This window comes from Ylistrum balloti, unplaced genomic scaffold (assembly GCF_031769215.1).
Source record: "Ylistrum balloti isolate Yb309-2 unplaced genomic scaffold, AGI_CSIRO_Ybal_v1 Utg369652, whole genome shotgun sequence".
Lineage (NCBI taxonomy): Eukaryota > Metazoa > Mollusca > Bivalvia > Pectinida > Pectinidae > Ylistrum > Ylistrum balloti.
In genome coordinates this window covers 1077375-1221122 of record NW_026781907.1, presented here as the reverse complement: position 1 = coordinate 1221122, position 143748 = coordinate 1077375, and the positions used below count along the sequence as shown (strand labels likewise).

Genomic DNA, 143748 nt, shown 5'->3' with positions numbered 1-143748 from the left:
ACATCTCTACCGGTAATACTGAAGCCATCACATCTCTACCGGTAATACTGAAACCATCACATCTCTACCGGTAATACTGAAACCATCTCTACCGGTAATACTGAAACCATCACATCTCTACCGGTAATACTGAAACCATCATCTCTACCGGTAATACTGAAACTGTCACATCTCTACCGGTAATACTGAAACCATCACATCTCTACCGGTAATACTGAAACAGTCACATCTCTACCGGTAATACTGAAACTGTCACATCTCTACCGGTAATACTGAAACTAACACATCTCTACCGGTAATACGGTAATACTGAAACCATCATCTCTACCGGTAATACTGAAACTGTCACATCTCTACCGGTAATACTGAAACCATCATATCTCTACCGGTAATACTGAAGCCATCACATCTCTACCGGTAATACTGAAACCATCACATCTCTACCGGTAATACTGAAACTGTCACATCTCTACCGGTAATACTGAAGCCATCACATCTCTACCGGTAATACTGAAACTGTCACATCTCTACCGGTAATACTGAAACTAACACATCTCTACCGGTAATACTGAAACCATCACATCTCTACCGGTAATACTGAAACCATCACATCTCTACCGGTAATACTGAAACCATCACATCTCTACCGGTAATACTGAAACAGTCACATCTCTACCGGTAATACTGAAACAGTCACATCTCTACCGGTAATACTGAAACTGTCACATCTCTACCGGTAATACTGAAACCATCATATCTCTACCGGTAATACTGAAACAGTCACATCTCTACCGGTAATACTGAAACTGTCACATCTCTACCGGTAATACTGAAACTAACACATCTCTACCGGTAATACTGAAACCATCACATCTCTACCGGTAATACTGAAACTGTCACATCTCTACCGGTAATACTGAAACCATCATATCTCTACCGGTAATACTGAAACAGTCACATCTCTACCGGTAATACTGAAACTGTCACAACTCTACCGGTAATACTGAAACCATCACATCTCTACCGGTAATACTGAAACAGTCACATCTCTACCGGTAATACTGAAACTGTCACATCTCTACCGGTAATGCTGAAACCATCATATCTTTACCGGTAATACTGAAACCGTCATATCTCTACCGGTAATACTGAAGCCATCATCTCTACCGGTAATACTGAAACCATCATCTCTCTACCGGTAATACTGAAACAGTCACATCTCTACCGGTAATACTGAAACTGTCACATCTCTACCGGTAATACTGAAACTAACACATCTCTACCGGTAATACTGAAACTGTCATATCTCTACCGGTAATACTGAAACTGTCACATCTCTACCGGTAACACTGAAACTATCACATCTCTACCGGTAATACTGAAACTGTCATATCTCTACCGGTTATACTGAAACTGTCACATCTCTACCGGTAATACTGAAACAGTCATATCTACCGGTAATACTGAAGCCATCACATCTCTACCGGTAATACTGAAACCATCACGTCTCTACCGGTAATACTGAAACCATCACATCTCTACCGGTAATACTGAAACTGTCACATCTCTACCGGTAATACTGAAACCATCATATCTCTACCGGTAATACTGAAACTGTCATATCTCTACCGGTAATACTGAAACTGTCATATCTCTACCGGTAATACTGAAACTGTCATATCTCTACCGGTAATACTCAAACTGTCACATCTCTACCGGTAATACTGAAGCCATCACATCTCTACCGGTAATACTGAAACTGTCACATCTCTACCGGTAATACTGAAGCAATCATCTCTACCGGTAATACTGAAACCGTCATATCTCTACCGGTAATACTGAAACTGTCACATCTCTACCGGTTACACTGAAACCATCATATCTCTACCGGTAACACTGAAACTGTCACGTCTCTACCGGTTATACTGAAACCATCATATCTGTACCGGAAATACTGAAACCATCATATCTGTACCGGAAATACTGAAACTGACATTCTCATGTCAAATAATGCCACTATTTTGAGGCAGCTAGCTGCATAATTCGAACAGTGGGTCGTTAAGTAATTACTGAACTCGATATTCTGTTCCTGATAAGGCACCCCGATGATAATTAACGTCTATAAAAGGCAGCTGATATACTGGTCATGTACTTGGCTATACATGGTCAGCAATTCTTTAAATTTCACTTTGAGAAAGAACAGGGAAAACGCACATTCCTGACCAGGAATCGAACCCGGATCCCCAAAATTGGTAGCTGACCGGCTTAGTAACTAATAAAAGATGAGACCGTATTTATCACTATGTAAAGTCTCACATATTTCAAAAGTTATTTCATCTAATCTAAGCACAGTCATTTAACGCTTGCAACAAAACCTTTAAACCCCAAAATCAACGCCGGGCTCGAAAGTCCTCGCAAGCACGCCGATATAAAAGACACTCACTCAAATGTGGGAGGCAAAACCTCACATGCTGTTAACGAAAATGCAATTCTATTTTAAGATAAAATCTGCCTGCAGGAAGAAAAACCCTGGATTTATCGATTGGTACGATCCAGGAACCAATGAAAACCATCATGCATATTCATAAGTCTAAATGTTATAGGATTCTTACGTTCCAAGTCAATTCGTGATAACGCAGGACTTTGGGAAGCTTTTATATAACTAAGAACAGACATTGCATGCCAAGTAACGTTACATTCGAAATGTTGTCAAACAGATTTGACTCCTTTCAGCTGGCTGGTAGATCAAGGTGAATACATCTATAATGGGAGTTGTGATATTGAAAATAACAACATGAATATCTAATCATGGTCGTAGGTTTGGGGCAACAGAGATTATTCGAGATTAAAACATCACAACAAAATGGAAAATTTCTCAAATATCACACTGCTAAGTGATCAGCTGTGTTTGTTTCATGTCCAGTACAAGAAACTAGATTTTTGTTCTATAAATAGACATAGATTTTTTTGTCTTTGTTTTATCTGAAAAAAAAAACACATCATCGAAATTTCTAAATTGTAAATTGGATGTTTTGAAATATATGTTTTGTACATTTCATTATAAGGTTGTATAAATATCTTCGATAAAACCATAACAATGTCTCCCAGGAGCAAAGTGAAGTTAAATTGCTTCCCATTGGTGTGCCAATGGCCTGCTGAAAAATGTTGCCGCCGAACTCATTTACACTTATGAAATCAATTCTCACAAGTGCATCTTCAATACTTCTTAATCATGCAATAGGGTAATTCATTATACATTTGTAATGTTCGTGTATATTCACCGCCCCATTATGCATTTAGACACAGTTAATATACATTGCTAAAACAAAGGGATAATTTTCAAACATTTTGACCAATCCGTGATTTCTTAGAGCTGGCGTACATTACGTGCATCTCTATAAATATAACTCCAACTTTTTTTCCCCTGCCAATAAACCGAAATCGTATTCGTTGCTTAGAAGAAATGTAAACACAAAGACAAGAAAACAATTCTGTGAACACTTCCTGGTATCAACTTTAGAATAACAGCTGTTTATTGTAATGTATTTTATGTAACATTTCGATTCTCGTAACTCGCAGGATGACTTAGTTTGAGTAAACGTTGAAGATAAGAGCCAAAGCCCTGTTTTATATCCGGCTGGGATAGTCACGCCGAACCCCTATTATCTATACAAATGTTAATCAGCGCAAATAAACGGACTTTAGCGAAACCACAAAAGCACGATGATATATTCATATCATCTTGAAGTGGCCACACCGTTTGTGAACGGTATTTAGGATTCGTTTATTGTGTACTTTAAAGTTAGAATGGGTAGTAAACAATTACTTATGCGACCAGCACTGACAGCTGGATCTCCCGGAATTCCGATCTGGTAATTGTTAAAAAAATCTTACTTAAAATTATCCTTTCCGCGTTCTCACGTGGAAATAAAAACACGCAACATGTCTTAAATAATTCATATAAACTTCACGTCGAATGCATGTAGCCAATATGATTAAAGTATTCGCCGAGCCTGATTTCTGGTCGGACTGAATTCAAGTAAACCGATAAAGTAAGCCCTAACGCAAAGAAGTCAATCTTAAACAAGGAAGTTATACTGGTAAGTGATATCAACCAAAGATGTGTTAAGTCTTAATTCTAATTTACATCTGAACAGATTCCTATTGAATTATGAATTCAAAAATTCAATATCGGGATGAGCATGTGTTTAGAATTATCTTCTCTCCTCGAAACCACTTCATGTTGTCCTCACTAACAACATAACACCACGGCGCTCTCGTCTTCCTGTAGTGGCTACTGTCCTGTCAGTGTCGTAGCAAATCTTATTAGGAGTGTATGCTTTCAAGAGAGGGCCCAGAGGGCGAAGCCTCGGTGGGGGATCTGAGGGGAAATAAAGTAAAAAACAAAATTAAGAAAATATATCATTGAAATTCGACGGTATGCTTAAGCATGCAAGTATACACTAATGCAATGCTACTGCCTGCAAGTGTTGGTCTGAATTTTAAAACACCCCAAAATGTTGATTTTGCACTCAAAAAAGACATGATTGAACTTAAATGATACTGACTATGACGGATCGAATTTTTACATCCATTAACTGGACTTGACTACATAGCGACACTGATAATATGAATGACATTCTTTTCGATAAAATACCTAATGCTATAAATATGTTTGTACCTCATAAAACAAATACTTCTTAGACCTAACGATAAATGGATAATGGATGATAAATGACATAAGGTTGAAAACACGTCAGCGAAATTGTAAGCATTCTAAAGCTAGATTACACAACACACCTGTCTCTTGGGCAAAATTTAGAACTTTTCGAAACTAAGTGATTTCCATGATCAGTGAGGCCGAAGAAAAACTATCTATCTAGACTTCAATCATCTCTGAGATTAGTGTATATCGCCTGATAAATGGTGGCGCTTTGCAAAATCTATCATGAATCTTAAAAATAAAAGTGTTGCTGATACTCCGATAGTTATTGGTAAAACTGAATCATTTTATTGTCTTTATCTGTAAGTGAAACGAATGTTGACGATTTACCGTCAGACTGCCCTCGACCGCGACTTCTCATTAATTGATCAGGCCTATCCTCCCAATACTAATAAACCTGCAGGTCCTGATAATATCCCTCCGAAAGTTATCAAATGGGTCTCTACTTCTCTAGAAAGGCCCCTTTACTTCATCTTCAAAAAATCTGTCTGAACTAGTTTTCTTCCTGCTTCATGGGAAAATGTTCACGCCTATTTACGGGACAAGGGAGTAAGAAATTATGTATACCAATATCTATAGCTTATATAATAAGTAAAATAATACAAGAAACCTTATCTGTAAAACCTAATGAGGATTTCTACCCAAAGATTCGACTACTTACCAGTTAAATATGTTTGATACAATCGTGAAAAATTAGAGTGAAAGAACATAAGCTAGAATGGTATTCTGTGACATAAGTCAAGCATTCGGTGGGGTTTCGAATGATGGCTTATGGTTAAAACTGAAGAACATGGTGTTTTGTGGTAACATATTGAAATGGTTCTCTTAATATTCATGTAATAGATCACAGAGAATGGTCTTGGAGGGATTAAGACCAATGACCGCCCTTCCTATATCTATGACCTGTTTCAACTATTTATTAGTACCACTTATGATAACAGTTTTCGACATAATGGGTTATTTGACTTACCCGCATCCAGGACACATTCATATTGTAACAGTTTCTTTCCATCTCTAATGGCAGAACGGAATGGTGATGCCTGACTGTTTCCTTCCATGACACCTATCAGAACTTTAAAAAGTGAATTTTTACATCATAATATCCATGGCGATAGAAAAACTTGATATATTATCATGTCAACTTAGAAATTCTTCAAGTAACTTAAATCATGACTTGTTAAACTCTTATTTAACTGATAACCCTGTCTGCCTGTGTGGTATTTACAATCCTCGTTTGAATAACCACACAGGCAGACAGTGCTATCAGTTAAATGAGAGTTGAACAAGTCCTGATTTAAGTTACTTACCAAATTTTTAAGTTGTCATAATATTGTATTATATAATATACTAACCAAAGAACTCTCATGCTGGATAACATCTCTAACATGAATAATACCATTCCACAAACTACCCAGGCTTTTTAACGCGGCCTCTAAGTAAGTAATACTGATATAAAATTTGATATTATAATAATAATAATAATAATAATAATAATAATAATAATATACTGGACGCAGGCTTATTAAGCCTATATATCCAGATCAGAATTAAAAAGAATAAGCATCAGTGTGTTATTGTCTAGTTCATGATTATGAATACATTCAGTTTGCCCCCTATGTTTATCCACGGATGCATCAGATATATCACACGTTTAAATTAGGCATCCACATTTTTTTATTGAACTGGCTGTAGATTTGTTTCCCCTTTAATTATTTTATTATATATTTTCAGTATTATCAACGTCTCAGCTCATTTACACACAAAATGTGCAATATACATAAAAGTAGTACGTTCGTCTAACAGAACTAAATGAGCCATTCAGTAATAAATTATTTGAGACAGATCAAAATTATTTGAATGCATATTAAGACATACATCTTCATCAAATGAACATTAACCTTTTTACAGGTTCATCATAAAATAAATATGACTGGTTCATCAACTGTATAAATGTAATTGTATTAATAGATATTGTCATTTTAGTAATATTTTTTCTGACAAGTTATTATTTCTTTACAATATTTCTTAATTACTATTGTTCAAATGGAGACATATTGTGACTATGTGTATTTCTCTTTACTTGATCCTCAGTATAATTCTAAATAGACAATCCTATTTTTTTAATATCCAGTATTATTGATAGTGATGTGTAATGATGTACTGTTAATGGTATAAGGTGAGGGCTAGTATAGACTTTGTCTGTTGTCCGATCAATATTGTACTTTTATTCAAGCATTAAAAATATTCTGAGATGAAATGAAAGACGTGTTGATAATATGTCCTTCTTAAAATCAGCCATGTCCCATAAACAACATGAAGATTGCAAAATGTTTCCGAGTCAGATTTTGAAATTGACGTAATCACAGGGGCTACTGCTCACTCTGACAGGACCATATAACAAATAGCTTTTAAAATCGGTATACTCTGTAGCGTTGGTCGTGTTAGGTCTAATCCTATACATAGTTTATCGATTTTTCAAAAAAGTTATTTGTTATGTGCCCACGAGCTTTGACTTTTTCTATTCACATCGTCCAGCACTATTGTTATTTCATTTCCTCCAAAATAACAAGTTACAAACAAAATTGAGATTCATATGACTTTGATAAATAAATAATGAAGGATGAATATTTACTATGAAATTACAGGCAAGTGTTGGTTAAAATGATATCATAACAAATATAATGTGCACTCACAATCGATGGATGTATGACAAGACTAGTCTAGTACCAATTGTGTAACCTCATCGCCAAATCTCACCCTTAAGTTCCAGTTATTTAGTAACCACGATTTATCGCTTGAAAACAAAACATTATCAGTGTAACAGTATTTACAATATACTCACACATGTACATGATAAAAATAGTTCAAAATACTTAAAACATCCGGCAAATTTTACCTTAAACATCTGTTGATTCAAATTTTCACAATGTAAAAGGAAAATATTTGCACTTAATCCGATGAGGGACATCTCGATTTTTTTGTTAATAAACTCGAGATAAGGGCATGAATGTAAAGTAAATATCAGATAATTTCGAGATAACAAGACACTTAAGATCATATTTAGGACTAACCAATTATCTAATCAGATAAACTACGCCAAATACATGTATTTCACTGCGATATAGGTACTGTGACCGATTTATTAAATAAAACAAATTATTTTCAAACAATATATATATATTCACCTGCAAGAAAAGCTACACAACCAAAAATTTACTGATCAAAATTGAATATTATTTCCGAAATTATTTTAAGACGATAGTAACAATAAATGCACAAAGAAAAACAGAAATAGATTTTTACATCTGTCTGTCGCTACCTGTGCTGCCCGAGTGACACGTACAGATTACAGGCAATATCAGAATTTGCAAAGTGCAAATCTTTACCATCACGCCACCTATTGGCGACGCATGACGTAGAGCAAAAATAATTTCAGCCTAATTCCAAGTAGTCAAACGGTGGAAATTATATACGTAAAAATAACTAGATAAGTGAGATCGACACAAGATCGGGAAACTTAAATGCTACAGTACATCATAAATGAAAAATTACAAAGAATCGATCACCGTGTTCTCTATTGCACAAAACCCATTCCATCACATATTTCCATACACAGATGATGTCCAAAATGGCCTGCTACGAAATATTGTATCTGACAGATTGTACAAAAGACACGCAAGTGAATAGTATCTTTTCATAATTCAAAGCAAGATACAGTAGAGCCAAACAATGAATGTACAGCTGTATTTCTTGTTAGGTGTTCAGATATCCTCTGAAGCAGTGCCGATTGTAAGTGAATGGTCTCTTGTCAAATGCTTTAGAATTGTAGAGAGCACCTTAGGAATAAACATCTGTTGTATTCTTTTTGATGCTCCGTCTTTTAAACACACAGCTACAAATTAGGGAATTGTACATCATAGACTTTGTGAGTGGGATTTTAAAGACTGCACGGGAAGCTGGCTAATACTAAGCTAGTACATGTAACATTGAATTCATGCACAGGAGTTAGGATACCGAATAAACAGCAACATGTAGAAACCATGGGCTGGGGAAGCAACGTTACTATCCAGAAAAGGAAAAAATAGCGTCAATATGCAACTTAGCAGAAAGCTGTCATTTGGTTACGTTGTAGGCAAAGATCAATGTAAGTGATAGAAGTATGAGTCACTCCTATAACTCATTTCAATTTCTGATGTATACTATCATTATGAAGGACTTGGCAAGATCTTTGTTACCTGCTTTTCGATGAGCAATCTGCAGGTAAAATTGGCAAGTTACCGCTTGAAAATGAAAACTAGCTTCAATATATATTAAGTAATTCCTACCTTTTCAATTAACAGAAGCCGGAATGAGAATTTACAGTAACTTTAATGGCAAACTAGCGGATGCGAGTACGGAACATCAAAACTCTCGAAACTCACAAATTGATCTATGTTCAAATTTAGGTAGACATTACAGACGTCAACAATCAAATTATGCTAGGATGGTACAGTACTGTGATTTTCTCAAAATGATAAGTAAGAAATTGATAATTTAAAACTTCCAAAGAATTAAACACCCAAATTATTCTCAGTGCAGTTGTGGCTTGCAATTGGTATGCTATAACCAGTTACCAAAACTTCTAATCTATTACTTAATAGTGATATCGTAACATCCAAAATATCTGGGATTTTTTTTTACATTAAATAGTTTATATCTAACATATTTTAAACAAATGATTTGTAAAACACAATTTCTCCCGAAAGACAGTCTCTTTAATGCAGCAAATTTTGAAGGCTTCCCGAAATTCTCATTCAACAAGATGTATCATGAAGAGCATGTTAATTTACATAAAATAATTGTGTACCTTTGTGGTGCTCATCCAAAGATCGAACTCAAACAGCGTCATTGTTGACAAGGACGGAAAGGTAAAGCCTTAATCTATTAAAATTAGAAGAGATCGGATTTAAGTCACAGCTGCATTTTTTTTTTGTCTATTAATAATTATTTATGCAATCAATACGGACTCTTGAGATAAAATAAAAATCTATATCGGCATAGACACGTATATTCTGGTAGGAACACGCGTGATCATGAAGCATACGGATGGCTTTAGCTAGTTATCTGTGTTGGTAAACAACCGCACAATCTTTTATCTCTTTGCTGTAGGTGGCTAGGGTATGAATTAGGCTAAGTTAGCGGTCACTCGCTGTTGGTAACCGGAGTATTTGGGTCAATGTTATGAAATAGCAGGGAGTAGGTTCAAGCAATCAACACTACGAAGTCACAATTATAAAAGGTGAAAATCGACAGTATAAAGCACTTTAACCTAATAAATAAAATAGATAGTTTTCATACTATGTACCTTATAATCTACCTTAATTCCTTATTCAGTATACGAGTTCAGATCAGCTACCACTCCTGGGCCCCGATATATTTTTCTGACATTTTGATGTCAACTACTTGTGCAATTCTGTCTCAATTCTTATAAAAACCTGATCCGATATTTGATGTCAATTACATGTGAAATTCTGCCTTAATTTTAAGAAACCCTTATCTGATATTTGAAGACATTGATCATTTGTGAAATTCTGTCTCAATTTTCAGAAATCTTGACCCGATATCTGATGTTAATTCCATGTGCAATTCTGTCTTAATTGTTAAGAAATCTTGAGATGTTTGCTGTCAATTACATATGAAGTTCTGGTCCAAATATTAAGAAAACCTTAATCCAATATTTGATGTTAATTCCATGTGCAATTCTGTCTCATCTTTTCGGAAAACCAGATCCGATATTTGATGTCAATTATTTGTGAAATTCTGCCTCGATTTTAAGAAAACCTGGTTAGATATCTGTATAGATAGCACACCCCAGGAGTCCAACACTACAACTTCCGGATAGTTATTTCTTAATGGTGGCTGTGTACATGTTTTTAAACACTTACATAAGTTACTAAATGTCAAAATCTGAATTATTACTCATCCAAGACAGTCGCGCCATACAGTGTAAAAATAAAGACCTTGAAATACTCCCTGGTTTTTCACATCGAGACTCGTGATTGTAACCTTGACCTTAGATATATATATATATATACACAACGTAAGCATTTTCTCCGGGCAACCTTACCTAGTGGAAACACAGCGAAGTTCTAACCGAACATTCCTCTTATCCGGACTCGATACGTCAATCACACTTAAACACTGTTTGTTTAGTTATCGTAGAAAAATTCAATAAAATTAGATTGCATCAAAATTAGAGTACATCTGGCAATAAACACCTTCACAACAGATTACATCATCAACAACATCAAGACTTGTTCAACATATCTAAACAGAAGGAAAAGTTACTTCACAGGCCTACAATGAAGCCACCAAACTTGTAATACATCAGGACAAACCGCCAGTTGAATATTTCAGTGATTTAATGAAATTGATACAGACATATATTAAATGATTATTTACAAAATGTACAGATTAACTTTATTGCAGGTCAACATGTGTCATGCCTCAGTATTGATTCAGTGTACTCCCTTTTATCATCACACCAATAACAACATAAAATGTCACTCAGTGATTGCTTGCATATATACATTTTTAAGCTAATGCTGGATGTGATAGATCGCGATGACAGAGTTAACTCCCTTATAGGTAAAAATCATGTATGTAAGATCTCCTGAGCAATGTTTCTTTATAAGTGGTTCACAAGTTATCTACGACTGTTCATAATAACATCAAATAAGAGATTGCACTGGGATCAAAGAGCACAAAAAATAACCTTTCTCTCCGTAACTGAACATGTCACAAAGAAAGCTTGTAGGAAAATATGTCTGGTCACTTATAATACCAAACACAGCAACGAGTCATAATTTATTTTCCTATAAATTGGCTGCATATAAAACAGAATGTTTCTTTTTTTTTAATGACAGTTCATGCCTTAAACTCTTCTCACCTCTACTGACAAATCTCTGTTTTATCACCTAAAACAATATATTAGAAAGTGCATCACCATTGCCCCTAAACATGTCTTAAATGTGCTATGTGAAGCCCTTATCCCCAAGGTGAGTTTTCTTTTCTCAGTCTATAGTGTACAAGCTTTGATAAGTTCATTTTTGGGTAACATTTTTCTTCAGGTTGGTAATGTCAATAGAACAGTAGTTCTTATAAAACAACTAGTAGAATATAGAAGTTCTCAGAACTCAACCAGTAGAATATAGAAGTTCTCAGAACTCAACCAGTAGAATATAGAAGTTCTCAGAACTCAACCAGTAGAATTAATAGGTACAGAATCTTCTACTGGTTGGGCTATAAGAACTTTTAATCTATTGATAAATAATTTTTTATGTAAATACCTTTCACCCTTCTTTAATATTGAAAATATTTCTTTTGTAAATATTGACCACGTACATCAACATTAAGATAGAACGACTTAGATAATTGAATTATGTGTGGTTCTCAAACAATGCCTTCTATGACCAACATTTGATACTGCTGACAATTCTTAGCAATTTAACAGTCAAGACTTCGGACGATGATAACATGCATGTATCAAAAGTGTTAGCTTTATATTTCATAAATATGCAATTTAGTTATAAAAAGTTCTTCATTCACAATTTTGTAATCTTCATTTGTAAATGTTTGACAAAAGAAAAGATTTATTAATGTGCAATATCTCTTGTTATCATTTATGCCAGAATGGAGATTCGTTGTTTATAGTTAAACAGAAACAGCATAAATGGAATATATCGTATATTTCAGTGTTGTCATGTAAGGAAGAGTGACAGAAACATACAGAAACATATCTGACTTGGTCAAATTTACTGGGACTCTGAAGTATATCAAAGTCATTAAAATAGTCATTTATAGAGTCCAAAGACAGGTGTCATGACATCTTCTGGCCAGGAAAGTAAGCTGAGGCTAGTGGTGGCTGTGTAGTCCTAGGCACTATGCCCTGCTGGCTGAGTCGTACAGTATTGTTTGGAGGTAAGATACTAGACTGTATGGGAGGTGGAGATCCGGAGTGCTGAACAAGACCTCGTAAAGGAATAACATCATCGCGCTTCTGAAGGTACTTTGGATCTAAAGGAGGATCACTGTTTAAAGAAAAATAAACGTGAATGTGAGTTATCAAAATATACATGTGTGTTGATAATGTTTTAACAATATAGGTTATGTAAGTCTATATGATTACAATGTCTTAAATCCCTGAACAAACGTTAACAGGGAAATTCTCAAAACACTGGACAAAGCACGTTAATAGATTATGATGAAAATAATTCTTTCATGTTGTTAATGAGGAAAAAAATTAATTTAAAGTTTAAGAACAATAAGAATGAAAAATTTACCAGATTTTTTTTTTTAAATCAATGTTTTCTTGATTTTAACTAATCACTTATTTTAGAGAATCCTTAAATATGTCTATTTCAGGTTTAGTGTAGTCTATGTTTATATTTCAATAGGTTGTAAGGTTTGTACAATCCGACTTCTAAGGCAGACGGGCATTTCGTATTTACAGCCGTCAATGTCTTTTTTGAATGCAGAAACATTTATACACAAATGAACTAAAGGCCCATATCATTTAAATAAGTGATTTTTTTTTACATTAAATCAAAATAAATGATTTACTTGTAAACATACATAATACAGTGGTAATCTTATATCTTATATCATTTTGAGCTCAAGACTTAGCATTAAAATATGACTATGCATTAATAACTGCAGTTTCTGTTTGTCATTAATACATAATTCTTGTGAAATTGATATTGCTCTAAAATAAGTAGGTTTACTTCGTCCCTGTAACACAATTTTATACAAGACAAAAGTAAGAAGACTTTACTATTTTCTGCCACCTACTTTTCCTTGTCTCCGCCTGAGCCTCCTGATCCTGGAGAGTGATGTGGTCTGATCTCCTCAGGGATGGGAACAGGTGCTATCTTCCCTTTACTTGGTAAGGGTTGGGGCAATCCAGTTTTCCTGGGGTTTCCTGGGTTGTATTGTACCTGAAGAATAGCAATATATCAGATATTTAAAAAAAATGAAGCAACATTAACTTTATCAGTTAAGTGTACAGCAAACCCTTCTTAACACTCTGAAGTACGTTGTTAAGACCGGAAAATGACCATGTAAATTATGCATTTTAAATAGGTCAGATTTAGCATCCATGATTAATGATAAAGAATACCACCTAAAGCCAATTATGAATGAATACTTCTTCACAATGGCATAATGGGGCCGATATTTCTTTACAATAAAGATATTGTGTTGTGTACCTGTTGGTGTCTGTGAGGATTTGGGTATGACCTTGGCATAGCAACCCCTACACTATGACTCTCAGGATGTGATCCCTGGGACCCGTAACTTGATGTACTGTAATTATGCTGTCAAAAAAAAAAAAATCAAATCCTTAACAGAATACATATTGCATTACCTCTCCCTCTCTCTTTTTTTTCTCCCTCTCTTTTCATAGACCTCTTGAGACAAATATAATCAAAATGAAAGTTAAAGTCTAAATATTTTCATAAGGAATGACCTACCATAGCTGAGGAAGGCCTAAAGTTGGTAGTAGCACCTGGCATCTCAAACATGCCTGCCCTCTGGTGGTTCACTTGTGTCTCGTTAATCTGTTTATTCAACCACTGTATCACTGAAAATATCAATTAAAACAAATTTTTTTTTAATTTTCAAAGGAAAATCTTACAGCAGGGGTTTTATTAAATATTAGATAATAGTTATACTCAAATAAGATTAATCAAGAGGTGGCATCACCAAAAGGACTTGCACACATCCTGTTGGCTATTATCACAATGGTCATACAGGAAGTTATTTAATAGAGTGCTGTCTTATCATTGCTTGTCATGTAAATTTCAATAACACAAGTGAAATTAAAAAACAATTTGTTATGTAATATACAAAATGATAACATGTAAATCAGAACAAACCATTTTCATTTGTTTTCAGGAGTTGACGACTTTCTTCTAATTTTTCCATTGTTCCCTTGAGATTCTCATTCAACTTTTCATTCTGAAATTACCACGAGATCTCAACATAATCAATAGTAATCAACCATGCGGTAATTGTACTGATAAATCCAGACTTATTACCCTTGTTTTACAGTAGAAGATTTTTTTTTGTGGGCGTGTAATTTAAATCTCAAATATATTGTAATTATTTCTTGTTACGCATATCATAATAATAATCATTGGAAATAAGAATACCAAGTACTGGTTATGAATAAAACATTTCATTGAGATATTCTGAATTTGAGATGCTGACAAAGAGAAGATGGGATAGACAAACAGCAGACAAGCTTATTACAAAATATTCCCGAAACTTGTTGGGCCACACCAGTGATCAAAGATATTTCTTGTTGACACTTTAAGTCTGGTTCAATACCTCTTCTGTTTTTTGTTTGAGATTGTCCTTAGTAGAGGCCAGATCTTGTCTTAATCGCTCCAGCTCCTGATCCTTCTCGCCCAGTAATTTTTCTTGTTCTGTGGCAATCTGATTCCTCAGTTTTATCTACAACACAGTCATCACACCACTTCAAGTCAACAGACATCAGCAGTAATGATTTTAGTGGAAGCTGTGTGCTATATATTATACAATATTTCCTCTTCTTCAAAATCTTTAAAAAAAAAAATCTTTCCCTAGATTTCTTAACTTATTGAATGAACAACAAGAAAATTCTCAAGACACAGATAAAACAATAAGGTACATATTTTCCCAATTCCCTTAGAATGTTGCGTTAAGTTCTTATTTTACCCTTAGAATGTGGATTAAGTTCTGATTTAAAGTACTGGGGTTATAAGTCACCCTCTATCGGACCTTCACTTAAAATAAATATCTATGGTCTTCAAACCTCTAGAAAATTCACAAAAAACTGTCTTTTAAATATGTAATCACCATATACAAAGCTTCTACCATCAGATTCAACATCAATTTTCAAAATTTGTTTCTCCACTTGAAAGGACAGTTCTTTATTTGTACAACTGCCAAATCACATCGATATAAAAGAACTGAGGATCAACACCAGGTCAATCATAGATATATCAAGCAGGATTTACCTTTGCATGATAATTTTTAATCTCTCCTTGTAATTTCTTAATGATCTCATTGCCTTTCATCAGTTCTTCTGACATAGCTCGCACTTTGTTTTCTAATTTGTAAATATCTTTACTTTTGAAGTCCACCTCATCTTCGAATTTTCTCTGAAAATAATGAAGAAAATATGCAGAAAAATATGACATATATGAAAAAATAAACTGAAAACAATATTTAAATTACACTGTGGTTAATGTTTTTTCCTTAGGCATTGCAATCACAATAAATTGGATGTTATTGTCATGAACACAAATTTATGACATCATCTAACTATCACATGGTTACATAATGTAAATTATTCACACATCCTTTCGTCAAGTAAACTGTCTTTTCCTTATAGGAAGAAATATCTACCTTTTTCCTACAAACATAATTTACTTGTGAAGTATGAGAGCAACACATGTGAGAGACCTTTCTCAAAAATCGTATCCAACAAAGTTAATATTCTGAGTAATTTTTGTCTGCAGTAGAATATATGGTATAATTTAAACATATTAAAGATTGCACCAGTGAATCAAGACCTAAACACTCACCTTCTGGTCCTGTTCAGACCCTAACAAATCTGACGATCTTGCTATAACTTGCTCTTTATCTTTGACTTCCTGTTCCAGGACCGCAACACGGGTACTGAGCTGATTAATGACTTTCTCTTGTTCATGGTACTCGCCATCAAGGGATGTGTTCTGTTTCCTCAAACTCTGTAGCTCTTGTTTAGCTCGTAAATGTTCTTCCTCCAATAATGATAACTTGGATTTCATTTCCCGAATACTGGACTCGGATTTATACTTTCGGTCTAACAAGTCCTGAAGGAAAATGCAAAATACTCTTAAAACATTGCAAACAATCCAAGTCATCCAAGTCTATAAAAAAGAAACAATTTAATCATGTAGTTAGGATCAACTTTTACCATATTACAAAGTCCCTCATAAAATCCAAGTTTAATACTCCTTATGAACAACTCATGCCAAAATAATGACAGGAGGACATTGAAGTACCACAACAAATAGTGTCACTGACTTACTGCAATATCACCAATTTTTGTGGAGGATTAATTTTCATTGATTTTGTGGGTACACTCAATAAAGAAATTAAACAAATTCATATGTTCATGAACTTTTCAAATAAGTGGAAGTAGATTGTTTAGACATATTTATCCACAGAATCAAGTGTACACCAAAACGTTTTTTTTTAATGCCATTATCTCGACAAGGTCTCAGTCACCAGCACACACCAGTAAAATATCTTATGTTTTAATGCAATTCCATATCTTTGCATGAGCTATGCTTACCTTGCTGATAAGTCACAAGAGTGATAAAAACTATTGTTTGCAAAATCAAGAGATTAGCACTTTTAATAATAAAATGAATACAGATTTCCCTTACAGTGAAAATTGCCTACTGTAAACACATGAAGAAAATTACTTTAGGCAGTAGGGCAAACAGAAAAAAGTGAGCTGAAGTTTGACATTAAAGTTAGTATAAAAGTTATGATTATTTTAGGTTTGTGAGGAAACCTGGGCAAATGTTTCCATGTATGCAGTAAACATCAATGAATAACGATAACTTTAATTACCTTATTGGAACCTTCCAGGTCATATAACTTTGATTCCATTTGTTTAACAATTTTCATGTGAGCTTGTTCCATATCTTTACGATCCCTTTCCTGTTTCTGTTGGTAACTGCTTTGCATCTGAAAAAGGACATGAAAACTTACATATATATCAATCTAAATTAACTCCCTTAATTATGTTTCCAGACTAAAAATGTCCTTCTAAAAAACATTTTAAGGTAAAAAGATCCTGGATCATTAGTAAGAGCTATAATTTATGTTATGGAAATCGTGTGTCTTTTTATATTGACAATTGTTATTGTCTCAATTTGTCTGTAAACAAATCTTTTCCACAGTAAGCCAGGTATGTCTTTACTATGCATATCATATCAGCAGAAATGCTTTCCACTTATCAAGGAAAGCTTACAAACAGTGCATTTTGTATTTCGTAACATTTTCTTCGGGTTCATCATTTCAAAAGAATAGAAGTTCTTAAAACACAACCAGGAGAAGATTAGAGTGTGACATTTTGATGCCTACATGGTCACCTCCATCAGACAAACCAGTGTGGAGCGTACTAGCACTGGCATATGCAGTGTATAAAAGGAATTGTTCACCTTTTTTGGTTATACAAAAATCCCATAATTGTCTGAAAAAGGTTTTTTTCCCTGTTGACTATTTTGGGATTTTCCTAGACATCTATAAGATTTTGCAAAGTGTACATAACATTAAAGTACAGCCGAAAAAGTTTCCAATTTCTTTTAATTTCCAAACATAGCATTAAGAAAGATTGTATTAGTATCTTCCTGCCCAGAATACAAAAAATATATATAATACAAAGAAAAACAGATCCAACGTCCTGTCTGGTAGACTCAGTAATATCGGCAGTCTTCCTAGTGGAATACAGGAGTCTGGTTCAAAGATGTATAAACAGCAAATGTAGAGGACCAGACAACATCCGCATGAAGAATTAAAACTGTTGAATACTTGATAAAAAATATATAATTATGCAACTATCTTCTCTACATTTTCTACATTCAGATTAAATCCCCAGGACATGTTTGACACATTTCTTGGCAAGCTGAATTCAAACTGAACCACTTTAATGTATTAAGACATGATCATTGATACAGACATGTTTTTCCTATAAAAGTTTAAGGTAGATATACCTGTAGAGTCTTTTCTTTCTCTGTTGCTATCTCATGTTTGTGTCTCGCTGCCTGGTCAGTTAGTTTGGCTGTCCACTCAGCCTTCAAATGCTCCAGCTCCACTGACTTGGATGTGAGAGTCTGTTGTAGAACAAGACCAGTGAGAGGAAACACCATACAATAATTGTGTTGTAGACAGATCTATGTATATTTCTGCCAAAATACAAACTAAATAAACAAAGGTTCTAATTTTTTAAATTTTTTTCCAAACCTGGTCAAGTGTCACCTTTGACCCTAACATTGACCGATGACCAACAAAACCTTTTCAAGAGTAGAAGTTAATGTTGTGATAGTAGGATGCTATGAATATGAACTAAATTTATTGAGAATTTCATAAGAAATGTTTGAAAGATTTTGTTTCAATATGGTCAAGTGTGATATTTAACTTAAAAAACTTGACCGATGATCACCAATAATACAATATCTTATCAGGTGTAGAATTTGATATTGTGATACAACTTAAGCTGTTGAGGGGCTCATGAGATATCTTGTACAAACGTTTTGTCCTATGGACGCACAAAGACAATTCAATACACTATAGACATAATATGTATCCCGTCTTTACTAAGTCAGGGGTATAATAAATTATTTTTGGTGATTTAGTTTCCAAAATGACATGCAATTTTGAGTGAATACTGTGACTTCACTTGATAATGCATGTTAGTCAGAACAGAATCTACTACCACTTAAGGAGATAAGGAGAACAAGTTTCTTTTCCTAAAAGCAACAGCTGAACTCAGAATTGTTTCTTACATCATTATCTACACCCTGTTACATACATAACACATACAGTACATGAATTATACAGCGACCACAAAGAAACAATAAATGCAGTGCTGTTTAAAGGTAATATAGGATTGGTTTTACCTCATACTGCCCTGAACAGCTGATACTCACCTCCTGTGTTTGTTGTAAGTTGTGGCTGAGAACACCACCATGTGTGTGTCAGTTCAGTTTTACCAGATACTGCCCTGAACAGCTAATACTCACCTCCTGTGTTTGTTGTAAGTTGTGGCTGAGAACACCACCATGTGTGTGTCAGTTCAGTTTTACCAGATACTGCCCTGAACAGCTGATACTCACCTCCTGTGTTTGTTGTAAGTTGTGGCTGAGAACACCACCATGTGTGTGTCAGTTCAGTTTTACCAGATACTGCCCTGAACAGCTGATACTCACCTCCTGTGTTTGTTGTAACTTGTGGTTGAGAACACCACCATGTGTATATCAGTTCAGTTTTACCAGATACTGCCCTGAACAGCTAATACTCACCTCCTGTGTGTGTAAATTGTGGCTGAGAACACCACCATGTGTGTGTCAGTTCAGTTTTACCAGATACTGCCCTGAACAGCTGATACTCACCTCCTGTGTTTGTTGTAACTTGTGGTTGAGAACACCACCATGTGTGTGTCAGTTCAGTTTTACCAGATACTGCCCTGAACAGCTGATACTCACCTCCTGTGTTTGTTGTAACTTGTGGTTGAGAACACCACCATGTGTATATCAGTTCAGTTTTACCAGATACTGCCCTGAACAGCTAATACTCACCTCCTGTGTTTGCTGTAACTTGTGGTTCAGGTCAGCATCTGTGTGCTCTAATCTTTGTTGTAACAATGCATTAGTATCCTGGTGGAAAAAAAAAACCAAAATGTCATGATTCCCAGAAACATTGCTGCCTTATTTACTATTTCATATACCTTGTGATATTTCTTCAATATGAGCAAGAACTATTCCTTGTCTTTCATATGACAAAGGTTCAAACATGTTTATTTAAGCTATGTATTGCTAGAGCAGGAACAAAGTCTTCCTTAAAATATCAGAAAAAATTTGATGGTATTGTTTGTAATGATATCGTGATTTTTGTTAAATAAAATTGTAACATATAACTTTTTTCTAATGTTCCTTTTTTTATCAAAATATCTGAAATATATATCTCGAGATGACATGTCTTAACTAGGTACCTGGTTATTGCAAAATCAGACATAATACTAGTAGTCATGTCCCTTTCTCATCGCTGGCTTTTTAAACATAACCCAAAACTTGTGATCTGCGCATCGCTACATCATAATGACCCAGATTTTTCAAGGTGTGATTATAAAAATGCTTAACATTTATTCAAATTGAAGTATCAAATAATTGTTTTCAGTATGAATTGATATTGATTTAGTCTTCGTGCTTGATCTGTCTGGAACATGTATGTTTTTACAAAGAAATAAACTTGTGTAACTTTTTAAAGTTTTCCAAGATATTGTTGTCTTGCTTCTACAATCCTGATATATCATGACATAAAGTGATTATGTAGCTTTACACAATATCCTTTTACTTACAGACATTCTTTGATAAAATAACAAACGTTTGAAGAGTAAATGAGAAAGGCTATAAATCTATATACCCTCAGCTGCTTCAGGCAATCCGCTAAGTACTTCTTCACGTCAGAATCAGTTCCCGGGAAAAACTTGAGACTAAGATGGGTAAGATGCTTAAACGGATTGGTCTCTATCACATTCAACACAGACATAGTTCTGTCACCACTAACAGAACTTTGAGACACAAAGTGTAACACGAATCTGGAATGATCAAATTACAAGTATCACACACATTTCTTAGGATTTGGATGCTCGTACTTAATAACATTAACATGTTAACATGTTACCCTCCCTTGGTGTCTATAACTAGTGTTAATTTGTTACTTTATCCAACTTTTGCCAAATGCTCTAGATCAAGTATTTATCCAAGGATAAACATCCAGTTTGAAGGCTTAAAGGCACTTAAAGATATGTGTGGTGAAGTTTAATTAATAGCATGATGTAATTGTGACAAAAATGTGCCTTCCAGGCTCCTCTCCCTCGATGTAAATTTTTGTAACGACCATTATAGTTACTGAAATATGTTTTGCGTTGTTTACACATGTACATGTATATCACACATTACATACTACATACTTTGGCATTTCTTTGTGTTCCTCTCGTAAACACATATCTAAAAGGTCAATAAATTTCTGAGGGAATGCCGCAAAATCCACCAAAAGGCCTTGTTGTGTTTTTAAGCTGTAAAAACAAGAAAATTTAAAGTTATTACCATTTTAACAACAGTTTTCTGGTGGCAAAATTTATCTTAAGAAAAAAAAAACCACCCTAAAATTCATCAAAAACCTTATCTTAAAGTTGAGGCTATAATACATTGAACTGTAATTTCCAAACTTTGATGAATAATTCAATTCTCACTAACATTTATTTCATCAAAAAGTCCTAACCTAAGCATTGAAATTTACGCATCCCCAACACTTTTTTCAATTACACTAGTTTGGTGTAATAAGCCTGATTACCTTTGGAAATCCTCTTCCCCAATACGCAGTGTATACAAAAAGAACAAGTCCTTGTCATCTGTCATTTTTACCACAAGCTCCTGTCATCAAAAAAAGGGAAAAGTTGAAATTAAAACTTTTTTTTAAAAAAACCATAAAGATCCCTAAAATGTCTGTTATCTTGTTGTTTACAGTCCTGCAAGACTGACAAAGCAAAGATATAGATTTTCTCTGCCAATATCTACATGTTTGATACATGAGATCATGGTTAACATGGTAGACTTTCCATAGCCACCATTCAATATTTAATGATTTTGCATCTTCTTGTTAAACAGAGATAACTGGAGAAGGAATCATTAGCTATATAGGGGAACATTATTTGTAGCATGGTTTTCATTTATACATAAAGTGTATGCATGCAAAAGGACTATAAACCGTAGGTGCCAAAGAATTAGACTGAGTTTGGTTTGTAAAGGCACATTCCAGTTTCCAGGTAAGCTGATGAAATTCTTTAAAAGTCAACAAATCAACCGAACACCTCGTTAATATAGGAATCTGCTGCATCATATTTTCATAAAAAGATAATTTCCTTTTTAGAGATTATTTCAAATTTGTGGAATTAAAAATCACATAAGGAAAAGAAATTTATATTCACTATACAAGTAATTTTGACAACTGTTATTGAAAACTTGTCATTGATGCATGGCACATTGGAGAGTTGACTTGCTATAAATGTTATAAATGATATATTTAATCCAAACACTCTTGTACAAACCTTTTTATGTAAAGGTGAAGATACTGTCTGCAGTTCCATCCTCAACTGCACATACATGCGCCTGAAAAATAGTATAAGACATCAAAGATCACTTGATATTCTTTTTATCATAATATGAAGTATGGCTGCATTTCCTTATGATGGTAAACATATGATCTCCCAAGTTTCCCTCCCTAGCCTTTCTCAAAAATTAGTTGTTGACGTGGGTCAGTAATTATTGCTTTGAAAACCATATTGAGACACACCTAGCCATTATAATTTGGAATTTTGATAGAACAATGTTAAAACAATATAATTTCATTCTCGATTCCAATTTGGTTGACCACTGTAGGATCCAAAACTTAATTCTTATGGCACTTCAAACAAGGTCAAGGATTTGTTATAATTAAGCCTTATTCCTGTAACTGTTTCAATCTCTATGACCAACGCCAAGGGAGACATCATCTGATATCAGGGTCACAATGAGCACATCATAGCTCAGTCATGATCAGTAGAGCACTGATTAATGTGTCTTGTCATGGACTTGAAATATTCTAGATCTAGATGTATCTATCCCATATTGTCTGTGATAAGTTACAAATTATAGCCACTACAGCAGAAGACCTTCAAGACACAGACTATGATATGCTTTAGCATTGGCTAGTGGGAATTCCTCTTTAGTCCAGCCGTAGGGTGTCTGGCTAGAGACTGAAAGGTTGCTAGTTCGAATCCCAGCAGTGGCAAGGTGCTTTCCATTACTCCTTCCTATTAAAGATTTGGTGATGTTGACCACTTCAAGGGTTGAAGCTATAGGAGATTGAGATGCTTCCTTGGAGATACTGAACCTGTGTTGTTGTTTTTGTCTTTGGGGGTGGAGATTTTGTGATGGACGGAGTAGCACAGAAATTGAATGTTCAGGTCACCTTAGTCCTTATTAGCTTTGGTGAGTGGGAATTTCTCTCTAGTCAAGTGTCAGAGTATCTGGCTAGAGACCAAAGGGCACAGACCTCCTATACATTGTTTAGTAAGGTAGCCACCAGCTACTCTCTGGTACCCTGCTTCAAAATTAATCTGGCTGTTGATGGGATGATAAAACCAGTGAACAATCGTCTTGACATTGACAGCATATGAGAAAGAGAATGATGATCTTCCTGTGTAAACACACTCGCACACACACACACACGTACACTTTCTTGTGAAAATATTCGTGATCACACTTGGATGATGCTTCTACAGATGATACTGAGCATGTTGATAAGGTCTGTATGAATGGTGACAGTTCAAATGATCTATAGCCTATACTAGTCTCAACCTTCCAACATTCACCAATATTCTACCCGTAAAATGTGCAGGCCTTGAATTTAAGGCTTTTTACTGGCTATTTGCAAGTACAAATCCAAGAATTACGAGTAGAAAAAATAATGACTTGCTTTTTTCAGCAAGTGGATTCATCAGATGCAAACTGTGAGTGCCGTCTATTCCTAACATTTCACAGAATTAAATTGATTTGAGCAAGTGACACAAAATGTTAAATTCGAGGCCTGGTGTGCTTACCTATCCTCACGGTCCGGGCACTTGAATACTACCGGTAATTTTTTGGTAAATAGTTCGTCTGCCATTGTGAATATCCTTATATATAAATAAACAATCAATTAAATAATAACAAAATGAAGTGGAATAACGTCAAAATTCACTAGCCCTTCGCCGAGAAGTGGACGAATCACATTTTTGCTATCACGGTAATTCTAAATCCATTCTTTGGAACGGGTTCAAATATCTGTGACACATGTCAGTGGTCGATGTCTTCCAAATCAGAGTACAATAATATTCAGATGTGTGGAGACATGCGCCGTGAAAATAACCAGGAACCTTCCAATGTAATTGTTTCCTTTTCGGAATGTTCAGACATGTTCAAGTCGCCCGCTCGGTAATGTGTATATTACAGATTTACACATTGGCAAACTCCGAAACGAAACGAAAATAAAATTAAACAATGCATTGCTATCAATGTTATCCCTAAAGTGAAATATATGAAATGTTATCATGAATACAGTGATACTGATACCGACGTACATTTTAGCTCAAAATAAAAATAAAACCGACATATTATCTTTAACGTCTCTGATGACAGTTCGGACGTTTTCTGGCTCAGAGGAAAGGAAATGGCGGGAATAGTTTAAAAAATATACTGTATGATACCTATCTACTTTCCTAAGCTATGGGTTAGCATTTATCATACATAGGAACGCAGATTTACCCTATAACTGGTACCGCCAGATATATGTTTTGTTACAGACTGAGTTATTCAGCAGTAAAAGGAAAACAGCCATATTTCAGCGCATAAATTCGACAAAGGAACTTTCTGTTTAACTTAAATAGACTATTACATTATAAATATCATTATAACCTTTTAGATTTTATTTTGTTGTATTTGACAAGTTTATTTAGTTATTACATGTTATATCCAGGCTTTTAGAACCTATTTAGGACTTGACTACACTGAAAGTAAAAGTTCTCAAAGCGCACCAGGAATCAAGCCTTGTAGATCCACGTTGTATAACCGACAAGACAGAGCAAGACCGACTCACTGTACTCAAAAATGAATGTAAAGGTAAAGCCACAGAGTAAACACCAAATTAAAAAAAAAAACCTTTCTGGTCTTCGATATGTATATAGGCATTCAATGGGGGTTTTGCTACTGAAATACACATCAAAAATATGTTATACACCGGTAAAATCGACCCATCGCACACCCGTATCTTTTCAAGGAAAAGGTAAAGGGGATGGGTGGTGTGGAGTTAGGTTTGTGTGGGGTTGTCGGCTTGAAAATGCATTGCCGGAAAAAAATAAACCTATTTGACAATTGCTATGTCTTCACCGTGGTTAATATTAAGCTTAGATGTGATTCGATAGACACCAAGCCTTCCATAGATCCAGATTGAGAGTAAAAACAATCAGAAGCGGATACCAACCGGATTTACCATGATAGCTTCATTTCTGAAGGTACGCAAAATGTAATATGCTATCAGAGATTCATTGAAGAATTAATTTTATGCGTTACGCTTTGTTCATACAAAGTCTAAACTGATGGGATATTTCCCACATATATCTGACAACCGTCGTTTAGAAACAAAAGTGTAAACAGTTCACCGGCCAAAATGTTTCAGCCGATTACAGTCTGTCATGCCGGTTAACCTTCCCCGAGTAAGATACACATAACCATGTACGGGCGATACAATTCTTTTGTAACCGGTGTTCAGTTGTATGTGAAAGACGCTGGTCGACAGCTGTAGACTCGAACGGCCCTTGTTCGATTCCCGTTAGGACGCGCGATAAGAACGTGTTTTAAAATCTTATTTTTTAACCAATGATATCTGCCCATCATTGTGATCAATGGCAAAATTAACTACTCCAGCATATGAAAGTGATAGATGTAATTGTGATTGAATATAATACTGTGTATAGTACTATGACACCAAGAAGTAGAATGATTCCCCAAATCGTGAGGATGCATCAAACTGGGGGTCCATTGTATCAGTATCCTTCGAATTAAGGATGTTCCCAACCTGTTCATATTTTTCTTCCTCCTTCTTTTTCTGGTGAAATCTGATATATAATGCTTGAAATAAGAGGATAATATTTTCTAGAGGCAATGTAAAATTAATTTTCTATTGAAATAGAATTAAATTTTCATACATTTTTTTCTGATTTTCGTAGTATACATGTATGTAGTTTGATATATTTTGGGACACAATCAATACAAACATCTTTGAGTGGAAGTTGTTGTAATGAAAATTTTGACATTTAGAAAATAAAAGTTACATTTTTTGTGAATTGATAACAATGGTAAATTAACATATGGGTGTTTTCTTGTAGAAAGCCACAGTTCCTCTTTGTCAACATGGCAGGAGTTTCGTACAGTCTTTAACCAGTTGCAGAAAGCTTCACCAACTGCCTGTGGTTAATTTGGCAAATGCTCCATCAATAACAGAAACAGCAGACAGAGGAAAGCCTATAGATGTCTTCACAAGACTGATGAGGGATAGGATCATTTGTCTGATGGGAACTGTAAGTACCCAACGCAGACTAAAATTTGAAAGATGTTTCACATTTTCCACTTAGAGAGATGAACATTTTGTCCATTTATTAAAAATACAAAAAATTGTTGAAAGGCATTTGTGTTTACTGCTTAATGGCGTTGGTGCTAATTGATGATGATAAAAGTCCGACAGGCAATGAAATTTACATACATTATATATAAGAAAAGTATATGCTAAAATTTCCTTGAATCATTTTTCCTTGCATTTATTTTTATGTCAGTATTTCTGAACATGTTCTTTTCTTGTCAAATGGTGGAAGATTTCAAGGATATCAGCACTCTAAACTGATATATATACAATGTATGCATAGTTGCAAAATTTACTTTTGAAATTGGTTTAGTACCTTTGCAAATATTTTTTTGCAACAATATCTCAAATATGTTTTAACTTCATTTCGATGACTTTATTTCAGGTTCTGATTTTCCCGTTAAAGCATTTTGATAAAAAACATTAAAAGATTACAGAAATTTGTGCCTTTTTACCTCTGATCATTAGGTAACAGATGATGTAGCAGAAAAGGTGATGGCTCAGCTATTATGTTTACACTTTGAAGATCCAGAAAAATTGATCCGAGTGTTCATCAACAGTCCAGGCAAGACAATTGTATAGACAGTGCTTCTTGCAATATAAATATCTGTAGATCCAGACTAGCTTACTGTAATATGTCTTTAAAAGTAGAACCATAAATGGAGAATATAAGTAAAAGTCAGACTTTGCTATGTAGATATGTTTACATTTTTTGTTTTGTTTTTTTGGTTTCCATGATAGCATGTTTGAAATGTTGTGCCAAATATTGTAACTAGTCATTGGCTGTAATTTGACATATTAAAATCAAATGTTTCTATTATCATTACCATGGTAACACACTGGAGACTTCAGATTGGTCTGAGTTAAAATATTAGTTATTCAAAATGAAAATCAGTATACAAATTTTTCAGATACCAGTCTTTTTTAATCCAGTTGATACGTAAGACATTATTAGAATGAACTAACAACACTTTGGAATGATAAGACAAATGTGTATATTTTTCCTTTAAATTCACATTTGTTTTGCTCCATTCAAAAGTTTTGATTTACTAGGTGGAAAAGTATCTGCGGGTCTGGCTATCTATGATACCATGCAGTACATCAACAACCCTATTGCAACACTGTGTATAGGTGAGGCCTGCAGCATGGGTTCCCTCCTTCTTACTGCAGGTACCACAGGCATGAGATATGCTTCACCGAACTCCACTATTATGGTCCATCAACCTCTTACCACTGGTTTACAGGTATGACTGACCAGAGAAGCTGCAATTTTGGCCATGAGTTATGTTCTTTTATGGTAACCTACATTATTCCTTGACAATACAGTTTCAGTGGAAATGTCAGCTTTCATACATGCTATATCACTACTATTTAATAAACTGACCCTTAATAATGAAGTCAGCCATTATATATGTGTTCTGGACATATAGACAGATAAATAAATGTAATTAAAACAAATTTAAGTTCAATTAATGCATTACAATGTATTTAGTTTATAATTAAAGAACTTTTTTGTTAGGCATTGGAAACCTACCCTACCCTCTGATGAAATACATTTATCTTTTGTGATATAGGAATGATCTAAAGGAATCCATCTTTTCAGGGTTATGTCACAGACCTTAAAATAAAAGCTGCCAATATGAAGAAAACAAAGGAGCTGATTCAGGAGCTGTATGTTAAACACACAGGCCTAACACCCCTGGTTATAGGTAAGTAGTGTATTGGGGAGCTGTATGTTAAACACACAGGCCTCACACCCCTGGTTATAGGTAAGTAGTGTATTGGGGAGCTGTATGTTAAACACACAGGCCTCACACCCCTGGTTATAGGTAAGTAGTGTATTGGGGAGCTGTATGTTAAACACACAGGCCTCACACCCCTGGTTATAGGTAAGTAGTGTATTGGGGAGCTGTATGTTAAACACACAGGCCTAACACCCCTGGTTATAGTAAGTATTTGATTGGGGAGGTGTATGTTAAACACACAGGCCTAACACCCCTGGTTATAGGTAAGTAGTGTATTGGGGAGCTGTATGTTAAACACACTGGCTTAACACCCCTGGTTATAGTAAGTATTTGATTGGGGAGCTGTATGTTAAACACACAGGCCTAACACCCCTGGTTATAGTAAGTATTTGATTGGGGAGGTGTATGTTAAACACACAGGCCTCACACCCCTGGTTATAGGTAAGTAGTGTAACACCCCTTTATAGGTAGTTTATTGGGGAGCTTGGCCTCACACCCCTGGTTATAGGTAAGTAGTTTAGGTGTATGTTAAACACACAGGCCTAACACCCCTGGTTATAGTGAGTAGTTTATTGGGGAGCTGTATGTTAAACACTCAGGCCTCACACCCCTGGTTATAGGTAAGTATTTGATTGGGGAGCTGTATGTTAAACACACAGGCCTAACACCCCTGGTTATAGGTAAGTAGTGTATTGGGGAGCTGTATGTTAAACACACAGGCCTAACACCCCTGGTTATAGGTAAGTAGTGTATTGGGGAGCTGTATGTTAAACACACAGGCCTCACAACCCTGGTTATAGGTAAGTATTTGATTGGGGAGCTGTATGTTAAACACACAGGCCTAACACCCCTGGTTATAGGTAAGTATTTGATTGGGGAGCTGTATGTTAAACACACAGGCCTAACACCCTTGGTTATAGGTAAGTAGTGTATTGGGGAGCTGTATGTTAAACACACAGGCCTCACAACCCTGGTTATAGGTAAGTATTTGATTGGGGAGCTGTATGTTAAACACACAGGCCTAACACCCCTGGTTATAGGTAAGTATTTGATTGGGGAGCTGTATGTTAAACACACAGGCCTAACACCCCTGGTTATAGGTAAGTAGTTTATTGGGGAGCTGTATGTTAAACACACAGGCCTCACAACCCTGGTTATAGGTAAGTATTTGATTGGGGAGCTGTATGTTAAACACACAGGCCTAACACCCCTGGTTATAGGTAAGTATTTGATTGGGGAGCTGTATGTTAAACACACAGGCCTAACACCCCTGGTTATAGGTAAGTATTTGATTGGGGAGCTGTATGTTAAACACACAGGCCTAACACCCCTGGTTATAGTAAGTATTTGATTGGGGAGCTGTATGTTAAACACACAGGCCTTACACCCCTGGTTATAGTAAGTAGTTTATTGGGGAGGTGTATGTTAAACACACAGGCCTCACACGCCTGGTTATAGGTAAGTAGTGTATTGGGGAGGTGTATGTTAAACACACAGGCCTCACAACCCTGGTTATAGGTAAGTATTTGATTGGGGAGCTGTATGTTAAACACACAGGCCTAACACCCCTGGTTATAGTAAGTAGTGTATTGGGGAGCTGTATGTTAAACACACAGGCCTTACACCCCTGGTTATAGTAAGTATTTGATTGGGGAGCTGTATGTTAAACACACAGGCCTCACACCCCTGGTTATAGGTAAGTAGTGTATTGGGGAGCTGTATGTTAAACACACAGGCCTCACACCCCTGGTTATAGTAAGTATTTGATTGGGGAGCTGTATGTTAAACACACAGGCCTCACAACCCTGGTTATAGGTAAGTAGTTTATAGGGGAGGTGTATGTTAAACACACAGGCCTCACAACCCTGGTTATAGGTAAGTAGTTTATTGGGGAGCTGTATGTTAAACACTCAGGCCTTACACCCCTAATTATAGGTAAGTAGTTTATTGGGGAGCTGTATGTTAAACACACAGGCCTCACACCCCTGGTTATAGGTAAGTAGTGTATTGGGGAGCTGTATGTTAAACACACAGGCCTAACACCCTCGGTTATTAGTAAGTATTCGATTGGGGAGGTGTATGTTAAACACACTGGCTTAACACCCCTGGTTATAGATAGGTCTCTCCTAGTCATTCTTCAGCTTTTCCGGAGGCTACAGTCATTATTTTGTCATCTTTTGAAAAGCTGATATACATCTTTGACTTAGATATGCATCATCATGCTTAAAATGATTTGTTTGTAAACTTTATTTTGATATAAACTTTATTCATTTTACAACAATTGTAAAACAAGTTATGTCAACCTATACTTTTCACTCTTGTTAGCCTGGATGTAAGCGCGCAAGGGGTCTTCTTGTGGGAGGAAACCGGAGTACCCGGGGAAAACCCATGTGGTGGGGCAGGTGACCCCTTACCTTTACATGTCCGTTCTGGGAATCGAACCCCGGTCGGCTAGGTGAAAGGCGAGTGCATTACCACTGCACCACCCGACCACCCAAACTTTATTTTGCCAATCACTGTATACCAATTATATTAATCATGTAGATTTAGATGGAAGTCTCAAGTAGATAACATTAAGTGTCAAATTATAACTTTTTCTTTTCAGAGAAAGCATTGGACAGGGATAACTACATGACTCCACTTGAAGCCAAAGAATTCGGTTTGATTGATGAAATTTTATGAAAATATGTTATTTATTAAATGTTAGTTTGTATATTTTAAATCAATTTATTTTTGTCTGTTGAAATGAAACTTAATTTTCAAGACAGAATGCCACCCAACAGTATTTCATTAACACACATCCAGCAAGACAAGACAATTACACAGGCGATACTTTTTATGATCATGGTGTGGTATGTATGTCATATATTCACACTATAAGGTCACTTCATCAAGTTCTACACCTGATCAGATTTCATTGGTGATTGGTTAAGTTTAAAGGTCACCTTTGACCTTTTTTTGAAATGAAAAACTTGTGTACAAGATATTCTTTGACCCCCTGAACAGATTTAGCTAAAATAAAAAGATAAAAGATTTTGGGGGCTATCTATGTGAGCCCTGTCTACTTTGTTTTTATTTGTTCTCTATAGGCAGGATTATTTTTCCCATTTTTATTCTTCTTTCCTCTTATTTGATCTTAATACAATGTTTGTTATATTAACATGTTAATTAATCTTAAGGTTACATTAAGAAATAAGGTCAGTACTCCTTACACAGTAACTTTTAAACAAAATGGAGCTGTCCAATTCAAAGATGGCTGTCTGTCGGCCATTTTGTTTTTTATAGTTACTGACTAAATAGACTATGAACAGCCAGGAACAAAGACAAACCTACATATGGAATGATTTAAGAATTATCAGCTCAGTACTTTAGTCATATCAATAGTAAACTATAGCTGTCAAAATTAAATATGGCCACCTATCGGATATTTGGTTTTTTTATCAAGCCCAAAATAGGCAGTACACAACTAGGGATCCAGGAATACCAAGATATTGAATCTGAGAGTGAGCAATCAGGTATGTGTAAAGTAATAGCAACACCTAACTATAAATGTTAAAACCCAAGATGTCATCCTGAGGGCCACTTTGTTTATCCATGTCAAAATTGGTGATGCGGAACCTACATAAGGTATATCAAACAAAATCTAAGATGGCAACCTGTCAGCCATCTTGTTTTGCTGTTTTATTCCAAATAAATTATGCACAACTAGGAATCATGTGGAAATGAAGTGAAAAATCCAATTTTGGAAAGTTATTTTATATCTTGTAAATATGTTAAAGAGGAAGAACAGACATTGATAAATAGGAATATCTCAATGTTGAAATGCATTCTTACCTGGTTCCATAAAGGAAAGGAATGGTTTAATCAAATTGTCAAATACATGCATGTACCTTCTATAATTTTAAGATTTAATTTAAAAGACAAATATAACATCAAAACTGACTTCTTTTCATGGTATTCTAAATTCTATTAAGCCATGCACAGCACTCAAGCAGTTAGGTGATGATGATCTATCTTACCCAATAAATACTGGCCACTAATTCAAACTTTTTCTGAAAAGACAATAAGGGTTAAAAGACTCTTCAAAACTAAATCTAAATGGGAAAAGGAAATGGAATGACTTGTTGGAATTTGTTGATGAAACTTGGAGAAATGTATATAGAATCCCTTTCAGAGTTACAAAAACCACACCTAATTACCTTGACGTCAATACAGAATTAACCAACACATATTAACACAAATGGATTCTCTAATAGTCCACTATGCTTCTAATGTGTAACAGAAACAACAGTACATATATTATGGGAGTGTACAGACATACTATTAAATTTAGAGAACCTTGAATTTTTATTAGAATCATGTTTGATTCATTTTACATTTGATTAAGAAACTTTCATTTCTGATACACACAAGGATTAGAATATATATCAGATAATCTCATGTTTGCAAGCATTGGATTCTTTTATTTTAAAAAAATCTGTTATATTAAAGACAACTTTGATACTCAAAACAATAGTTTTAATATGAACTTTATTTCATTCATAATTACGTACATATAATATAGCAGTGATAATCACATTTGAATCGGAGTCAGAAACAAGTTCAGCAACTTCTATAAATCTGTCTCGTTACCAACACATTACTTTGTAGGACGGAATCAGAGGGGAACATGAATGAATGGAACTTTCGTTTTTATTTGAAAAAAAAAGTGCAGATTTGAGGACGAGTGTCTGTATATCATTGTTAGTTGTATATAAACCATTTATAGATAATGAGTTGGATTTCTTGACATGGAAGTTAATTTCCAGCTCAACATAATTTGGGTGCAGCTTGCACTCTTTATGTACAGATGTAAGTGTTGTACCACATTTTCTATAAATCTTTAGTCTGATACTGAAAGAAATGATTTAAACTGTTGATAACAACTTTTAACAGTAAATGACAACTTTGAGATTGATATAGTGTTATTTTGATGACTAACATCAGAATGTTGAGTGGATATTTTACTATAAATTACTAAAATACAGTTTTCATGTTTGATATGATCTGTAACAGATTTGAATTGATATAACTGTCTCTGGTTTGGTCATCTCTCATGTTCCGGTGTTGGAGATTTCTTTGAATGTTGAAGGATTCTGCAAAGGAGAAAGAGAAATTATAAGAGGCGAGCTCGGAACAAACAATCACAGGGAGTAAACTCAATGAAAATGTTTATTATTCAAATAATTTTGTTTTCAGAAGTTGAGCTGGTCATCATACTCAGACGTCAGATTTTTTTCTAGAAAAATATAAATTCGAAACAGTTGTTAAAGAGGAGTATCAGTGAAACTGATGATTGCTCCCAGAAAACGATTATATTGGGCACAAAATCTAATTAAAAGGAAATAATTCTGTAATTAAGAAGTTGCAGGCCCTGAATTTGGTACACTGCACATTCTGTTAGTATGACCAATGTATACAACAAGTTTCAATAACTCCTAAATGATGCCAAATATAGTTATGGTTCTTGTACACTGCACTTCTCCTTAAAGAGATCTATCTACCTTTTAAGGTGTATGTTGATACCTCATATATTTTTTATGATATGCCCCGGACAAAATTATACAGACGGACGGACACAGCAGTAACTGTATGCTCTATCTTCGGGGAACATGAAAAAGCGAGGAATTTAACTCTTTTTATGTATCAATTCCTCGTTTTTTTATTATTTTTTCAGAGTAATATTTTTCTGAAAAAAAAATCATTGAGTTATTCCCCTGTAATCAGTGATGCCATGGACTTAACATGTCGGTATGCTAAAATCTGTACCATTAGCCATTCAATATTCACTGTAAAGAATAAGACCCCAGTTTTTTTTTTTTTTTTTTTTTTTTTTTGTTTTTGACTGTTTAGCAAACATTTATTAGGTCGAGTGACATTTCAATAGAACAGGTTGCAATTTTTCAAATATTTACATATTCTCTGAAATAACTTCATGTTGAGCCAAAGATACGTTAGCATTTACATGAGATGGTAACACAAGATTTCTCGAGCAGTTCTTTATAACAATTCTACATTACAAATACTTCAACAATTAACAGCAATCACTGTTTCAAAAGGAACACTTAGTATACAAATATATATAACATGAAATATACTAATTAATTATTCATATTTCTATAGTTTTCACCGATCCAGGTGACATTTGACGAGACAGGGTGCAGTAACCTACCTGTACAGCTAGGAAATGTACTTTTTCCGTTCATATTTGTCTCTGATGAACTGTTCCAGTGAAGCTCTACCCATTTGTTAAGGAGCTGCATAATGTTTAGAATGGGGATATATAGATACTGTGGTTTTATAAGTAACACAAACTTACTAGAAAGCACCATCGATACCAAACCCTTCCCATAATACACCATCGATAGCAAACCCTTCCCATAATACATCATCGATATCAAACCCTTCCCATAATACACCATCGATACCAAACCCTTCCCATAATACACCATCGATACCAAACCCTTCCCATAATACACCATCGATACCAAACCCTTCCCATAATACACCATCGATACCAAACCCTTCCCAAAATACACCATCGATACCAAACCCTTCCCAAAATACACCATCGATACCAAACCCTTCCCATAATACACCATCGATACCAAACCCTTCCCATAATACACCTTCCATACCAAATATTAATTGCCCGGTGTCATACACATGTATATGATCAACAATGCCCCCGTTATTAATGCATTGCTTTAGTAATTTGATACCCATCGATATCAAAACCTGTTTATAGTCGCTGGTTGTATAGATCTAAGCCATAGTACCATCGAATAACGATACAATATAAAATGAGATGAAAATGGATACGAATTATTATTCGGTCGGTCAAAATCCGCAGGAAGTTCTGCCTCGTAAACATCATTTACTGTGATGTTTCCCTTCTCCCTCATAACCTACAACACATCCAAAATTTATAACTGTCATTTTTGTGTCCGTATGATACTGATTATCACAACAAAGTTACGATATTTTTTATTAGCGAAAATTATTCTTTGATATAAATCAGCGATCGTGAAGCGTCAACTTACATCAACTTCTTTAGCAGTCCAGGCATCCAAGTTTACAGATTTAATTTTACTGATACTTGCGCCAATTTTTCGGTGTATTCCCGCACAGTGTACACAAATGAATATGCCCAAGGTCGTCGACGCCCATTTTGGAGCTTTAAAGATAAATGGTTTTGATTGACCTACCAAGAACCAAGTATAAAAGCAATTCAAATTATTAATAGGAATACAACGTGAAAAAATATGAATATAGCTGATTAAAGGAGTTGTAGACAGCGGTCAGGCAAAATAATAGAGGTGTAGAAGTAGAAGACTCCGCGTGGGACACGTACATTCGCAGCTTGTGACTAAAGAACAGAGAAACATGCACTCCATGGGACACTCAATATCTTACGAATAAAGTAACAAACACTCCATTGTACTGTCAGTATCTAAACAATACAGTAACATACACTCCATGGGACTGTCATTATCTAAACAATACAGTAACATACACTCCATGGGACTGTCATTATCTAAACAATACAGTAACATACACTCCATGGGACTGTCATTATCTAAACAATACAGTAACATACACTCCATGGGACTGTCATTATCTAAACAATACAGTAACATACACTCCATGGGACTGTCATTATCTAAACAATACAGTAACATACACTCCATTGTACTGTCAGTATCTAAACAATACAGTAACATACACTCCATGGGACTGTCATTATCTAAACAATACAGTAACATACACTCCATGGGACTGTCATTATCTAAACAATACAGTAACATACACTCCATGGGACTGTCATTATCTAAACAATAAAGTAACATACACTCCATGGGACTGTCATTATCTAAACAATAACATACACTCCATGGGACTGTCATTATCTAAACAATACAGTAACATACACTCCATGGGACTGTCATTATCTAAACAATACAGTAACATACACTCCATGGGACTGTCATTATCTAAACAATACAGTAACATACACTCCATGGGACTGTCATTATGTAAACAATACAGTAACATACACTCCATGGGACTGTCATTATCTAAACAATACAGTAACATACACTCCATGGGACTGTAATTATCTAAACAATACAGTAACATACACTCCATGGGACTGTCATTATCTAAGCAATACAGTAACATACACTCCATGGGACTGTCATTATCTAAACAATAAAGTAGCATACACTCCATGGGACTGTAAATATCTTAATGATGTATCATGCACTCCATGGGACTGTCAGTATCTAAACAATACAGTAACATGCACTCCATTGTACTGTCAACACCTTAACAATAAAGTAACATACACTCATTGTACTGTCAATATCTGAAGAATAAAGTAACATGTACCCCGGGGACTGTCAGTAATAACAAGTGAAGTAATATGCATTTTAATGCTGAGACAGTAACAAAAGAACATAATACTTCTTTTGTAGTGGTCGGTAGTGTGTTGAACTCGCGACCGACCCAAGCTTTTGGTCAGTTTTAGCTGACACGACATTAACCAGACACGGTTGAGTACTACAATGTATTATGGTACAGTATTCGACAATCTATATAGTTTTAAGTGATCTGCCTTTGAGACTGGGTAATTACGTTCAGACAATTCCAAAACCTACTTGTCGCCTCACAATCAGCACAGTGTTTGTTACCGTCCAACTTCAGTAAATTTTGTATAGAAAGAGCAGCCCATTTCCTCTCTTCGTCAGCTTTAAGCCCCATGTTGGAAAACTGTTAGTGTATTCGTAGGTAGTGCTAGTGTTTATTTCAACTCGCGACTCAAGCAATGAACAAATGTGTATTTATAGATATTGCACAGGTAGACATATTCCACAATATATACACAGAATCAAACTAGTCAATATGTGGAATTTCCGTGACGTCATTCCTCTTAGGTAAATATTGTTTTGTATGGAGACGTGCGTCTCTGTGTAAACTATAACTGAAGATTTAACAATATCATTCAATATTTTAGGCACAGCTTGAATAACCAAAGAAAACATTGAAAGTGTTGATTGTTAAGAATATATCTGCTGTAATATTTTTTAAAAAAAAATTGAAATACATAACGGCAATTTAAAACTATCTCAAATCAAGAAGAGCGCAGGTAGGACATTTTAATGATAATGGACTAAAAATGGGCACACTCTCCGCCATTATCATAAGAGCCATAATACAGTTGCGACATATCATTAAAATCTTATATGTTTCCATAGGAACATACATGACGAAGAAAGAAAATTCTTGAGTATCAGCTTGCAACACGTTAAAAATGGTATTTCCCGAAATCTCTATCGTACGCTCAATGTAGGATTTTTCAATGAAGAGTAAATCAAACGATGTTAAATTACAATACATATTTCACCACAAGTAAAAAAAAATACACTGATGTTTAAATTTGAAATGTTACATAATATAGCGTTTTACACAAAACATATCAGTTTGATACTTAGAGTATTCTTCTGCAATAAATATAGAATAGGTATGAAGCAAGTTTGTCTGTAGTTGTGTCCTTGGCCGGGACACTTTAATCTGAATTGCTCTGGATGGCATGTGATGGGCCACCCATATAGTGTTCAGCGAGGTAGCCATAAGCTACTACAAGGAGACCTTGCCTCAAAAAGACCTTGCTTGCAAGATGTTTGTTTGTTTATTGTTTGTTCAATTTAACAAATCACACTGCATTGTCATAACCTGGACACGGTATCAGGATTTCCCATCCGCTCAAACAATAGTGACTACATGAACACTTTTATAGTGTCGTCACAATTATATAGAATGACAACCGGTTACGTATTGCCAGGGGAGGTAACCTATAACCATTGCCTCAGTAAGGGGAGATAATCCATAATCTTCTCAGTTTGTCTCATCAATGTGATAAACTTTTTCCTTTGTCTCAGTTAGAGACGAGAACCTTAAACTTCCTCGTTTGTCTCAGTCAGGAAATAAAACACAAACTTCCTCGTTTGTGTCAGTCAGGGGATAGAACACATAACCTTCCTCGTTTGTTTCAGTCCAGGGATAGAACACATAAACTTCCTCGTTTGTCTCAGTCAGGGGATAGAACCCATAAACTCCCTCGTTTGTCTCAGTCAGGGGAGAGAGCCCATAAAGTCCCTCGTTTGTCTCAGTCAGGTGAGATAACCTATAACCTTCCTCGTTTGTCTCAGTCAGGGGAGAGAACCCATAACCTTCCTCGTTTGTCTCAGTCAGGTGAGATAACCTATAACCTTCCTCGTTTGTCTCAGTCAGGGGAGAGAACCCATAACCTTCCTCGTTTGTCTCAGTCGGGGGGGGGGACCCATAACCTTTCTTGTTTGTATCAGTAAGGGGATAGAGCTCATAACCTTCCTCGTTTGTCTCAGTCAGGGGAGAGAGCCTATAAAGTCCCTCGTTTGTCTCAGTCAGGGGAGATAACCTATAACCTTCCTCGTTTGTCTCATTCAGGGGAGAGAACCCATAACCTTCCTCGTTTGATTCAGTCAAGGGAGAGAGCCCATAACCTTTCTTGTTTGTCTCAGTAAGGGGATAGAACTCATAACCTTCCTCGTTTGTCTCAGTCAGGGGAGAGAGCCCATAAAGTCCCTCGTTTGTATCAGTCAGGGGAGATAACCTATAACCTTCCTCGTTTGTCTCAGTCAGGGGAGAGAACCCATAACCCTCCTCGTTTGTCTTAGTTAAGGGAGAGAACCCATAACTTTCCTCCTTTTAAACGAGCGTTCAATACTAAAGAAAAAGCTTGGGACATTAGGAAATAAAAAAAAGAGGATAATGAAAATCTAAGGTGACAAGCATGCCAAGTTAAGTAGCCTCTTGTGAGTGCGATTACTAAGCCCTACCTCAAAGGACTCCTTCAAGCTTCCATGGAGATTCTTTCTTTATAACTATGATGTTTTTTTGTTTGTTTGTTTTTTTTTTTTTTTTGCATGAAAATCCGTTCTTTACGAAGAATTAAACCGTGAAAATCCGAGGTACGAGAGTATCGAATTTTAGTAATATTGTTAACCAATAAAATTCGTGAATGTTCAATTTCCATTTATGAAATTACTTCATGTGATGACTGAATCAAAGTGTTTAATATTCCTATTTTTTCTATTTTTCTCGTGGTGTCGAATCTTTTTTCCTTACCTGCTTACAATGTGGTTCCCCTTAAAAAGTGTACATCAGTACATTATAATGAACATCTATTCATGATTCTGACATCGACCCCTGACATCTATTCATGATTCTGACATTGACCCCTGACATCTATTCATGATTCTGACACTGACCCCTAACATCTCCGACAGTTCAGAAGAAGTCTATAACATTTTCTGAACTTTTTGTCCATAAATGTGTTTTTAATACTTTTTTATTACAAAGAGGTAAAGTTGTTGGTGAAGCGTATCTTTGTATCCAGTGTTTTGGTTATATATACTCTCCATTTGTATTTTAATATAATAATGTATACCTTTGTTACAACACATGATACGTCCAAATCCAGTAACACATACACAACTATTAGATGAGCGGCTATACATCATTGCCTTGAAAGTAAAAAGTAAAAATAAATGACAAAACAATAAATAACACGACGTTTCCTTGTTTCATTCTTTAATTTTTCATAAACCTGAATCTTTCAAATCCTACACCATTGAGATTTTAAAATCTTCAATGTTGTATCCATTTGTAACAGTATTACATAATATATATGATTCAACCAATCACCACACCCGCGCCATGTAATTTCAACAAGTCGTCCTTAATGTCAGGAAGCCGGCTCTGGGCTGAATCGACAAAATTATACAGCAGTATGCAAAATATACAAGTTTGTATATTTTTTTTCAAATTCTTAAAAATATAGTTAGATACATTTTCGTTTGTGCAACGAGAACATCAGTAACAAAAATTGCAAGAAAGGAGATATGTAAATATCTTTTTTTCAGTTGTTGTTTTTTTTCGCCTAAAATTATATCATTACTTACGCAAACACTGATCGGCAACTTTGATGTATTCCTTACAGCAGACTAGATGTTCGTCTGGACATGATGTCGGCACCAGTCTGCTTGTGTAACTCGCTTTGTACGCCCTCTTGTACCTTCCGTCGTAAGTATCATCAATATATTACATCATTTTTTTTACTGTCATAACAAACCTGAGGTGAAACTTGCAACAATATGATGGGTACGACAAAGTAATATCAACTGGTGAAAACGTCATCATTTTGGTGGTTGACGTCACGTCTACAATTATTCCAACAGTACTAGCGGGCGTCATTATAGAGTGAACGATCGTAACATTTTAGCACTAAAAATTGAACATTTGCATAAAGAATTATCCATTTTGGTGAATTTATCATTGAACCAACAAAGCGGATTTATAAACACGATAAATAACACGTGTTATTTACCCAGTAGTGTAAGAGGTAGAGCTACATCTGCTAAGCCACAGGAATCCACAGCTCTTGGAGTGGGTGTGTTTTATGGGGATGACAACAGTCACAGACACGGTTCGGGAATCCACTATCGTTTTGGTTGGATTTATGTTACAGCACCAGTGAGCTCTAAAAGACAGATGGTTAATTTAACAACACCAAATCACTGAGATGGAAAACCAACAACGCCGAGCAGTCACGGAGACGGAGAACCTGCAACCAACTTACTAAACCAAACCAAAAACACCGAGTCATTGAGATGGAAAACCAACAACACCGAGTCACGGAGTAGGAAAACCTGTAACCAACCTAACAAACCAAACCAACAACACCGAGGCATTGAGACGGAGAACCTGTAACCAATCTTCCAAACCAAACCAACAACACCGAGTCACGGAGACGGAAAACATCTGATTGACCCACCAAACCAAACCAACAACATCGAGGCATTCAGATGGAAAACCTGTAACCAACCAACCTACCAAACCAAACCAACAACACCGAGTCACGGAGACGGAAAACATCTGATTGACCCACCAAACTAATCCTCCAACACCGACAGCCTGACGAACAATCGGTGGCTTGATTTATTTACATGTCACAATTTCAATGCACTTTGCATCATTGCACAATAGACACCCTTTAATACAGTAATATAGATAAAGCATACTCCGATTATTAAACGACTTTCCAGCTCTCGTGATTGTAACTTACAACCAACAGTGTAGAATCTGAATCGGTCGAATCAGAAACCTCCTGCAAGATCCAAGGACGCACAAGCCCCAGGAACTTTGGGGTCAAATCTAGTATTCAGCCATGGTATGATACTAATGTGTTAAATTATTAAATACTTAATAGAAATAGTAATCAAATTAACTGATGTCAGAAGCCTTATCCGTATGAGAATGTAACAGACAGGTACGGGATATCAAAACTGAAGGACAAACAGAATTAACCTTTCAAATGACGAGTGCATTACGGCCAAAGTGGAGTACTGTACGACCTGCCTTGGGATAGGTGGGCCACCAACGCTCAAAGGAACAAACTTTCAATAGCGTTCAATATCTAAGAATCCCATGAGCAGAGAAACAAATCAAAGGAAACTATGGACAGCATGACTGAATTGCCAATAATTTTCATATCCTTTCACTAATCAAGCTGTAATGAAATATCGAACATATTTACGTTTCGTCGCCAGGGGCTCTACTTTCGCGCAAGACTTCTTTCACGCGCTCTGGTAGAGAGTCATATTTCAAATTCCCAAACATTGTTGCCTCATCCTGAAGAACTGAATCCAGCATGTGGGAAGGAATGAAGGCCATTAAGGCAATCAAAACTAAATTAAACTTCAACATGTCGTCACGATGTCAACGATATCTAACCCAGGCAGATTCACAGAATTCCCAATCTTCTTATCACTCTGAATTGTTATCTATGAGCTCAAGGTCTCTTACATATATTTTATAGACAGGAAGACATAACAGTTGGCAGGGTTGTTTATGTCTCTTATAATGTATTCTACTACGGGCTGAGAACTTTCTCGTTGCAATATCTTCCGTAAGAATGGAATTTATTTTTTCCTTTTAAAGTCCAACTATACTGATTATATATTTCTCTGTAACTCGCCTGCCAGTCATAAAAATATTATGAACTTTACTGTCCATTTCTGTGGTTGTAACAGTGACAGGCATTCCTGGACGGGCGTCATCCCCAAGGCTCTGCCTGTCACGCTTAAATTCCGTTACCTGCCTTTTCACAGTAGCGTATGAAGGAGCATCATTCCTTAATGATGCTACCACATCAGTATGGATATCCTTAATTGCCACACCTTTCTTATGCAAATATTGAATCACTGACCTTTCATCGATTTTGTCTATTTTGCAAAAGTCACTTTCCGTGCTTACTTTCGAATGCTACCTCTTCGACATAAACTGACCAAATGACACCCGTCTGCTGATTCACAGCCTTAAATAGTCAGGGATTAGTAGAAGTGAAAAATGATATCCCTGCTTAATTTCTTCAATACAAGGCTCACAATTCAAATCAGCCCTCGTAATATGAATGATGACCAGTGCTATGCGCCACGTACATGTAACAAAATAAAACACATGAGATGGAGACAACATATATTATGAACTAATTCACGAATTATTGAAATATTGTGACATGTTTTTGAACACTCAAAAATGCAGATGCAAACAACATCAGTGTTCCAAAACACAGAACAACATTCTATAGTAAACAATTTCTTATTGCTGGTATCCAACTTTGGAATGGACTTCCAAAATGAGTTGAAGACTATAAACATATTTCCCAGTTTAAAACAAAAGCTTATCAAACATCTTCATATTTTTAAAAATTCATCTCTTAATTTGGTAATACAATTGTTTTAGATTATGCTACACTAGCGTGTAACTAGGTCATTTTTACATTTTGCTATGTTAGCATTAGGCAATAGCCATTTAATTGATGTAACAACTTTGCATGATCATTGTGCATTCTGTGATATTTTTTACTTAACAAATACTGTGATAGTAGGTTTTTAGGTTATTTTGTGTTATTATATTGTGATTCTGTTTTATGTTATTGTGTGTACCGTTTTTGTTATTTAATTTTGTAATTAACCCATGTGTTTTACTAACAAGAGGAGCATGTGGAAGATTAGCTGTTTGGCTAAATATGTTTCATCCTTAATAAAGAATGTTTATTATTATTATTGTTATATATGTAGAACATGCATCTGCTCCTTCTCCACGCACTGATACACTGACCACATACCGAAACTCACAACTTGTTAAGGTTCGCGAGAGAGGGAGAGAGAGAGAGTGCGTGTGTGAGAAAGAGAGAAACCCCCTCACTCCCCCCACCCACCCACACGCACTTAACAACGACTGACGGACCGACATATAAGACACACCGAACCGATTTGTCTCCCTTGTGGAACTCTTATGTGTTTAACGGTAGAATTTGAATTTGGTCACGTGGTACGCTGCCATAGATAATTTATCGCACCGTGCAGGTGAACACTTGCATAACTTAAGTCATGTGATTGAACTCTTGTGCTGTATTTCTGCCTCATGATGAATTCTACCAGTCATAATTTGTTATTGACAGACAAATGGATCCTTTCAGTGAAAGTTGCAATTTGGACCGTCGTCTGCTCCTCACGCACTGAACCGCATGGCTTGGCCAGATTGGCAAGTCACCTTCAGCGCCACCATTTTCTAAATTGCGCCAGGATACTCTATCGGGACACGTCACCTCATACCTACAAGGATACCGCCTTTGCTTGACCTGGTTCATAATACTTAACCTATCAACCTCATGTTCTGGGACAATGTAACTCTGAAAAAGTTTGGTGGTTATTCCCATGAAGATGGAGAAAATTCGTTAAAGAGTTTATGTCGGATATCATATCTAATGGAATGGTGTCCGACCCTTTGAGGACTATTGCAGCTTTTCATCTACATCTGCTTGCACCAGCTCAGGTTTGGTATCATCAGTTGTCTGTTCTCACAACCTTATCATGGAAGGAAGCTGATTTTTACGCACAGTATGGCAGTGTTTTAGCCGTGGACCCATCCCTGAACAAAGGACCAGCAGTGTTTGATAAATTGAAGCTCCGCCCCACACAGTTATTTGAAGATTTCCATTCCATGATTTGGGAGAAAGGCCACTTTCTACATAAGCCTGAGAGAGACATGATCAGCAGATTTATTGAGTAGTTACCTCCCAAGTTGGCCATGCTTGTTCAATTATCTTGTTGTACATTATTTAAGGAGACACTTCAGGTAACTAAAACTTGGGAGGTTTGGAGTTACCAGCAGCCGACCTCAGAGCTCACTTGTAGATGAAGTAAATCTTATATCATTGGTTGTGGATACAGCTGCTCCATCCTCTTTCCCTGAAACCTGTCCCCAACCCAAACATATTGCAAATTTAACTGGTTATAGCTGTAGTGGCACAGGACACATAAAAAATGTTGCTGGACTGGGATAGGTCAGATGTTTGTGATTTATGTGACTTAAATCTGGAAGCACTGCAAAGCGCGAGTCCTAATTCCCAACACACAGATAGAGAAACAGACATAAAAACTTACATATAGAGATACTGACATCTGGATAGAAAGAAAGTACAAACAGACGGATGGACAGTGTGTGTATGTGTGTGCGCGGGGTTTGTGCGCATGGTCAGATCAGACGCAAAACAATTTCAGAAATGAGATTGAAATGTTTACTTTCAACCAAAAAATGTTAAGATCATGCGTGAAAGCTCCATGTCATGATTCTGAATAGGTATGTCTATAGGTCACAGATTATTGTATTATCAACTATGTTTTAGATATTTTTTAGAATGAGCTTGAATGACACATTAATCTGTTGAAAAAATTGTGTGCATTTAAAGTTTGTATCTGGGATGTACAGTCTGTATATTTTTAATTACGTTTAATGATCACTGGCAGAATTTTTTTCTAATTTTGTGTGTCCATGCAATTGCTTTTAAAAAGAATCCATGCAATGCATATTTGTGACACATTGAAAATATGGAGCATTTTCATCAGACAGATTGTCAAATTTTCGTAAATACTTGTTTAAATCTCTGGAGTATTCTGACATTCTTTCAAACCTGATCCCTACATATTTTGAAATCCAGCTAAATCTCAACCTTTAGTATTCAAATGTCCTGTATTATTAGTTTCATAACTATCCTGACACTTTATCAAATACAAGCTCTGGGATATTTTGACACCCTGGTAAAATTATGCCTAGAGTATTCCAACATCCTGTTTAATCTGAACTCAGATTATTTTTTAACATTGTGTAAAATCTGAGCTCATATTTTTTTGACATTCTGTTGAATCTGAACCCCGAGTATTCTTGACACCCTATTAAATCTGGCTCCTGCATATTCAGATATCTTGTTACATCTGACCTTGAGTATGCAGTCATGTCCTCAAGTATTCTGAAATTTTGTTATGTCTGATTCCTAAGTATTCTGACATCTTGTTAAATCCCATTCCAGAGTTTTCTGACATATAAACATCAGAAAAATATATTTTATTAGAAGAAAAATTGAAAACATGGTCACCAGTGTAATTTCAACAAATTCTATTGCTGATTAAGTGACAAATATACAATATACACTACAGAGATAGGGGTCCAATATATATGTATAGTATAAGTCATGCCTAAATCTACAGTATAAGTTTACATTGATACCAACATTAATAAATCGAAAAGATTAAAAATAACATCCTCCAAAAACTACTGATATCAATTACAACAAAACCTGATGTAAAAAAGATTGAATATAAGAAAATAAAACAAAAGGAGGTAATCCAGAGGTATTGACTAAAGATATTCAATAGGAACGTTTGATCATACCGTAAGTGATACCAATACTGATATCATTGTCACAGTGTTCTTCCTTTCAATTCTGATTGTTGTCGTTTATATTGTCCCTGGTCATCTAATGGTAAGACTGACCAATGCTAGTCAGTTGATGTTTAAACCTGAGGTGATAACTTTCCCAAATGCCAGTTGTAGGTGATGGTGAGAATTTGTGTTAAGAGTGAAAATGGCAGTACCCAGCATAGGTTTCACTAGGAGATGTATTGAGATATGTATTTCTGTATCGTAGATTTCTAGGTGAGAACCTCGCTGAAGGGTGATCTGACATTCCTGTTGTTTAAGTTGTTTGTCGTACATCTGCAGGTCTTTTTTTATATTTCTATCAGATTTCTAGGTGAGAACCTCACTGAAGGGTGATCTGACATTCCTGTTGTTTAAGTTGTTTGTCGTACATCTGCAGGTCTTTTTTTTATATTTCTATCAGATTTCTAGGTGAGAACCTCACTGAAGGGTGATCTGACATTCCTGTTGTTTAAGTTGCTTGTCGTACATCTGCAGGTCTTTTTTTATATTTCTATCAGATTTCTAGGTGAGAACCTCACTGAAGGGTGATCTGACATTCCTGTTGTTTAAGTTGCTTGTCGTACATCTGCAGGTCTTTTTTTATATTTCTATCAGTCTGGTGTTGCCCTCTACTGTCTGTTTATAAACAGAGATTGTCTGTCCTGTAAGTAGATCTAGTTTTTGTTTTAATTTATCTGAGTTTTTAGTTAGAATGAAAGTTTCTTAAAATTACTGATGTTGTCGTTAAGTAATGTATCAGCATAAGTGATATATTTCCTGACTTGTACCAGGTCATTTTGTTCTGTTTTGTCAAATTTCATTGAGTTCACATTCAGGATGGCTTTTGTGAAAGGAAGTTACACATTTTGGATAAATGAGTTCCTGATATTTCCCACAGTAAAGATCCAGTTGTTTTTCTTTTTGATGAATACATTTTGTCAAACCTGTAGGAAGGAAAGCAGTCATGAGTGATACCATGATGAAGACAGTCAAATCTGGAAAAAAAAAATTTGAAAGTACATTGCGTAATATCTCCCAGATTGCATTTTGATAGCCTCATATAACCGTAATAATGAGGGTACAGAACAATAGGTGTGATATTTCAATGATTGAACTCAGGATTAAGAATGTAATATACATCAGTTATGAAGAATTTTAAGTAAGTTTAGTTGAATATATTATAAACCATTACATGTATACAACTTTAGGACATTTATAACAGAGTATTCCATGTATAACCTGTTGATACTTGATATTGCTGATAGGGATAACAGTACACACATGATTTAAAGATAAAAGTTTATCATAGATGCTATGTCACAGCTTTACACAGAAGATGAGTTAATGAAAAGAGGAATTTTGAATTTTGGTGACCTATATTTTTACCTTTCGTATCACTTTTCAGATACAGTTCTTAACTTTAAAATATTTTTTAAAGATAATTCAAAATCTATTACAGCCTTTAATAAGATATTTTGCACATAAGCTTTTATACGAAAGTGGTCAAGAGTGACCTTTAGTCTTGATGTACGAACTCATGTCCCATAGGTAGAGTGTTTGTACAAGGAATCTGTATACCTCCATAACTAAAGTAGGGGTATGATAAGATGTGGCACATTGAACAGTACACTATTATTAAAGTGTGAACTTTGACATTTGGTGACCTATATATTGACATTTTAATTTGGTATCACTTAACATTGTGATAAGATATACCGTATGAACCAGTCTTTTAAAAAATGAACAGAATGTTGCTGGCAATAGCCATTCCCAAAAAATAAATAAATAAATGGGTCAAGTAATAGCCATTCCGATAAATAAATGTTGCTGGAAATAGCCATTCCCAATAAATAAATAAATAAATGGGTCAGGTAATAGTCATTCCAAAAAAATAAATAAATAAATGTTGTAGGTAATAGCCATTCCCAAAAAATAAATAAATAAATGTTGCTGGCAATAGCCATTCCCAAAAATGAATGAATAAATAAATGTTTATAACACTGTTATATAGACAAGAGTAAGGAATGTCAGGTTCGTTTCGTCTGTTTTAATGAGTTCATTATACAGGATAACAGTTTTACAAAATTACGCTTCCCTGGTGGTATTTGAGAAGCGGAGCACTGGTATTGTCCAAGGAACAGTCTCGTGGCTTAGTACTTCAAATGGACATAAGCTTGATTCCGGATAGTACCTTTCGTTGGACACCTTTCTACCAGCACTCTGGAGCTGTTGTGGGCACCTCCCTACCAGCACTCCTTTAGCTTGGTCGGGGCGCCTTATTTAAAGCATTCGGGAATTGCGTCGTGGAATTCCCATTACAATGAAAGCCAGTTTGACCGATGGCCAAAGTGGTCTTAGTTGACTTGACCGATGGTCAAAGTGGTCTTAATTGACTTATCTTTTGACGCAACTAGCTGGTCGCAAAGGATGACCTACAGCTTGCAGCGTATATACAATTTATAAATGTGATTTATAAATGTACACATTAAATGGACATAGTGTATCCCACTTACATTGATTGAAATCATTATCAATTATGGAATACAAATACACAATCAAGTATAACAATTACTGGTTATGAAATTTTTACCCTTATTTTGTTCCATGTTGCAGGCAAAAGCCATTCCAAATAAATAAATAAATGTTGCAGGCAAAAGCCATTCCCAATAAATAAATAAATGTTGCTGGCAATAGCCATTCCCAATAAATAAATAAATGTTGCAGGCAAAAGCCATTCCCAATAAATAAATAAATGTTGCAGGCAATAGCCATTCCCAACAAATAAATAAATGTTGCAGGCAAAAGCCATTACAAATAAATAAATGTTGCAGGCAAAAGCCATTCCCAATAAATAAATAAATGTTGCAGGCAATAGCCATTACAAATAAATAAATAAATGTTGCAGGCAAAAGCCATTCCCAATAAATAACTAAATGTTGCAGGCAATAGCCATTACAAATAAATAAATAAATGTTGCAGGCAAAAAAAAAGCCATTCCCAATAAATAAATAAATGTTGCAGGCAATAGCCATTCCCAATAAATAACTAAATGTTGCAGGCAATAGCCATTACAAATAAATAAATAAATGTTGCAGGCAATAGCCATTCCCAATAAATAAATAAATGTTGCAGGCAATAGCCATTCCCAATAAATAAATAAATGTTGCAGGCAATAGCCATTACAAATAAATAAATAAATGTTGCTGGCAATAGCCATTCCCAATAAATAAATAAATGTTGCAGGCAATAGCCATTACAAATAAATAAATAAATGTTGCTGGCAATAGCCATTCCCAATAAATAAATAAATGTTGCAGGCAATAGCCATTACAAATAAATAAATAAATGTTGCAGGCAATAGCCATTCCCAAAAAATAACTAAATGTTGCAGGCAATAGCCATTCCCAAAAAATAAATAACTATCCTGGAACATATAATTATTATTCAAATCTGAACACTGATTCAATATCATGAAATGTGGCAGAGGTCGCTACCTGGATTCATCGACCAAGAACAAGATAATATTGTCAAGTGTTTGTGACTATTCTAGTTCTCGGAATAGGACAAAAGAATTTGTAATTGTCCTAGTCCTCAGAACTGAACATACATATTTGTATTTTCTCTAGTCTCAGGACAGTACACAAGTAAGTGTAATTCCCACACGCAGTTTGACAATATTCTTGAATTGTAGATTCATTTGTTGAAAATGTAAAGCAAGTTTCCATACCACATGCAGTTGTATCTTGTTATGTAGAAGCATGAAGCAAGAGAATGCTGCTTCACTGCTCATTCTTTCACATAGATTTAAGTGTTCGAAAATTCTGACATGGTTGTTGACCAAACACTTCAATTGAGAGTTTTTTGGGGAATTTTTTTTAGAAAAATTGTGAAGTACATAATATAAGTTGTATTTTTGCATATTAAATATGAACAATGTCTCATGTGTTAAACAGCCAACTTAGAGATGTGTACATATCTGTTCTTGTTCTTTCATTAAAACCTTGGATTAACTTTACCATGTAGTTTTGAGCTTGTTTTTTGCATGTAAATTTCATTTTGTTGTAGTTGCCACCACTTGCATCCATGCAGTGCTGACAGGTATACTTTGCATTTAACAATGTTTGCAATAGTAATAGAATTAAGGGCACATGGGTGTGGCCTGAACAGATTAAAAGACAACTATGCACTTTAATTTAGAACATGTACTGTTCAATAAGATGCCAACATGAATTACAATTTCTGCAATTGGTAGTTGCTTTCTATATAAAATGAGCAATGAGTTTCTTTTTCGTAGTGAAAACAAAAAGTTTAGATTTAGTGGGCGAAAATATAAATCTCCAATTCCTGCTGTATAATTTGCAAATAAAGAGTTGATCTGTAAACTATGAACATTCTTGCTGACCAGACAAATGCCATTCGCTTGTGTGAGTATGTTACTTGAGAGGATAGAACTACTGCCCCTTTCCTAAATTCTACTTGATTTAGCAAATCATTAATAAAGTCTAGATACAGTTGCGCAGATAAATATCCACCTTGCAAGATTCCTTGTCTCGTAATTACCTTGTGCGACTCAAAACCATTGAGCACAGCATTACTGGTAATATTCAATATTTTCCGTTTAATACCCATATTGTAAATTCTATAAAATAGACCTCCTTGCCATACAGAGCTGAAGGCTGTATTACTATTTAGAAAAACAACAAACACATCAGATCTATTATCTAGGTTATAGTTTACACTTTCTTGTAGATTAAAAGAAGTACAAAAGAAAGCTACACAGTTTTTAACGATTTGCCGATTGATATCAGTAAGGGAATGTGCAGGTTGCTAGGATTGGGCCGGGGCGGGAAGAAAACAGTGTCTCAAAAATCTTATGAAAAACAGGAATTAATGTGAAACCATTATAACTATGTTGGTCTAAGAATTCAGGAAAACAATTAATTTGATGTTCATTTACATTTATGGGACTAAATGGTTAAATATTCATTTCATAATTAATAAAAAAAATCATAACACTTCTATTTTCGTTAAAACGTTGTGCACTTTCTGTTAATTATATTATTTTAAAATTTTCATAACCATTTTATCAAAAAAATCAAAAAATTAAAATAAAATAGGAGATACCGAGACTAATTCATATCTTGATCGTTTGGAGAGTGAAAGCAAGACTGTACATGCAAATTAAGAAATTAAAATAAAACGAAGTTCCGAAAGGTCACATAATGAACTCTGCAATATCGGACAAAACAGCGATTAGTGGGGTAGACACGAGCGAGTGTCAACTGGTGTTAAAGTGTTTTCCTTTTGTGAATAGACGCCTGTCCGAAATCAAACGCATGATAAAAAATAACGAAAACTAACCACTAAGACCCTTTTAAGCTCAGAATATTTTGTTTAATCTCTACTGTCCGATAACATTTAAGTATAATATGTCATTTCCCCCCGAAATCTGATGGCTGATGAGAGTTAACCCCCTTTCAACCGACACAAAATACAAAGAGAAAAACTTCACCACAATTGCGATACTTGTATTTTATTGTATTTTGAAACTAGGTGTCCAACAGTGATTAAACTGTTAAGCATGCATTTCAATTGTATCATTTAAAACATTAAACAGAACTTACATAACAGTTAACATCTTATCTGAATGACTATAAAATAACTTTGCACCATAGTCTTCCTCTTCCATTCCTCATTTGGAGTGATAATAACTACAGCCCGGTACCGCCCGATACGGTCCGACACCACCCGGGAACTATAAATTGACCGCGCGGGTTTTTAACTTATTGGATGCATTTAGACTACCTCATATGTAAATATGTTAACAAAACCAGTATTTTAGCCAAAAATGGTAAAAATCTATCCAAAATTTGATAAAGTGAAACCTTAAAACAGAACTATTATGTTCGCACATCTAATCTTCATTCAAGGAAAAGATAAAAAATTTCAATGCACGTATAAATGTATATTATCAAGAATAACGACATACATTTATTCTGAAACACAGTTACAGATACCCGAATATACATAACATTAAGGCTATATTTACCGTGTGCAGTTTTCAGTAAAATAATGTTAGTATCTTAATGGAAGAAAGGGCTTAATTGTAAAGCACTTGCAAATCAAGACACAAACTATCACTGCTTGTGTCTCTTATTTCTGGGTTTTGTTTCTGGTAATAAATACATATAATAATATGTATCTGTTTTAATATAACACCGTTACTACTAGTGTTGTAGATCTAATGTTAACTTTTGTGACAAATAATTTCTATGAACTCAGTTTGATATTTATGAAACAAAAACGGAAGCTATTTACAGCTGAAGTGCATGTGCCACCCTATACTGCATCCCACTTATAGCCCGAAATGTGAAGAAAATCTTATCACTGACCGACAAATCGCAGTGTTTAACTAAGGTATTAGGCATAGGTTGATAAGATTGAGATAACTGTGATCATGAAGGGGCTGTGGTGACGTCATGGTTTTAGTGCAAACATAAAACTGACGTCAGAAAAGTCTCCACTGGGCGTGAGACGCAGGATAGGTGTTATATATACGTCTCTGATTGGGCCTAGTCAGTTCTTATCCCTTTATATCACCCTTATTTTATCGTGCCAAAATTATCTCGTCTTTCTTGCTTATTTACATACTTGTCTCTGCTTGTGATAACATTTTTACTCAGTCTGAAAGGATGATGCACTTTTCCAACGAATAAACTTGAACTGAATTTAAATGAAATTTATATTGTTAGAGACTCAGCGAGGAGTAGTAATTCAAACCATTAATAATGATATAGTAACTTGTCTTGATTTTATTTATTGTGTTTAATCAGGGGCGTATAATACACTGTTATATACGTCCCTGGTTATACGTCCCAGGTTTGATATACAAATAAAGTTTTACTAGCATGCAGTTATCTTGGACCAGACAGGGGAGATAATTTCAATGTTAACACCGACGATGGCGTTTGGTTCAAAGTGAAAGTAAATAAACAAATTTTATGAGCAAATACAGTTAAAAACAAACGAAACTAATTGGTAATGAATGGAAGAAGGGCTGTAGAATGAACAATTTTCGACTTTTTCTGATTTTGAGGTTCCAGACTGTGTTTATGTTCACCAAACCAAACGTTTCACTGACCAAGAATCTGAGATACCGATTCAGATTCAGAATGCGGAAGCCGTGATGTTGACAAAAACGAAGTATAGCTGATATCGACTCATCTTATATATAATTAATTTTTCTTCAAAATGTTTGGCAGAAAGAAAGAAACGGTTGATCCTTCAAAAAGGAAAGGCGCCGGTTTAATGAACCAGGTAGGAACTGAGACGAAGCTTTATATTCTGTTGACAAGGGCTCTGACCTGTTTTCCTATTAATATAACGATTATGACACATCGTCAGCAGCTTGTCATTCCAAAAGAGCCATACAGTTCATCACTTCTGTATGTACCCTCCTGATCATACGAATACCAAAAATAAACCATCTCCCCACCTGCTCCCGACTTCATTTGACAGAAAATTTTATTAAAGCATATTTATTGTCAACAAGTTGTTACAACTTATCTACGCCATCAGCATTAGAACAAGTTGTTACAACTTATCTACGCCATCTCCCAATATGCATTTAAAAGGAAAAGAACTGTTATCAAGGAATCCTGCATACATGTGTACACGTATCTACAATAATCATTACTATTGAAATCAAAATCTATCACTAGACTTACTGAAGGACTTTACGTGTCAGAATATCTAAATTAACGTCTACAGTATAATGAGTATTTTCAAACAAAATTGTATCGAAATTGAATGCAACATTCCAAATACTTTGTATTAAGATATTCCTGTTATTGGTAAAAAGATGACACTCATAAAAAACAGTGAAAGGTGTTTTCACAAGGATTACCACAAGTAAACGAAGCATTATTTATAGGGTTTGCTCTATAAAGATCATAAGGGAACTAAAATTCATGCATGTAAAATACTCAACTTTTGAGCACAGACACTAGAATACATGGATGAAGGAGATAGTACAGGTGACCTTCAAGAGGATATAAAGAAAACCAACGAAGGTGGTAAATAAACCACATCACTTAAGATAACTCTAAAAAAGTACAGAAGGTAGAAAGGACAGTTTGGTTAGGGAGAATCAAGATTGAGGAATCCTGTAGTTATTGTTGTGACGAGAAGCAATAATGACAATTATTTTCAATGATATGTGGTCTTAATAAATCACTCAAGAAGCCAGAAGTTAATTTGTTATGTATCTTATACAAAAGTTGAAGTTACAGTTAAAAAGAGACCAGTAAGAGTTTCTATTCTAAACTTGATTCATTGCATAAATCACCAATTATGGCCGTAGGATGGAAGACCCTGTAACAGACAGCTTCTCTTTGAGCCATCTATTACTTTTCTGACTCAAATTTAGAACATCAATCCCATAACTCATAAGTATATAGGAGGACTTTCCAACACTGCAGACTATATTTTGTAACTAATACATTGGAACAAGATCTGTAAAAGAATATTGAAAGTAACTTGTTGTTAGTTTAGTTTAGTTTATTACCAGTGCAGGATCGTTACGATCCTCTATACCGGTCTCAGTGATACAATGATAATGATTATAATTATTGTCATTTGAGACGTCAGATCCAGGAACTACAGAATTTCTACTTTATAATTATATACCAGTTCTTGATTTGCCCAGTGTTCATCTAATCTATTTTTGAAAGAGTTAACTGTTGGTGCCGATACAATATACTCCGGAAGATTGTTCCATATTTTGACAACACGCAAAGCAAAGAATATTTCCTGATGTCAAGTTTACAATAGCGCATGTAAAGTTTTTTTGAGTTACCCCTTGTCCGCTGAATTTGAACTTTGTCAATCAACAATTTAAGGAAACCAGCAACGTTACTATCACAAAAAATTGTTCGTAATTTTGAAGACTTCAATCATATCCCCACGATGTTATGAAATTGGCTTTGTAGAGCTCTTCTTGCAACAAAACAGAATAAGAAAAACAATTTTCAATGTAAGCAGGCTAATGTGATGGAATGAGTCTTCCTTTCCTTCTTAGGTTGAATTTTGTCAACTTTTTTTGTTAGTCTAAAACTTAGTGAGTTGGTGAAAACCATATATTAAGGACAACTTAATCAATCAGTCAATGTTACTGCTGAATTAAATTTAACTTAATAGCATTAATTTTTGAAGCTCAACACAAGTGACAACAGATTTATAGAAATAAAACTTGTCAATTAAAGGCTACAAATGGCATCCCAAATTGTCATTGCCCTCAAAAGTTGACAGCTGGAAGTTTACAAGTGAAACTAACAATTCACTTGAATGACAAACAGTTGAATTTGATGAGGGGGCAAATGGCTCCTACATGAATTATGAAAGTATTTAATTACTGTAATATATATTCTAACAAAGTGAGTTAGGTAAGTTTAGATACACAGGTAAGTTTAAATGCACTTACCCATTTGTGGGTGAATACAAAATAAATAATATTTTACATTCCTAGAAACAGGTTTTTTTCATTATTTTTTCAGTTTTATCAAATGATGTGATAAGTTTACAAAATTAAAATTCATCATTTGATTTCACTGTGAACATTCTTGAACATTACCAGTAATGAAATGCTAAACATCTCGACCATTACATGTAGTCTACTTTACCATCGCTTTGTCTATTTATCTATCTTTGATTACTAGATCAAGATGTGATAACAGTTTGAAGTTTTATAAATTAATTTTGCCGTCTGTATATGTTATTATGAGAATATTTTTACTTTATTGCCAGCTTGGTTTTGGAGGTGATTTTGGTGGACAAAGAATGGATGATGATGAAGATGATGCAGCACTAGAGGCCGAGTTACTTGCCCTTCAAGGCGAGGGTCCTCCAAAGGCCAAGGCAAAAGACAAGAAAGGTAGGTAGAGTTACTTGCCCTTCAAGGCGAGGGTCCTCTAAAGGCCAAGGCAAAAGACAAGAAAGGTAGGTAGAGTTACTTGCCCTTCTAGGAGAGGGTCCTTCAAAGGCCAAGGCAAAAGACAAGAAAGGATAGGTAGTGTAACTTGCCCTTTAAGGCCAGGGTCCTCCAAAGGCCAAGGCAAAAGACAAGAAAGGTAGGTAGAATTACTTGCCCTTTAAGGCCAGGGTCCTCCAAAGGTCAAGGCAAAAGACAAGAAAGGTAGTTAATATTACTTGCCCTTCAAGGCCAGGGTCCTTTAAAGGTCCAGGCAAAAGACAAGAAAGATAGGAAGAGTTACTCACCCTTTATTGCCAGTGTTTGTAAAAATAATGGTATTTATTATGGTTGAAATTCCAAACTGTTGTTTTATGGTGTCACTTTTTTTCTTCATGTTCCAAATAACTCAAACTGTTTCTTCATGCTTAATTTTTCCAGCAGGCAAAACTCCGGTGAGTCTAGAAGACATTGGGAGGATGGCGGATGACTGTATGAAAGATATAGGTAGTGATGAAGAGATGTCTGATACAGAAGACCCAGATCTAATGGTAATTTTGTTTCTCTGATACATAACATGTAAAATGATATCAGGTTGGACCTGTATGAATCTAATATTTGACATTTTAGAAAAAAAGAATATATCTACTGGTCGTATCCAGTGTAAATAATTACATCATTAGAGTCTGACATTAATAAGATACTGTTCCTTGTCAGTCATTTACTTTTAGCCCACCATCTAATAGATGTTGGGTTATTCAAATCGCCCTGCATCCGTGGTCCGTCCGTCCGTCCGTAAACAATTCTTGTTACCGTTATTTCTGGAAAAGTACTGGATGGATCTTTCTCAAATTTCATATGCAGGTTCCCCTTGGTCCCTAGTTATGCATTGTACCTTTTTTAAACTGATTCGCATTCAAGATGGCCGACAGGTGGCCATCTTGGATTTTGGAAGTAAAAGTTTGTTACCGCTATTTCTGGAAAAGTACTGGATGGATCTTTCTCAAATTTCATATGCAGGTTCCCCTTGGTCCCTAGTTGTGCATTGTACCTTTTTTGGACTGATTCGAATTCAAGATGGCCGACAGGCAGCCATCTTGGATTTTGGAAGTAAAAGTTTGTTACTGCTATTTCTTGGAAAGTACTGGATGGATCTTTCTCAAATTTCATATACAGTTTCCCCTTGGTCCTTAGTTGTGCATTGTACCTTTTTTGGACTGATTCGAATTCAAGATCTAATAGATGGTGGGTTATTCAAATCGCCCTGCGTCCGTGGTCCGTGGTCCGTCCGTCCGTAAACAATTCTTGTTACCGCTATTTCTGGAAAAGTACTGGATGGATCTTTCTCAAATTTCATATGCAGGTTCCCCTTGGTCCCTAGTTGTGCATTGTACCTTTTTTGGACTGATTCGAATTCAAGATGGCCGACAGGCAGCCATCTTGGATTTTGGAAGTAAAAGTTTGTTACCGCTATTTCTTGGAAAGTACTGGATGGATCTTTCTCAAATTTCATATGCAGTTTCCCCTTGGTCCCTAGTTGTGCATTGTACCTTTTTTGGACTGATTCGAATTCAAGATGGCAGACAGGTGGCCATCTTGGATTTTGAGAGTAAAATCTTGTTACTGCTATATCTGAGGAAGTACTGGATGGATCCTTCTGATATTTCATAGATATTGGTTTCCCTTGGTCCCTAGTTGTGCATTGTACCTTTTTTGGACTGATTTGAAATCAAGATGGCCCACAGGCAGCCATCTAGGATGTCAACAGTAATACAGCACAAGCATATTGTCCATTATCCACCTGTAACTGACTGTTATCTAATAATACTTTAGGATCTTTTTCAAATGATATTTGCTAATAGGTGCTTAATAAAAATATCTTGTGCCAGCATTGAGTACATTCAATGAAGACCAGTTCATGAACATTTACAACACCTGTAACAAACAAAAAAAAATAAACAAATCTTCAAGAACTGAAAACAGATCCTCAAATGGTGGGCGCCAAGATCCCTCTGGGTTCTCTTGTCTTGTTTACATGTTCATTTTAAATAATTTATTTCATTCTTTATTTCTGACCACCAAGAAGTGCTTTTTTTCAATGCATTGTTATTACTTATTCATGCAGAGCGTGATAATGCTACCTCTGACTTATGATGAGTGTATGCTGACACCAGCTCAACTTCATATGGACAGGGGTTGGGGATTAGCGAGAGAGCCCAGCTTCCACCTGTATACTATACACGCTCAACTTCATGTGGACGGGGGTTGGGGATTAGTGAGAAAGCCCAGCTTTCACCTGTATACTATACCAGCTCAACTTCATGTGGACAGGGGTTGGGGATTAGTGAGACAGCTCAGCTTTCACCTGTATACTATACACGCTCAACTTCATGTGGACAGGGGTTGGGGATTAGTGAGAGAGCCCAGCTTTCACCTGTATACTATACCAGCTCAGCTCCATGTAGACTGGGTTTGGGAATTAGTGAGACAGCTCAACTGCAGGTAGACAGGGGTTGGGAATTAGTGAGACAGCTCAACTGCAGGTAGACAGGGGTTGGGAATTAGTGAGGTGGACAGGGGTTGGGGATTAGTGAGACACTTAAGCTTTCACATAGAAAGTCAGTAAAATATAAATAAAATGATATAATGACTCTCATTTCCAGGCAGAGCTCCAGGAACTTGAGGCTGAGAGTGATGAGGATGAGGATGTTTCCGTGACACAGACCTCCTCCGCGCCTCAGCAAGGGGTCAACATGCTGTCTAAGATACAGGAACGCCTATCACTTTATCAACAAGCCAAACAAGCCGCAAAGGAAGCTGGGGACAGCTCGAAACAGAGGCGTATCGACAGAGGCATTAAGGTAATGCAGAGTACCTCAAAATAGAGGGGCTAGGAAAGAGGCACCAAGGTTATGTAGGAAGTACACAAAAACATAGGGGACACAACAGGGGGATCAAGGTTATGTAGGAAGTACACAAAAACATAGGGGACACGACAGGGGGATCAAGGTTAATGTAGGAAGTACACAAAAACATAGGGAACATGACAGGGGGATCAAGGTTATTGTAGGGAGTACACTTAAACATAGGGGACACAACAGGGGGATAAAGGTTACGTAGGAAGTAACCAAAAACAGAGGGCCTCAAATGGGGCATTAAGATAGTGCCCCAAAACAGAAGCTTCTTATTGTGGGTGGGGGATGGGGTGGGATGGCAAAGTAATGTTAAGAGTACGCAAAATCAGAAACCCATTTACAGTGGTATCAAGGTAATATACAAAAACTACCTTAATGATATGGATATATTTCACACTTTTTAGATATTGTTTAGTTATGGAGTTGTTTCCCTTGTGTATGATGTCATTGCTGATAAAAATGACAAAGAATTAAAAACAAACTTTCATGTAGGGATTATATTTAATGTGTTTTCTTTACTGACAAATCAATAATATCACTATAGGAAGACAACACACTATCTATTGGTTTACATTACATTTCAGCTGCTGTAGTATCATTTGTATAATTACATGTCTGAATATATGGATGACAGACCCATTCTGATTGACTGCAAAATATAATTTTAGGTATTCTAGACATAGAGGCAAAATTTTCAAGATGTCTGACACTTTGAAAGTCTGTTTGCAATGGGCTGATTTATATTTGGAAACTCCAAACATAGTAATTATGCAGAAGAAATGTTTGCCTTTTTTGTTTTTTTCCAGACACTGCAGGACCTTGAAAAGAAAGCCAAAGCTGGTAGATCCATCCCTGAAGATGATATTCCCCCACCTGTAGCAGTATCAACTCGTGCTCCTCCACCTGCTCCTAGTCAAGGTCAGACAATACTCTAAAAGTTGACAAAAAATTCTCTAATTCATATAACACCACAGGATTAAAAGAAAAAGTTGAAAAGATAATTTTCTAAATAATACAACACCATAGGATTAAAAAGAAAAGTTGAAAAGATAATTTTTTAATTCATATAACACCACAGAATTGAAAGGAAAAGTTTAAAGATAATTTTCTAATTGACATGACCTGACAGGATTGAATGGAAATGTTGAAAAATTATTTTCAGATTAATTTGACATAAAAGGATGAAACACGATTATCTAGTTGTTTGTGCTTGTTTGGAGATGGAGTCTTCAGATTTGTTTATGAATAAAGTTGGAAGGTTTTTCATGTAACCATTCATAGAACATATGAGTTGATATGATTTGTGTTTCTAGCTCCTGTGATTGAGCCAACGTTGCCCAAGACGGATCCTGCCCCCAAACCTGCTCCAAGCACGGAGACAGTTCCGAATTCACAGCCAAGAGTGACCCCAGCTAATACCCAACATTCAGAAGGTGAATCATCTATTATCATAAACAGTTTTGATTAATATTTCTAAAAAAATTCTGAAATCAGATTTTGTAGTAGAAATTCTTTATTAGCATTCTGTTAGTTCAGGAGGTTTATCGCTGCAGGGATCATATGTTTTTGTTAAATGATTTTATGGGGTAGGTCTTGTAGTAGATAAATGGCAAATTCACTAAATAAAATTTGGAAAGCCTGCCACATGCTATCTAAGGCAGTTTTCATGAAATGACATACCGCAAAACACAACCTTGACAGCAGTTGTTAGCCTTCCTGAGAAATCAGCCCCAGCTGAAATTTTCATTGGTTTCTCTCCTGAGCTATCATAGCCTCCAGGGAAATTTTGTAAGGTCGGGATTCAGAAAACTACTTTGATATTTTAGCTATAATGTATTGTTTGATAATGAAATCATAATGTGAATAACAGAATGTTACAATGTCTTATTTCCAGAACATAACATGCTAGTTGTAAGGCAACATCAGTACAAGCAGGCAGCGCTACAGGCTAAAAATAATGGGGACATGACAAATGCAGCCAAATATGTCAGGATTGCCAAGGTAGGTAAACAATAACATATGCTGTATATACCATGGTAAGGTAAACAATAACACACGCTGTATATACCTAGGTAAGGTAAACAATAACATACCCTGTATATACCTTGGTAAGGTAAACAATAACATACCCTGTATATACCTTGGTAAGGTAAACAATAACATACGCTGTATATACCTTGATAAGGTAAACAATAACATACGCTGTATATACCTTGGTAAGGTAAACAGTAACATACGCTGTATATACCTTGGTAAGGTAAACAGTAACATACTCTGTATATACCTTGGTAAGGTAAACAATAACATACCCTGTATATACCTTGGTAAAGTAAACAATAACATACGCTGTATATCTTGTGGGCAGATGGTAATTGGTAATTTTGTCTAGAGTAATGATAAAGTTTGTCTTTAGTTTAACACAACATCAACATCATGAATACTATCACTGAATATCTATTTTTATAATTTTTTATAATTATTTTGATATTTTTCAGCAATTTGAAAATGTGATAGCTGCTTTAGTTGAAGGGAAACAGATAGATCTGTCTCGGATGCCTCCTCCTCCTCCAGGGTATGGTGGTAAGTATCACTTCCTGTCTGACATACCTTTAACTGGTTGAAAAGATGTTGATACATTTAACTGAAGACGAGTTTCATTGAATAAGAAGTCACTTGTAATGAGAATATAATAGTCAAATATTGAAGCCAGGTTGTGTATCTACCGACTTACAAATTCTTGATTTTTTTTCCCTTCTAATTCAAAATCTTGTTGTAAATTGTAAATTTCTTTACCATAGGATCAGAGGAATCTTCTAAACAAGTCAGTCAACCACCACAGGTCAGAGTTCAAAGGTCAGAAACACAGACCACAAAGGAGAGCACTGAGGAGAATATCCCTGAAGTGTCTGATGCAGGTACTGTTTATACTTTTGCTTGCCAATAGCTGTAGAATTATATTAATAGAGGTCCCTGATTACATAGATGTCAGTAAATTGCTTTTTCTTACTTTAAAATAGTTTTGAAACATGCTTCTCAATTTACTTTCTTCAAGGACTATTGAACATGGTATTAGGCCAGTAACATGCTTGGATTAAGGGCTTCCAAGTATGTTTAAATGCTTCTATTTAATGCCCCAGAGGGCCCAAATACTTGAAACAGAGACACACATTCCTTGTTATCACCAGCGAAACGAAGCTGGCGGGAGATATTCAAATGGGTTCCATCCATCCGTCCTTTGGTTCATCCATCTTGATGCTGCTTTCTGCATGATATCCTTTGAAGGACTAGTGGGATTGTGATGAATCTTGGTTGGCACAATTTTTACCTTAATCACTGGCCTAAGTTTGATTAATGGCAAATTCCACGCATATTTAATGAGACTGCTATGACCTGATTGGCTGATTTCTTTAATCACTCTATGGGAATGCTTTCTGTACACTGTCTTATGAAGGAGTGATAAGATTTTCGTAGACGTCCTATATTAATTCCTTGTTCAGGTTCAATAATTGACCAAATCTATGCATATTTTATGAGACTGCTGTGACCTGATTGGCTGATATATTTAGGCACTCTAACTGAATGCTTTCCACATGTTATCTTTTGAAGGAACAAATGAATTATTATGAAACTTGCTTGGTAGACTTGTTACGTTAACCCCTTGTTCAAGTTTGATTATTGGCAATTTATGTGCATACTTAATGAGGCTGCTTGGACCTGATTGGCTGGTATCTTTCAGCACCCTTACTGAATGCTTTCCGCATGTTGTCTTTTGAAGGAACTAATCAATTTTCAGGAGACTTGCTTTGTTAGCTTATTACATTATCTCCTCACTCAAGTTTGATCAACCGTGAATTCCATTCGTATTTAATCATGGTTCTCTTACCTGATTGGCTGATTTCTTGAAACAGTCTGGAGGATTGATTTCCTCTCTTCTTCTCTGGGAATGATCAAATTTTTTTTGAGATTTGCTTAGCAGACTTAGTACCTTTGTCACTGATTATCGGCTAATTTGGTGAATATATAATGAGGTAGCTGTGACCTGAATAGCTGATTGCTTTATACAAGATATCTTCTGAAGTAATAATAAGAGACCTTTAAAAAGCTATAAACATATCTCTTACTGATTCAGAAATTTAGACGTCACAAAATCATGGAAGAAGATGAATGATAAGAAACAGAACAATAATAATAGGTCTTTTCACCAGTTGGCAAAACCACCTAATAAATCTGTGATAGTGAATCTCAAAACCAAGAAGTGTAATGTTAATAGTGATTTTTTTAACTGATAGTAACTTTCTTGCAATTTTACATATCTGATTATAAGATGCTGTATGGGATTTGATAAATGTGTATAAACCATTTCACTGATTTGTTATACTTGAGCGGTAATAGAACTATTGTTCGGTCCAGCATCATTGAAATTAAGTGACAAATATTCTAGCATTACCAATATCTAAAAGAAGGGAATATAAAGATATGATCAGCTGATTTTAACATTTACAGTATTGTGCTTCTTGTTGTTATTATACTGATCACTTTCAACAAAACTTTAAAGTAAACATAACAATAAACTGTCTCAATACTTCAGTTTTCCAGGTTGCTCACTGTAAATGTATATATTTTACAAATGTACATTGGCGAGGGATTTTGATGACTATGTCTTTGTTACATCTGGTGACTTTATAAAATACCTGTTGTAGACCCCAGGATTCTATTTATAGACTGGCAGATTCCAAATGTTTGTAAAAGAGACACCATTTCCGTTACAGTTATTGACTGTGTAAACATACCTGTTGTAGGTGACAGGATTCTATTAATAGCATTGGAGATTCCAAATATTTGTGAAAGATACACAAATCTACCTACAGCTGTTGAACTGATACACATACCTGTTGTAGGTGCCACAATGCTATTTATAGCCCTGGAGAGTTCAAATATTTGTAAAACAGACACCAGTCTACCTCAAACTGTTGACTTTTTAAACATACCTGTTGTAGATGCCAGGAGTCTATTTAAAGCCCCAGAAGCTCCTACATCTGTAATGGATGCCTTAACTCAAAGATTACAAAAGTATCAGTCAGCTGAGTCTGCTGCCAAAGAAGCTGGGGACAGCTCAAAGGCTAGGCGTCATGGACGTATAGTTAAGGTAAACTTCACCGTAGTAATAACAGAAGTCAGTCTCTCGACTGTAGTTGTAACATTAGTTACTGTGAGGACAACTTCCTGTTTGTGGCTGATCCCAGGGCTCGTAAACCCTGCTATCTTCTATCAGATTGAAAGATAAGTATTCGTAATATCTGTAGGAAATACAATATAAGAAAGAAATATGGAATTTTGTACCGATGTGTTTTTATTTGACGAAGATTAATTATTAAATATTGTCTTATGAGAATATGATACCTTGAGAAAATGTCAATAAAAATTATTTTTGTTTGTTTTTGCTCAGCAATATCAAGATGCAATCAAGAAGACAAAAGCAGGAAAACCAGTGAACTATGATGAACTACCTACACCTCCAGGTATAGTTTATTTCACTTCTAACATAGAATGGGAGTCACTTGTTACCTTCTAAGCAACAGCTGTAGAATTATTTGGCTGTTTCTGATTTTGAATTTGTTCTGTGTACAGGGATGTATTTTCTCCCTTTTCATCCATGAACAAGATAGATGATGTCATATGTAGGTTCCTCTTTGTCCATTGTTGTGCCCATTTAATTTTGGGACTACCCGTGGTGATCAGAAAAACAAAATGGCCATCTTGTTTTTTAATTTTTTAATTTCTAAAGTTTGTTATCGCTATTTCTTAAGAAGAACTGGATGAATCTCTCTCAAATTTTGTATGTAAGTTCGTCTTTGTCCCTTGTTGTGCCCATTTAATTTTGGGACCGATCATAAACGAAATGGCAAACAGATAGCCATCTTTGATTTTGACTTCGAAAGTTTGTTATCGCTATTTCTTGAAAAGTAAGTAATGGATCTCTCTCAGATTTCATATATAGGTTTCCTTTTGATCCCTAGTTGTGCCTGTCAAATTTTGGACTGATGAGAAGTACAAAATGGCCAACAGGTGGCCATCTTGGATTTTGACTTTCAAAGTTTGTTATTGCTATTTCTTGAGAAATACTGTATAGATGTCTCTCAAAATTTCATACGTATGTTCCTTTGGTCTCGCCTTGTGCTCATTTGATTTTGGGAGTAATCAGAAGAAACAAAATGGCTTCCAGGCAGGCATTTTGGATTTGGTAGGTAAAGAATATTATTGCTATTTCTGCAAAGGAATGTTTAAATGTCTTGTCATTAAGAGCAAAAACAGAGAAGAGAAAAGAAGGGAAAAGATCCTAGTTTCAAAGAGAATATAAAGATCAAACTATGGTGGGTGCTAAGATTCTTTGGATCTCTTGTTGGTGATACTCTATTCTCACATCCCCTGAGGATCACTATCCTCTCACATCCTGTAGGGTATCATTTAACTCTCACATCCTGTAGGGGATCACTGACCTCTCACATCCTGTAGGGTATCACTTAACTCTCACATCCTGTAGGGTATCACTGACCTCTCACATCCCCTGAGGATCACTATTCTCTCACATCCTGTAGGGTATCACTTAACTCTCACATCCTGTAGGGTATCATTTAACTCTCACATCCTGTAGGGTATCACTTAACTCTCACATCCTGTAGGGTATCACTTAACTCTCACATCCTGTAGGTGATCACTGACCTCTCACATCCTGTAGGGGATCACTGACTTCTCACATCCTGTAGGGGATCACTGACCTCTGATATCCTGTAGGGGATGACTGACCTCTCACATCCTGTAGGGGATCACTGACCTCTCACATCCTGTAGGGGATCACTGACCTCTCACATCCTGTAGGGGATCACTGACCTCTCACATCCTGTAGGGGATCACTTAACTCTCACATCCTGTAGGGGATCACTGACCTCTCACATCCTGTAGGGTATCACTTAATACCTCTCACATCCTGTAGGGTATCACTGACTTCTCACATCCTGTAGGGGATCACTGACCTCTCACATCCTGTAGGGATCACTGACCTCTCACATCCTGTAGGGATCACTGACCTCTCACATCCTGTAGGGATCACTGACCTCTCACATCCTGTAGGGATCACTGACCTCTCACATCCTGTAGGGATCACTGACCTCTCACATCCTGTAGGGGATCACTGACCTCTCACATCCTGTAGATGATCACTGACCTCTCACATCCTGTAGGTGATCACTGACCTCTCACATCCTGTAGGGGATCACTGACCTCTCACATCCTGTAGGTGATCACTTAACTCTCACATCCTCTAGGGTATCACTGACCTCTCACATCCTGTAGGTGATCACTGACCTCTCACATCCTGTAGGTCATCACTGACCTCTCACATCCTGTAGGGGATCACTGACCTCTGATATCCTGTAGGGGATCACTGACCTCACACATCCTGTAGGGGATCACTGACCTCACACATCCTGTAGATGATCACTGACCTCTCACATCCTGTAGGGATCACTGACCTCTCACATCCTGTAGGTCATCACTGACCTCTCACATCCTGTAGGGGATCACTGACCTCTGATATCCTGTAGGGGATCACTGACCTCACACATCCTGTAGGGGATCACTGACCTCTCACATCCTGTAGGGGATCACTGACCTCTCACATCCTGTAGGGATCACTGACCTCTCACATCCTGTAGGGGATCACTGACCTCACACATCCTGTAGGGGATCACTGACCTCACACATCCTGTAGGGGATCACTGACCTCTCACATCCTGTAGGGGATCACTGACCTCTCACATCCTGTAGGGGATCACTGACCTCTCACATCCTGTAGGGGATCACTGACCTCTCACATCCTGTAGGTGATCACTGACCTCTCACATCCTGTAGGGGATCACTGACCTCTCACATCCTGTAGGGGATCACTTATCTCTCACATCCTCTAGGGTATCACTGACCTCTCACATCCTGTAGGGGATCACTTATCTCTCACATCATGTAGGGATCACTTAACTCTCACATCCTGTAGGGGATCACTTATCTCTCACATCCTGTAGGGGATCACTTATCTCACACATCCTGTGGGGATCACTTATCCTAGCTTCTTGAGGAGATCATTAGCATTTCACTTCCTGTGTGGATCTTGTTTTGTAGTTTGAATAACTGTTCTTACATGTTTATGAAGAATACCTCCTCAGAAATATTTGTTTTCCTTCGTAGGGTTTGCACCAATACCTGTTGGAAATGCTGGTGCTTCTGTATCTGCTCCTGCTAGTACAGCCAATCAGAGACTTCAGGCACCTGCTGGTCCAGCAGGTCCAGGGACATCACCACCAAAACAAAGAACGCCTTCTCCTAACAGGACGCCGCAGCCTGCTAGTAAACCAGCGCAAAGGGCTTGTAGGTTTACTATACTGTGGTATCCGTAGTAACAGTAGTGGGATATCCATGATAGTAAAGCTAGAATTTCCATGCCAGTCTGATTAAGATTTAGATCATCATTATACCCTATCTCACGAAGATCTGATGGTGTAAGAGGTCATGTTCAAGTGACCTCAATTCTAACAACACAACAGGATATTTTCAGCCAATTAAAAATTACCTATCATATGCCAGATGTGCTAAGATCTAATGATAAATCTGAGGAATGAAATGAGTGTGCTGTTAACAATCTCATGTGGAATTCAGTGTAGTAGAGCAGAGGTATCTAAGGTGACTGTGAGATTTATCATTGATATTGGTGCTGAGATATCAAAGCAGGGTGGTAGATGGTATCACAGGAAGGTTGTAGATGGTATCACAGCAGGGTGGTAGATGGTATCACAGCAGGGTGGTAGATGGTATCACAGCAGGGTGGTAGATTGTATCACAGCAGGGTGGTAGATGGTATCACAGCAGGGTGGTAGATTGTATCACAGCAGGGTGGTAGATGGTATCACAGCAGTGTGGTAGATGGTATCACAGCAGGGTGGTAGATGGTATCAAAGCAGTGTGGTAGATGGTATCACAGCAGGGTGGTAGATGGTATCAAAGCAGTGTGGTAGATGGTATCACAGCAGGGTGGTAGATTGTATCACAGCAGGGTGGTAGATGGTATCAAAGCAGTGTGGTAGATGGTATCACAGCAGGGTGGTAGATGGTATCAAAGCAGTGTGGTAGATGGTATCACAGCAGGGTGGTAGATGGTATCACAGTAGGGTGGTAGATGGTATCACAGCAGGGTGGTAGATTGTATCACAGCAGGGTGGTAGATTGTATCACAGCAGGGTGGTAGATGGTATCACAGCAGGGTGGTAGATGGTATCACAGCAGTGTGGTAGATGGTATCACAGCAGGGTGGTAGATGGTATCAAAGCAGTGTGGTAGATGGTATCACAGCAGGGTGGTAGATGGTATCAAAGCAGTGTGGTAGATGGTATCACAGCAGGATGGTAGATGGTATCAAAGCAGTGTGGTAGATGGTATCACAGCAGGGTGGTAGATGGTATCAAAGCAGTGTGGTAGATGGTATCACAGCAGTGTGGTAGATGGTATCAAAGCAGTGTGGTAGATGGTATCACAGCAGGGTGGTAGATGGTATCACAGCAGGGTGGTAGATGGTATCAAAGCAGTGTGGTAGATGGTATCACAGCAGTGTGGTAGATGGTATCACAGCAGGGTGGTAGATGGTATCACAGCAGGGTGGTAGATTGTATCACAGCAGGGTGGTAGATGGTATCACAGCAGGGTGGTAGATGGTATCACAGCAGGGTGGTAGATGGTATCACAGCAGGGTGGTAGATGGTATCACAGCAGGGTGGTAGATGGTATCACAGCAGGGTGGTAGATGGTATCACAGCAGGGTGGTAGATGGTATCACAGCAGGGTGGTAGATGGTATCACAGCAGGGTGGTAGATGGTATCACAGCAGGGTGGTAGATGGTATCACAGCAGGGTGGTAGATGGTATCAAAGCAGTGTGGTAGATGGTATCACAGCAGGGTGGTAGATGGTATCACAGCAGGGTGGTAGATGGTATCACAGCAGGGTGGTAGATGGTATCACAGCAGGGTGGTAGATGGTATCACAGCAGGGTGGTAGATGGTATCACAGCAGGGTGGTAGATGGTATCACAGCAGGGTGGTAGATGGTATCACAGCAGGGTGGTAGATGGTATCACAGCAGGGTGGTAGATGGTATCACAGCAGGGTGGTAGATGGTATCACAGCAGGGTGGTAGATGGTATCACAGCAGTGTGGTAGATGGTATCACAGCAGGGTGGTAGATGGTATCACAGCAGGGTGGTAGATGGTATCACAGCAGGGTGGTAGATGGTATCACAGCAGGGTGGTAGATGGTATCACAGCAGGGTGGTAGATGGTATCACAGCAGGGTGGTAGATGGTATCACAGCAGGGTGGTAGATGGTATCACAGCAGGGTGGTAGATGGTATCACAGCAGGGTGGTAGATGGTATCACAGCAGGGTGGTAGATGGTATCACAGCAGGGTGGTAGATGGTATCACAGCAGGGTGGTAGATTGTATCACAGCAGGGTGGTAGATTGTATCACAGCAGGGTGGTAGATGGTATCACAGCAGGGTGGTAGATGGTATCACAGCAGGGTGGTAGATGGTATCACAGCAGGGTGGTAGATGGTATCAGCAGGGTGGTAGATGGTATCAGCAGGGTGGTAGATGGTATCACAGCAGGGTGGTAGATGGTATCACAGCAGGGTGGTAGATGGTATCACAGCAGGGTGGTAGATGGTATCACAGCAGGGTGGTAGATTGTATCACAGCAGGGTGGTAGATGGTATCACAGCAGGGTGGTAGATGGTATCACAGCAGGGTGGTAGATGGTATCACAGCAGGGTGGTAGATGGTATCACAGCAGGGTGGTAGATGGTATCACAGCAGGGTGGTAGATGGTGGTAGATGGTATCACAGCAGGGTGGTAGATGGTATCACAGGAAGGTTGTAGATGGTATCACAGCAGGGTGGTAGATGGTATCACAGCAGGGTGGTAGATGGTATCACAGCAGGGTGGTAGATGGTATCACAGCAGGGTGGTAGATTGTATCACAGCAGGGTGGTAGATGGTATCACAGCAGGGTGGTAGATGGTATCACAGCAGGGTGGTAGATGGTATCACAGCAGGGTGGTAGATGGTATCACAGCAGGGTGGTAGATGGTATCACAGGAAGGTTGTAGATGGTATCACAGCAGGGTGGTAGATTGTATCACAGCAGGGTGGTAGATGGTATCACAGCAGGGTGGTAGATTGTATCACAGCAGGGTGGTAGATGGTATCACAGCAGGGTGGTAGATGGTATCAAAGCAGAGTGGTAGATGGTATCACAGGAAGGTTGTAGATGGTATCAAAATAGTTTTCAATTATAACACTGTAGGAAGTAGAAATGAAAAGTCCAAGTTTCCCACTACATAAATGCCATTGTTATCCAGTAAGAAAGTGTTGGTATCTATTAAAGGAATATTCATCTCAAGTTAAGATTTCATGGGATGCTTTGGGGGAAAATTGTACAAAATCACTTATGTTCTTATGGCTATCATACACCTCAATGTAACATTTTAACATATATATCATATTTAATTTGCAGAAAAATTCTTCATAACAGGTTTGCATCGTTATGCACCGACAGAATGAAATATATGTACAAATGATAAACTCCACAGAAAATAAGGTTAATGAAGTAATAAAATTGTAACCCCAGCAGAAACTGTAGTGAACAGTATACACACTCGAGTATATACACAATATCCTGCATAAAATCTATGATCCAGTGACATTTCAGTTCTGGATTTCCCGATGCTCTATATTAAGACAGTTTGGCTGGGAGTATTCCCATCATTATCACCTGTCCAAACTGACCATAGGAGAGATATTTTGATTCTTACAATAGTTTTAAAAGTCATTTTAGTAAGTTCTTAAAAGTTGCAGGACAGCCAGAAATTTGGGTGGAATATCCCTTCAAGCAGCTGTCTATTTTTCTGATGTTCTGATATATAGTCTGGGCTTTTTGTTTTGTAGCTGTAAAGAAATCCCCATCAACACGAGCTGAACAACAAGCATTTCTCTTACGAGAGAGGATGAATGAATATAGACAAGCTGCAGTCAAAGCCAAGAAAAATAATGACCTTGAGCTGGCCAAGAAATACATGAGAATAGCTAAGGTTTGTGTATTACATAGCTACATGTATGTATTTATCAGGGTATACTTATACAGAGTAGTTTTAATGTAGGGTTTCTGTTTAGTTAAGTTAGTCCAAGTTACAATTAAATTAGAGTTTTACGGTCACTTTTTTGCAAAGATTTGTATAGGCTTCTTTTAACTAGTAACATATTTTAACTGTCGACTATGATTTTTAGCGCTCCTGGTCCAAAAGACCAACAAGCTTATGCCATGGTGCAGCTTTGGGCATCAGGCATCTGTCATTTGTCAACTTTTTACTAAAAATTGCTGTTAGGTGTGAATGACTGAAATGATTTTGACAAAATTTGGTCAGAAGTATTCTTGGGGGAAAGGGAATATTGCTTCCTGGCCCCCAGGGGCCAGAAGTGTGAGGGTTACAAAAGAGAAAATTTTTACTTTTTCTATACAAATGATTGGACTTTGCCCCAATTTAGCCTGAAGCATTCTGCGGTAAAAGGGAATCAGTTTTGGATGAACGATTGGTCTCGGACCACTGAGGCTGAAGGGGAAGGGCCTAACACAGGAAATATAGAAAATTCTGTAGGATCCTACTCCTGCTGCTGGAATGCTTTGATTTTAACCAAATTTGTTCTGAAGTATCCTTGGGTTAAATGGAATCAATTTGTATGAAAAGTAAATCTCTCTGTTTTCTGGTGTTTGGCCCATGAAGGGAAAATAGAGAAAATTCTTCAAAATCCTACTCCTCCTGTAGGATTGTTTTGTTTTTGACCAAATTTGTTCTGTAGCATCCTTGGCAGCTATAAAATTTGTTTGTATAAAAATTGTTTGTTATGAGGGGTCTAAAAGGGAAAATGGAACATGTTCTCTTAAATCCTTCTTCTATTGGAATGCCTTGATACTGTTTAAATTTGATCTGGAGCATGCTTAATAGGTGTAGGGGATAAATTTTGTATAAATGGTGGGTTAAGAGGAGCAGAACCCATTAGGGGAGATAGAGAAAATTCTTCAAAATCCTTTGCTTTTATGTAATGCCTTGATTCTGTTCATATTTGGTCTGAAGCATACCTAGTTGAAAGGAACCCAATTTTGTATTAACCAGGAGTGACATCAGAACCCAATATTGGAAATATAACTTCTTTCTTTCAAGGATATTGTTCAAGTTTGGTCTGCAGCAATTATTATCAATGATGGATTTGATTTCTATTGAGAACAAGGTTGGGGCCCAATTGGGAAATCATTTCCGAAAATTTCGAATCAGCCACATGTAAATTTCCCTGTGGTCCTTAGTTGTACTTACTCAGTCTCTGATTTAAAAAAAGAAATTGTTGATAAGCAGCCATTTTGGATTAAGACACAGATTTTAAGAGCTATTTCTTGAAATGCAATGGTGATGTTTACTTTGTTGAAATTAGAAGTTGATTTATCCACCTGTGTTCACAACATCTTATACTTAATAAAGGTTAAAAAAGATACCATTTATCTTAGAGCACCTACATAGATAATACATTGTGAGGTGCCTATGGGATCTCTTGTTAATTGGTTTTACTTTTGCAGGGATTTGAACCTATGATTGAAGCTGCTGAGAGTGGTCTACCAGTGGACATGTCTCAGGTAGGAATATATACATCGGACGATTTTGTTCTAAATGAGCATTGTGCATATCTGAAACCATAGTACTGCATAGTATCAGTTTTGTTAGCTCACCTGTTACAAGTAATATTAAATGTTACCAGTGGTGAGTTTTTTTAGCTCACCTGTTACAAGTAACATTAAATGTTACCAGAGCTGAGTTTTGTTTGCTGTTTAAAGGTCTTTAGGGTCAAATATGTTAAAATCTTAAAACAACTTTTCAATAACCAAAAGGTTTGGGCTGTTGATATTTATTTTTTTACATAATTGGACGAAGGGCTACCAGATTTATTCAAATAATTGACTTTGAACACCTCTCAAGGTCTCCTTGGTCAAATGTGTTGAGATTTAAAATTTCTTCTTTCAACAGGCTAGAGGTCTGGAAACATGATATTTCAGTAGTAGCGTGTATAAGAAACAGTGTTTCCAATTAACAGAAACTGTTTTGATTGATCAGACTGTCTTCTGTGTAAGCTGTTGTAGAGTAGTTGAGCATTTTAGGCCTACTTGGCCTGTCTTTAGAGTCAGATGACCGTTATTTGGCCTCTGTCTTTAGAGTCAGATGACCATTAATTGGCCTCTGTCTTTATAGTCAGATGACCATTATTTGGCCTCTGTCTTTATAGTCAGATGACCATTAAGCACCATGGGCCTCTTGTTTATAGATGCCACCATCTCTAACAGAGGAGGATGAGCGATCATTTGTGATGGTCAGTGCTGATGAATGTGAAGTCAAAGGAGACAGAAATGAAATCTTCAAAAAACTGGAACAAGATCTCATCAACCAGATCAGGGTGAGTAAGACTGTCCTGAGACATAGATTTTGTGTACAATTTTGTGTGTGGATAAAAGGGTCCCCTCTAAATCTGAGGCGGACAATCCTTAAGACAAGATGACTCTCTTTGTGATGACGGTTTAGTATTATTTAGACGATGTTTACTTTTTTGACAGATGAGTGCAGCCAATCACCAGCACTTCACAAAACTTGGAGATGTTTTAAATTCTGCAAAGTAAGTTAATCTATATTTTGTAGGAACTGTCCTTTTAAGTTGAATTTTTATAGTCAAATACAAATGTTTTCCAAGTCAGTTACACTGATGGTTTCTTAGGTAGTAACATGTCTGTTTTCTATATCAATTACAGTCCTGTTTTTTAAATCACCTACACTAACGCTTTCTCTGTCAATTACACTGATAGTTTCTAAATAGTAAAATATCATGCCCGCAAAAATAGCCAGCTTTTCAATGATAAGATAAATTTTGTCTCTTTCTGCAAAGATTTCAGAAGATGGAGCAGGGATGTAGGAAAGACTTAGAAGCACTGAAAAATGCCTTCCGCCATCATGATCCTGTTCCAAAGTTTCATTATGAAAACAGAACTTTCTCGCTTGTACAGTAAGTTGACAAAATTGATCGAACTTTCACTTTGAGTACAGAACTTTATTACTTGTTAGTGTCTCAGAACACTGTCTTCAGGTCAGTAACACACTGTTTACTATTTCCTTTTGTGGCTACAAATTTCCGTGAAAACACATTCATGATGATTGACTTTGGTATGTTCACGATTGTAAAATTCTTAGTGTATGGTTTTAATTCAAACCCCATATGGAGCCCCATATTTGGTTGCTAATGACATGGATCAGTAGTGACCAGTTCATAAACCAGAATGACTTTTGACACCTTAAAATTTAGATTTTTGTCAACTGTCTTGTGTTTTTGTTTAGATAGAAATGTGAAGGAAGATCACAGTTATTCAAAATATAGGATAGCTTTATAAAAAGGTGACCTATAAAGACGCTTCAGGGCTCCACTGGAGTGTTTCATTTACAAAACGTGAACACCACAGAATCAAACACTCAAAGGAAAGCATTGTTCTAAACGCAAAATTTAACCATATATTTAGGAAATATGTTATGGAGGTACAGTATTGCACAACTTCATTACAGGATGTGCAATGTGTGCAAGATGTCCACATGATGTATGCAGGATGAGTACATGATAGAAAAATTGGACAAATTTTCCATTGTACTTCTGTATGCATCATGTGCAGCTCTATCGCACAGATGGATGATTCTATTGTGGTTCATATAAATTGAGAAATGAATAACAAATAATATTGTAATATATCAAAATAATTTAGGAGACAATGACCTGAAGTGCAATACATCTAAGCAGATTATGACCTTGAAATGACATTTCAGTTGAAATTAATAATAGTTCAACCTGTCTGGTTGTAGGTGTAATACAGATTTAGGAGACAATGACCTTGAAATGACCTTGGTGAGAGGAATACAGCTGCCAACAAGTAAGTGTGTAGGCTTGTTGGGGTAACATAGAGTGGGTCATAAATCACTTTTTATATATAATTTTAGTTCATAGGGTTAGTACATTGTATGTAATTCTGGTACATTGCATTCAGTTCTAGAACATTGTATGTAATTGTATATAATTCTAGTACATTGTATATAATTCTAGTACATTGTATATAATTGTATATAATTCTAGTACATTGTATATAATTGTATATAATTCTAGTACATTTTATATAATGCTGGTTCATTGTGTATGATCCTAATACATTGTATATAATTCTAGTACTTTGTATTGATATATAATTCTAGATTAGTACATTGTATATGGTACAAGTGATGATCAAGTAAATTTTTACATAATCATTCTGATTTAAATATCACTTTGTGTGACACTATTGAAGTATTCCATGTGGTCACGCTGTAGATTGACTAGACCAATACAAATTCAATATATATCTCTCCCTCAGAAGCATTCTATATTACATTTTATAACATTTATGAGCATATTTTTTAGGTCATGCAGAAAAAGATTTGGACACTTATGTGAAGTATGAGTTTCCCTACCCTACAGTAAGTTCTTTGGTATGAGTTTTTTGTGATTAAGTAAGAGGGATATACACTTTTCTGGTTATATTTCATTATTTGACCGTGATATTTACTCTCGCTGGCATTTGTATTATTTACCACAGTCACACTTGACCATGTTATGATTTACCACAGTCACACTTGACCATGATACAACATCTCTGGTATTTGTATGATTTACCACAGTCACACTTGACCATGTTATGATTTACCACAGTCACACTTGACCATGATACAACATCTCTGGTATTTGTATGATTTACCACAGTCACACTTGACCATGTTATGATTTACCACAGTCACACTTGACCATGATACAACATCTCTGGTATTTGTATGATTTACCACAGTCACACTTGACCATGTTATGATTTACCACAGTCACACTTGACCATGATACGTCATCTCTTCGGTTCTTGTATGATTTACCTCAGTAACACTTGACTTAAGTTTTTCTTGTTTTGAAGTAAATTTGATTTTGACCCACTGTGAATAATAACATGGTGGAGATGAATACATTGTGGAAAGCCCTGGTGTTAATTAATTGTTGGTTCTTTTATCCACAGGATGATCCACAGACCGGTTCATCTGATACAGTAAAAGGTTCTGTTAATCCTGGTATGTATTTCTTGAATGGAAAAAGACAAAAAAATTTCATTTTATATCTACACATTTGACCTTAGAAATGTTAACAGTATTTGGAGAAGGTGCCAAGTATAAATATTGAAATTTCCATGTCTGTCTTTCCTGTCAACTCAGACAAATCTTGACCATGGACTCTGCTAAAATCATGTCCCACAACCTTGTCTCAAAACTTGAACCGTCATAAAATCTTTTAAAGGCGTGGACTTATAAAATCATTTCCCACGAGTGTCTGACATTGTCTCTATACTTTGACGGTGATGAAACTTTGTCACACAATTTGGACCGTCATGTGATTATGTAACATGAGTTCAATGGGATCATGTCACAAACCGTGTACTGTCAAGACATCATGTCACACAATACCCTATCTTGATATATCAGTCACAAACCGTGTACTGTCAAGACATCATGTCACACAATACCCTATCTTGATATATCAGTCACAAACCGTGTACTGTCAAGACATCATGTCACACAATACCCTATCTTGATATATCAGTCTTATTTTCTTTCAGAGTACAACGAACCTTGGAAATTACAGATAAATAGAAAATCGCGAGGGTTTGGACGAGTGGTGGAGAGAAAGTCTGTTAAGTTTGAGATCTATCAGAAGAAGGGTTTCTTTAAAGGCGATAAGCTGATTGGTACATGTAATGTAAAGCTCCTCCCTCTTGACTCGAAATGTACGTACCATGACAGCTACGACCTAATGGATGGACGTAAGGCTGCAGGGGGAAAGTTGGAAGTAAAGATAAGGATCAGGGATCCCCTAAAGAGTAAGCAGGTGGAGGAAACCAAGGAGAAATGGCTCGTCATTGATCAGTTCCTGAAAACTCTTAACTCCAAACCAGTGGTAAGTAGACTGCAAACTCTTTACTTGCACCAGTGGTAAACATCTTAGTAAGTTTTGTTTGATCTAGATAAAGTTTTTGAAAACTCTTTAACCTGCCACCTGTGGTCAGTAACTGTGTAGTATTTGATTACTCTAGTTAAAAGTTCTTTATATAGCAAGTTCTTTGAATTCCTTATTCTGTAGAACTGATTGGATTTTGCCCAAATTTGGTTAGAAGCATTTTTGGGTGAAGGGGAATCAATTTGTTTAAATTCAGGATCTCGAGGGTTGGGGCCAGATGGAAGAAACAGAATAATTACTGTAAAATTCTACTCTTCCTGTGTAAATGGTTGGATTTTTGCCTAAATTCAGTGTGAAGCAATCTTTGGTGATGGTAAATCAATGAAGTTTAATGTTGGTTCTTGGGGCCCTAGCGGCAGGTCCCAAAAAGGGAAATAAAGCAGGTCCTTTAAAATCCTATTCCTTGTGTAGGAATGGTTGGATTTTGGCAAAATTTGGTCTGAAGTATTCCTAGGTGAACTGGAATCAAAATATATTAAACCTGTGTAGTTAATGTGTTTACATTAAATCTGGAGACTGATAGTAAACTGTGAATAACTCTTTGTTCTGAAGTTATAAGCAAATTTTCTTTACTGCTTTAAGATAAGAATCATTTAGAATTTTAATGAGCTTGTAACTATATTGGGGTTTAACCCCTAGTTTAACATACGGAGAAACTAGTATGGAAGATGTCATTTATCAACTTAGGGGCATGTGAAGACTACAAGATACTGAATATTGACAGACTGTGATTAATTCATTCAAAACAGAATTACATTAGAATAATTTCTTCTGTTTCAGGCTCCAACACCACCAGCAAAAAGGTAACAATTTCACATCATATCATTGATTGTAGTTTGCCTATAAATGTACAGTGGGCCTGCGATAATCTGGACATGGATAGTCCAGAAAAATGATGGTGGGGACGAAAATGTTGGGGAATGGTTTTGTAATGGTAATTAAACTCACCAGTCAAAAAAAATTCAAAGAGCAGTTCAGGAAATACATTTTAGGAATGGACTTTTCTTAGTAATGTTCCTGAAATATTCTAGACATTCTTTTGTTAGCATGTGTAGAAAAAGTTTTTGTGTACAGTCCTTCGCGCCAGAGGTGTACAGGATACAGTCAGACACTGTGTTATCATAGTGACTACTGACGGATCATCTTCCGAGGTGTTCACTTTTGGAACACGTTTTAGAGTTCTATATATGGCATAGTGAATTAATTGTAAAGAATTATTAAAGCCTTTGGTCTCGTCTTTTTTCAAGGTTTTAAACTTAGATTGTGAAATAGCATTGAGATAAAATGTACACTTGATATAAATACCTATTTGATCAGACTTATGACTGTGCGACCATTGTCCCTTAATACTGCTGCACATGTTATCAGTTTATTCATACTTATCAAAGTGAATTAAAAAAATGCTATTATATTTTTCTGTTTTTAAATAACAATATTTTTATCGCTTTCAAATCTTTTAATCTCCCATGTACATGTACCTTGGTTCTAAAAATAGAATAGCTCCAGGTGACAACAAATTACCTTATTAAGTGGGAAATCAACATCCCAATTGTGTCAAAATACATGTAAATTTGTACTCTGTATGCAGTGCATGTAATATTTAGAAGCACAGGTTATTACATATTTTCAAGTAAAACTTCACTGTTGATACTGAGCAGACTTTAAATGAATCAGACGGGATATTGGATTCATAAGCAAGGAATAAGAACTATTTTTAACTTTGGAAATTTTAGATTCATAATATTTATACATTTATGTATGAAAATGCAATTTTTAAGGAAGAAAATAAAAATACATAAAAATACTTGTATTCACAGTAAATACTATGTAGATATTCTGAAAACTACCAACAGCATCATACTGGCAACTTTTTCCATTATGTTATCAAGGGAGATAACTCCCATCATATTGGCCAGTGAACTAAATTTGGCAATCCAGAAAACTTATAATTTTAACTGGGAACAAAGATGTCCAGATTACCAAAGGTCTACTGTATATTGTAACTAGTTTATAGATAGATATAAGTTATGTCCATCAGGATCTTAGGTCAAAACTGTCCCAAATTTGACCAGCACAAATCCTGTGTTCAAATTGTTTCAAATGACAACAAAGCAAAACATTGCCTCAGAACTGTTTCGAAGAATTAATCAGCTTTCACTCTCATGTGGTGAATTTTTTTGGATTCCATATTTTTCTGAGGTTTATGAGTCAGACCACAAATCTCCTGCCCGACTCCAGTGTCCTGCCCGACCTGAATCTCCTGCCCAATCCAAATCTCTTGCCTGACCGGAATTTCCTTTCTATTTCTCGGATACACAAAATCTCTGATACATGACCCGAATCTCCTGCCCGACATGAATCTCCCGTCCAACCCAATATCCCGCCTGCCACGAATCCCTGTCCAACCGGAATTTCCTTCCAATTTCTCTACATGTGATCTTGCATGTAATTACATACATTCTGTAACACTCCCTTTGAATGTTTTATCCTTAGGATGGACTAGGATATTTCTGAGAGTCTTGTGAGGTGTCATGGCTATTACAAAACCATGATGACAGACCTCTAATGTAGGGGGACCCCAGATGACCACCAGTCCTTTCATTTCCTTCTTTTCCTCTGTGATTTTTTCTCCTGGTCTTTTCTTTGCTTTCCCTAAATTTGTTGTTAACTTTCTTGATTGCCTAATCAAGGTATTAACATGTTTTCGTGATGCCTATATGATTTTGATCTTGTCTTGTGTTTTCTGGCAATCTGTGACATATGTAGCTGTATCATTAACAGTACTTTGCTACACTTCAAACATCAGTGCTAATACGCTTCTTGCTGGTCATTTGTCTGACAAATTTGACAATGTTTTCTTCAAAACATTACACATAAACTTGCTACTAATTGTGATATGAAAATTTCTATTCTATTGACATTACCATACTGAAAAAGAAAAATAAGTTCTGAAGTACATGTATACAATATGTTCAAAACTTTGAACTTTTGAGACAGTCATTGATTGACTTCGAAAATTTTCAAAATGATCAAATTAAATCAGTTCGATTTTAAAATAATTTCCCTGATTGATACTGATGGTAACATTACTTCAGTAACAAATTTCTTTTTCTCTCTCACAGCTCATTATGTATCCTCAGCTGATTGTCTCAAAAGTTCATTGGCAGAGCAGCAATGGTTAAGGAGAAGAGGACTCTATTGACTCAACAATTTGTGATAAATAAGGAATCTTGCTGAACTGCTTCACATGACCGACAATATGTGATAAATTAGGAATCTTGCTTCACATGACTGACAATATGTGATAAATTAGGAATCTCTCTGAACTGCTTCACATGACCGACAATATGTGATAAATTAGGAATCTTGCTTCACATGACCGACAATATGTGATAAATTAGGAGTCTTACTTCACTGCTTCACATGACTGACAATTTGTGATAAATCCGTCCATTTTTATTTCTTACGACATATCTTCTTAAGCCTTTTACCTAATATAGTTTCGAATTCCATAGCTTGTATCGACTTGGTTGATCATTGTGGATCCAGATTGGTTGTTAATAGTATCTCAGAGTTTGGATAACGACTAACAGTTTGTTCCACCTATTGCTACTTCTTGAGAAGAACCAAGGAGATCTCTCTTAAATGTCATACATAGTTTCCCCTAACTCCTTATGTGCCTATTTGATTTTTTGGATTTATGAGAAAAGAAGTTTGTGGAAGGAATGTTTAAATTACATGTTATAATTGTTTAAAAAAGGGAAAATGAAGGAAAAGATCCAATTTTTAAAAAAAGAATAAAAATTAAACAATGATGCCAAGATATTGCCTTAGTCCCTTGTTCTGCTTGTTACCTCAGTTGACTTTTTACTATTTTTATTTTTTAAACCAAACTTTTATTATTCTCAAACTTTCAAGTATTTTAAGTACCTTTTGTTAATAAACTTGTTGAAATGAAATTTGAAATTTTATTCTTTTTCTTTTTTTTTTCTTTTTCTTTTCATTTCTGTACCAAATGCTTATCATGTTTCATAAGATCAAAACATATTAAAAACCTCATCCAAAGGAAACACACTGGTAATTCCCTTACACAAAGGCGACTCAGAGTTTGTTGAATATTACCATTTCAGTACCAGGATTACTGGCAATGAGCTGAATAATTTTGGCAAGGTCATCAATCGTAGATATTATCCTCCATGTAAAATGTGGACTGTATAGATACCTGTTATTGTATACCTTGTTCTCATTTGAGAATGTGACATTACATAGATTACATGGATTGACCAAGGTTTACGTGGTGGGTGTTATCAATGAAGCAGAAGATGCTTACTCCTCTTGAACTCCTGGTCTTATTATCCTTGTACTTTTTCAGGAATCTCTGTGTAAATCTTTCTTTTGTCCATATTTTGTCCTAGTTTTATGAAGTTTGAGTTTGGTTTATGATAATGTTGCCATGTTGGTATTTTCTTTATGTTTTTGAAAATAATGATCTGTATGCATGTGATTAAAAATCACCACTGCACTGCCCAGGACGTGACTTCAGTCATTGAAGGCACAGATCAGCACTGCACTGCCCAGGAAGTGACTTAAGTCATTGAAGGCACATATCACCACTGCACTGCCCAGGAAGTGACTTCAGTCATTGAAGGCACATATCACCACTGCACTGCCGAGGAAGTGACTTCAGTCATTGAAAGCACGTACCTCCTCTGAACTCCATACACTGGGGAAGGAAGTTGAATGAAATATTCTACTATAAATATGTATTAAGCAGCTTCATGAAATATTCTACTATAAATATGTATTAAGCAGCTTCATCACCTTGTCAGATGATGTACTTATTAATTAGTAATGATCTGTATATCAATGTATGAGCATAGAACATTAAAAAACACCAAACAAACTAAAAAACAAAAATTACAGTGTTATGCAGATACGCATTCACATTACATAACTAAGCGATTAGATAGTCTAGACTGCAAAGATGAGTACTGTTTTGCATACCTTTGGACTCTGTCCATCCCCTTGTGGCTCTGCTTTGTGTACCTTTGGTGTCTGTCCTCACCCTTGTGGCTATACCATCTTTGTAATATAAGATTGACAATTACTATAACTAGATATGACTTCACAATACACACAATAATATCCCCTGGATACCAAAGGAGACAAAATCAGGGTGGAGCTAATCCTCATACACATTGATTGATATTCAGATTCTGAGGTATCAAGTGTCCTCTTCTCTGCCCCTTCCCATATTTTTTTTTACCCAAAGAAAAAGGAAACACTCAAGTGAAATGGTTGCACCCATGGGGGCCTGGAAGAATGCTTGTTACTATAACTATTTACCTGTTCCTGACAAAGTACTCAATCTTTGTCCTTTAGTTAACAATCTCAAAATTAGTTTCTTTTGGAATTGTGAGATCAGATTTCATCAAAAAGTTCGTACTGGTGTGACGGTTTCATTTTTATGGTTCCTGAAGATGCACTCAACCGAGCTAAATGTTTTCAAGTTTTGTGTTAACGGATCTGCTCTTTTAATGTACAGGTAAGTCACTTCTACAGCATGGTGACACTAATTAAGAAGCCAACCTCTAATAGGATAATTAAACATTTAATTAATCACCAGAGACCATGTGTTGTGTGAACGATGGACTGAGACGCTGTAATTAGCCATGTGTTACACACAAGTGACTTTCTTCTCTGTGTATGTATTGACTGATTTCGTCAGAAGATGTACCGATGTTTTGACAAAAATTAATTTCCATATGAAGGAATGATTTTTCCCTTGCTTTACAATTGAAGGGGCTGAAAACTTGCAACTCAACTAAAATTTCTACTCATTGAAATTTGATTCGTCCGAACTAAAATTACAAAGATATAGAATGGAAAAAATCGGGAATTGAAAAATATTTTGACTCAAGCGGAATATTGACTAAAGCGATTTCGAGACGAGTTTCAACTGTACATAAGTTAGTTAATTCTACTCACAACTGACATCATACTGCAGATATCACTTCACATATATCTTAATATTCAGCTACAAAAGACCACAGGAAACGGGACCACAACCCCTCCTCACCTTTGCTGGCCGGACCACAATCCCTCCTCACTTTTGCTGGCCGGACCACAATCCCTCCTCACCTTTGCTGGCCGGACCACAATCCCTCCTCACCTTTCCTGGCCGGACCACAATCCCTCCTCACCTTTCCTGGCCGGACCACAACCCCTCCTCACCTTTCCTGGCCGGACCACAACCCCTCCTCACCTTTCCTGGCCGGACCACAACCCCTCCTCACCTTTCCTGGCTGGACCACAATCCCTCCTCACCTTTCCTGGCCGGACCACAACACCTCCTCACCTTTCCTGGCCGGACCACAATCCCTCCTCACCTTTCCTGGCCCACACTTCTTAACTCATTTCACTCCCTCTTCCAACATCTATCTTTATACCAAAATCACCTTTTAACATACTTTGAACCAAGAATAAACTTGGTCATAAAAAGGCCTTTTTCAATGACATCAGTTATCCAAACCCATTCTTACCTTCCCTTGTATAATGCAGTCCAAACACTGCTGAATGAAGACAAAATTCATGAAGTAACTGTGGTTTTATTGTAGGAAATGCCTGTCATTGAGTTCACAGAGCAACGGAAAGCTATGGAGTGATGACAAACATATAGACACTAGAAATAACATGTTGTAGTTTGAGCACTATACTATCCTAAACGGCTTTAGTTTTGGTTTGATAAACTGTTGATAATGTCCTTATATACAATGGGGTCTATAGTTTTCAGCAAGGTCAACTATAGATGGTGTCCTTGTATACTATGGGGCTATAAATAGTTTCTACAAGGTCAACTGTAGATGGTGTCCTTGTATACTATGGGGCTATCAATAGTTTCTACAAGGTCAACTGTAGATGGTGTCCTTGTATACAATGGGGCTATAAATAGTTTCTACAAGGTCAACTGTAGATGGTGTCCTTGTATACTATGGGGCTATCAATAGTTTCTACAAGGTCAACTGTAGATGGTGTCCTTGTATACTATGGGGCTATAAATAGTTTCTACAAGGTCAACTGTAGATGGTGTCCTTGTATACTATGGGGCTATAAATAGTTTCTACAAGGTCAACTGTTGGTGACAACAGATCCAGTCTGTGTTTAATGATATAATTTAAATAAGTTATCTGACATTGCTTAGATCAGACCCAGTTAATTTAAACAATAATTTTCATGAGTTGTAAGGTAGTGGTGAAAACAGACCCAGTTTATTTTAATGATAATCTAATGAGGTGTCAGGTAGTAGAAACGACAAATTAAATTCCTTTATTCTAACAATATGCTTAATGGGTTATCAGAGAGTGTGCATCCAGTTCCTTTATTCTAACAAACAATTCAATTGATTATCAAATAGTGGTGACAATAGATCCATTTTCTCTTTTTTTTAACAACAATATAAATGGGTTATTAGACAGTAGTTACAAAAAAGCCATCTTTATTTTGGCAACAGTGAATTGATTATCACATAGCATCTGTCACTGTGTTTTGTTTTTAATTTAATGTAACAGAATTATTAATGAGTGTCACTATTTTTTCCAGGGGTACCACATGTATTGAAGTGATGAGGTTTGAAAAACAACAATTAGACCAACAGGTATGGAATATTTGTACATGTATAACATGTAATACACTAACAACAATAGAAAGATAGGTTTCTTCAAACGAACCAGTCTCAACTGTACATTGTCACTTAGTGAGACAATAACAATCAAAGGTTAATGTCCTTTTTGCAGATAAATAATCTACGAGATCGTCTTGGTGCCGATCAACTTAAAGCTCTACAAAACAAAAGTCAGCTGTTGACTCAAAGGATGGATCAGAAGCAGGCGGAACTAAAGAAAGGTGGAAAACCTGCTCTCAAAGGTATCAAACATCAAGTGACTCTATGATTTGATTTTGTCCATATTTGGTATGAAGCATCGTTGACTGCAGCATATTTAATTTCGTATAGGTGGGGCCCAGTAAGGGAGAAAGAAGGATCACTTTAAAATCATTCTTTTTTCAGTTTGGATGAAAATATTTTAAATCAAATTAGTGCATACATTAGCATCATAGAGTTGAGAGCACACATCTCATATCATTTGTGGGTCTTTGTCCCTGATGCCTTAGGGGCCCAATTGGGGAAATTCGGTCATTTTTTACTTCTTTGTCTGCAGGAATGACAGAATTTTGTTCAAACTTTGTCTGAAGCATCCTTTGATGAAGGGAAATCAATTTTGTGTAGACAGTAGGTCTCATCCTTTTGGTGCTGAGAGGCCTGGCTCAGTATGATAGATAGATGTATATTTTTTGTAATCTTTGATATTTATCAGAAATACTTTTATTGCAACAGATGAAGATGTCATCTTATTTTGTTGTGATTGAAGTATTTTGACCAAATTTCATTTCAAATATCTTTGGGTGGATGGTACGAAGTTTTATGTAAATAAAAGGTCTGCAGAGGGTGCTATATGGGCAACAAAGGTAAGACTTTAAAATCATTCTTTTTTTTTCTGCAATCATTTCATTCAAGAATAAAGAGTTGGTTTCATGTCATCTGGAATTATAACCACAGGTGATATTTAACACTTGCAGCATACGTCCATCAGGTAGAGCAGGAAATACCGGCCTACGAGGAAGAGGCACGTCATTTCACCAAGGCAGGAGACATGCATAAGGCTCAAATGATGCTCAACAAAATTAAACATGCTGAGAAAGAGGTAAAAAATTAGGTCAACACTGTAAATAAACTTTCTAGGCCAAACTTTAATTTCTGAACATGAGTACTTACGTCCATTTGTAATTTAAAATTAAACTTCAATTCTTTGCAGCTACTGATCCTAAATTTTCTGTTGATATAAATCTTATATGTTTTGACAAAGTAACTTATAAGGCCACGGAACTCATGAACGTGTCTGTTATGATATTTTAATGTTTTTTTTTCTGTTTGCAGCTGAAAGCCATACGAGACAAAGTTCCAGACCTATGACCTTGTCACCTTACAGGGTAAATCCTTTGGTTCATCACCATCAAGGGCCTGATCAGATATTTTCAACTGAATGCATGTGAATTGATCTTAAAACAATTTCAATAATTTATTCAAGTTCAGCAAAAATTTCTATAAATTTATGTACCTGAATTTTCTGTGCTGTTCAGTACAAGTTCAGTGAATATTTCTTTAATTTTATGTACCTGAAATATCTGTGCTGTTAACTACAGACAAAGCAAATATTTCTATAATTTGATATTCCTGCATTGACTGTGTTGTGAAGTACAGGTTTAGCAAATATTTCTATAATTTTGATGTACATGAAATATCTGTGCTGTGTAAGAACAGGGTCAGTGAATTCTATAATTCTGTGTACCTGAAATATCTGTGTTGTTAACTAGACTAAGCAAATATTTCTACAACTTAATGTACCTGAATTGACTGCAGTTAAGTACAGGTTTAGCAGATATTTCTATAATTTGATGTACCTGAAATATCTGTGCTGTTAAGTTCAGGTCCTGCTAATATTTCTATAATTTATGTATTCAATGATCTTATAGCTGTGATGTTCACTAGTAAGTTGTGTGTTAATTGTAGATCAATTAAAAGTGTTTATTCTTTAACCAGATGAGTGCAAGTCCACACTTCTTAACCTCTGTGTATCAATGTATTGTTAGACAATTTGATCCTTGTTCATACGGTGTGAAGTAGAGTATGTGGGTATCTGGTTGTGATCAGTCTCTGACGGTTAACTCATTATGTTATTGTGCCTCATTAAATCTGAAATCTTTGTCAAAGTGTTGATTTTATTTCATTTTAGCTTAAATGTCGAGATAAATGATTACTTTGCTCCTTGATGTAATTCTAATCCGCTCCAATCAATAGTCTAGTGACACCAAATAATACATGTCAAAAAAGGTCACCTGTCACATTACCAAATAGGTATGCTATGTGCCGCCATTTTGTTGTCGGATTAAAGGTTTTATGAAATGAATGTACAAATTCCATTGTCAATATTATTATCATTTTATAATTTTGAATGGTGAAATTACCAAAGCTTGTAGTCTGATGTAACCAAAATAAGACAACTTCTTGTAAAAATTTATACTTTTATTAGTCATGAAGCAGTTTTACAATTGTAAATCCCATGCTCATTGATGCTGAAATGTCAGTAGAAAATTCATGATTCTGTGACTGTTTGTAAAATGTATCAAAACTAATGAGAAAGTTTACAACAGAGTGAAAACAGTCAACTGAGGGATGTGAATTCTGAAGGCAGCTAGAATAGGAGATAAATAAAGCGTAAATAAACAAATGGAATAATCAGGTTTATTCCATTCTTACAACTTCACTAGAAGTCTAATTCATCCCTATCATCACTGATACACTATACAACTGGTCACATGTTGATGATGTGATAAAATAATGGTAAAACAAGCATGCTTACGGTACTGGTTGTTGGTCAGGGAAGGCAACTCCGAAAGAACTGCTATCATTTGACTAATATAATCATGATGAAAAATCATCGCATTACCATTAAATGATAAAATATCAATGACATCATATTTAATTTTAAAAATCTTCACTGACTCTATTAAGTATTACATAACAACACATGTATCATTCAAACTTCACTAACACTATCCTGTGTTACAATGATGTCACATTTAACATTTAAACTGTATTGCACTTTAATGTGACTAGTATTTATCATCAATAATTTATCCTTTGTAGAGAGATGGGGAAGTTCTACCAGAGGAAGTAGAAAAGTTTTCGACACGCCCACTAGGAAAGTTCTATTTGTAAAAGGTAGAATATCTCTCTAACATTTGAAATGCCTATTAGGAAAGTTCTACCAGTGGAGGTAGATTAAAATCTTAAAAAAGACATTACCACTGCAAAACTTAATAAAATGTAGTTGTGTCACAACAAATTCATAAATGGGAAATTAAAATGTTCAATGTGGGTCGTGTTTACACAAATTCAGAACTGAAGGAAAAGTAGGATTTCAAAGAACTTAAATTTTTTTTTCACATTTTGGGCCCCACCCCTCAGCCTCTTTGGGGCCGAGAACCAATATACAAACTTGATTCTGTCCCCAAAAATGCCATCTTCAGATCTAATTTGGTCAAAATCTGTTCAGTCATTCATGACTAGTACATTTTTTTATCAAAACAACAGACAACAGATGCCATGCCATTGCATAAGCTCACTAGTCCCTTGGACTTGTGAGGTGAAAATCAAAAACATGTTATCAGCACTAAATACATAACAAATTAATGAACAATAATAAATATGATGAACAGTTTTGATACAGACAAAACTTTCTAACATTCAGATCACAATTTTCAGCCTCTGTGTATACTTGTCCAAACTCTGTATATATCAGTAAATACATTTTGAATGCTGATACAATGTAAGTAATACAGCACAGAAACGCTCAAGTTTTTCTCTCCTCAAAAGTTATCAATACCTGGTATATTATGATGAATTGTTCTTAAGCGTTGGTCCATATCAGAAAGACATTGAGAACAAAACATGGACATATGTCTAAAATGCAAGGCTCTGTCACACCCGAGTAAAGCATACACTGGCAGAGCATTGTAGTAAAAAATACACAGGTGCTGTACCAGAAAACTTCTGTTTTCACCACATCTAGATATGACACAGTCACTGGTAGGAAATCTTGGTAAGTTTACTGTGTAACACAATCGCTGTACCCGAAAACTCCTGTCTACAATCTGTCCAGGTGTCACGGGCAATAATACTGTCACTGGTAAGAAAGCTGCACAAGTGCTGTTCCTGACAACTCCTGCTTTCCACCACATACAGATATAATGCAGTCACTATTAGGATATTATAGTAAAGCTGCACAAGCGCTGTTCCTGAAAACTCCTGCTTTCCACCTCATACAGATGTGATACTGCCACTGTTAGGTTATCTTGGTAATATTACTATGTAACACAAGCGCTGTACCAGAAAACTCCTGTTTACAATCTGTCCAGGTGTCACTTGTAATAATACTGTCACTGGTAGGATATCACAGTAAAGTTACACAAGCGCTGTTCCTGAAAACTTCTGTTTACTTGGAGATTCCTTGTTTCCTCGGCTGTGGATAGAAAGACACAGGTGTTTCAAACAATGAGATGCCAATCATCACCATGGGATTAAAAAACAAGAGACCAGGTGAGCTAAAAACATCTCTAAATACTTCTGATCATCATACATATGAGAAAGGACTGATAGTGACTTCCATTACTTATTTCTGAACGTCCATTATTTGGTACAACATCTCAATAAGATAGCTCACCTTTTATGATGCTTTGGTCTTCTCAGTGTTGATGCATTTGATGAAATCATAGGGTGAAGTTTTTCTTTCAGGGAATGGTAGTTCCTTTCTAGTTCCCGTTGGTACTCTCTCTGTTCAGAGGTGATCAAAGTTTTGTTTCTGTGCAGCGAGTCTGAACACCTGTACACCATAGAAAAGTGTTATAGAATACAAACAACTTGAAGTGAAATTTTTCAAATCACCGTACCCGTCGTACCCAATAACACATCTGATCTTAGAATAGTAACCAATAGCTTAAAAGATTTTAGCAGTTCACTGTAACTTCCAAGATTTTGGAAAAACCCTGAAACTTATCTGATTTAGTAGTACCTGATGACCTCCCTGATTTTAGTAGTACCTGATGACCTCCCTGATTTTAGTAGTACCTGATGACCTCCCTGATTTTAGTAGTACCTGATATCTTCTCTGATTTTAGTAGTACCTGATGACCTCCCTGATTTTAGTAGTACCTGATGACCTCCCTGATTTTAGTAGTACCTGATATCTTCTCTGATTTTAGTAGTACCTGATGACCTCCCTGATTTTAGTAGTACCTGATGACCTCCCTGATTTTAGTAGTACCTGATGACCTCCCTGATTTTATTAGTACCTGATATCTTCTCTGATTTTAGTAGTACCTGATGACCTCCCTGATTTTAGTAGTACCTGATGACCTCCCTGATTTTAGTAGTACCTGATGACCTCCCTGATTTTAGTAGTACCTGATGACCTCCCTGATTTTAGTAGTACCTGATGACCTCCCTGATTTTATTAGTACCTGATATCTTCTCTGATTTTAGTAGTACCTGATGACCTCCCTGATTTTAGTAGTACCTGATGACCTCCCTGATTTTAGTAGTACCTGATGACCTCCCTGATTTTAGTAGTACCTGATGACCTCCCTGATTTTAGTAGTACCTGATGACATCTCTGATTTTAGTAGTACCGTATAAATTCTCCGATTAAATAGTACTGCCCCTACTCACTTCTTGAGGAAGTCCTTGAAGGAAAGACGGAGTTTGTTGTGATGCTTGGTAGCTACAGCATTGCCTTCCATTACAGGCTTGAGGAAGACCAAGGCCACTTCTGCTGGTCCCTGTAATATTAACCAAATTCAATAATTCACAAAGCTTTTCTATACTTTGTCTGAATTACTTGGCCAAATCCAAGCAGTAAGTGTAGATGTAAGACTTAATTCATAACAAATTCTGAAGTTAAATAGAAATCATTTTATGATCTTTATTATCAAGCATGAAGATATATTGATGGTTATCGGAAAACTGACCTGGTTGACCGTGGTTCCCAGACAACCCTGCAGTACCATTTGAAGGATCTTTGTATCTGGAGGCTCTGATGACAAAGCCAGTGCAAGTTCTCTAGTTTTCTTCTGTATGTCCTCTATAGCCACTTCTATTGGCGATAAGATGACCTGTAGGAAAAACAGTTGACATATTTCTGGGATTAACTGACAGTAATATGAACTACCAGCTGGTAGATAAAACAATGTATCATATATTGGTAGCTAGAGATATGACTTGTAGTACACAAAGGAATAGAAACTTTATCACAATGGATGCTCTCACCTGCTCACGGTTTATGACTGCCATACGTGTCTTGACATATGGGAAAGTGTGACTGGTGGTCAGGATAGTCTTCCTCTTGTACTGTTCATAGATTTCACCGTGGGCTCGCCCATCAAGTGTGAAGGGTGTGGCATACATAAATCTCTCTGTAAAGAGATTTCAGTTGTAAACTAATCACGGGAAACTAACACCAGGTCAATAACTTATGATCCTTAATCAATAGTATAGGTATATGCTCCTTAATCAATAGTATAGGTATAGGATCCTTAATCAATAGTATAGGTATATGATCCTTAATCAATAGTATAGGTATATGCTCCTTAATCAATAGTATAGGTATAGGATCCTTAATCAATAGTATAGGTATAGGATCCTTAATCAATAGTATAGGTATGGGATCCTTAATCAATAGTATAGGTATGGGATCCTTAATCAATAGTATAGGTATAGGATCCTTAATCAATAGTATAGGTATAGGATCCTTAATCAATAGTATAGGTATATGATCCTTAATCAATAGTATAGGTATGGGATAGGTATGGGATCCTTAATCAATAGTATAGGTATGGGATCCTTAATCAATAGTATAGGTATATGATCCTTAATCAATAGTATAGGTATAGGCTCCTTAATCAATAGTATAGGTATAGGATCCTTAATCAATAGTATAGGTATAGGATCCTTAATCAATAGTATAGGTATATGATCCTTAATCAATAGTATAGGTATGGGATCCTTAATCAATAGTATAGGTATGGGATCCTTAATCAATAGTATAGGTTTATGCTCCTTAATCAATAGTGTAGGTATGGGATCCTTAATCAATAGTATAGGTATATGATCCTTAATCAATAGTATAGGTATATGCTCCTTAATCAATAGTATAGGTATAGGATCCTTAATCAATAGTATAGGTATATGATCCTTAATCAATAGTATAGGTATAGGATCCTTAATCAATAGTATAGGTATAGGATCCTTAATCAATAGTATAGGTATATGATCCTTAATCAATAGTATAGGTATAGGCTCCTTAATCAATAGTAATCAATAGTATAGGTATGGGATCCTTAATCAATAGTATAGGTATATGCTCCTTAATCAATAGTATAGGTGTATGCTCCTTAATCAATAGTATAGGTATATGATCCTTAATCAATAGTATAGGTATGGGATCCAGGTATAATACATTTACTCACCTGTTCTGCTGTCCTAGATGTCTCATTTTTGGACAGAATACTTATATTTATGTCTTGTTTTAATTACAGGTGGTAGACATTTTTCTTGCATATAAGTGACTAACATTCCCTACAGTCTGTCCATGACTTACCAATAGAAGTGTCTTGTTTTAAATAACAGGTGGCCAGCCTGTGTATAGGTCACCAACATTCTTACAGTTTGTATATATCTTAGTTCCTCCTCAGTCTATAGTGTCAGCCTGTGTATAGGTCACCAACATTCTTACAGTTTGTATATATCTTATTTCCTCTTCAGTCTATAGTCAAAAACTAACTCAAAAGTCTATGGGTGTCTCACTTGCTCTACAGGTTATGGTTGACTCACTTGCTCTTCTGTCTATGGAGTCTCTTTGACTCAAAGGGTCAATAGTTTGATTGACTCCTTTAACCCTAAGTCTAACAAGTATTATAATGATTCTGTTGATTGACTCATTTCGTCAATAGATTATTTATATACACAAGTGAAGTATATAGATTACTTGTTAAAGTGTGTAAGTTCTTCAATGCATATCTGTTCATATGAGATTTATGAAACTGGGTAGTTTTGTGATAAAAACTTGAATTTTCTTACTGATGTTGTAGTTCTTGTCAAAATAGGTAAGCCTCTCCCGAAACTCGTACAGGTCAAAGTATGGCTCAACATAGGTGATCTGTATATAGGCCTGAAAAGCATAAAAAGAAACAGGTAAGTTTCTTGCTGAACTCACACAGGTCAGTGAACGGCTCAGCATAGGTAATCTGTACAGTCCTGATGTGTATAAAAAAACAGGTAAATCTCTCAATGACCTAGTACAGGTTAGAGAAGGGCTTAACAGAGGTTATCTGTATATAGACCTGAAATGTACAAAACAACGGCACTCTTTGCAAACTCCTTCAGGTCTAAGTATAGCTAAACATTTGTGATCTATATAAATCTGAAATGTTACAACCATGTTACCACCATTGCCCAAAAAGATCAAGCAACTCACTAATGACATCAATAACTATTGACAAAGACCTAAAACACAATATGTATTGTTTTAATCAAGAGATATCACTTTGTAGCTACTTATCACTTACGTGGCCATTCAAAACAAACCTAAACTACCTTCTGTATGATGTAGTTCTCTAACTCTACAACATTAGCAGGACTTACCCTGAAGTATTTAAGATTTATCAAATGGAATACATCTACTGTACAGATACACACTGTGTAATTAGTCTAGTACTGGATGTGACCTCAAATTCATTGATATCATTATGAAGTTAATCATTTATCATCTGCATTGCAAAATGAAACTGAAACAAAATTCAATATCTATGTGCAATATTTTTAATCCTCTGAGTTTTAAATCACACTGATGATGTCATATATTTAGTATTTGCTATATTTATGGTAAATTTTAGGAACTTACAATGCCTGGATCCAGTTTGTCTCTCTCCACTGTGTTGGAGTCTTTGATGATAGTAGTTTTATCATGGCCAAAGCGGTCGCCATAGAAACTCTGTAACAACAAGTAACACGTTAGAGTCCCAAGCATAACTTCATACAGTAAATGTAACATTTCTTATTCTCAACTTACCTCTAGTCAGTGAGAATCTCTACATTCTGAACTTAGCTCTAGTCAGTGAGATATATCTGTACATTCTAAACTTACCTCTAGTCGGTGAGTTATCTCTGTACATTATCAACTTACCTCTAGTCAGTGGGAAATCTCTGTACATTCTAAACTTACCTCTAGTCAGTGAGATATAGCTGTACATTATCAACTTACCTCTAGTCAGTGAGATATATCTGTACATTATCAAATTACCTCTAGTCGGTGAGATATATCTGTACATTCTAAACCTACCTCTAGTCAATGAGAAATCTCTGTACATTCTAAATTTACCTCTAGTCAATGAGAAATCTCTGTACATTCTAAATTTACCTCTAGTCTGTGGGATATCTCTGTACATTCTGAACTTAGCTCTAGTCAATGAGAAATCTCTGTACATTCTAAACTTACCTCTAGTTGGTGGGTTATCTCTGTACATTATCAACTTACCTCTAGTCAGTGATATATCTCTGTACATTATCAACTTACCTCTAGTCTGTGAGATATATCTGTACATTCTAAACCTACCTCTAGTCAGTGAGATATATCTGTACATTATCAACTTACCTCTAGTCAGTGAGAAATCTCTGTACATTCTAAACTTACCTCTAGTCTGTGGGATATCTCTGTACATTATCAACTTACCTCTAGTCAGTGAGATATATCTGTACATTATCAACTTACCTCCAGTCGGTGGGATATCTCTGGCAGCTTAGTAATGGCTGGCTCCTTATACACAAACTCCTCTCCATCCAGGTCACCAAACTTGTGGCCATAGAAACCAACTCGAAAATAGGTCCCAAATATTCTCTTTCCCTCCTGAATAATTCAAGCCATACTGGACATGTAAGGTGTAGATTCAGATCAAAGCAGATGAAGATATTCAAGACAATTGCCTCACTGATGATATCGCTGATATAATTTATATCTAATACTGATGTTCACTGAAGCATACCTCCCCTATATCTAATACTGATGTTCACTGAAGCATACCTCCCCTGTATCTGATACTGATGTGCACTGAAGCATACCTCCCCTATATCTGATACTGATGTGCACTGAAGCATATCTTCCCTATATCTGATAATAATGTAACTAAACATCCTCAACAGATTAAAGCAATATATATAGTATTTGGTCACCATGGCTGGTGAACAGCAAATGATTTTTTTTTTTGAAATGATACTTTTGTGGACTAAATATCTAGACAATCAGAAAATATTAACCAATTAAAACCCAACATCCTAAAAATGTTTTTGAAAATACCTATATCTATTCTAATAAATGCCAAACGCAGGTAGCCCTTCAAAGAGGGAGCTTTTCATAGAAAAAGAAATTTCACAGTGGTTAAATCATCTAGCACATAGCAGCAGAAAATGAAAGAGACCAACAGCCACCATTGTTATGTGTCTACCACTGATGTCATAGACAACTGTTAATATTTCAACTCATTACTGAGTAAGTATTTCATAGTTATTAGCTAAATAGCAAAGGAGTGTTATCTCAAAAGATACACATTGCTTTGTCTACACAGCCATGTTAACCATTAAGATAGCTATGATTACATCTGTATAGTTCAGGGTTGTTTTACAGACATGGTGATTCCCCAGTGTGGCAGGGGGTATAATAACAAGTTTCAGTTACACCCTACCTGTCGTATGATTGAGGTGAAGGCTTCATGGAGTTTACTGTGGATGACACCAAGCTTTTTGAAGTCTCTGTGTGCCTCGTGTATGGGGATAAGTATCTTGTAAACATGGTTAATAGCTTCATACATTGTGGCCTGTAAAAAAAACAAAATCATTTCACATACCGCAAAATATACACAATCAAATAATTTGGAATGCAAGGAACTTATTTTGTCTCGTGACTTTCTTGATATTTAGCCGTCTGTGGTAAAAGAATTTACATTGAAACTTCCCAGATTTAACCTTCAATCAATTATAAAGGAATTTTATCACAGGACAAACAGATATTTCATACTAAATGGTAAAGTCATTTTACTTTCTTGATATTTATCTAACCTTCTGTGGTAAAGGAACTTAAACTGAAACTACCCAGGTTTAACCATCAATCGATTATAAAGGAACTTTATCACTATACAGGAAAAAATAGACATTTCACCCTTAACAGTAAAGTTATTTTATCACTCTGCCGAAACAGGACAGATGGAGAGATGGACAGACAGACAGATTTAACCTTCAATGGTAAAGGAGTTTTATATAGGACAAAGAAAGCGTACCATAGAGAAGGAGCTAGCAGCCTGTTCCAGCAGTCCTACTAAACCACTTTCTGTGAAGTACTTCCCTGTACATATTCCTTCTTCATCAGGTGATACCACATCATCAGACACAGCACTCTCCTCTAATACATTTGGCGTGATTTTCTATAAAATACATGGATTAATCAACATGTAAACAAAAAAACCCAGCATTTTCTTTCATTCCTTAAATGTCAGCATATATGAAGCTCACAGTTTATAAGGTACATGGTATCATAATTTTTACCTGAAAATCCACACATCCAACTGGTAAGTATGGTTTGTCTTCTAACATGTCCAGGTACTCTGCTATCAGGCCTGCAGCATGGATCAGACAGTGAGCAGCTTCAGCATGGTTTCCTCTCTGTAAAAATAGTCAAACATTTCACTCTGTATAACACTGATCAAACAGTAGACAGTTTCAGTATGGTTTACAGGCTATTACATATCACTATGGTGACCTCACGATAACACTGATCAAACAGTACACAGTTTCAGTATGGTTTACAGGCTAATACATATCACTATGGTGACCTCACGATAACACTGATCAAACAGTAGATTTCAGTATGGTTTACAGGCTAATACATATCACTATGGTGACCTCACGATAACACTGATCAAACAGTAGACAGTTTCAGTATGGTTTACAGTTTTTCAGTATGGTTTACAGGCCTAATACATATCACTATGGTGACCTCACGATAACACTGATCAAACAGTAGACAGTTTCAGTATGGTTTACAGGCTAATACATATCACTATGGTGACAGTATGGTTTACAGGCTAATACATATCACTATGGTGACCTCACGATAACACTGATCAAACAGTACACAGTTTCAGTATGGTTTACAGGCTAATACATATCACTATGGTGACCTCACGATAACACTGATCAAACAGTACACAGTTTCAGTATGGTTTACAGGCTAATACATATCACTATGGTGACCTCACGATAACACTGATCAAACAGTACACAGTTTCAGTATGGTTTACAGGCCTATACATATCACTATGGTGACCTCACGATAACACTGATCAAACAGTACACAGTTTCAGTATGGTTTACAGGCTAATACATATCACTATGGTGACCTCACGATAACACTGATCAAACAGTAGACAGTTTCAGTATGGTTTACAGGCTAATACATATCACTATGGTGACCTCACGATAACACTGATCAAACAGTAGACAGTTTCAGTATGGTTTACAGGCTAATACATATCACTATGGTGACCTCACGATAACACTGATCAAACAGTACACAGTTTCAGTATGGTTTACAGGCTAATACATATCACTATGGTGACCTCACGATAACACTGATCAAACAGTACACAGTTTCAGTATGGTTTACAGGCTAATACATATCACTATGGTGACCTCACGATAACACTGATCAAACAGTAGACAGTTTCAGTATGGTTTACAGGCTAATACATATCACTATGGTGACCTCACGATAACACTGATCAAACAGTACACAGTTTCAGTATGGTTTACAGGCTAATACATATCACTATGGTGACCTCACGATAACACAGATCAAACAGTAGACAGTTTCAGCATGGTTTACAGGCCAATACATATCACCACATTTATATGTCAACTTCTATTTCTTAATATAGCCATTTATTATTGATACCACTGTGCACCATCATACTTTGTTAACTCACCTCACTATGTTTACTGGCCATGTTTTGAAGCCAGGTGAGGCGAAGGTCAGGAGAGTTCTGGTATCCCTTAGCGATACGGTACATTAAGTCTAGTAGCATTTCTGGGTCTTCTTGGAATTCCTTCATCTTCACAGTGTCAGAAAGGATCATATGGAGGTTGAAAACAAGGTCCTTCACCTGTACAGGTAAACTTATAGATATCAGATTGTAACATTGAAAAGTATACCAGGTCCTTCATCTGCACTGGTTAACAAATAACCACATGTAATTTTAGGTACCACGTACAAAAATAAACAGCAGTAATATCATGAAAAAGCTTTTACAGGAAGAGCTCATCTACTCTTGCTTCGTCTGGTCTTGCATTATTCAAACCAAAGGAAAAAGCATTCTAAATTTTAAGAAGTTTCATGGCCCCACCTCTTAGGCCCCTAAGGGCCGAGGACCTGCATTCACCCAAACTTGGTTCCCCTTCCCCAAAAGATGCTTCCAACCAAAGTTGGTGAAAATCCATTCAGTCGTTCATGACTAGTAGTGAAAATAAGTCAAATATTGACAGACAGCAGACGTTGCACTATAGCATAAGCACCCTGGTCCTTTGGATCAGGTGAGCTCAGAACAAGGCATCAATAGAAAAGAAGTTGGATGTAGGATGTGAAGCCTTGTCTGACAAGAGCTTGGAAATAAAGTTCATGGATACAAATTGAAATGGTTAGATATGGCATTAAGTGCTATATCTGAAAATTTGGCACACTGAAGTTTATCAAAGCTACAAGAAAATTGCACTGTAAGCTGTTATAAATGATGGCTTTGATGTATTTAATTAAATGTCTACCAGATTATGAAAAGCAGCAGTCTTACCTGCTCCGGAAAAGTGTTTTCCTGAAGATCAACGTCAGCTTCAGCATATGTAAGGATGGTCTTGAGAGACTTGCGGAGGAACTCTTCATTAAAACTCTGGTTCTGGCCTACCAGTGAACTCAGGGACATCGTCACTTGCATTTTGACTCGTGCGAAATTCTGAAATTTTAAATTGTAAGGTGGAACGTGTTGCAATAGCAAAAACATAAATAATCTCTAACTGCTGAGATTAGAGACCGTTCTATAAGTCTAGGCAATCATGCTAATTCAACTGCATACAAAAACAGGATACAGAAGACTACCATCACTACCAATTGTTGGCTCTAATCTGCCAATCAAACCTCAGTTATATAGCTACAGGACATAACTTTACATGTCAGATCTGGGATATCAGAGGATGTCAGAGGATGTCAGAGAGGATATATTCCATTTACATTTCAGTAACATAAAACTTGATTACTTACATTTCCAAGTTCGAAGTTCTGCCTCATAAGCATGTAGAGTGATGCACTGGCCTGAGAACGAGTGTTGGCTATGCAGGAACTACAGTGTCGAAGGAGTCGCAGACATAGGTCAGCACATTGTTCTGTTTCCTCTTCAAATAGTGGATCAAGAAACTGTACCAACAAAAAATAAGAATTCATATACATAACAAAATTCATTTCAGCTTTTATCTCTCTGGAAGGAGTGCAGGAGAATTTTTGAAGTCAATGGTATGTTTTTGCTTGATCAGATGAAGAATTTTACAACATTATGGCAACCATTTCTTAAAAACAGTGATGGATAGACGAAGAACGCTGCACCATCATATAAGCTCACCTGTCCTTTGGACCAGCTAACAATGGCAAAGCTTGGAAATACACAAGTCCAACATAGACTGCATTTGCCATGATCAAACAGAGTCGTGAGAAAAATTATAATTGTTACAATGTTGCAAGTGAACATATTACAAGCAGATAAAGTATTATATTTTGTGAGAGAAAACAGAATGCTAGAGTGATGTTTACTTCAATCAGACAGAATGATCTAATTTTGATGGGTACCCAAGTACATATTTTCAAACCCAGTTACTCCAACCTGACCTGTGTCCGGGAACTCAGAAACTGGAAACAAGCGTAATCATGACATAATCTTACCTTTGTAACAAGGGACCGTTGAGAGGCAAACATGGCCTCTAAGACCAAAGAACTCTGGTTGAGACTGAAACCATGCAGGAGCACTTTCAATGCACAACTCAGCAAGGGGATATGCTCCAAACACTGTGCAATCTGAAACACAAACATGAAGTCAGCATTAAAGGCTTAAGTACAATGTACAATATTTCGTTAATTCATTAATTATTCAAATCTAAAAGAAGAATTCCTACCTGAACATCGACTTTAAGAGAAGGTTTGCCTGTACATCAAGTGTAATATTAAAATCTTGACTGTACATCAATTTCAAGGATTTATTTGCCTGTACATCAAGTTTAAGATTAAAATCTTGTCTGTACATCAATTTTAAGGATTTATTTGCCTGTACATCAAGTTTAAGATTAAAATCTTGTCTGTACATCAATTTTAAGGATTTATTTGCCTGTACATCAAGTTAAAGATTAAAATCTTGTCTGTACATCAATTTTAAGGATTTATTTGCCTGTACATCAAGTTTAAGATTAAAATCTTGTCTGTACATCAATTTTAAGAGTTACATCTTGTCTGTACATCAATTTTAAGAGTTACATCTTGTCTGTACATCAAGTTTAAGAGTTATTTTGCCTGTACATCAAGTTTAAGATTAAAATCTTGTCTGTACATCAATTTTCTAGATTCAAATCCTCCCTGTTAATCAAGTTTAAAAGAATTGCTACCTTAACATAAAGCTTATTGAGATGACTTGCCTGTACAATGAGTTCGAGGGTATCCAGGGCTATCATGCTGATTTCAGCAGCGAGGTTTCCTTCAATGTGGGCATCAGCCTCTATATCTCTGGGCTTAGAACTTCAATAAAAGTAAATATTTCAGCAATCAGTTATTAAATATGTTTACAAAGATCAGCAGTTACTTGCAATCAAAAAGACAATGGTAAGATTAGATTAAAAATAATTTTTTTTAAAATGATGTAATAATTTAATTATTCATAATTTCAATGCTGTTAACTTCTTATGTGCTGCTTTACCTGTCATAATTCTCATAAGAAGGTTTCCATTGAAGCTGGTCTTTTCTCCACCGAAGGCGATTGTCTCCCCCTGCTGGTCCAGAGGGAGGGGTTCTATCACCTGTCACACCCAGATAATTCATTAACACTTGGATCAGGTAAACAAGATATCCCAAGTAATATAATTACTTCCCCTTGTCGTTCAACTTTGAGTGACACACCATAAAAGATGACCTAATGGGCGATGTTTGATACAAATATCTTCAGGGATAACCCCACTTGAGAGCAAACAAGGATTTTCTGAAACTAACGGTGGTGACCTTAACCTTACCCCTTTAACCCATTACACACTAATACATCTCAAGATTGTCACAGTCATTTAAAGTCAATGAATAAAATCCCTTTAAGCATGAAGCAGATCACTTTGTAAAGATTCTAGTAATTGATGAATCTTATTCACCTTGTGATAGGATGTATTCTTAACAGGTGTAAGAATTATTAATTCACAAATTAGGTTTATCGGGTGAATTAGTTATACATTGCTATTATGAACAAGTATATGCACTAGTATTTATGGACTTGGTTTACCTGGCGATTAAGGTATACATTGCTATTATGAACAAGTATATGCACTAGTATTTATGGACTTGGTTTACCTGGCGATTAAGGTATACATTGCTATTATGAACAAGTATATGCACTAGTATTTATGGACTTGGTTTACCTGGCGATTAAGGTATACATTGCTATTGTGAACAAGTATATGCACTAGTATTTATGGACTAGGTTTACCTGATGAGCAAGTTGACCACTGCTATTGTGGACATGTATATGCAGTGGTATGTTATGGACTAGGTTTACCTGGCGATTAAGTTATACATTGCTATTATGAACAAGTATATGCACTAGTATTTATGGACTAGGTTTACCTTTTGAGAAAGGTGTACATACATCAGTATTTTATAGACATACCTGGTGAATAAGGAATCTGTTTCCTTCTCAGCATCATTTCTGTTCGGGCGTTGAGGTTACCCAGTATGGCCTCCTCCAAGCGGGACTTCATATCGACACTCTTTTTGAGTGTCTGTTGTGAGCAGTGAGACAGACTCTTCTTTCCCTGGCAAAAACAGCCAAAACAAGCTTAGTATCACTGATGTAGGCATCATATTACCAATCAAAACATATCATAACTCAAAAGATTTTTAGTAGAATTAGACTGAAGTTGATGTAGTACCCTTGAAGTGATAGAGAGAAAAACCATTTAAAGTTGAAAGTTTTGAAAAATTTCACTTCGATAAAATGAGAAAGAGATAATTTTGGGGTTTTAAATTATCTTCCCCTTGATTTTATCCACAAAAAAAGAATATGGTCGAGTAGTCATACCTAAAATATCTACTTAATGTTTTGGTGATTAAGAAAAAACTGTTTTAAGACTTTAACATCTTAAACCCCTGTGACCATGAAAGTGGGTCGTTTTGACATCATAACATACTACAGGCCTAATATCAGCATCCTGAGACTTTTGATTATTGAGAAGTTGTTAATGAGTTTTGAATAGTTGACCCCTGTGACCTTACAGTTGGGTCAAGGTTATTCATTTAGAAAGTGGGTCAAGGTCATTCAATTGAATAAACTTGGTAGACCTTCATCCAAGCAAGCTACAGACCTAATCACTCTGTGCATGTTGGTTATCTGAAAGAAGTTGTTCAAAAGTTTTTGAAGATTTAACATGTTTGGTCCCAGGTGTCATTGAAAGTGGGTCAAGGTCATTCATTTGAAACATAGTTGATAGTTGGGACTCTTGGTTATTGAGAATTATTTTGGAGATTTTAGCACATTTGACCCCTTTCATCCAAGCATGCTACAGGCCAAATATCAGCACTCTGGGCTTTCTGGTAACTGACAAGAAGTTGTTTGAATAGCAAGTTTATGCAGTGTATGACGATGGACAAAACACAATAGCTATAAGGCAACCTGACTCTTCAGGTCAGATGACCTAACAATAAAATACAATGTTCAATGAACAGTAAATACAGTATTTACAGAAACCTAAATTTACATGTAGGCCAGCAAGAAACCATGGTCTTGACGCTGAACATTTTCCTATTAATGACAATATACGGAAACAAAAACTTGTGTCCATTCTCCCACTGGGGCAAGCAATTACTGATTTGTAACTGTTAGCTGTGCAGTTGTTATCAAAATTGATCTGTATACAAGATTTAAAACAAAAATCTGAACCATCACAAAAACAAACTTTATACAAATGTGAGGAATAACATGGCACTCCATCACCAGTACCTTCTAGCTTATTGGATGTATAGAAAATGAATCACATACCACATAAACAAGGGAGGTAATAACTGCGTGCCCTGGTGATACAACTAACACTAAGGTGTATAGCAATACAGCCTGGTTTCACAATACTTAAGGATACCAGAAAAGTGTACAGTTCATCTTATCAATCAGTTCTTGTTGATCAACGAGTGATAATGAAATTTATCAAATATAACAATGAGAATAATATATATTATAATATATATAATAATAAATATTATTTCACCAGTTACTTCCCTTTGTTTCGCTTAAAACATATAAGACAAAAGTCAAAATGGCATGAGTGTCATTTGATCAATCAAAATTATGAATACAAACTGCTCACTTTTACAGTATTCTATATATATGTATATAAATACAATAAATAATATGGTGGAGTCTAGCTAAACATGCCAAGCACCACCAAGTCAAAGTCATTCATGTGGAAAAGTTATATAACAGATACAAGGTCATAACCATCAACACTAAGCACCAACAAGTCAAAGTCATTCATGTGGAAAAGTTATATAACAGATACAAGGTCATAACCATCAACACTAAGCACCACCATGTCAAAGTCATTCATGTGGAAAAATTATATAACAGACACAAGGTCATAACCATCGACACTAAGCACCACCAAGTCAAAGTCATTCATGTGGAGAAATTATATAACAGACACAAGGTCATAACCATAAGCACCACCAAGTCAAAGTCATTCATGTGGAAAAATTATATAACAGACACAAGGTCATAACCATAAGCACCAACAAGTCAAAGTCATTCATGTGGAGAAATTATATAACAGACACAAGGTCATAACCATAAGCACCACCAAGTCAAAGTCATTCATGTGGAGAAATTATATAACAGACACAAGGTCATAACCATAAGCACCACCAAGTCAAAGTCATTCATGTGGAAAAATTATATAACAGACACAAGGTCATAACCATCAACACTAAGCACCACCACGTCAAAGTCATTCATGTGGAGAAATTATATAACAGATACAAGGTCATAACCGTCATAAGCACCACCAAGTCAAAGTCATTCATGTGGAGAAATTATATAACAGACACAAGGTCATAACCATCCACACTAAGCACCACCAAGTCAAAGTCATTCATGTGGAGAAATTATATAACAGACACAAGGTCATAACCATCAACACTAAGCACCACCAAGTCAAAGTCATTCATGTGGAAAAATTATATAACAGACACAAGGTCATTACCGTCAACACTAAGCACCACCATGTCAAAGTCATTCATGTGGAGAAATTATATAACAGACACAAGGTCATAACCATCAACACTAAGCACCACCACGTCAAAGTCATTCATGTGGAGAAATTATATAACAGATACAAGGTCATAACCGTCAACACTAAGCACCACCAAGTCAAAGTCATTCATGTGGAAAAATTATATAACAGACACAAGGTCATAACCATAAGCACCACCAAGTCAAAGTCATTCATGCAGACACAAGGTCATAACCATAAGCACCACCACGTCACAGTCATTCATGTGGAGAAATTATATAACAGACACAAGGTCACAACTATCAACACTAAGCACCACCATGTCAAAGTCATTCATGTGGAAAAATTATATAACAGACACAAGGTCATAACCATAAGCACCAACAAGTCAAAGTCATTCATGTGGAGAAATTATATAACAGACACAAGGTCATAACCATAAGCACCAACAAGTCAAAGTCATTCATGTGGAGAAATTATATAACAGACACAAGGTCATAACCATAAGCACCAACAAGTCAAAGTCATTCATGTGGAGAAATTATATAACAGACACAAGGTCATAACCATAAGCACCAACAAGTCAAAGTCATTCATGTGGAGCACCACAAGGTCAAGTCAAAGTCATTCATGTGGAGAAATTATATAACAGACACAAGGTCATAACCATAAGCACCACCAAGTCAAAGTCATTCATGTGGAGAAATTATATAACAGACACAAGGTCATAACCATCCATACTAAGCACCACCAAGTCAAAGTCATTCATGTGGAGAAATTATATAACAGACACAAGGTCATAACCATCAATACTTTGCACCACCACGTCACAGTCATTCATGTGGAGAAATTATATAACAGACACCAGGTCATAACCACCATGTCACAGACGTCAGTAATCGAGAACTTAGATGACGGACACAAGGTCTTAATTGACAAACAAATCTTGGCTAGAATAAAACATAATAACAAATATTTTTACAAATTTTTTGTATTCCTTATACTTAACATATTATTAACAATTAGAAACATGGTTTTCATTACAACAGAATCATTTGTTGTGCTCCGCAATTTAAAATCATAGACACTTGGAAAAGTTTCCAATGTAAAATTCTAACACAACTTTCAGGTAATACAAGCTTTAGACAGATCCCATGAATATCGGATAGCTGGGCTGAACCTATTTTTATTTTTACTTTTGATTATGAAGCAGGCTTCATTTCAAATTTTAACAAAAAAAGCAACAAAATTGGTGAAGTCATCAGATATGGCAACAGAGAATTCCTCCTTAAAGCTAATAATATGTAAATTCTGTTTCCTATTTCTGTCTACCTCACAAAGCCTGATGGTGGAATAGGTTTGGGCATCATCCGTGCCTCCAATTGTTCTTGGCAGTGTTGCCTTATCTGCTTTTATAAGCATTGAAGCTGTAGTGTGCTTGCATAAATACAAAAGCTTTGGATCACAGAACTATTCTTCATCAGCTTAAAGATGTTTAAAAGTTTATTTTCAAATTTGAACTGTAATAACATTGATAATTTGATCAGAAGAAGTACAACAGGCCCAGATAATGACCATGAATCACTTTTGGTGAAGACTGGCACAGAATGTAAAGGGCTGTCTTTAATTGCTGACAACCACCATCCCATCCCATATTATTCCTGGAAGATACACAAAAGTTGGGATGGAACTTATTTGCAGTAAAATATGATATTAAAGTTATCAGTCATGACTGAAGGGGAAAGAATGTACAAAATATTGATGTTTTACTTTGAATGTGAACTTGTTTTGATATCTGGTAATACCCAAACTTGCTCTTTTCTCACCATTTTACTGAACATCAACACGCTATCTCTCACCTAGTAATCAGTCCTTTTTACAAACACATCAAAATCACATATCATTGATGTTCAAAATGAGTGAGGTAGCAATATATTTAGTTGTAGCTATATCTTACTTATTCCTTAAGTGTATGATTCAGCGAAATGAATGGAAAGGATTTTTCAATCAACCCTCACATGTCATATCTGTGGCCTACTTCATCTTCCAAGAAATTTAAACTGAATAAAAGAGGGTAAAAAACAACATAAAGAGCAAGTCAGGGCCATGTAGTGGCCTACAACGCTCAACTAAATCATAACAAAAAAGGCAAAAAATAGAAAAACCCAAAAAAGTTTTTGTAACATACAGGCTCACTTAGGTCAAATCTGTTTCCTATCAAAGAGAAATTTGAAATCTCATATTTTAGCCCGTTATTTTTGTGTAAGATCTATGGCCTCAAAAACAAGTCAAGGTCATCATTTTAAAGATATTTGAGTACCATGTAACCATGTAAATAGTTTCAAAGTCATTGTTAAAAAAATATTTTTAAATGTAGCTGATCAATGACAGACTGATGGCATACCTATACTAAACTGTAAGCTCACAGCACTTTCTGCCAGGTGAAATGAAGAATCCACACAGAAGTGTTGGTCAATATCTAATCAGTGTTCTTAGTCAGCTAACTAAAGTTTGAAGCTGAAGCTGTTCAAAGCAAGCTTAGAGAGACTTGTACAGGACAGAAGCGTGTAACATAGAGAGACAGAGCCTTAATAAAACAGGACCAAGTAGCTGCAGGACAAAGATCAAAATAAAAAAAAACCAAAATCAAAGAACTGAAAACAAAGTATAATAATGAAAAGAAATAAGTAAAAAAGAGCCGGTATCCTGCATTCCATGAAGCCAAGGTCTATACCTGATTGTAGGGGTCGTCTTTGCTAAAACTTCTGTTTAGAAGGGATCCGGGCCCTTTGAGAAGGTCCTGTGATTTTCGCTGAATGCCCTCCCAGATCTGCTCATAGGATTTGGGTAGACTTGCACTTTTAGGTCGAGAGCCCATATTAGTTGGACTTTCCTGCCAATCAGCCAGTGTTTCCGTGGATACAGAGAGGTGGGGCCTAATCGTGTTGACCACCGTCCATTTCCCCTGAATCGTCAATTAAATCATCCCCCCATTTTAAAGAATTTCCTTATTGTTCTTAACAAATGCAGGACTGACAATACAAACAGCCAGGAACAAGAAGAGATACAAACTTCAATAATAATTTAATTTTTTCATATGTTTCAGTTGATTTCGAACTGTATTACACAATTGCACCCATCCCATATCATTTATTAAATAACACTATTATACAAACTCTCCATCAATCCTTCCCATAGTCACATATCATATTACACTACTGTACAACACTCCCCCAACCCTACTCCTAGTCACATATCATATTACACTACTGTACAACACTACCTAAACCCTACCCCTAGTAATATATATTACACTACTGTACAACACTCCCTCAACCCTACTCCTAGTCACATATCATATTACACTACTGTACAACACTACCTAAACCCTACCCCTAGTAATATATATTACACTACTGTACAACACTCCCTCAACCCTAACCCATGTGATATATGTTACACTACTGTACAACACTCCCCCAACCCTACCCCTAGTCACATATCACATTACACTACTGTACAACACTCCCCCAACCCTACCCCTAGTCACATATCACATTACACTACTGTACAACACTCCCCCAACCCTACCCCTAGTCACATATCACGTTACACTACTGTACAACACTCCCCCAACTCTACCCCTAGTCACATATCACGTTACACTACTGTACAACACTCCCCCAACCCTACCCCTAGTCACATATCACGTTACACTACTGTACAACACTCCCCCAACCCTACCCCTAGTCACATATCACGTTACACTACTGTACAACACTCCCCCAACTCTACCCCTAGTCACATATCACGTTACACTACTGTACAACACTCCCCTAACTCTACCCCTAGTCACATATCACGTTACACTACTGTACAACACTCCCCCAACCCTACCCCTAGTCACATATCACATTACACTACTGTACAACTCTCCCTAAATGAGTGATACTCCCCCAACCCTACCCCTAGTCACATATCACATTACACTACTGTACAACACTCCCCCAACCCTACCCCTAGTCACATATCACGTTACACTACTGTACAACACTCCCCCAACTCTACCCCTAGTCACATATCACGTTACACTACTGTACAACACTCCCCCAACCCTACCCCTAGTCACATATCACGTTACACTACTGTACAACACTCCCCCAACCCTACCCCTAGTCACATATCACGTTACACTACTGTACAACACTCCCCAACCCTACCCCTAGTCACATATCACGTTACACAACTGTACAACACTCCCCCAACTCTACCCCTAGTCACATATCACGTTACACTACTGTACAACACTCCCCCAACCCTACCCCTAGTCACATATCACGTTACACTACTGTACAACACTCCCCCAACTCTACCCCTAGTCACATATCACGTTACACTACTGTACAACACTCCCCCAACCCTACCCCTAGTCACATATCACGTTACACTACTGTACAACACTCCCTCAACTCTACCCCTAGTCACATATCACGTTACACTACTGTACAACACTCCCTCAACTCTACCCCTAGTCACATATCACGTTACACTACTGTACAACACTCCCCCAACCCTACCCCTAGTCACATATCACGTTACACTACTGTACAACACTCCCCCAACCCTACAGTCATATATCACGTTACCTACTGTACATATAGACACTCCCTCAACTCTACCCCTAGTCACATATATATACTGTACAATACTCCCTCAACCCTACCCCTAGTCACATATCACGTTACACTACTGTACAACACTCCCTCAACCCTACCCCTAGTTATATATATTACACTACTTACAATGTCAGTTCTATATCACACCACTGTATAACTCTCCCTAAACGAGTGATAAAGGCTGCAGTATTGTCAGCCCTTCCTGATCCCTAAATCAAAGGGTCAGTTTTGCCATGCAAATCATTCTTGAAATCTTGAAATGTCAAGTTCATTAGTTGGACCTGGGAACATGCTGCATTCAGGTACCACACTGTAGTAACCACTTCCTGTATTACATCCATGCATTGTAATGTTGTAAATAATGTTGTTTCGTATATAGACCTGTACATTGTATCGTTGTTTTTATAGACCTGTACATTGTATATATAGACCTGTACATTGTATTGTTGTATATATATAGACCTGTACATTGTATTGTTGTATATATATATATATACCTGTACATTGTATCGTTGTTTTTATAGACCTGTACATTGTATATATAGACCTGTACATTGTATTGTTGTATATATAGACCTCTACATTGTATTGTTGTATACATATATAGACCTGTACATTGTATTGTTGTATATATATATGGACCTGTACATTGTATTGTTGTATATATAGACCTGTACATTGTATTGTTGTATATATATATGGACCTGTACATTGTATTGTTGTATATACAGACCTGTACATTGTATTGTTGTATATACAGACCTGTACATTGTATTGTTGTATATAACTTATATGTATCTATAGACCTGTACATTGTATTGTGTTGACAATTTGTCATGCCATATTAAAAAAAAATTTTGGATTTATATGGTTGGACAGAAAGAGAAAGAATACGCAACCAGAATATGTTTTATCGAAGGTACTCTGTATAATCTGCATTATCACACTTCATACCAATATCTATGTTAATGTTTTATAATTATAATATGTGTAAATATTCATTATCACACTTCATGTCATCATCTGTATAAATACTTTGTCACCATACACTAAAAATACTGCATATGTACAGAAAAGAAAATATATGTACCGTATAATAGTAACCGGATTAAACTCTGTATACATATCTTGATACTGACAGGATATAATGAAGTAACAGGTTGTAAAGCTGCTTAGTGTCAAGTTTCTTGCATTTTTCTGGCGTTCATGTTTCAACTATTTTATTTTCAGTAAGAAAAATGTTCTCAAATGAAGAAATGATAACATTCAAAATGATTAATGACATGGTGCATCAACATGCACAAATCAGCGTGTTGTTACTGTGTTAGACTTGAATCATATCTCTGAATGTTAGCCCTACAGCTAGATCATGCTCCCATATTTAGTTCACAAGTTAACATACTCCGAGTATATCTCGTTTATGTTGACTCCTATCATTTCTAAGTTATCTTGGCACACATCACCATAGATCTTTTTATTTGTTCTTCATTTGTTTGATCTTTTTCCTACTTTTCTCATCTATCATCTTTTTTGTTCGGAATATTGAATACAGAAAATCAGGAACAAAGAAAAATGTACATATGATAATAAACGACATCTGTCAAAATTAAAGATGGCTGTTTGTCAGTAATATTCTTATTGGAATAGTCTCAATATGAGATAGTGTCCAACTAGGGACCAGAGGGAACCTTGATCTGAAATTTGCAAATATTCCATTCTGTAGTTCTCCAGAAATAGTGATATTAAGCTGGATTACCAGCAAAACCGAAGACTGCCACCTGTATGCAATGCTTTTTTTTGCTCAGTCCCAAAACAAAGCAAAATTAGGGACAAGGGAGAACATACATATGAACTTTGAGATTGATATCCTATACTCCATGAAAGGGTGATAACAAATATTTATGTCAAAATCCATCTTCACCACCTGGTATTCAATGATTCGATAAAATACGGAAACATTTCATATTACCGCATTCAAATTGTGCATTGAAGAGAAGAAGTTATTTATAGGTTTTAATCAATTTGAATCCTGTGATCTCGGATATAGGTCAAGAACCTATCAGGAATATATCATGATAGTAAGACCTCCGGTTTAATAGAAGAAGTAATTTGAAAATTTCAACAAATTTGACCCCTCTGAATCTTAATAAAGGTCAAGGTGATTTCTTTTCGCAAATTTTGTTAGGCCTCATTTCAGGGATCTATCAGCCAAACATCAAGATTGCAGACCTTTTGGTTCATAAGAAGCTGTCTGAGTTAATTAACATTTTTACCCCTTGTCCTTTACCTTAGAACATGGGTCAAGGCCATTTTGTCTGGCTTTATCCCAGGAGTCCAACAAAGTACGATTATTCTTGACTTTTTGTTTACTAAAAAAAAAGTTTGATGTTTTTAACTTGTTTGGCGTCTGTGAATTGGAATATAGATCAGGTGAGCTACTTATGCAAAATTAAGGACGAAGGGGAACCTACATGTGAAATTTGAGAATGATTCATCCAGCACTTTTAACAAAATAATTTTACCAACAATAACTGTCACAATTCAAGTTGGCTACCTGTAAGCCATTTTCTTATGTCCCAAATATAAATTATGCACAACTAGGGACCTAGGGGAACTTACATTTGCGATTTCAAGATGATCCATTCAGCACTTCTCAAGATACAGAGACTGATGGACAAAGGGTTAATTGAACAGAATTAGACAGTGGGCTACAAAAATACACTTTTCAAGTCATATTGACAAAAGAGATAATATAAAACTTCCAGATTCAGTGAGTAAAGCAAAAGTTTATACAAGTCTAATACTACCGGGGTGGGGGTGGCGGTGTATTTACAGGTGAAATGATTTTTATTCCAAGCTTTTGAGTTCAGAAAATCTAACAGTACAGGAATCACTAGCCATGTTGTAGGGTAAGAACAGCCACCAACTCCCGACACAGATATTTGGAATATAAAACCAGAATGCAACTAAATGAGGCAAATAGAAAAGCACAACTGCAAGTCACACCAATCCTCTGACTGCAGATCTGGCAGTATAAAACATTTCTGTACTACAGTGGCTTGATAGTAAAGCTCTTGACAGCCAAATCTTACCTTAGCAGTGTTAATGGAGTGAATCTTCACTCGCTTTGTCTGTAGAACAATGGCTGTTGGTATTACTGGGTACTGGCAATCATGATAGATTCAGTAAAAATAGGTCATACTCTTCATCAACTCATAACATATAAAAAATATTTACTGAAGGATCACAAACGATGAACTCTTCGAATGACTAATGTTAGGTATAAACATGTTTCATCTTATTTCACAATTGTTATAGAATTAATATCTTTATACTTTATCAGTTGTTTTGGAGAGTATGAAAACAGATCTAGTCAGTTATAAACCAGCTTAAGTGAATCCGAGACCCGACTAAGACAAAATCATAGGTTCAGAAAATTGCAACATCAAACACATAGCAAGGTATAATTTTCATTAAGAAAATGTTAATTCCATGTTACTATCATGTTTTATTTTGATAACTATATCATAAAATTTAAATTTTGATACTTGAAGTCTGATCTCCCTGGGGTTGGACCTGGATTTTACTATGCAAACCATGAAAAATAAGACTCTAGGCAATAATGGGAACATGTTTAGCTTAAAACCTAACTGTTATAAGATACAACGAACTATTTCTTGCCTTAATTCATTTATAAGTAAGGCTTGGAATTCTTCCAATAAATGCCTATTGAATCAACACAAAAGTTTCCTGTAAAAGGTTTAAACTATTGGCTACTGTGAGATGTTTTGACCACAGACAGAAAAGGTTACAACCCTGTATTATAAAAGGTAAGTCCAAAAACCTGGAAATTTTGGTATTAAAACCTCTGTCCAGCTTAAAGAATATGAAACTTTCTGTTTACTTCTATTTTCCATATCAGTGACATTGAACATGGACTTATCACATAATACTCTATTATAATAAATAGTTAATAACCATGAGTGACATTTTCAATGACCAATTAGAGTGACTACAACGAGTGCCACTCTAGTAGCTGCTACATGATGACAATGAGTGCCACTCCAGTAGCTGCTACATGATGACAATGAGTGCCACTCCAGTAGCTGCTACATGATGACAATGAGTGCCACTCCAGTAGCTGCTACATGATGACAATGAGTGCCACTCCAGTAGCTGCTACATGATGACAATGAGTGCCATTTTAAGTGGCCACTTGAATGATGACATTGAGTGCCATTTTCACTAGCCTTTGAAGTGATGACAAACATAACAATGAGTGGCATTTTCAATGACTTCTAGGATGATGACAATGAGGGTTATTTTTACTGGCCACTAGATTGATGACATTTTCAGTGACCACTCAAGCAATGACAATGACAGTCATTGTCAGTGGCTATTAAAAGTGATTACAATGAGTGGCATTTACAGTGGCCACTCAAGCGATGACCATGAGTATTACTTTCAGTGGCCAATAAAGTGATTACAATGAGTATAACTTTCAGTGGTTGCTAAAGTGATGCAATGAGTGGCATTTTTAGTGGCTAATAAAGTGATTACTATAAGAGCCATTTTTAGTAGCTGCTAAAAAGTTGACAATGAGTATTATTTTCAGTGGCCGCTAAAGTGATGCAATGAGTGGCATTTTCTGTTGCTATTGAAGTGATGACAATGAGTGTTATTTTAGTGGCCAATAAAGTGATTACAATAAGAACCATTTGCAGTAGCCACTCAATCAATGACAATGAGTTCAATTTTCAGTGGCTGCTAAAATGATGACGATGGGTGTCATTTACAGTGGCCACTCAAGCAATGACCATGAGTATAATTTTCAGTGGTTGCTTAAGTGATGACAATGAGTGGCATTTTTATGGACAATAGGAGCCATTTGTTGTAGCCACTCAAACAATGACAATGAGTTCAATTTTCAGTGGCTACTTGAGTGGCATTTTTAGTGGCTGATTAAGTGATGGTAATGAGTGAATCTTTCGTGGCTGCTAGAGTGATGAGGAAGAGTGACATTTTCAGTGACTGCTAAAGTGATGACAAAGAGTGACATTTTCAGTGACTGTTAAAGTGATGACATTGAGTATCATTTTCAGTGGACGATCAAGCAAAGACAAAGACATTTTCAGTCAGAGTCGGATTTTAGGTTGATTGTGAGAACCATATTTCAAACTCTCCCCACCCCCTGGGTTTTTTCAGTAAATCTATTAATTTTCATCCAAATCTACTTTGAACTATAGTAGCTGGAATGACAAGAAGGTGAAGGAATAAGGGTGAACAGACAAAAACCTACCTACCTAAGTTATGGTTGAAATAAAGATAGATGGACAGACTCAATAGATCTCAAATCAATATACGTTATCTTCCAAGGTCAGTGAGAAGGATCAGGAATAAATTAGCATGGAGATGGGGAGACAGAAGGCGGAGGAAAACACCAAACGGAATGATACATGCAATATTTATCTCGAACAATTTTATCATGCAATTAAAACAGTTTATATAACTAATGAATAACATGCACAATCTTAGGAAATAATTAAATATTACTAAAAGTTCAGATATTGAAAATTGAAAATTGCATACTGGAAATTGTGAGAATTTAATAACATCAGGCACAACACATATGTTCATATCATGTATCAAACCTACAAAACTACATCAATTACTGCTTAATATTATTAAACATTAAATAAAACCAACAAACAAACACACACACCTATACATATCTAACAAATGGACAACAAAACATGCTAGAAACAAACATGCTCAGACATTTTGTATATGCCTGAAATGATAAAACTGATAGTTCATTACTAAAATTATGATCAAACAAAAGTTGAACAGTATATGTAATTAACAAAGAGCAACTACTACAAGATATAACAAAACACTACAGCAAGTTTTCATCTGATTACTGATTCTGTCATATTAACAAACTGTCTCTTAATTTTTAGCCATCAGTGATTTCATCAGTTTTTTTTCTTTTACATTGCAAAATGGAAGGAACATTAACATTGACAGGAAAACAAGCTTATTTTTCTTCTTAAATAAAAATAAAGGAAAAAAAAAAAACATGAAATACGAGAAAACTTAACCATTGATCTACAACTGACTTAATATGTAGGGAACAAACCTTGTACTCAAAGTTGGAGATAGCAAAGTAGACAACCTCCAGCAGCTGACTAAGGACACCTATATTAAGATCAGTCCACCACTGTCTCAGAACTGTCTGGTCCGCATTCTTTAGCACCCACATAAAACAAATGAGTAGGTTACGTGTGCACTCTGCACTGAGAGGACACTTCTTGGTCTGAAAAATATTAAACCGAAGGGTCAGATTAGGTGAAAACATTCATAGGTTAAGAAGTAAACATTTAAATCATATGAAAATTAATTGTTTAAGAAGTAAACATTTAAATCTAATGGAATTTTAATTGGTTAAAAAGTAAACATCCAAATTTCACGAAATATATATTAAGAAGTAAACATTAAAATTTAATGGAATGTAAATTTGTTACAAGTAAACATCGAAATCTTATGGAGATTACACACTAGTTTAATAAGTAAACATCAAAATTTTTCAAAATTACTTGGTAAACATGTAAACATATAATTCTAGTGAAAAATTCATTGATATATCATACACATCTAGTTAAAACTCTGGAGGTCTTTAATTGATACAGAACCGAAAATTTATGGAAAATTTAATCGAACGAAACAACAGGCATTAAGTAATCAATAGAAACCTAGTGTGTTGAATTGGGGATAAAAAAGAAGGAGATGATATTATAATATCTCACTCATCTGTACAAAAATTATAAATTTTGATAATTCACGGCCACACAACATCCAGTAAATAGGATGAAGGTCAGCTAAAATGAAGAGCACCAAAACTAAATGCTGACCACCCTTGTTCATAAACAGATTCATTTTTGGTCAGAAAAAAAAAAAAAAAAACAAAGGGCAAAGTTGAAATTTATAAATACTAATCTATAAGATCATTAACGTGTATTATCACACACACATGAAGCTAAACAACAGACAAACCTTATTGTTGCTGGATTGTGGCGTTTCAGAAACTCTTCCTCCAAATACACCTTCTCCACCAGCAATTGCCATAGCCACTCGGTGGCTGATCTTGTCCCCTTCATCATCATCAAAGTTTCCAGAGTTTCTGTATCGACCTTCGACCCTGGGGTCATAAAGCTGTGAGAGGGCGTCTATGACAATGCCAATGAGGGGCATGTATAAAGCAGCTAACCTGCCCTTCATTTCTGGGTCTGTGTAGCGTACATCTAGGTCATGATTATACAACATGTTGCACACCATGTTGATAGCACGCTGATGTATGGCAGGGTTACTATGGAGACAAAAAGAATTCACAAAACCTGAAAGGGTTACCATGACAACGACAAAGACAAAATCATGATGTAGGACAGGATTGTTGTGAAGACAAAATTAATGTTTGAGAAACACTATGCCCCCCGAGAGGGACCCTAGGCTAGGATAATTCATTAAAATGTAATTTTGCAGTATATCAAAGGTGTGAGTGAACAAATATGGCGTCCAGTGAAAGGTAAATAGGAATGCATGTGCTAAATATAGCATAGAGTATAAGATACAATAAATTAAGGACAGTGATGGCAACTTAAGACTATATCTATGTTCATCAAACAAAGTGGCGGACTTTTTGTTTTTACCATTTTCTTGTTTTTATTTTTACTATTAACATCCCAAGGCTCTGGCAAATGTTGACAGATTTTGACCTGACAAATGTTGACAGATTTTGACCTGGCAAATGTTGACAGATTTTGACCCGATAAATGTTGACAGAGTTTGTCCTGACAAATGTTGACTGAGTTTGACCTGGCAAATGTTGACAGATTTTGACCCGATAAATGTTGACAGAGTTTGTCCTGACAAATGTTGACAGAGTTTGTCCTGACAAATGTTGACTGGAAAATGTTGAAGGATGTCAAATGTTGACATGGCAAATGTTGACAGAGTTTGTCCTGACAAATGTTGACTGAGTTTGACCTGGCAAATGTTGACAGATTTTGACCTGGAAAATGTTGACAGATTTTCACCTGGAAAATGTTGAAGGATTTTGACATGGCAAATGTTGACAGAGCTTGTCCTGACAAATGTTAACAGATTTTGACCTGACAATGTGACAGATTTTGACCCGACAAATGTTTTGACCAACATTAAATTCATTGGAGATTTCACTTATGTAAAGCAATACCAATTTAGTTCAGTTCTGACTGTAAAAATTGAAGTTCTTTGATGGAAATGAAATTATCTGTTTTACGGATTTTGAAGTCCAGTAATTCTTGTGAACATAGTGCATTATCAATCCAAGTTAACTGTGACTGACAGCAGATCATTATCAGTACAAGATAACTGCGAGTACCAGCAGCTCCTTATCAATACAAATTGTGTTAACTTACAAGGTCTCTAAAGCCACTGCTAGGTCAGACAACATGAGGCCCACTAGGAAATGCTGTTGTCTAAACTCCAGAGTGAGCTCATAAAAGCGTCCCTTGTCTGTCAGAGTACTGGTTGAGGTGTACGAAGTGGCAGAGCTGATGCTAGAGATGCTTGGGGTAGGGCTTGAGGAGTTGCCTGAGGGAGTCAGTGGTGTAGCAAATGGCAGGTTCAAGGGAAAGAAATGCTCATGGCTACAGACAATACGAATAAAATCAAGTCTCAGCAACATCAGAGTTGTACTGTCAGCCAAGGTACGCAGCCTGTCAGAAACCTGTAACACAACAGTGAGATCTTAGATCACAATATAAATGTACATGTATACAGCCTGTCAGAAACCTATAACACAACAGTGAGATCTTAGATCACCATACTAATGTACATGTATACAGCCTGTCAGAAACCTGTAACACAACAGTGAGATCTTTAGATCACCATACTAATGTACATGTATACAGCCTGTCAGAAACCTGTAACACAACAGTGAGATCTTTAGATCACAATATAAATGTACATGTATACAGCCTGTCAGAAACCTGTAACACAACAGTGAGATCTTAGATCACCATACTAATGTACATGTATACAGCCTGTCAGAAACCTGTAACACAACAGTGAGATCTTAGATCACCATACTAATGTACATGTATACAGCCTGTCAGAAACCTGTAACACAACAGTGAGATCTTAGATCACCATACTAATGTACATGTATACAGCCTGACAGAAACCTGTAATATAAGATCTTTACATTACAACACTCATGTACATGTACGCAGCCTGACAGAAACCTGTAATATAAGATCTTTACATCACAACACTCGTGTACATGTACGCAGCCTGACAGAAACCTGTAATATAAGATCTTTACATCACAACACTCGTGTACATGTACGCAGCCTGTCAGAAACCTGTAATATAAGATCTTTACATCACAACACTCGTGTACATGTACGCAGCCTGTCAGAAACCTGTAATATAAGATCTTTACATCACAACACTCGTGTACATGTACGCAGCCTGTCAGAAACCTGTAATATAAGATCTTTACATTACAACACTCGTGTACATGTACGCAGCCTGACAGAAACCTGTAATATAAGATCTTTACATCACAACACTCGTGTACATGTACGCAGCCTGACAGAAACCTGTAATATAAGATCTTTACATCACAACACTCGTGTACATGTACGCAGCCTGACAGAAACCTGTAATATAAGATCTTTACATCACAACACTCGTGTACATGTACGCAGCCTGACAGAAACCTGTAATATAAGATCTTTACATCACAACACTCGTGTACATGTACGCAGCCTGACAGAAACCTGTAATATAAGATCTTTACATCACAACACTCGTGTACATGTACGCAGCCTGACAGAAACCTGTAATATAAGATCTTTACATCACAACACTCGTGTACATGTACGCAGCCTGACAGAAACCTGTAATATAAGATCTTTACATCACAACACTCGTGTACATGTACGCAGCCTGACAGAAACCTGTAATATAAGATCTTTACATCACAACACTCGTGTACATGTACGCAGCCTGTCAGAAACCTGTAATATAAGATCTTTACATCACAACACTCGTGTACATGTACGCAGCCTGTCAGAAACTTTTTACATATAGAGATTCATACATCACAGTTCTCTTGTACAAGTAAGGAGAAAACCTGTACCATCCTAACAATATCATTACTATTCAGAATTACTTGATACACTTACTGTTTTGCAGTACTGGCGAATCAGCTGGAACACGTATCCTCTATCCATGTAGGATATAAGGTCATGAAGGAAGAATGCTAGACTGGTGTTGAGACTTCTGATCAGTGGTGGCTCCTGACAAAAAAACAAGCATGAAACATTAGTGTAATGAAAATTGGCAAAGCAAAATATCATCCCAACAGCTTCCACAAACCACAACACTGAAATTATAATCATTTAGAAGAATGATACCAATGAAATTGTTTTACTATTCATGAGTGAGTGAGTGGTAAACCATGTAAAAACTTTAACTTGAAGATTTTGCCCAAAAGAAAAGCAAGTCCCAATCATGTCAAAACAATTTTAGAAACAAGAGGCACAGAAATGATGGCCATGGCCTTAACAAATCATTTGGTGACAAATGAACGAAAGGACGGACAACGCACAATTCACCTATTTGACCTCTGTGACTTTGAAAATAGGTCAAGGCTGTTCATGTGATAAAACTTCATTGCATTCAACCCTTTGCATCTACTGGCATAATAAATTATTTGACCCTGTGACTTCAAAATTAGGTTAAGGTCATTTAACTGAGGAAAATATAGTTCTCCAACCCAGGAAAAGTTTTGTCAAATATCAGTATCCAGTAATTTATAGTTTTCTAAGGATGTTAAAAGTTGATGAACAGATAGAGGATATTTTGTGGCATGTGAACTAAAATAATGAAAATAGTCTTACTATACAACATTAATTTTTTATCCCTTGAGAACCTCTATATAAAGTATTAGCATCCTTAAACTTTTTTTATCAACATATAGTTTCGCACAGATGCAGAAAAAACTTGTGTGAAGTGATTCATCATGAGACAGAGATCTGGGTTGGATAAGGGCTAAATCAGACAGGTTATACTGACAGCAATCTTAGAAGATTATCAAAAAAAAGAGACATAAGTAGACAGCACCATTTATTACAAATAAGTTTAGAGTTCAGTAGGGCCAAAACAATGAACTTAATTGCAACATACAGCTGATAATAAGGGTCTAAATTTTGAAGCCTAGGAGACAACTGTGGTAAACCTAAAGTGACAAAAAAAAACAAAACAAAACAAAATCTAGAGGCAGAGAAACACTAGCTCTACAGTACAATAAAGTTTTTAATTCAAGAACATGTTTATTCTAAACTGCACCACTATTCAAATGAATCAAAACTTGAGTTTACAGGTTATGGTAGATCAATTGGACTAACCGTCCACCAGCAGTGTCTACCACATGCAATCTTGTAGACAGTAGTACTACAGACCTTAATGAGACTGAGATCTGGATTGGACAGAGACTTGTTTGGAAAGTTTATAGTGAGAGCTATCTTAGAACTACATAATTATCTTAATGAGACAGAGATCTGATTGGACTATCTTAGAACTAGAGTTCTTAATGAGACAAGAGATCTGATTGAACAGGGGTTAGATTAGACAGGTTATACAGAAAGCTATCTTAGAATAGAACTACATTTCTTAATGAGACAAGAGATCTGATTGGACAGGGGCTAGATTAGACACTTTACAACGAAAGCTATCTCAGAAATATATACCTTGATGTATCTGTCAAGGATGTCACGAATGAAGGTTCCAACCAAAGTGTTGATGTCTTCTATAAAGTGGTCTGGAAATCTCATCTGACGAGGGGCACTAAGTCGATCCGTTTTAGCCAGGTGTTCAGCTATACTTTTTATCTAAATAAAAAGACATTAAGATATATTTACAAAACACTACACCCCCAACATGAGGGCCAAGACGTACCTGACAGGCAGTTTTGCATTAAATCAGAGACGTAGGTAAACCAAAACTGGAGACCAAATCTGGTGTAATCCAGTGAAAGGTTATTCGAAATAAAATAAGAAAGTATTTTCTGAAAGGGTATAAGATGTAGATTGTTAACAAAAGCATGATACAATTAAGGTATCTAATTCTGTCCAACACACAAATTGGTGAACTTGTTTTCACCTCAATTCTTACTATTAATTTCATAAATGAAGTTCCGTAATTCCGGTAAATTTTGACAGATCAATTGAGATCTCACTAATAAAAAGCAATACAAAATCTGGTTTAAGTTTGACAGTAAAAATTTTAGTTATCTGATACAAAAAAGAGTTATCATCTATTTTTCTTAATATCTTAATTCTGACAAATGCTGACAGATTTCGATCAATATTGAAATAATCCGAAAACAGACAGAAAAAAACAATACGCCCCTCCTCCCTCCCTGCTTCTATTGGTCTTAATTGTATCATTTGGCATGACACTCAATAGTATCTTTACCTTGAAGGTCAACTTGGTAGCCTATCCCTCTATAGGAAAATCAACAAAATTTAGAAGGAAGCAATTGGTTAGTGTGTTTATGTGGTACTTACAATGAGTTCAAAGAAGAACCAAGAATGAGCAAGAGCAACTTCACGTGTAGGACCACTAAGTACCAGCCACTGTAACGTCAGCTCTTCATGCACCGTCTACAAAAATACACAACATATTTTACTGACCTGTGTATATCTTTCTGAACCCACAACAGAAAAGATGTTTAAAAGCATCTAATTGTCCATGTTGTCATTTCTTGAAGATGATTAGAATCACTCTTTTCTTTCGATGATACAGCCCAGAGATCCTTAAGTGTGTAGAGGTCAGAGTTCAAGACATCAATAATATAAACCAAGGCATAACACAAATGAATTTAAATGTTTCCATTTTCATGATAAAAAAAAAAAAACCTTATGAATATTTGTAGTTATTATTCACCTTCTTTCCCCTCATCTTGGGGAAAAGTTGAGAAAGCATATCTTCCCCTCTCATACTACCAGTCCGGTCCAGGTAACGTCCAGTACCCCCTGTAATCAGATCACAAATATTAATTAAGTGGTCACTTACTGAAAATTTCATAATTATCTGATGATCAAAATACTTTTCTAGAAGCATAAATCAAGAAATAAAAAAGGCAATGCAGACATATGAATTTGGAACTATTTTTTCATTTGAGGTTCTCTATATGTCATTCAAAGGATCTCTGATTTTAGCTCAGCTTGAAAACATCAATAGTCACCACTGGGTATTTTTTTCTCTCTATCATCCTGAAAAGGACTTCAGCTGTAAGACAGCAAGAGGCTGATAAGTACTTTACAAACAAAGCATCACAAACAATATCAATGTTTTTGTGGTTCAACCTCCAATAATGCCAATGAACATTGCCAATAATTTAGACCGAAACACCAAATAATGAATCTATAAATGTGCCAAAATTTTAGGTCATATTTCTACACATGTAGAAAAACATGCCTACATTTCCTTTTAATCAAAGTAGCAGGTAATATGTCAAACTGATGTTAACTTAAAGACTGATGGTCAAACTTCAAAATTTTTGAGCCATTTCAAAATTTTTGTGTATCTGTGAAAGGTACTGAATGCAATGCAGTTTTTCCAAATTTTTCATTTCTTTTCAAAAAAAAAAAACAAAACAAATATTACAATAGAATACATACCAACAATACCTTGAACCTCATTATCAGGGCTGGTAGGAGTACTACCAGCTAAGTCTGGGTTACTGTTGCTCCTCTGGTAGGGCTGCTTAGATACTGGTAGTGATGAGGGTCGCCCCAGCGTATTGTAACCAGATGACGAATTCAAGTTCGGCAATGTAGCTGAAAAATAGTAAAATATTAAGTGTAAACATTGTAAAACAAGCCGTACGGTAATACATATACATCGGTTTAATTAAACTCATTACAATACAGTCTTTTAATCTCAAATTCAGTGAAATATATAGTCCTCTAGTCTCTGACTCAATTAAATATAGTGCTCTAATCCACTGAAATGTTGTCCTCTGATTACTGACCTCTTACAATGTAGTTCTTTAATAATAGACTCATTACAATGTAGTTCTCCAAGTCCCTAAACTTATAGAAAGGTAAATCAGGTCGACTTACTTTGATGAACCATGCCAGGATGTGGAAGTGATGAACAATAGTGTATATAGGAAGCCAGTAAGGAGTTGCGACCATTGTGATCATTCTTTTCCTCCAATAGTTCATGTACTTTCTTTACAATCTGCACAAGGGTCTCAAACACAGTTTGTCCGATAGTCACTACAGAGGAAAGTTAGATTAGAGTCTCAGACTAACAATACAGACTTAGTTATCTGTTTTCACAAGATAATACTATGATAAATCCCAGTTCTGGGCTTTTAACAGGGATATTACATATAGTTACACCACACAATCAACACACCGAAAGCATTGTAACACAAAAATATTAAAACAGAAAACATCATGCTTATCAGTGGGGACAATCTATGTCTATATCAACTATATTTATTTTACAACAATTGCTTCACAATTTATTTCTACTTTTACTAATCACTCTTGTTGGCCTGGATGTATATGTGTGCAGGATCTTAGTGTGGGAAGAAACTGGAATATCCTGGGAAACCCAATTACCTTTTCAAGTCTGTTCCGAGAATTGAACCCCTGAAAGGCTAGTGCATTACCACTGTGCCATCTGACTCCCCTATCTATGTCTACCATATCATCTATACTGTTTCAGAACTGGGAGATCTTTCTAAATAGATAATTGCTTATTTGTGAATAATAAGAAAACCAGAGAAAATACTAGGATGACTTACTGGTTTGTCCAGACATAACCGGAGGTCGCACCATAAGCTGGATGAGTTTGTCCAGGATCAAGTGTAGAAATTGGACTAGATTTTCTCCCTTAGCTAAATGTAACTCTCCCAGGCTGTACTTTAGTTCCATCTCAAACTGAGACTCATTCTTACGAGGTGGAAGTTTTTGATCCTGTGCTAGACGACAGAGGCCCAGAAATTTCTCCAATCTGTCATCCTAAAGATCAAAACATACTTCAAATTAAGCTTAAGTGTACAAATTATCTATCCTTTTATTGATATAAGCTGTATATGATACAAACATCGCAATGTATAGAAATTCATTTTGTCATATATAGGATTTCAAATGAGTTTTTGTTTCCTATGAGATTTTTAGAAACAAGTCTTTGCAAGTAGTTTGCAGGCCTTGGACGGCAAAAATTAAAACCTGAGATGATTTTCATCAATTCTCATAGGAAATGAAAAGAATTTGAAAGACACTTTTTATCACATAACTGGAAAAATTTACATTTTGACAGGTTATAATTCATTACATAATACCAATGTCCATATTATGAGACGACAATCCATTTCTGACTGTCACAGCCAATGAAGAATACTCCAGGGCATATAACACTAGTCTTACATGTGTAAAAATATTAAATTGGTAAATTCACTGTTTACATGTGAATTATGTCAATTCTTTTTTATCATTTTCACAAAAAATATGATTAATTGTACTAATTATTGTATATTTTAATTAAAATTATTGTTACAGTTCAAAACATCTTGAACAATTCTCATCAGATATTCTATTTATTGATACACCTAATCACAAACAGCTACCTGGAAGATCATTAATTTCTATTTGAGGTCTAGATATTACACTAGACAGCCAGACTACTACAGATTTGGGAGCATAGCCTATAGTGTGTGTGCCTTTCAGTCCCTGATAATGTGATACACTGACCTGTGTATGGACAGATGATGTGGACTGTATGGCCACCTGGAAAAATCCTTTGTGGTTGTCTACCCACTTCATCCCTGTGAGAGCAGTCTGTAAAAATAAAAGATTTTGAAAAAATGGCACAAATTCACTGGTCCTTTATGTCTGACAAAAAGGCAGATTTACATACACAGAACCTAGTCTAATCTCCCACTTTGATGTAGGGGTATCCAAAAAATACTGCTGTCAAATGCAAAACATCCAATAAAGATTTTTATCAAATACTTACATCTGGAAAGAGGATGGAGTAACTAGGAGGCAGCTTATCCACAGACACCGGAAGGTTGAACTCCCCCACCATCAGCCTGCCATCTCTGCACAGCGGCAGCCACTACAAGCAACAAACATATTGCATCACAAAAATATCTCCTAAAACCATGTACCACATTCATCAGTTTTTCAGTAATTGTTTCAGTTATTTATGAAATAGAGGTTAAACAGCAAATGTAGTATATGATATTTCCTTCACTCAAGTTAAAATATTTTTTATAAAGTTACAAAGAAAAGAATATACTCTATGTAACAACCACGAGTTTGAGTGACCTGTTTCCACCACAGTAACAAAGCTATTCAGAAGCTGAACTAACTCACTCAGCGTGTTGTTTATGTCATCAGCTGGGTGTAGTGATATAACCTTTGGTGAAATGCTAATGATATGCAAAACTCAAAATTTCAGAAATTCGTGAAGATAATGTAAATTGATACAAATTAATTACGAAAAAAAAAATGAAAAAAATCCAAATAAGATACAACTATTTAAAAAAAAATAAATGTGAACTACATATTGTGCATTCTCATTTCCGTGAGTATGTTAAGTAAGTTAAGTCATATGACTGATGTCACAAATGCTCATAGCAAACATCCACCTCTTGTTAGAAATAACTGTGAGGTCTCTTTACTGTGATGTCTCTTTACTGTGATGTCATATCACTGTACTTACTGTGTATCCTACAGCCACTTCCACTGGTACAGGTTCATTTTTTTTGTTCTGACAGCTCAGGTGATAAAATGTAAACAACAGGTGATGTCCATCGGTCAGTTTGGCAGGAAGTTTAACTTTGATCTCTTCATAAAAGTCCGGGGACCTGTACATTTGAAATAATTTTTAAACCATAGCCTGAAAAAGTTCCCTACTCATAACAAACAGATAAGGTAGGGTTTGGACAAATAAATATTCAAATCTCACATAATTTTAAGTACTGAAATGGTGAGAAGAGTGAAGGAGAGCTGTATGTTCTAGTTATAAATTTAAGCCTACCAAGTTTTAAAAATGATGTGTGGAAAACTGAGATAAATCTGGACAAGATTAAAATATTAAAAAAAACAAAGGGCAATTTATGAGAACATAATCTCATGCTATGGTTTTCATGCCAGCAAGTTTCAAAGTAATAAGTTGAAAACAGAGGAAGGAGAAATTTGGATAAGATAAAAAGACTGAAAAAACAACCACAACCAGGCAATCACACTTCCTAAAATTTTAAGTCAGATTCAGTAATCACCAAACATGGACAATATCCTGGTATGGGAAAAGGCTTTCTAAGAACTTATATTTCCCTAGTTGGGCCCACCCCTCCACAGCTGAACCCACCCCTCCCACTCTAAGGGCTGGATGACAGATGCAACATCACGGGAGAAGGTCACCAGTCCTTCAGACCCGATGAACTAAAAATTGTTGAATCAAACAGCTGTGTAGGAAAACACAACTTCATTTCATTGATTAGTTTATATACAGAAGTAAGAGAGCTTAAAATGGGAAAGTTAACACACAGAAGGACAAACAGCACAGGGTATACAATAATGATATCAAGACCTGTTGTCTATAGGCATATAAAACGAGATGTCAAATTTCACCAAATGACCTTTAACTGAAGACATCACTATAAGACCTTTGTAACATCCTTTATATAATATCACTCTATCTCTTTGATGAAAGTTTGATAATTCCATACAATTTTACAAATACTTTTGGTATTTCATTTGGCTACTAGAGCCGATCTACATATTTTTCAATACAACTTGTCATAATACCTACTTGTTGTGGTAGGTCACAGAAGTGTATGCCTCTTTGGACAGTTCTGGGCAGTTCGACTTCCCAAATATCACCTTAAACAACAATTATATAAACTTGAGCCTTAACACTTTTTTCATATTCCTGCAAACAGAGAATTACAGATGATTTTCTGAAACTATCTTAGGGTCATAGGTAAGTCTCCCCAAAAGGTATCTTAAGTAAGTAGTTTTATTGATACCAGTCCAAAATTCTGTGGATAACGTAGCAAACATTGAAAGGTAAACGTGTCAAAATGTCAATGTATTATATACTGACATTTAAAAAACTGTCTAGAATTTTGTGAATTATGTTATGACATTTCAAACAGTCAAATATTCTGTGGATTATATGATGACATTAAAGAATAATTGTCAAGAATTTCTTAAATTATAAACTGACATTTAGAAAGTAAGTAAAATATTCTTTGGATTTTATACTGACCGGAAGGGCACATGTCTCCTCTTCTCCATTCATGAACTGAACTTTCACTGCTAAGTTTCTTGCTGAACCCTGCCTATTGGCAAAATTCAAGCTCTTGGGGTAGATATACAACAGATTTCTGGAAGAGAAATGAAAAAGCGAAATTAATGCTTTGATTAAGTCTGGCCTATTTTGATTATATACTATGTAACTAGAAAATAGGCTGGGATTGATATTGTGAAATTTACATGTAACAGACATGTTCTCTCTGTGTGCCAGTAAAATGGCTGTACAGTTAAATGATTCCTGGTTAGAATGCATATACATGTACAATGCATATAACTTTCATGTAAACACCAAATAACAACCGTTTTACACTAATTCTAATCTTCAGTTCTAGAGCTTAATATTCTACATAAAAGATCTGCATTAATGATTAGTGTGAACAGTTTGGTCTCTTTTTACATCATTTTTATGTTACAGATAAATTAGCGAATTAAACCCCTCTTTGTGTTGTATAACTATGCATGGGTACATAACATATTCATCCAGTTGTGCAATCTACTTTGAAGGCATCTGCATCAGACAGACTGTGAGCTCATCAGACTCCAACTTAAGCATATTATGGCTGGTTTGTTACCTGTAGCATCAATAGGGGTTGTAAACCTACCAAGAAGGGAACTCAAGAACTGCTATGGTTTTTTTCTGTTGCCTATAGGTGCAGTAGAGACTTATAAACTTCCTGAGTAGAAAATTCTAGGATTTCATTGGTTGGTCTGTTACCTGTAGGTGGAGTAGGGGTTGTAAACTTCCCGAGAAGGAAATTCTAGGATTTCTTTGGTTGGTCTGTTCTTTTCATCAGGGTAGGGCTCAACTTTCCACAGTTCAGGTGTCAGAGTGTAGCGAGGTTCAGCAGGGCACATTGAGATGTCTAGCTTTAGTGAACCTTTCAAAGTGTCAAAATAAAGCCTTACAAATAAACAAGTATTTGGCATATTACTTAATGAAGTGTGTAAGACAACAATGCTTAGATTTCAGGCAATAATTGTCATCAACATTTGGTTCTAGAAAATAGAACCTTTATCACTGATTTCAAATTTAATTTGCAAACAAAGATAATTAGAACCTGATCTAATCATGAGTATAAGCTTAACGGCCCATCAACACATAAAAGGTCTTTAGGGCCGTCAACTGGTGAAAGACACAGCGATCCAAAAGGAAATAACATCAAACAAAATAAAAGGTTAAAGACAAAAGCTAAAAATCTTAAATGGTTATATCATCACAAAGAGATTAAAATGGTAAGTCATATTCTATAACACTGGCTAACATCTTTCATGTAACCTACAATTTTATAAATCTAAACAGTTTCATAAAGGGTCTTTAGGCTTGTAACGTTATGATGAAAGATTGCTTGAGCAGACAGAAGGTCAATGCAGACCAATTAAAAATGTTTAACAGCGAATGGCTCATCACATCCTATGCACTGAGGATTATGAATACAAACCTAAACTGTTGTGAAGGTATCAACAAATGACATTGAATCAACTGAAAGTTACCTTTTAATAGCTGGGTACATGTACTCATGAACCATTTACATGTACATGTATAAAAAAAAAGTATTTTAAATACATGTTGAGCTATGTCTGTGATGTCACATGGCAATAACTAGAAGGAGCAGATGAAGAAATACCAGAGTGTTCAAATACAGATGCCTGAAGACCGCATTTAAACATAAAACATGTATTTTCCTGTCAATTCCTGTATCTAAGTCATTACTGTAAGACACAAATATTCGTATGATCCTTTTAGAAAGAAATATAACACCATGTATTTCAGTCATTCTCTACTGCATAGTTTGACAAATAACTGAACACTAAATAATTTCAACATCTATAATCAACAGGCTTTACCACAGAAAACAGTGTCCTCATAGTATACTACATTCTTCTCAATATAACTACACACTGAACAACATAATCATGTTGCAGGGCTCTCACACCCCATTTTGGGACTGGGGCCCGGGGCCCGGGGCCCTTAGAATTGGGAAAAATAGTGGTGTTTTCCTTAGAATTGGGAAAACTTGGGGTCTAAATTGGGAAAAAAAATACTATTTTGCATTGGGAACGGGGCCGAATATTGGCCCCAAATATGGCAGATCAAGAACCCTGCCTTGTGCTAATGAAATCTATGCAAAATCTGAAGTGGTTATATAAATTGTGAGGACACAGAATGATTCCCATTGAAACATCACATGGTTTGAGACAGAATCTGAGAAACATATTTTAACACAATGACTGGCCAGACAGAGGGAGGGTTTACCTGGAATAAACTCCATTCAATTTAGCACACAGGATGTTTTTTTTTTTAATTTGGCATGATATGTTTTGTTTGGCTAGATAGAGAACAGGGTTTACCTGGAATACATTTCACTCGCTTCAGTATGCTGGACGGTCTTTTTAAATCTGCCAGGAATTTATACAGATCCTCATCGCTCAGTTTATCAGCTTCCTGAAATCACAACAACAGGGTTATATATTCAATAACGTAAAGATTCAAATGCATTCTTCAAAGCATACTTTTACAGGCATTGATCAAACTTAAATAATTTTTAAATGCTTTCATAAAACACCAGTTTTCAGGTCATTCCATATTCTTTTAAATCCTTTCACAGCAAAAGCATTTTAAGACAATGTCAGATAGTTCTTCCATAGCATTTACATCTTGAGATTTCATGGCAAACATGACTTATTTCTTTTGTGGCACCTATGGACAATGTAAAATACATTTGTGTGTCGGTCCAATTTAGCATGTTCCAAAATAGAAATGGTCGACAAAAGACAAAATGATAAAAAGAGGATTATAATATTCAACATCATTTGTTACAATTTCTTTCCCCAAACCTGCAGAACTACTAGACAATAGTCTGGCTTATACTTTCCCCCAACCTTCAGTGATATTATTTACAACCTACACTAAATGTATGGCCTCTGGGGTTTTAAAATTTTAAGTTGTCCTTCACCATCTATTTTACAAAATCTTGATAAAAGGAAAGAAGTCTTTTTATAATCTTAGGAAAGATAACCAAATGAAGATTCAGAGAGCAAACACCTCCAAATATTGGAGAAGATTATTCTTTTTATGGCTGCCCAGTTGTGGAAGGTCCTACCAAATGATCTTAGGTAAACTGTGGATCATTTTGATCGGCTACTCCACACCTGTGATACCCAGGTCCAATCTTGTGCTATCTGCACATCCCTTACCATGTGAGTTGTCTCCCTTTACATGCCATCTTCAGTTGTCAATTGAGCCAATGCAAATCGTTTATAACCAATTTTACGAAAACAATGCTGGTTTGTAATTTTTATTCCTGACTCTATTTTCTACTTTTAAAACACACTACATCAGCATATGTCCTATCACTTTGTTTTATGTTTAATCATGGTTTCAGAATGTTTATTTATATCAACAGCTGTGATTTCACGATTATGAATATAATCTATTGTTATATGTATGTTACATGTACTGTGATATTGTAGGGAATTTGATTGTCAAAAGAAAAGTGTTATAGTGCTTATGCTGTTATGTTACTTATATATGATATTAAATTCAGCCTTATGACTCTTGAGTAAGGTACAGCATTCATATTCTTTCACAAAGCATGCAAGGATATTACAATTTGAAACACCAGGCATGTTTTTTCCCTAAACCTGCAGGGATATCAAACACAGTCTGAAACACCAGGCATATCATTTCCTTAAACCTGCAGGGCCATTACGTACAGTCTGAAACACACAGTGTACTCTTTCCCTAAACCTACAGGGATATCAAACAGAGCCTGAAAGATGCAGCATAATCTTTCTCTTAACCGGCTTTTTCTCAGTAAAACATATAACTGAATTAAATCACTACCTTACAAGTCCAAAAACAGAACAGATCTTATTAATTAGGCATGGAAACAAACGTTTGTTAAAGTCTTTCTTCTTCTGTTTATGAACTTTTATAATTCACCAGTCATCCATGAGGCTGATAAGTCCACATCACACATTTCTCTAGATCTCAGCATGCTTATGGCAGTAATCACTTAATAAATTTTCAATTCACCTGTTTGAAGAAGCTTGAGACTGTGAGGGTAACAGGTCTGAAGTTGTCAAGACTTGATCCATAATCATCAGGAGAACTCCCTCTTTTCTCATATCCAGGCCTTCCTCTGTCCATGGATCCACGACGGGATGCACTTTCATCTCGAGCACGTTTACGGAAACTATCGTACTGACCAGGTACACCAGAGCTTCTTCTGTCTGTGTAAAAAGTGTAGATAGTGTGACTGACATGTCCCGATACACTGAACAAGTACAGAAACAGCCGACCCAGTGTGATTCATTAAGTTGATAAAGGAATTGTCACACTCAAAATCAGCTTCTCTTTGTGTACGTGTTATTAGGCAAAAGAAGCTGATCAATCAGAATGAAGTAACCTAATTATCTATCTGTGATTTTTGTACACCTTGCATGTAACATAGGTTTACTAACTTTGATCAAATTTAAATGATGCTGTCCTGTAAGTATCTGTATATAAAGGAGAACAGTATCTAAGCTGGCTGTCCTGTAAGTATCTGTATTTAAAGGAGAACAGTACCTAAGCTGGCTGTCCTGTAAGTATCTGTGTCTATCTTATCCACGGAGGCTTCTCGTTCTAGACTCCCTGCGCCACTCACAATATTCATTAGATAGATTGCTGTCCACGCAAAAGGCATTCTGTACTTCCCTAGTCTTTCACAGAATTGGGCAGCATTGCCTCTTAGCTTATCTTCTTTTGCCTGTTTGTGAACATAAAAGAAATCATTTTGAGATCTACATCACCATATATTTGAGCCCAAACCAAGTGATCTGTTTACCCAGTCTGATTAAACTTACATCTCTGAAGTTATGTGAACTGTGATATCACAGTGTGATTGAGCTTAAATTTCTGAAGTTTTGTCAAATGTGAAGCACACTCTGATTAAGCTTATATTTCTGAAGTTATGTGAACTTTGAAGCACACTCTGATCAAGCTTATATTTCTGAAACTAGGTGCACTTTGAAACACAGTCTGATTTTGGAAATAGAGACTCTCACTGAAACTTTATTGATACAACATACCTTGTCTTCCTTCATGTATGGCTCTGCACATTCTCCAATATCTCCCTGCTGTAATACTTTTTCCAACTGTAATTATACCAATAAAGTTATGTAAAAATATATCAATGTTTTCCTGGTTCTATTTCTGTCAATTCATTTATCAGAGCTCACACACTTTGGTGTAACACTTTCTCCAACCATAAATACTCATTACACCCAACACCAGCAATACTTAAGAAAAATATATAAACAATTTTTTTACAGGGTTTTTACCATATTTGTGATGTGCCTATCTAATGTACCAAAACACACAAATTCTAAACACAAATAATTACTCTTATGACGAGGAACACGTCTGGTGAAGGGTATGTGATGCTGAAGATACAAGCCCTACTCATGGTCGACACGTCCTGGGCTGGGTTATGTCCACGAATCATCTGCTTCAGGTTTTCAGGGTTGAGATCAAAGTAGAAATTCTCGGATATCTAAAATAAAAATATCTCATGTAAATATTTCTCAATGAATTACAAAAAAAAAATTACATAAAAGAACAGGTGGACATCAGACAGTTCACATTAACTGAGAATTTCATTGTTCAGTAATGATAGAACTATCCAAAAACATTTTGAAGTAGAATTGTACTCAATTTGAACTGCATCAGTTCTGTGAAAATTATTACCAGCTCAGTCAGTCACTTGACACAGACAGAATTAACAGATTTTATGAAGGTAGTTAGATAAGCTGAAATCAGGGTGATTGTATACAGCATATATAAACATATAAGGATTTTTTAAAAAATGGATACAGATAAAAGGAATTTCTTCCTAAAAAAATTATATAACTTACCTTCTTCCTTTCCTTTGCATCATATAAGGCCATGGTAGCAAACAGTGGCTCAAACTCCAACTCCAGTCTGAATCGGGAGAGATCAAACATTTCACTTAATCTACAGCATAATTATAGGGTAAAACTAGATATGCTGGAGCAAAATGAATGTCCCCTTTAGCAACAAGAGAGATGTTTACAACTTATTAGTGTTACTGACTTTGTTAAGAGGTGTAATCATGGCTCATGAAATAACATTAGTCCTGCCTTCAGAATCTACGGAAAAGAATCTGAAATATACATGTAACTAGTTTTAATTGTGTTAATGATCAGAATAAATGAATTTCGGTAAGTTTATTTCAAAGATACTTGCCTCGAAAAAAACAAATGACCAAATTATTTGTGCAATTTTAAAGGAATGCATTTAATTCACATGATGAGATATTTGTAAGAATAATTTCTATACTTTTTAACAAAAAGGTGTTGCCCATCTGAATTGACAAATGACTTATTATTTGGCCTTAAGATGTGCTTATGATCAAATTTCTGATCCCTGCCATAATTCTGTTTCTAAGATTCTCGTTTTAAGACATAATTTTCTTTCTAACCCCCTTGCTTCACACACATGACATGATTATGCTGGTGATATACTACAATACAAATCAGAAAGTTCAAATGTTCTTGACCATTGGTATCAAATCTACCCTGCTCATCAATCACTAGGTTTTTCTCCCGAGTTAATGCTATACCGCCAATATCATCACTATCAGAGCAGTATTATTATTTGTTAGTTTGTCCTGCGTTACTTACTTGAGGTTAATACACTTTACCAATATTCTGTGGCCAAAGTGTTCTTGTGGTATCTGAGCTGGAGTTCTGCGTTCTATCAAATCATCCTGTAACAGAAAACATGAGCTGATCTAGCATGGATGAATATGACCCTGTTATATGTATGCCAGAGTTCTGCGTTTTATAAAATCCACTTGTAACAGAAAACATGAGCTGATCTAGCATGGATGAATATGACCCTGTTATATCTATGCCAGAGTTCTGCGTTTTATCAAAACCACTTGTAACAGAAAACATGAGCTGATCTAGCATGTATAAACATGGCCCTGTAAACTGCTGAGCTCTTTGGTGGAGAGGGGGAGTTGTGAATAGTTGAATCTTTGTTCAACGCCACAAACATAGTGTGAAATGAAGAATACACCTGTAAACTGGAAAGACAGACAACCCTACATTAATATCCCCCAAAAAGCAGTGGATAGTGACTGCTTATTATTCATAGTTTATGCTTTGGCAACCTATATGTTATCTGAGATAAGCACTACATTTGAATTTTGCTTTGAAAATGTACAAATCAGCAGGTACCGTCTTACAAAACAAAACATCATGTTATGCAGAGATAGGTCCTACACGTCAGGCAGACTAGCAACCAATTCACTAAGACTGTACGTAAAACAGGGCTCTCGATCTGCAAGATTTGAAGCCGATATTCGGCCCCATTCCCAAAGCAAAATAGTATCTTTTTTTCCCCAATTTAGACCCCAAGTTTTCCCAATTCTAAGGAAACCACCATTATTTTTCCCAATTCTAAGGGCCCCAGGCCCCAGTCCCAAAATGGGGTGTGAGAGCCCTGTATAATATGTGATGTCATCTGAAGGCAGGTCTCAATAGGTATCATTACTGATCGTGTCATTATCTTAAAAAACATTTTCAACTGTGAATCACCAATATCTGATGGCAAATATAAATGACCAATTGGATGTTGGTGAGCTAATGTGCGCAGTCTTTCAAATAAATGAAAGACAAAGATTGTAATAATGTATTTTGAAAAACCCACAGTTGGGGAGGAAAATTCAATATGTTTTACGGAAATTTTGGAGCTTCGTATGAGATAAAAAACACAACTTCCACTGATTACTTTGGTAACATAAATTCAATTTTGTCTAATAATCACAAATTAAATGTATTTTTACATCAATCCAACAACATAAATATTCTTTTCCAGCCTTCCCAAAGGACTTGGGGGAAATCAAAATAGGGCTGTCATGCATCAAAAACACAACAACCTTACGGAAACTGGTGAAAGCCAAACTGAATCCTCCATCTTATACAATAATAACAAAAATACCTCTTCCTGCATCTGGTATAAACTGAAGAGTGAGTCCTGTCGATTTTCCTGTCTCTGCTCTCCATTTTTCTGATCGATTTCCTCATAGCTGACACGGTCAAACAGGTTTGGAAGAAGACTATCAGCCTGGGACTGTTTCAAGTCAAATATACTGCTGGCCCAGCTACCACGTGGTGTATCATTCATATGAATTGACTGACGCTTGTTTGAGTTCTCCTGCAGTAAAAAATTCTGTGCCAATCAGAAAATTGTCGCAAATGGCTTTACAACTTCAACTGACTTCATGTATCGCATTTTTTCAAGAGGAAATTTGCTCAAAGTGATCACAATATAACGTAAAACCTATAGACTCTATGAGGTAGTGATAAACACAATATGGATCAAGACACACAGGTAACCGTATGATATTAAAAACATTATTGATATAGAAACTATCTCTTACTACATTTCCAACACATGTGACACTACCTCTGTTCATGCTTCATGGGGTTTCATCACCCAAGTTTTCTAACTTTTAAAAAAAAAATTGATTTTTATAGCAAACAGATCTAAAGGAACTCTTATCCAGGTCAGTGAACATATTATTTTGTCCTTGTTTGTCATGTTTTCTTCAGCATCCGCCTTATACTCCTGTGCCACCAAGTCATAATCAAAGTTCATAGTGACAATTATCTGATCCCTCTCCCCTCTTAGTGAACATATTACCTTGTCCTGGTCTGTCATGTTTTCTTCAGCGTCCACCTCATACTCCTGCACCACCAAGTCATTGTGATCATTCAGCTTGTCTTTATTACATACACTGGAGCTGTATCGCTGATATCTGTACAGCACATAAATGCATCACATTTTACAAGTTGTGCCATACATACTGTTAAGTTATATTATCATTATCAACACCATTATTCTCAAAACACTTTCTCCACTACTCTTACAAACCACTAAGCAATGAGAAGATATTGTGATATTTTTTCCAGTACTTACCTGCGAGTAACGGTAGTATAATCAGCTGTATATCTCCGAGCACAGTCAAACACATGAGCATCAGCATCAGCCCTGTAAAACAAGATGTCATAATTAAACTGAAAATTCTACACCATCTTTTCACATATTATCAATAATTAGCAGTTTTCTGTCAATTACCTAACATGAAATATGGATTATGATATATCTAATTCAAAACTACTTTTGTGCTTGACCAGTACCAATCAAAATTCTGCCTGACCAGTACCAATCAAAATTCTGCTTGACCAGTACCAATCAAAATTCTGCTTGACCAGTACCAATCAAAATTCTGCTTGACCAGTACCTATCAAAATTCTGCTTGACCAGTACCTATCAAAATTCTGCTTGACCAGTACCAATCAAAATTCTGCTTGACCGGTACCAATCAAAATTCTGTTTGATCGGTACCAATCAAAATTCTGCTTGACCGGTACTGATAAAAATTCTGCTTGACCAGTACCAATCAAAATTCTGCTTGACCAGTACCAATCAAAATTCTGCTTGACCGGTACCAATGAAAATAGTAATGGACAACTGCAAGGTGAACTTGTCCCACACTTAACAACCAAGTATTTATAAAATTACACGAAACCTTTTCATTCTGTTCTTTAAATATCATGTGTTTTCCCTGTCATAACAAGTTAGAAATTTTGTATAATGTTTTGGTCACTACGTCATCAGCCAAATGACCAGTTAAAGATAGAGAAGCTTTCCATTCACCTGAAAATAATACCCAGTTTACAGTACAACAGAAAATAATAACACATTGTCCCTGGTACAAGAAATAAAAACACAATACCCTGTCTCTGGTACAACCGGGTTGACAGTTCGACAACGCTTCGGCAGTGGGTGGACGTCAATGTCATCTTCAGGATATAAGATTAAGTCCTTAAAAGGATCTCTTTCAACAGTGCACTGGTTCTGTATAACAAAATCTTCAAAGTCTGGTGGGTCTACTACATCACTGAGTGGAACCTGTAACAAGTATCATTCCATCTGTTGAATGAATTGTTGGTATAATATCAACACTTCAACTATTTTTTTCATTATCAGCTATTAATTTATTAGAATACAACATTATTCCACAATATGGTGTTGTTAAGCCTTTGTGGCTGACCACAAATATGTATGGGAATCTCCTATTAGTAACCACATGTGTGTACATAAATCACTACACTTATAAATTGTCAGACACATGCAGAATCGGTCTTTGCCAAGAATTAAGACCTAGCAGCATCTCATGCCATATATTTTGAGAATGCCGAGTCAGATGCATAATCTTTCAGAGAACTGGATTTTAAAGACATTAATCTAGGCCATTCTGTAAGAGAAATCTCTTCATATAAATCATGACAGACTTTCTGAGAAATATTCCAAATGGCAGCAGTTTGATAAAAAAAAACCCATGTCAATTATATACATTACTCATTGCACTCTTTGTATACACAGGCAGACTTTGATTCCTTTTAGAAAAAAAAATCATAACCTAGAACCAACTCACTATCTGAAAAAATAATTGATGCCGATTTCCTGAAATTGTCAATGAAAAACAAATATGTCAACCAAAACATCCAAATGTTCTACAACATACAGCAAATTACCAAATGTTACATCTGATAAATCATCAATCTTCACATGATTCTCCTTTGAACTTTTTTTACCTCCATACACAAGATTCAAAGAAGGGAAATAATTCCCTCAAAATCATACTATAACTTATATATAACAGAACTTCAGTAATGGAATGTAAGCAGGTGTACATTTGTAGTAGCTTTACTTGATAATTGACTCGTAACACAGACATGGGATTTATATGTCATATAAGAGATTGTTCAAACTTACTGTCAGGTTAAGTCCACTGACACTCCTTGCCAGATCAGATGGTGCATACAGTATAGTGGAAGATACTTGCTTTCTCACCTCTGCTGCCCCTTGTCTGAAAAATTATAATATATATAATATATAATTTCAGGGCCCTCGACCTGCCAGATTTGGGGCCGAATACAATGCAAAATAGTATTTTTTTCCCCCAATTTAGATTTAGAAGTTTTCCCTATTCTAATGAAAATGCCGCTATTTTTCCGAATTCTAAGGGCCCTGGGCCCCAGTCCCAAAATGGGGTGTGAGAGCCCTGAATTTATTATAAAAATTAATTTTTCAATGAATTGTTTAAAACATATTGATTACAAATTAACTAGTCAGCGTTTATCAAAAAGATTATCTGTAACAACAGAGGTGACGTTGCCACCGCCAACGATGATTGAACAATAGAAACATTGGACATTTATATTCGACAATGGTTTTTCTCACTGGGCTATGAAGTTGTCAGAGCTCCCTCTCTACAGTTATTAAATATGTTGATTATCTACTCATGTACTGTTCATATGTAGATATTGTGTCAATTCTGAAATGTCCAGACTGCAAAATCATTGTTTTAGAGGAATTTCAGTAAAAAAAAATTTGAGAGACTTGTAATTAGTTATCATCAGTATCAAATTAAAAAACATATGATATCATGGATGTCATGGTCTGTATTTACTCATAGAATCAGATCTTGAATTCTTCTTTGATTTCTAATTTGTGATTTCATTTAGAGATGTAGATAATACTTCGATCAGTATCCCATTAGACCAGTACCCCATTTTGAACACATTTATTCAATTAACAACACTAAACCTCAAAACATTACTAAGCTCAATAAGACCTGTCTCGTCATACTTAGTTGTGATTACTGACAGTATGACAATTGTGATGGCTGCAATTCAAATGTGAGTTCCTGAGCACCGCCACTGCCGGTGAGTTGATGATTGGATAATTAATGCTTCATTAGTATGCAATAATCAATCAATCTGTAGCAACTCTTAATGGTAACTATTGTAACATTGTGATAATCATATCGCTACATGAACTTGTAGTCTTTTAAATGTAAGATATGCGTTTTCTAGTCAATATAAAACAATTTAAAAATCTGATAATTGATTTATCAAGTAAAAACATGAGTCTGATGCGGAAAAGCCAAAACAATGTTCCATTCAGAGTTCCCAACAGTTGCACTAAGAATATGGGTTAAAGAGTAAAGACATACTGGTGGCAGGGAGATGTTTGCACTAAACTGCCATCTGTTACCTTAGCAGTGCATCATAATAAAATCACTTCAGAGCTGATGTGAAAAGTTGATCTTGTAAATAAACATATATATTTTGCATATTTTTTATGGTAATTCTTCAGTTCAGAGACCTTTAATTGACAAAATATTACTCGAATCAAGTTTGAAGAAGAAATTCTTCAATCATGAGTCATGGTCGCTTCAATAAGCACCTATTCATCTAGTTGGTGCACAGGAAGCTGTAATATGATCTAGCAGTTAAGAGATTACCTCTGGAAAAAACCTAATTATTTTATTTCCTTAATAATACACGGTGAAAATGATACGTTGGTATCCATGTCACTTTTTAGATATAATGTTAGGTCCGTAAAGCAGATATATTGCATACTAGCAGCCAATCCTTCTCCGAAACTTCAGAAAATGATGAGGAGTCTGACAGACCGATTCTGAATTACAACTAAATCATAGAATTGTATGTTAAAATTTAAAGAAAACAAAACACAAGTTCATGCGGCAGAAACTGAGAGGTATTGATAAGGCGTTTCTAAAGTACATTTAAAAGCTATACTTACTTATTAAGTTTTTGAGCAAATGCTCGCTGCTGTCCTGCAGCAGCCATTTTCCATTAATAATGTGATGTACGTCACAGTTTCATGCGTACAATTGTGGGGAAGCGGGAAATTCAAAGTTATGCCTAATGGGCCTTTTCGCTTGTGATTAAAGTTGACATTTTTCAGTTAAAACAGACATCGAATGTATTTGTCAACACTTGTCTAAAACAGATCAGTACTATACTGCATTGTACTGTATATGTCACGATCCACCCCTATTCTAGGACCATAACAATGGCAGGTCTAAACGTGGTAATAGCCGGCTAGCGATATATACTATCATAAGATTTCGACTGGCTCCAACTGATTAGCCGAGACTTGTAAGAAAGTAGCTCCCTGGTGTCACCATCCATCCATATTCTATAACCATAACGCACAATATCAACTTAGTCCTTACTGTAGTTTACTGAAGGCTAGGCTTAGGAGGACTACTGATGCAGCACATTCCAAAATGGTGACTGACTTGAACTCTTCTTTACCGTGCATAAATATCAAAGCCCAGTATTTTTTTATATCAAAACGGCGTTTATGGTGTGATCTTTTGTGTATGTAATGATTGTATCCTTTAAGTCACATAAAAATGACAACGGTGTGTACATGTGTATCTTTAGTCATAAGAGAGACATATAATTTCATATTTTCCGCGTTTCGGAGAATAGCGGAAAATAATTGTCCTATAGGTACGGTATTCGGGTATCTTCGTGAGAGTTGTATGGTCCAATGGGAGTGCGACGCGTTGTCCGCACGTGCAAGTTAAGAAAGTGTGTAAGGGTAGGCGAGGTATCGGGCATTCTAGCCGTGGACACCCACAAGTACAGTCAAGAAAAATTTTGCCAAGTATTACATTTTTAACTGTATTTATTTCAGTACGGAATGGCTTTGAGTTGTTAAAAATCCAACGCGCTGAGCTTTAAGCATTGAGGGTTGGTACACTTCCTGTTTTCCTGATAGGTTTTCAGGTTGAGTGGCTCGCTTAGCTCTTTTTATCTACTCAAGCTATTCCTGGGCGGAATGTATGCGGGTGTAAGAGTCGTTTGTGGAGTTATGAAAAATGTCCAAGTTTGTAAAGATATGCATTCTTGTCTTTATATTTCGTAATAAACGCCGGGTGACACTCTATTGTCCACTACTGACTAGCGGCAGTCATGTGTTGGAGTCATTGTTAAGAGATGAGTATAGAGAGGACATGTGATATGTATACGTCTCTGGTCATAACTTAGATACCCGTGTATGGTTGTCCTCTTTCAATCGGTCCGCCATGTTTAAAAAAAATTACATTACTCTTGAGCAATTTCACTGGCAAGTTCTTTTCTTTTACTAAGTAAAGATAAATACTTATATTGATTCGCCAATGTGATTATGAAGTTTTCATTCTATCGTATAAATGGCGTTAAGAGGCATGCACGAACGAATCCGAAATGGAGTGGTATAATTCATATGCAGCATGGTATAGTTTTTAATGTAAAATATTTGAAATAACGACAATCACTTTTCAGACAGTCTCAAAGACTAAACTTGGATAAGAAAGCGTTACAAATAAAAATAAAATAAAACATATGCTGCAGTATATGAAATTTTGTACGAAATTATTGGGGACCAATTAAAACCGACACATACACGTACAAAATGCGAGAAGTAACCATTCATATAAGCATTATTTTCAAGAAACATTTTCTGTCAAAATCCGGGATTTTGGTTTTAGCAAAATCAAGAACGTCGCAAACCATATGAAAATCGGCTGCCCGATACCGAAATATTGACGTGTAAATTGTACGATTTTCACCTGTTATTGTATTACTAATTAGCATATTTAAAGCAACTCGCGCTGAATGGAGTCTTATCGATCGGTGAATGTTTTATAGGGTTGAGTCACTGAATAGATCAGACGATAACATTATGATGATGTCTATTCGCGGGTCCAGTTTGTATTCCACATATATGTCCATAAAGAACGAGATATTTCACTCGAATTCAATACATTCAATACCCGGTTCAGCATTGTATCAAATGCACTTGCATTGCATGCTTAATGCGTTTCTACACCTGCTTACGTCACGCCTCTTCTGGCTTTCTGTCTCTCCAACTATTCGTTCTGTTGCTGGGCTTCGGCGCAAGCGGATGTACGTATTTACTGTTGTGAAATAGAAACTGGGTATGTTGACAATGGTGCAGTATTGATGTTGTATATTTTTCGTATGCGCATGTGCGACTGTTTTCCTTGGCTTTAAAACGAAAATAATCATGAACTTTGTCCCGAGTTTCATTTCCTCGACACACCGACATGTAAATTAACAAAGAAGCTTTATCATCTTACAACAAATTAAACCGAATATTGAGAATCATATACATGAACAATGAATTACCTTTAATCTGCATTCATGAGCAATGTGAATGCCAACTGTGAAATTCATTTTGAAGATTTATCATTTATCTATGAGGGATACATATAATGATGGTTGTCAGAAAAATATCTAGGGGGAACGAGGTTTATATTTAACAATATATAGCAATAACGGACATCAGGAGATAAAGACAGTAATGATATAATAATTTACCCATTGGTATTGCCCCATCAAAGAGCTTAAGTGACAGAGCTTTAATTTGGAAATATTAAAAATATCCAACCTATAGGCATGTATGACATTGGTGGGCTTTCAGATCCAGAGCCTTACAGGCCTTATGGGCCTCTTGTTTTTGTACACATTCTATAAAGCCTGGTGCTTTCTGCTACATGTGACATAATAAATGAAATGATAGAGTGACTGATTTTTTTTCTTTTTGTTTTGTATTCTAATGAGCCAATGACTGGTTCCTGAAATAATGTTGAGCCAAGACTTGTATGCATTGTAATTGTTATCACTAAACTGTAAAGGATTCAAGGCTTCCAGGATGATGGATTCTGACCAGTTGTATTTCTGAGTAATCATTTATCAGGGGAGACTATATGGTCTTTGGCCTTTTACATAAGGTGTAAAGGGAGGTACGTGTGTGGCACAAAGTATGGGTACTACTGAATTCGAATTCCAAAAAAGATTTAAAAACATTTAAAAGTAAAAGAACACACAGTATAGAATTATAATATTGCCCTCCTCCATAATATTTCGTAATAAAATACCTCCTACATACTATTCTAATGCCTTTCATAAA

General features: G+C 36.0%; 6 protein-coding genes across 10 annotated transcripts; 2 read left to right on the top strand and 4 right to left on the bottom strand.

Moving 5' to 3' along the window:
- Positions 1–12581: 12581 nt before the first annotated feature.
- LOC132557329 (spindle assembly abnormal protein 6 homolog) lies at positions 12582–24229 on the bottom strand. Its single transcript, XM_060221817.1, has 16 exons — positions 24165–24229; positions 22632–22692; positions 21878–21957; positions 21495–21599; positions 20945–21119; positions 20101–20178; positions 18517–18636; positions 17372–17488; positions 16333–16602; positions 15763–15906; positions 15092–15217; positions 14638–14719; positions 14233–14342; positions 13969–14076; positions 13553–13698; positions 12582–12792 (listed from the first exon to the last, which is right to left on the bottom strand). Exons 1-16 carry the CDS (start codon positions 24227–24229, stop codon positions 12582–12584), a joined length of 1998 nt encoding a protein of 665 aa, XP_060077800.1.
- Positions 24230–25575: 1346 nt separating this feature from the next.
- On the top strand, positions 25576–31204 carry LOC132557262 (ATP-dependent Clp protease proteolytic subunit-like). The gene is made up of 6 exons (XM_060221754.1): positions 25576–25613; positions 26487–26678; positions 27206–27302; positions 27791–27981; positions 28341–28446; positions 31088–31204. The coding sequence occupies exons 1-6, from the start codon at positions 25593–25595 to the stop codon at positions 31162–31164; spliced, it is 684 nt and encodes a 227-aa protein (XP_060077737.1). The 5' UTR covers positions 25576–25592; the 3' UTR covers positions 31165–31204.
- Positions 31205–33568: 2364 nt separating this feature from the next.
- LOC132557109 (stromal membrane-associated protein 1-like) lies at positions 33569–37284 on the bottom strand. Its single transcript, XM_060221600.1, has 4 exons — positions 37182–37284; positions 35565–35725; positions 35344–35429; positions 33569–33617 (listed from the first exon to the last, which is right to left on the bottom strand). The coding sequence occupies exons 1-4, from the start codon at positions 37282–37284 to the stop codon at positions 33569–33571; spliced, it is 399 nt and encodes a 132-aa protein (XP_060077583.1).
- Positions 37285–40257: 2973 nt separating this feature from the next.
- On the bottom strand, positions 40258–42330 carry LOC132557383 (uncharacterized). Its single transcript, XM_060221887.1, has 4 exons — positions 42161–42330; positions 40952–41104; positions 40527–40639; positions 40258–40328 (listed from the first exon to the last, which is right to left on the bottom strand). Exons 1-4 carry the CDS (start codon positions 42328–42330, stop codon positions 40258–40260), a joined length of 507 nt encoding a protein of 168 aa, XP_060077870.1.
- An 11231-nt stretch (positions 42331–53561) lies between these two features.
- Positions 53562–87341, top strand: LOC132556861 (coiled-coil and C2 domain-containing protein 1-like). 5 transcript variants are annotated; one of them, XM_060221314.1, is made up of 26 exons: positions 53562–53706; positions 56194–56320; positions 56801–56907; positions 59020–59217; positions 60078–60189; positions 60585–60704; positions 61166–61272; positions 61767–61851; positions 62070–62186; positions 64269–64417; positions 64718–64790; positions 67510–67689; positions 71317–71459; positions 72995–73051; positions 73735–73863; positions 74021–74079; positions 74347–74463; positions 75306–75373; positions 75895–75950; positions 76532–76583; positions 77126–77463; positions 78304–78326; positions 85123–85177; positions 85317–85446; positions 86158–86282; positions 86516–87341. In XM_060221314.1, the coding sequence occupies exons 1-26, from the start codon at positions 53641–53643 to the stop codon at positions 86549–86551; spliced, it is 2829 nt and encodes a 942-aa protein (XP_060077297.1). In that variant the 5' UTR covers positions 53562–53640; the 3' UTR covers positions 86552–87341. The 5 variants fall into 5 exon arrangements, with proteins under 5 accessions (XP_060077297.1, XP_060077289.1, XP_060077323.1 ...); XM_060221306.1 differs by having other exon boundaries at positions 56798–56907; XM_060221331.1 differs by lacking the exons at positions 53562–53706; positions 56194–56320 and adding an exon at positions 56476–56516.
- A 299-nt stretch (positions 87342–87640) lies between these two features.
- LOC132557100 (dedicator of cytokinesis protein 7-like) lies at positions 87641–140609 on the bottom strand. The gene is made up of 47 exons (XM_060221592.1): positions 140563–140609; positions 138727–138820; positions 137684–137859; positions 136864–136935; positions 136588–136702; positions 135883–136098; positions 134559–134644; positions 133770–133836; positions 133259–133408; positions 132945–133010; positions 132442–132622; positions 131908–132104; positions 130221–130314; positions 128587–128749; positions 127825–127942; positions 127366–127436; positions 126274–126418; positions 125563–125664; positions 125298–125384; positions 124349–124565; positions 123654–123812; positions 123210–123368; positions 122473–122561; positions 122094–122189; positions 121275–121415; positions 119709–119822; positions 117933–118243; positions 116530–116842; positions 115616–115792; positions 102190–102334; positions 101239–101338; positions 100961–101060; positions 100218–100349; positions 99546–99698; positions 99082–99240; positions 98224–98400; positions 96785–96901; positions 96520–96663; positions 95929–96060; positions 94962–95096; positions 94095–94184; positions 93272–93362; positions 91463–91608; positions 91165–91308; positions 90866–90975; positions 89862–90020; positions 87641–89660 (listed from the first exon to the last, which is right to left on the bottom strand). The coding sequence occupies exons 1-47, from the start codon at positions 140607–140609 to the stop codon at positions 89603–89605; spliced, it is 6315 nt and encodes a 2104-aa protein (XP_060077575.1). The 3' UTR covers positions 87641–89602.
- Positions 140610–143748: the final 3139 nt, after the last annotated feature.

What these genes read in the sequence shown, in the direction of transcription:
- LOC132557383 (XM_060221887.1), bottom strand. Translation starts at nt 42,330, where the DNA reads ATGTTGAAGTTTAATTTAGTTTTGATTGCCTTAATGGCCTTCATTCCT. An exon ending in TCTACCTCTTACACTACTGG is followed by an intron (nt 40,640 to 40,951) that starts GTAAATAACACG and finishes TTACGACGGAAG; the next exon opens with GTACAAGAGGGCGTACAAAG. An exon ending in AGTTGCCGATCAGTGTTTGC is followed by an intron (nt 40,329 to 40,526) that starts GTAAGTAATGAT and finishes TTGTCGATTCAG; the next exon opens with CCCAGAGCCGGCTTCCTGAC.
- LOC132557100 (XM_060221592.1), bottom strand. Translation starts at nt 140,609, where the DNA reads ATGGCTGCTGCAGGACAGCAGCGAGCATTTGCTCAAAAACTTAATAA. An exon ending in CACAATCCAGCAACAATAAG is followed by an intron (nt 115,793 to 116,529) that starts GTTTGTCTGTTG and finishes AATATTTTTCAG; the next exon opens with ACCAAGAAGTGTCCTCTCAG. An exon ending in AGAACTTCGAACTTGGAAAT is followed by an intron (nt 99,241 to 99,545) that starts GTAAGTAATCAA and finishes TTAAAATTTCAG; the next exon opens with AATTTCGCACGAGTCAAAAT.
- LOC132556861 (XM_060221306.1), top strand. Translation starts at nt 53,641, where the DNA reads ATGTTTGGCAGAAAGAAAGAAACGGTTGATCCTTCAAAAAGGAAAGGC. An exon ending in AGAACTTTCTCGCTTGTACA is followed by an intron (nt 74,464 to 75,305) that starts GTAAGTTGACAA and finishes GTCTGGTTGTAG; the next exon opens with GTGTAATACAGATTTAGGAG. An exon ending in AAAAGGTTCTGTTAATCCTG is followed by an intron (nt 76,584 to 77,125) that starts GTATGTATTTCT and finishes ATTTTCTTTCAG; the next exon opens with AGTACAACGAACCTTGGAAA.
- LOC132557262 (XM_060221754.1), top strand. Translation starts at nt 25,593, where the DNA reads ATGATAGCTTCATTTCTGAAG. An exon ending in TCATTTGTCTGATGGGAACT is followed by an intron (nt 26,679 to 27,205) that starts GTAAGTACCCAA and finishes TCTGATCATTAG; the next exon opens with GTAACAGATGATGTAGCAGA. An exon ending in CTCTTACCACTGGTTTACAG is followed by an intron (nt 27,982 to 28,340) that starts GTATGACTGACC and finishes CCATCTTTTCAG; the next exon opens with GGTTATGTCACAGACCTTAA.
- LOC132557109 (XM_060221600.1), bottom strand. Translation starts at nt 37,284, where the DNA reads ATGGGGCTTAAAGCTGACGAAGAGAGGAAATGGGCTGCTCTTTCTATA. An exon ending in GGACTGCTAAAGAAGTTGAT is followed by an intron (nt 35,430 to 35,564) that starts GTAAGTTGACGC and finishes GATGTGTTGTAG; the next exon opens with GTTATGAGGGAGAAGGGAAA. An exon ending in GACCGACCGAATAATAATTC is followed by an intron (nt 33,618 to 35,343) that starts GTATCCATTTTC and finishes TCTCCTTTGCAG; the next exon opens with AATCCTTCAACATTCAAAGA.
- LOC132557329 (XM_060221817.1), bottom strand. Translation starts at nt 24,229, where the DNA reads ATGGCAGACGAACTATTTACCAAAAAATTACCGGTAGTATTCAAGTGC. An exon ending in GGGGAAGAGGATTTCCAAAG is followed by an intron (nt 21,600 to 21,877) that starts GTAATCAGGCTT and finishes TTGTTTTTACAG; the next exon opens with CTTAAAAACACAACAAGGCC. An exon ending in TCAGGCGGAGACAAGGAAAA is followed by an intron (nt 12,793 to 13,552) that starts GTAGGTGGCAGA and finishes TTCTTTAAACAG; the next exon opens with TGATCCTCCTTTAGATCCAA.